The 105,012-nt window shown below is 52.1% G+C and overlaps 9 protein-coding genes and 2 long non-coding RNA genes across 12 annotated transcripts; 8 read left to right on the top strand and 3 right to left on the bottom strand.

Moving 5' to 3' along the window:
* Window positions 1-28,857: 28,857 nt before the first annotated feature.
* On the top strand, window positions 28,858-32,620 carry FIS1 (fission, mitochondrial 1). Its single transcript, XM_081257566.1, has 5 exons — window positions 28,858-29,010; window positions 29,863-29,995; window positions 31,353-31,429; window positions 31,864-31,969; window positions 32,307-32,620. The coding sequence occupies exons 1-5, from the start codon at window positions 28,966-28,968 to the stop codon at window positions 32,402-32,404; spliced, it is 459 nt and encodes a 152-aa protein (XP_081113692.1). The 5' UTR covers window positions 28,858-28,965; the 3' UTR covers window positions 32,405-32,620.
* Window positions 32,621-33,651: 1,031 nt separating this feature from the next.
* On the top strand, window positions 33,652-39,527 carry CLDN15 (claudin 15). Its single transcript, XM_081256191.1, has 5 exons — window positions 33,652-34,886; window positions 37,605-37,769; window positions 38,761-38,842; window positions 38,933-39,049; window positions 39,131-39,527. The coding sequence occupies exons 1-5, from the start codon at window positions 34,670-34,672 to the stop codon at window positions 39,255-39,257; spliced, it is 708 nt and encodes a 235-aa protein (XP_081112317.1). The 5' UTR covers window positions 33,652-34,669; the 3' UTR covers window positions 39,258-39,527.
* On the bottom strand, window positions 34,776-39,029 carry LOC308628841. Its single transcript, XR_014017585.1, has 3 exons — window positions 38,958-39,029; window positions 37,914-38,037; window positions 34,776-34,903 (listed from the first exon to the last, which is right to left on the bottom strand). It is a non-coding gene; the product is annotated as an uncharacterized lncRNA (long non-coding RNA).
* A 5,952-nt stretch (window positions 39,528-45,479) lies between the features above and the next one.
* Window positions 45,480-53,920, bottom strand: ZNHIT1 (zinc finger HIT-type containing 1). Its single transcript, XM_081257423.1, has 5 exons — window positions 53,446-53,920; window positions 46,636-46,806; window positions 46,107-46,186; window positions 45,813-45,982; window positions 45,480-45,718 (listed from the first exon to the last, which is right to left on the bottom strand). Exons 1-5 carry the CDS (start codon window positions 53,465-53,467, stop codon window positions 45,697-45,699), a joined length of 465 nt encoding a protein of 154 aa, XP_081113549.1. The 5' UTR covers window positions 53,468-53,920; the 3' UTR covers window positions 45,480-45,696.
* A 127-nt stretch (window positions 53,921-54,047) lies between these two features.
* On the top strand, window positions 54,048-62,226 carry PLOD3 (procollagen-lysine,2-oxoglutarate 5-dioxygenase 3). Its single transcript, XM_081257422.1, has 19 exons — window positions 54,048-54,536; window positions 54,899-54,990; window positions 55,157-55,293; window positions 55,402-55,565; window positions 55,696-55,808; window positions 55,980-56,043; window positions 56,593-56,690; window positions 56,943-57,044; window positions 57,206-57,331; window positions 57,526-57,647; window positions 58,049-58,153; window positions 58,267-58,392; window positions 58,684-58,825; window positions 58,903-59,016; window positions 59,203-59,271; window positions 60,315-60,419; window positions 60,945-61,091; window positions 61,321-61,446; window positions 61,791-62,226. The coding sequence occupies exons 1-19, from the start codon at window positions 54,425-54,427 to the stop codon at window positions 61,944-61,946; spliced, it is 2,220 nt and encodes a 739-aa protein (XP_081113548.1). The 5' UTR covers window positions 54,048-54,424; the 3' UTR covers window positions 61,947-62,226.
* A 167-nt stretch (window positions 62,227-62,393) lies between these two features.
* On the top strand, window positions 62,394-65,800 carry LOC308628322 (putative diacylglycerol O-acyltransferase 2-like protein DGAT2L7P; the record flags this gene model as incomplete). Its single annotated transcript, XM_081255151.1, has 7 exons — window positions 62,394-62,432; window positions 64,098-64,271; window positions 64,392-64,596; window positions 64,768-64,907; window positions 65,233-65,467; window positions 65,563-65,583; window positions 65,640-65,800. The coding sequence occupies 7 exons, from the start codon at window positions 62,394-62,396 to the stop codon at window positions 65,798-65,800; spliced, it is 975 nt and encodes a 324-aa protein (XP_081111277.1).
* Window positions 65,801-66,153: 353 nt separating this feature from the next.
* MOGAT3 (monoacylglycerol O-acyltransferase 3) lies at window positions 66,154-68,939 on the top strand (the record flags this gene model as incomplete). Its single annotated transcript, XM_081255150.1, is given in 11 exon segments — window positions 66,154-66,400; window positions 66,432-66,452; window positions 66,672-66,781; window positions 66,862-66,898; window positions 66,901-66,935; window positions 67,223-67,427; window positions 67,746-67,823; window positions 67,826-67,919; window positions 68,496-68,583; window positions 68,587-68,704; window positions 68,785-68,939. Coding segments are annotated over 11 exon segments (1,188 nt in total), but the record flags the coding sequence as incomplete, so codon positions are not given.
* Window positions 68,940-76,508: 7,569 nt separating this feature from the next.
* On the top strand, window positions 76,509-79,586 carry NAT16 (N-acetyltransferase 16 (putative); the record flags this gene model as incomplete). The annotated part of the gene is given in 3 exon segments (XM_081256302.1): window positions 76,509-76,892; window positions 77,530-77,667; window positions 77,670-79,586. Coding segments are annotated over 3 exon segments (900 nt in total), but the record flags the coding sequence as incomplete, so codon positions are not given.
* A 5,141-nt stretch (window positions 79,587-84,727) lies between these two features.
* Window positions 84,728-87,791, top strand: VGF (VGF nerve growth factor inducible). Of its 2 annotated transcripts, none has more exons than XM_081256714.1 (2): window positions 84,728-84,910; window positions 85,417-87,791. In XM_081256714.1, the coding sequence occupies exon 2, from the start codon at window positions 85,437-85,439 to the stop codon at window positions 87,288-87,290; it is 1,854 nt and encodes a 617-aa protein (XP_081112840.1). In that variant the 5' UTR covers window positions 84,728-84,910; window positions 85,417-85,436; the 3' UTR covers window positions 87,291-87,791. The 2 variants fall into 2 exon arrangements, with proteins under 2 accessions (XP_081112840.1, XP_081112841.1); XM_081256715.1 differs by lacking the exon at window positions 84,728-84,910 and adding an exon at window positions 85,241-85,287.
* A 983-nt stretch (window positions 87,792-88,774) lies between these two features.
* AP1S1 (adaptor related protein complex 1 subunit sigma 1) lies at window positions 88,775-94,760 on the bottom strand. Its single transcript, XM_081255396.1, has 5 exons — window positions 94,659-94,760; window positions 92,643-92,821; window positions 91,891-91,999; window positions 90,777-90,914; window positions 88,775-89,550 (listed from the first exon to the last, which is right to left on the bottom strand). Exons 1-5 carry the CDS (start codon window positions 94,659-94,661, stop codon window positions 89,503-89,505), a joined length of 477 nt encoding a protein of 158 aa, XP_081111522.1. The 5' UTR covers window positions 94,662-94,760; the 3' UTR covers window positions 88,775-89,502.
* Window positions 94,761-94,842: 82 nt separating this feature from the next.
* LOC308628883 lies at window positions 94,843-99,152 on the top strand. The gene is made up of 3 exons (XR_014017592.1): window positions 94,843-94,915; window positions 98,873-99,009; window positions 99,101-99,152. It is a non-coding gene; the product is annotated as an uncharacterized lncRNA (long non-coding RNA).
* Window positions 99,153-105,012: the final 5,860 nt, after the last annotated feature.

The following is a 105,012-nucleotide window of genomic DNA, read 5'->3' as shown; positions in this document are numbered from 1 at the left end:
GTGACCCGAATATCTGGATTCGGCTGGGCAGGTTCAACTGCGGCCATAAGTCAAGGGCCTTGGTTCTGTCTGCCAGCCAGGTTTCTCTCCTCTTCTCCACATGGCATCCACTAAAATGGGGCTGAAATGTCCAAAAATGGCTTTTTCCCTCCTGTGCCTGGTGCCTCCGTGTTCTGCCTTGTGGCGTCTCTCTGTGTAGAGTGGCCTGATCTTATCTTGTTTCCCTGGGCTCCAGGAACCCACTGTCTCTGCTCTTCTCCACTCCATTACACCTGCCCCCACACACACACACAGCCCCTCCTGTGGGGACCGGCCACCGCCAGGTGGCTGTGTTGTATCACATGACCCCCTCTCTGTCACCCTCCCCACACCACACACACAGGCAGGTCAGGGGACCAGGATCTCTATAGGCTGGCCAACAACTTTTGAAGTTACCCGACTCAAAAATGTAAAGGAAGCCAGTCAGGCCAGGCAGTTTCCCCTTTCAGGAAATTTGAACCCCCAAATCAGACCGTATAGGCAGCAGTGTGTGACACGATGTCGTGAGGGCAAGTAGGGCCATGTGCTGGCCAGAATTACACTGAGGAGGAAAATTGGAGACTGAAGAAAAGCAAAACAAGCTGTGACAGGGAGAAAATGCATTTAGAGTTGGGGGAAGAATGAGTCTCTTGTGGAAGAAGATAAAGGAGGGAATAACCTGAGCAGAGCTGGGACTCCGTGAAAAAGGCAGAGAGAGGAGCCAGCCCTGGAGCCGCCCTGCTGCCCGGGCTCACCAGGCCTGCCTTGCCCCGCTCACCCACCCATGTGTTGCACTGCAGCAAGCTCATAACTTCTTCCCTTTGCTGTCTGTTGGCTTAGAAGTGGGCACATGACTTAGTTCTGCCAACAAAACTTACAGGGAAATGGCTGGGGGACCTTCTGGGAAGATTTTGCTTTCTGATTAAAGAAGAGAGTGAAGAGGCCTGTCCCGTCTTCCTGCTTTGAACAGGGATGTTTGAGACGTGATACTTGGAGCTGTAGCAGCCATCTTGAGACCAGGAGGCAACAAAACCAAGGGAAAAAGCCAATATACCAAGGTTGCCCAAGTAGACAGACAAAAAAAGCCTGGGTCCTTGATGATACCGTTGAGCCACTATACCTATCCTGGAACCACCTACTTCCAGTCTTATTGATGGCTAAATTGAATGTCTTTATTTTCTAAGCAGATTTCTGCTATTTGCAGCCTTTGGCATTCTTAACCAGTACAGCACTCCTCTGAACCTCTCTGTCATCAACTCCTTAGAGCCCCATGGCTCTTGGTATAGCTCCAAATGGAAAACCAGCCCAAGTTTAGACATTGGAAATCTTACTTGTATGGTAGGAAATGCAAGTCAAGATTGGTCACAGTCTACATAGGCAAGCAACTTTAGCACTTAGTTCCGACTCCCAGGGCCTACAGGGCACCGACAAGGAAGGAAAGATTCAGGAAAGTTCAGGCATGTGAGCATGTCTTCTAAAATGGGGGTCATCTTCTAAAATGGGGCTTAATGATGAATTTTAGAACAAATCAGTGGGATAGTGGTAGGGGGGTATGAATCTCTGGGATGCAGAGCCTAAGCAAGGGCCAGAAGGCCATGGAAGGCACACGGAAGGAGCAGCAAGTTGGAATGGGCAAGTGGTGGGTTGGGTTGGATGAATTCTAGAGAAGGAGGCCAGTCTCACGTAGCAGGATTTTAAGAGCCCCACGTACTAGCTGGAAGAAATGTATGGCAGCTAGAACTAAACTGGTGCAAAACTAAGCCCTTTAGTTACTCTCCAGCCAGCCTTAGTGACATTGCATATCCTCTTAGGAATAAGGTGCCATGAGTTGTGGCCACTCCCCACTTTCTCCATTCTTTGTCCCTTCTCCACCTGTCCCTTTTTTCTCAACCTTTTCTTCCTGTCTTCTCTATGCAAAGCCAGGAGCTAGAAATGCACACGAACTGAATCTCTTCTCCCTCAACTGGGGAATGGATATAGTGGTGAGCAAGGATGTCTTCTAGGAGATTCAGAATCCTAGGCTAGGGATAAGGAGTTAGGTTGGGAGGAGAGAACACAGTCGGTGGATAAGAACTAGATGAAGCTTTCTTCTGATCCAGCTTCCATCAAGCAATGTGGTTTTCGTGTTGCTTCAACACAAGAAAATGTGCCTGACCCTTCCCTCATGAAATGAGAAGTTGAACTCAAGAACTGTAGCCCTTCCTCTTTAAATGTCTAGTTTTAGGTACAAAACAAAGAGAAACTGGCATCCTCCTAATGTAGCCTTCAAATACAAATGATTCCATTACATTTAAAACTTGAGAAAAATCACCACCCCCTTTTCCCATCACAAAATAGTCTTCAGCAGTAAAGAGATGTGGCCCGTAGAAGTTTCTCGAGTTAATGGGGCCTGAACATGGATATGTTGCAGTCATAGTAGAATTTGTAACCTCCAGATCCTGCCAGCAAGCCTCGCCCCCTCAACGCAGTCCTTACACGCCCCGCCCTACATGATTTTGGAGTCCTGACCCCAAAGGCCCAAGCCAGGCCGACTCTGCTGTTTACCTATTGCATTACTTCATTCATTCAGCAGAAATGTACTGAATACCTACTAGAATTAGAAGTTAAGCTTATAAAAGCAAGCTTATCTTCCTTACCTTCCTTAAGGAAGATAAGTCATTAGAGACAAAAAAACGTCTATGAGATAATCAGGGGCAGAAATGAAAGCTTTGGTTGCAGTGGAAGAAGCAAAAAGTTTAAACCCCTTCTTAATGCAATTAATGCTTTAATGCGATACTTAATAAACCCTGAATCCCCGCCACCCCACCCCGGCAAAGTTTCCCCATATATCACTAAGGATTCTCTGAAATCCAATAAGGAAAAGAACTGAAGGCTTTTCCTCAGTCTCCACAATCAAGGTTTTTCTCCAGAATGAATTAGCCTGATTACTGACTAAAAGCTCTCCCACAATCTTTACAACGAGAGTGTTTGTTTCCTGTGAATTCTCCAAAGATGCTAAAGGGCTGCGCTATCCCCAAATGACGCTCCACGTTGGTTGTACTCACAGGCTTCTCTCCAGCATGAATGATCTGACACGTTCAGCATACTCCACGCTTCCCCTAGACAGCTTTCCACATTCACACACGCCCGCTTCACATCCCGAATGAATTAGCTGACATTGTCTAAGGCTAGAACTCCGATTGAAGGTTCTTCCTCATCCATTCTGCTCCCAGGGCTCCTATCCGCTCTGAAATCCCAGATGTCTAATTAGCTCTGAGCACTGTCTAAAAGCATTTTCACAGCCATTACGTGAATGTGGTTTTTCTCCAGTGTGAATTCTCTGACGTTGAATGAGCTTTACTTTTCCTGAAAGCCCTCACATTTATCGCATTTGTAGCATTTCTACTGCAAGCGAATTAGCTGATGCTGTGTGGTGTCGGAATGCTGCCAGATGCCTCCTGCAAACAGGGATTCTCTCCGAGATGAATGTTAGAATGTTCAGTAGGCTGGGAGCCCTGAGAAAAGTGGCCTCTGTACATAACAAAGATGTTCTCTCCAATATGCATACTGTAATATTGAATAAATTCTGAATTCTGTTCTAAGAGTTGGCCACATCTATCTTACTTGTGGGTTTTCTCACTCCTAAAAAACATGTGTATAGAATTGCAGATTTTCCCATATTCATCCCATTCATGGGACGGGGTCCCTCATGGTTCTCTAGGATGTCTCTGTATTTACAGACCTCTCGAAACTCAGATCTGGTCAGTATCCCACAGGTACTTTCTCAATGCATCCACCTATGAATCTACGGCTACAGAAAGTTCCTGTTCAGGCCAGATTGTTGTTCTTGGTCCCAGGCTCGCAATATGAAATTACAGAAAATGTAAATTTCAACTGTTGTCTCTTAAGATAAAATTTCTTGGACTGAGAATGAAAGATTTGGGGAAACTGATGATAAGAGTGCCTTTGGGCGAATATATAAAGCGATGGGTGTGACAGACTGCTGGTTTCTGATATTCTCTTTTTCTTTCTCAACCCGATTTTGGCCACAGTAAGAAGGCACCCATTAAAAATGCTCACCTTCTCCAGTGACTGGGAAGGAGCACGTGGGCAGTTGCAAGGAGGTGGTTCCCACTGTTTCTTGATCTGGGTGCGGGTCAGATGGGTGTGTTCACTTTGTGAAAATCCCTAAGTGGTATACTTTTTACTTTGAAAAGTTTTTTTAAAATCACTTCCCCATCCCCCCAGGCAGCCCCAGGACAGTTCTAGCAGATGAGATGGGATCAGAATTGGGCTTCCAAGAAAACTGTGACAGGGAGCGAACTCTGGAGCAGAAACCTTTTGCCTTTCCCCTACCTGCCCCCTTCTTTCTGCTGGGTCCTGGTCATGATGCCTGGAGGTGCAGCAGCCATCTTGTGAGCACATGCAGGAGGGCCACATGCAAAAGAAGGCAGTGAGCCTAAGGAAGGTATCCAGTCCTGGTGGCCTTAAATTTCTCATCTCCGGACTTTTCATTGTTTGTATTCTAGTGGAAGAGAAATGATTTACATTTGATTGTGAGTAAGGTTAGGCATCTTTTCCTATGTTTTCTGCCTCTTGTTTTATTTTCTGTTTGTCTTTCCCTTTCTTCCTTGCAAAACGTCTGTACTTATTGAAAATGTTAGCCCTTTGTGTGTCAAATGTGTTACGGATAGCCTTCCAAATGTGGCATTTGTTTTTTGAGTTTGTGTGTGTGTGTGTGTGTGTCTTTAAACCAGAGGTTATTGCATTTTTATTTTATGGCTTCTGAATTTTGCATAATTTTTATACTCTTCCCATTCCAGAACTGTTAAAATGCCAACTCTTTTTAATAGTACCTTTATGGTTTCATTTTATTATGTTTAAATCTTGGATCCAAGTGGAATTCAATACAATGTAAAGAATTAGGTCAAGATCCAGGTTTCTACTCCCATCACCTCGCAACACTGTCTAGGGAATAACTATCTTTTCCCAACTATTTTGAAATGCTACCTTTATCATGTGTTAAATTCCATTTGAATTTGGGTCTTTCCTTGAATCTCTGTTTATCGGTCTTACCTCGACCAATACATCATTATCTTAATTATTTTACTTTATAAGTTGTTTCAATATCTGATAAGGTTACTTCCCTCATTGCTCTTCTTTTTCAAAATGCTCATGGGTGAAAATAAGGTGGGTCAGTTGGAGCTGGTGAGTGTCAGAGATGGAACACTGTCCTCGAGAGACTCAATGTGGCCAGTCGTGTGTATGACCAAGACATTCAATCAAACGGAAAAGGATGAAAGGAGAATAATGTAACATCCTCACAAAATATTCTGTTTATTATGACATCAGGGATTGCACAAAGGTTCTTTAACACAGGTAGCATTTTAACAATATCCTTATTTTAAGCACTTATCCTTTTCCTCTACAATGTATTCCTGGAACTGTTTTGTAAAAAAGTCATATTTTCTCTTAATAACTCCTCATATCCAGAAACTCAACATCAAACAGGTTATGGTTCTAATAAATAGGTCATGAGAGCTGAAACAGAAAACTTCGGATGGTCTTTAGTAATATAAAAGGGTAACATTATGTTTCAAGTCCTATTATATGGCCACGTGTGTACTCAAGATGATTCTTCTACGGGCTTCAATGTACTGTGAAGTCTACATAAAGCACAGACCATTCTATCTAGTCTAAAAATAGCCCCATCTATGACAAAAGGACAAATATAACATTAACAATTGTGCTTCCCTTTTTGGAATTTCGGAGAGTCATGAGGAAATTATATGTAAGATCCAAGACTCTTCTTAAAATAAGCTTTCCAAAGAAAACTGAAATGGCTCTATTTCTTCTGATAACTTTCCTTGAGATAAACAGAAGCATTCAGAATAATTCCACTGGTCTTATGGCTGCATATGGTTTTAGGTTTTTCCTAAAAATGGCTATTATAGTATTTAAAGACTTCCTTAGGACACTAGTTTTGAGTGCCCAGAAGTATTAAGAGAACTAGTCTCTCAAATCATGCCTTTTATTTTTCATCTTTTCTGTGTAAGTGCTTGATATTGGTGTAATGAATGTTAAAATGAAATGTTTGGGAAAATATGGGCCCAGTAAAAAAATTTTTTTTTTTTTTTGGCTGCATTGGGTCTTCATTGCTGTGCATGGGCTTTCTCTAGTTGTGGCGAGCAGGGGCTACTCTTCATTGCAGTGTGCAGGCTTCTCATTGTGGTGGCTTCTTTTGTTGTGGAGCATGGGCTCTAGGCACGCAGGCTTCAGTAGTTGCAGCACGCGGCTCAGTAGTTGTGGCGCACGGGCTTAGTTGCTCCGTGGCGTGTGGGATCTTCCCGAACCAGGGATCGAACACATGTCCCCTGCATTGGCAGGCGGATTCTTAACCACTGCACCACCAGGGAAGTCCAGACCCAGTAAAAATTAATGCCTCTAATAAGTCAGAATTTGTAAGAGGAAAACAAGATCTGATGTAAGTGTAAAAAATGATATTATAATGGCTGCACATAGTGACTTCCTTCCAAAAAGCACAATATGGAGTCTCATCCGGAGAAAAACATCACACAGATCCCAGTTGAGGGACGTTCTACAAAATGCCTGAGTCCTCAAACTGTCAAGGTCATCAAAAACAAGGAAGTCAGAGACTGTCATATCCAAGAAGAGTGTGCGAAACATGACAAAAGGTAATGTTGTATTCTGGATGGCATCTTAGAACACTGGGTAAAAACTAAGGAAATCTAGATAAAGTATGAGCTTTAATAATATATTAGTATTGGTTCATGAATATGACAAATGTACCATAAAATGTTAGTAATAGGAGAAACTAGGTATGGGGTATATGGGAATTCTCTATCTTTGCAACTTTTCTGTAAACCTAAAACTATTCTAAAATTAAAAGTTTGCTTAAAAATAACCTAAAAGTATTAAAAGAGGTCAATGATGGTTACAGACAAGATGACATAGACACAGTTTCCTCTATCCCTCCCACCAAGTACAGCTAAAACCCTGGACATAATGCATAATGTTATAGGAAGAGACTGAAAGGTAGAGGGAAGAAGGCGACTATCTAGGAAACTTGAAACTCAAGTGATGACACAGCAATGAGTTACCAGATTTTCTTTTTGCTCCCTAGTCCTTCTGGACTAGCACAGAAGAAGCCTGCAACCCAGAAAAGCCAATATGTACAGAAAAAGAAAGAAAGAAAAAAAGCCCCAATCAAAGCCTGCTCTAACTAAAGGACCAGGAAAGGAGCAGCCTATCAAGACAAACTTATTTTGACAACGTCCACCCTACTCCAGACCACCGCCATGGGAAAAAACCCCACCCCACCCACCCCAGAACAAACAGAGAAGGAGTGTGTGTCTAGACCCCCCCCTCACTTGGTACTGATGAGGAGCTCCTCCCCCCGCCACCGTGCCATCAGTGGGGAGCCTAAGCTTTCATCTCTGCCCGGTGATACTGAGGCAGCATCCACTCTGCTTCACCACTACGGTGTCAGCAGAGCCACTAAGATGGAAGATTTAAATGAGATTCAGAGTCTTGTGAAACCCCAATTGTCCAGGATGCAATAGAAAGTCACTCATAATACCAAGAATCAGAAAAAAGTCTTCAAAATAGCTATATTATTTCTTAAAAGAAACAGTGTATTACCTGTAGGTATCAAAATTTGTGGGACACAGCTAAAGCAGTCTGAGAGGGAAATTGGTAACACTAAATGTTCACAAAAAGATCTCAAATCAATAATTTAAGCGACCACCACAAGAAACGAGAAAAAGAAAAGTAAAATAAGGGGACTTCTCTGGCGGTCCAGTGGTTAGGACTCTACACTTCCACTGCCTGGGGGCCCAGGTTTGATCCCTGGTCGGGGAACTAAGATCCTGCAAGCTGCAGGATGGGGGAAAGAAAGAAAGGAAAGGAGGGAGGGAGGAAGGAAAGAAGGAAGGAAGAGAGGGAGGGAGGGAGGGAGGGAGGAAAAGAAGGGAAGGGGAGGGGAGGGGAGAGGAGGGGGAGGGGAGAGGAGGGGAGGGGAGGGGAAAGGGAGGGGAGGGAGGGGAGGGGAGGAGAGGGGAAAGGGAGGGGAGGGGAAGGGAGGGGAGGAGAGGGGAAAGGGAGGGGAGGGGAGGGGAGGGGAGGAGAGGGGAAAGGGAGGGGAGGGGAGGGGAAGGGAGGGGAGGAGAGGGGAAAGGGAGGGGAGGGAGGGGAGGGAAGGGAAGGGAAAAGAAAAATAAGCCTGAAACAAACAGAAGGAAGGAAATAATGAAGAGCCAAAATCAATGAAGTGAAAAAGATAAAAACAACAGAAAGGCATTTAAACAAACAAAAAACTGGTTCTTAAAAAAACAACAAAAAAACTGGCTCTTTCAAAGACCAATAAACCTCTGGTAAGACTGATAAAAGAAAAGGAAGACACAAATTGCCAATATCAAGAATAAAACACTGAATGGCTGTGAACTGGTGAATCTAGGACGAGCAAGCAGGCATGTGAGGGTCCAGGCAGGAAACCTCACACTAACTCTATTCCAGGTTGCATGACGTTTCTAAGTTCCTAAGCCCAGGCCTGCCTACCAGGGAAATGGAAGTCCTCATCAGAAGAGACTGGTGGTGAGAATGATGTCCCACACCCAATGTTCACCTCCGATCTGCCAAAAGAAGTGGCTGAACACATAGCCAGAGAAGCAGCAGGTTGGGGCATACAAGACGGTGCCAAGTTAATGGCCCCACAAGGATGCACACAACATACCACGCAGCACCATGGTAATAATGCCTGCAGGGTAGTAGCGGAAAGTCTGTGTTAGGTCCCACCTATCACCCTTCTAGCAATTTCAGAGGAATTAGCCGCTTCTTCCAGACCCAGGGCCTCCAGCAAAACATTCTCCCCCATCTGCTGTCCAGAAAACCTACAATAAAATATACGCATCATCGCTAAAGCTCCTTAGGTCTTAGGTCTACCCCTTAAGTCTGCCCCTCACCTTGGATAGAAGAGAAGATCCACAAAACTCTTCTGAACAAACTACCTACTTAGTTCTACCCCTTAAGAGAAATTCCTGATAATTCTCATCACTTCACCAGTGCCAAGGCCAGGAAATCAATGTCCCACATTTCTGGGCACCCACGCCAAGCACAGCACAGAGCAGACCAAAGTATGGAGGAAAGTGGAAGACATCTGTATGGGTAGTTTTCCAGCCATTGTCACCCTGCTCAATCATCATCTCATCCAAGTTGTACTGAACCGGGTCATTTCCAAAGCACACACATGAGAATCACAGCCACAAACCCACCAGTAAAAACATAAGCACCATGGAGCTGATGCTGGAAAACCAATAGATTTCCAATGTTTGGGGAAAAAAACCACCAGCGGCATAACCAAAACACCTGTTACTCCAACACTCCACTGAAGCCTCAGACCAGCACATGCTGTAAGTGTGGGTGAGGCAGTGACCCACCCAGGCTGTTGGGTTTGACGTCCCACACCGAGATACTGGCAAATGTAATTCAGTATCTGTGGAATTCTAAGTGGAAGTCCAAGAGGTCCAAAGCCCTATCTTGTGGTTGTGTGGCAGGAAGCCACTCCCCTCCATGTAGCCCACAAAGCCATGGATTGTCAAGTCATTCACCACAAATTCAAAGCAATACAGCCTTGAAGGCCTGGCACAGCTGTGCCACCTCAAAGAGCCGGTCAGGAGTCAGACAAGGTCTCCTGAGGCATAGGCTTAAAGTAGGGTTGCTTAACCTCGGCACTGCTGACACTGTGGGCTGGATAATTCCCTGTTGTGGAAGGCTGTCTTGTGCATGGTAGGATATTTAGCAGCATCCCTGGCCTCTTCCCACTAAATGCCAGTAACCACCCCCAGTGTGACAGTCAAGTATGTCTCCAGGGGCTTCCCTGGTGGCGCAGTTGTTAAGAATCCTCCTGCCAATGGGACATGGGTTTGATCCCTGGTCTGGGAAGATCCCACATGCCGTGGAGCAACTAAGCCCGTGAGCCACAACTACTGAGCCTGTGCTCTAGAGCCCACGAGCCACAACTACTGAAGCCCACACACCTAGAGTCTGTGCTCCGCAAGAGAAGCCACCACAATGAGAAGCCTGCGCACCGCAATGAAGAGTAGCCCCCTCTCCCCACAACTAGAGAAAGCCCGCGCACAGCAACAAAGACCCAACATAGCCAAAAGAAAAGAAAAGAAAAGAAAATAATTTAAAAAAATAAATAATGTCTCCAGACATTGCCCAATGTCTCTTGGGGGACAAAATTTCCTCCTGTTGAGAACCACTGGGTTAGACTTTATTATGCTGGAGTCTCCAAAAGAGCAAGTATGATTTGACCTAGAGAAAGGAGAGAGGCCAGGAATAAGAAGGTCTGGAGAAAAATAAGCAAAAGATCTCTAAGATAGGATTTGCTTTAAAAAAACAAAACAAAAACAAAAACAAGCATGACATGGAAGGTTAGGTGGAGAATAAGACAGCCAGTTAAGAAAGAGCTGAGAGATAGGTATAGAATGAAACAGAACTACCTAGGAGTGATATCTGGGACCTTATTATCAACAGAGAAGCTTGAAGTCAGGAACCCTGGGCTCTAATATCAGCTCTGCAATTCCCTATACATGTAGTCTTCCTACAGAAACAGACTCATAGATACAGGGAACAAACTGGTGGTTGTCACAGGAGAGGAGTTTAGAGGGTTGGGCAAAATAGGTGACAGGGATTAAGAGATACCAACTTCCAGTTATAAAATAAGTCACAGGGAAGTAATGTATAGCATAAGGAATATAATCAATAATACTATAATAACTGTATGGTGACAGATGGTTACTAGACTTATCATGGTGATCATTTTTTATTTAATATATTTAAATGTTGAATCATTATGTTTTACACCTAAAACTAACATAATATTTTATGTCAACTACGCTTCAGTTTTTTTGAAAAAGTATGTTTCTTTCTCAACTCAATGTAAATAATACCACTTGTCTTGCCTGCCACATAGGGTTATAGTTAGAATTCCAGTCAGGTAATTTTTCCATAAACGTGCTTTGAAAACAAAAAGAATAAAATATTGGCTATCACTACAGGCTCTGTAGAACATAAAAGGATAATAAGGGAATACTATAAACAACTCTACCCATATAAATTCAACAACTTGGATGAAATTAACCAATACCTTGAAAACCACAAACTACCTAAACTCACTCAATATGAAACAGATAATATAAAAAATTGATTTGGGCTTCCCTGGTGGCACAGTGGTTGCGCGTCCGCCTGCCGATGCAGGGGGACACGGGTTCGTGCCCCGGTCCGGGAAGATCCCACATGCCACGGAGCGGCTGGGCCCGTGAGCCATGGCCGCTGAGCCTGCGTGTCCAGAGCCTGTGCTCCGCAACGGGAGAAGCCACAACAGTGAGAGGCCCGCAGAAATCCACAGGAGAGACGCCTCACTGAGACCAAGAGGGTCTCAGAGAAGATGCTTGAGCTGAATCTTGAAAGACGTCTATGAGTTAATGGGCTAAAGAGGGAATTAGCCCTCAGAAAAGGGAGCTATCTGTGCAAAGGTCCAGAAGTATGAGAGATCCTGGTGTAAGTAGAACAGTTACGAGAGGTGAGACAGGACCAAGAAAACCTGAAACTGAGGAGTGTCAGGAATTGGTCTGCTGTTGAGAAGGTTCTTCTGGTAGCAGGGAGCAGACAGCCCGTGCGGTGCGGAAGGCAGTGGCCCAAGACAAAGAGCAAGTCGACAACAGAAGTGCTGTTGAAGTTATTAATCATCTCTGTCCTGTATGTCGGTCTCTCCTCTGCTGGCACTTTCCCCACTGGTACTTGACCATGTGCACGTCTCTTTCAACTAATTATTAATGATAATAATCAACTAACTATAATAAATACATATATAAATCTGTACCCATGTGTCCTCCTCTATCTGTCACCTATCTCGTTTCTCCAAATGACTTCCTCCGTTCTGTCTAACTGAACCGCCACAGCACTTCCCTTTTTGCTAAATCCAAGCCATCCTTTTCTTACGTGACTTTTCAGGAGCCTGTGATAATAGGAACCCTTCCCTCCTTAAAACTCTCTTTCCTTGGCTTAGGCATACATATTCCTGGTTCTCCTCCCATCTCTTGGGCTACTCTTCAACCTTCACTTAAATGGGTTTCCGACTGTTTCCCTAAGCCCACCTCCTTCTCACTCTCCAGTCCAAGGGAGCAACTGCTTTCTCCCCATCCTGATGCTGATGCCGCTTGGATCCCCACACCCTGCACAGCACATCCTCCTGATTTTTAAGCCCATCATCCCCAGCATGTGGGTGTCTACTCTTCCTCCGCCACACATCCTGCCCCCTCGCTCTCTGCACCCGCTCTACTTAGCAGACCTGGCGATCCTACCATCAAATATCTCTGGCATCCATTCTCCACCCTCCCTGCTTAATCCAGACCCTCCCTAAATCACTCCTCACAGCATCAATGCATCGCCCCATCTTTCCCTCAATATCATTCTCCCTTGTGCTGCCAGAGTGATTTTGTTAAGACATAAATCTGATCATGTAAGACAAATACCGTATGCTATATGGAATTTAAAAAAAATGTCATGAAGAACCTAGGGGTAAAACGGGAATAAAGACACAGACCTACTTGAGAATGGACTTGAGGATATGGGGAGGGGGAAGGGTAAGCTGTGACAAAGCGAAAGAGAGGCATGGACATATATACACTACCAAACGTAAGGTAGATAGATAGTGGGAAGCAGCCGCAGAGCACAGGGAGATCAGCTCGGTGCTTTGTGACCGCCTGGAGGGGTGGGATGGGGAGGGTGGGAGGGAGGGAGATGCATGAGGGAAGGGATGTGGGAACAGATGTATATGTATGACTGATTCACTTTGTTATAAAGCAGAAACTAATAAAAAAAAAGGGAAAAAAAAAGAATCAAGCAAGTAGGGAGGGTGGGAGGGAGACGCAAGAGGGAGGAGATATGGGGATAACTGTATATGTATAGCTGATTCACTTTGTTACACAGCAGAAACTAAAACTAAGACACCATTGTAAAGCAATTATACTCCAATAAAGATGTTAAAAAAAAAGAAAAAAAAGTCTGATCATGTTAGTCTCCTGCTTAGAACTTTCAACAGCTCCTTATTGCCCACAGGATGAAGGCCCAGCTCCTTTAACGTAGCACACAGGCCCTGCATCATCTGGACCCTGCTGCTTCTCTAGCCTCATCCCTCATCCCCTGCCATTCCCTGATAACAGTCCTTTATGGAAACCCTTTATGATTTATTGAGCACCTATTTTTTTTCAGGTAGTGTGCATTATCTCATTTGATCCTCAAAACAACAGTATGAAATGGTTATTATTATTTCCATCTTAAAAATGATAAAAATGAGGCTAAGAGATGTTGAGAAACTCACTCGAGGTCATTCAGCTATTAGGTACTGGACCCGGATCCAACTGGGAGCAGGACTCCAAAGTCATATTCTTAGCTTTCACCCTAAACTGTGCTTGATCCCTTTCTATGCCTGGCCAGCTACTCCTCAGCTTTCAAAACTCAGTTCTGCCATCACCTCTTCAAAACTTGGCTTTAACTTTCTTGCATTCAAGACCCCTCCCCTCTGTGCTCTCATCATCAGCATAACTGATGCCCATCATATTGTAATAATTGCTTTACCATTTTCCCTCACTAAACAATGACTTTGTGTTGAGAAGGGTCTGGGTTTTTCCTTATCTTTGTAGTTCTCGCACTTGACATTATACCAGGCACGTAGTGGGTCCTAAATAAAGTTTTGTGGGGGGGGGGTTTGCCTGCGTTGGGTCTTCGTTGCTGTGTGAAGGCTTTCTCTAATTGCGGTGAGTGGGGGCTACTCTTTGTTGCAGTGCGCGGGCTTCTCATTGTAGTAGCTTCTCTTGTTGTGGAGCACGGGCTCTAGGTGCGTGGGCGTCAGTAGTTGTGGCACGCGGGCTCAGGAGTTGTGGCTCATGGGTTTAGTTGCTCCGTGGCACGTGGGATCTTCCCGGACCAGGGCTCGAACCCGTGTCCCCTACATTGGCAGGCGGGTTCTTAACCACTGCGCTACCAGGGAAGTCCCCTGAATAAAGTTTTACTGTATGGAATTCCTGGCTCTGCTACTTGCTAGCTTGTGGAAACCTAGCAAAGTTATTTCACCTCTTTGTGCCTCAGTGTTCTCACCTGAGCTTATGTCTTTATCTGGAAAATGGGTATAATAATAGCCACCATGGAGAGTTGCTGGAAGGATGAAGGGAGAATTTATCTGCAGGCCGGTATCAGTAAGTGCTCAAAAAGTGACGCCTGTTATTAGATGGTAATATACACTTTCATGAAGGTTGGCTTCTCTACCCCACCCTTAGGGCTAAACACCTTTATTAACATTTCATGCGAATCATCTGGGACTGGGCTCCTGCCCCACCAGCCCTGCGAGGCTGCAGGGTGTGTGGTCAGAGGAAAGACCCTTCCCCACACCCAGAGCTCCCTGCAGGGCTGTCAGGGCCAGCTAAGGGGGCCGCTCTGGATGGTGAGAGCTGAGGGGAAGTGGGGTGACCCAGGTCTGGCCAGAGCAGGGGAGGAAAATGCACTGGGGCTCACAGGTCTCCAAGTCTAGCCCCTCACTGAGCACAAGAACTACCACCCCGCGTGCTTCAGAAAGGGCACGGAATGAAGCCCATCTCTGTGCTCCTCCCTCCAGCCCCTCCAGACTCACCAAGTAAGGGAGCTCCCCACCCCCTGTCCCCCGCAAATCCCTGCAGCGGAACACCAAGTAGAGTTTTTGGAATGGTGAGGGGCCACAGACCCCTGGCGATCATAGGAGGTGTGCAAAGACCTTTGTTTTAGTGCCTTCTGGAGTTAAGCTCCATTATCTGAAAAACTCTCTCTGCATTCCACATTCAGAGTGAATGGCAGAAGCCATCAGAGAGGCCAGGAGTGCACAAGGCTTGCCTGGGAATCAGGTCCAGAAAGCTCTGGAACAGAACCCAAGGGAGGATTGCATTGTGCACTTACCAAGGCTTCGTAAAGAATATTTTTGTGTAATTAGAAAAAGAAACGAGTTTTCTCATGCAAAATGACTTTTGCATGTTGTATTAGTTTGCCAGGGCTGCCCTAACAAAGTACCACGAACTGGGAAGGGTTCCCAGTTCTGGAGGCTAGAAGCCCAAGATCAAGGTGCTGCAGGGTTAGTTCCTTCTGAGGCCCCTCTCCTTGAGTTGTACGTGGCCATCTTCTCGCTGTGTCCTCACACCTCCGCTCTGTGTGTCCGTGTCCTAATTTCCTCATCTTCTGAGGACACCAGTCATATTGGCTAATGGCCTCATCGTAACTTAATTACTTCTTTAAAGATCCTATCTCCAAATACAGTCATCCTGGGAGACTGGAGGTTAGGATTTCAACACATGAATTTGGGGGCTCACAATTCAGCCCATAAAGCTCAGGCAATTCCACATTGAACAAAAAGCTTCCAAGCACATACAGATTTATCTAAACTTCAAATTTCTTTGGGCTTTTCCACTGCTTTCATCTTCTCTCAGCTGTTAAATCAGTAAAAGTCCCAACGTTTTAAAAATACCGTCACAATTTTGACATTTAGGAAGGTTCAATGCCTTAGCTGGCTCTCAGATTTGCCCAGCTTGATATGATCTCATTTTTTTTCAGAAGAAGCAGCCTCTGTTCAGCTTTTAGTCACAGCTGGCCTTCTGGAACATCCTTTCTAGCATCTAAACACTTCCAAGTGGTGGGAGGGGATGTTTTTGAGACTGGAACATTTTGAGTAATCTAGCTCACGCAGACATTCTTCTTCAAGAATAACTGAGCTACCTAACTTTTTACCAGAAACAGATGATTGTGCATCAGAATTACTTTTTTAAAAAGCTGATCTACCACATATCAAAAGAAATATTAGTGCATAGGAAAACTGCTGTGGACCGAGAACCAGGAGACCTAGGAGCTCTGAGAACGTTACTTCACCTCTTCAATCTTGTTTTTTCACTTAAAACACGAGTGGCTGGATTAAAGGTCTTCAGCTCATTCCTGCTATAAAATTCTAAACGTTAGATATAAAACAAACATGCAGCTTTCATCACACCGGCATCCTCCCAATTCACCCTAAAACTACAGATTAAATTCTGACCTTCGGCAGAGCTACCCAGCTACTACTCATCTCAAATATTCCTTAGCAATGCAGAGATGTAGCCCACGGGAGGGGCCAGGTTTATAGGGCACAACCATGACCACGCTGCAGTGATTTAGAGTCAGCAGCCACAATTCTGTCATGAGGCCTCCCCAATTAACCAAAACAGATTCTTCTGACTTGGCCCTCATGCTTTCTCAGTGTCTTATGGAGCCCTGCCCCATGTCTTACAAAGGTCCTTGCTTTCCTATATTTATTAGTTTTAGGATCTTTTGAAAACTATGAACGCATTCTTCTCCCCCAAATGTATTTGCATATATGTGTATACATTTTTTCCCACATACAATTTTGTGGAGTTCACGAACTCTTTCAAAGCCCAAGTGTAGATACTGTAACCTACCCCCAGGTCAAGGACCCTGGATGTCTACTGGACTGTTAGGGAGCAAAGAGGATGGTGTGTTCAGTGACCAACTTCATTCTACTCTTATAAAAACAGAGCTCAGTTCAAAACAGATAACAAACTATTCTAACTATTAGAAGCATGGCTATTTCTTTGTCAAGCAATTTATGAAATTTTAAAAAATATTTTGGTTTTCAAACTATTGTACTTGTGTTTTTTATTTATTTATTTATTTATTTATTTATTTGGCCAAGTGGCCTGTAGGATCTTAGTTCCGCGACCAGGGATCAAACCCAGGCCTCGGCAGTGAAAGCACCGAATCCTAACCACTGGACTGCCCAGGAACTCCTTGTACTTGTGTTTTAAAAGGTGTTTTACAAATGAAATTTCACTTAACAAGAATACTGATTGTGGCTATTTAGCTCAGGGTATGAATAATTCCTGCAGTTCTTGGCAGATTATGGTTAGAAATCTTTTACCTACCCCTGCACTGCAATAAATATTTTTGCTTTCTTCAACAGTAGGTGTCAAAGCAGCTAATTTTGTTGCTCTATCATTGTGTAAGTTCATACTTATGAGGAGGAAATCACTAAAAAGACTTGAAACTAACAATCATTTTCATGAATCATGCATAGTTTATTGAATAAATAAAATCTAAAAAAAAAAGGTGTTTTATACTTTTGAATAATGTCTATAGAACAATGAATGTGTGAATACATGTGTAAAAACAATGACTGCTTTAATGAAAAACATTTACATTTAAAAATATACTTTGCGGGCCTCCCTGGTGGCGCAGTGGTTGGGAGTCCGCCTGCCGATGCAGGGGATACGGGTTCGTGCCCCGGTCCGGGGGGATCCCATATGCCGCGGAGCGGCTGGGCCCGTGAGCCATGGCCGCTGGGCCTGCGCGTCCGGAGCCTGTGCTCCGCAGGGGGAGAGGCCACAGCAGTGAGAGGCCCGCGTACCGGAAAAAAAAAAAAAAATATATATATATATATATATATATATATATATATATACTTTGCATCATGTTTTGTTTAATCACTATCTTAAAGTAAATGTGACCTATGTCACCTCCTCCTATTTCCCCAGGGAATCAGAAATTGATGGTGCCTTCTCACTATACTACACAGGTTTCAAGGGAATAATTAAATTATTTAAGTGAGCTGACAACTTCCAAGCATCTTTTTTCATACTGATTTATCTACAAATAGTCACTACTTTAGTAAAGAACATTCCTATTACAAAATGACCCTCAAGGGTTTTTATTAATTAATACTAACCCAGGTCAATTTACAGTACTTGAAAGTGATAAAACTACACACTTTAAAAAAAAAGAAAAAAAACTCACAACTTTTAGTGAAAGACCTACCATAATACTCTCCTCATACACTAATTAGTTTGAATTCATGTGTGAAATTAAAGCGTAGCAACCAGGAAAATAAAGCAATGTAAGTGAGAAATCGGAATAATAATCTAGAATATTAAATAAACTGGATTATTTTTAATATCATGCTAGTATTGTTTAGGGGAGTGTGAAATAATAGAAAATAAATGTATCGGTCTCTACCCCCTATTCCTGGCACAGAGCTCCTAAAACCCTTGTAATTTCTTAATAAAAGCACTAGGAGCGGGCTTCCCTGGTGGCGCAGTGGTTGACAGTCCGCCTGCCGATGCAGGGGACACGGGTTCGTGCCCCGGTCTGGGAGGATCCCACAGGCCACGGAGCGGCTAGGCCTGTGAGCCATGGCCGCTGAGCCTGCGCGTGCGGAGCCTGTGCTCCGCAACGGGAGAGACCACAGCAGTGAGAGGCCCGCGTACCGCAAAAAAAAAAAAAAAAAAAAAAGCACTAGGAGCATAGGAGCTCGTTCTGATGTTTGGTGTTCGGCCCTGGTTCCTGACACAGGGTTCCTAAATCCCTTGGAATTTCCTGAGTGATAGAAGCATCTTTTGTTCTAATAGGATGACCCTTGGTGGGTTCCTGAAGGAGAGGCTTGTACCAGAAAGACCAAGACATGATGAGAAGCTTAGAATTTTCAGCCCCACCCTCATTCTCCAGAGAGGGGAGATGGGCTGGAAGTGGAGTTAATGATCCATCATGCCTACATGAGGAAGCATCCCTAAAAACCCCAAATGTTTGGGGTTCAGAGAGCTTCTGGGTTAATGAACAAGCCCATGTGCCAGGAGGGTGGTGTACCCCCAACTCAAAGGGAACAGAAACTCCTGAGCTCAGGACCCTTTCAGACCTCAACTTACGTATCCTCTCATCTGGCTGTATTCTTTATTATATAATAAACCGGTAAACGTGTTTGCCTGTGTTCTGTGAGCTGTTCTAGCAGAGTCGAATCCAAGGAGGGATGCTCATGGGAACCTTCAATTTGTAGCCAAGTCAGACAGGAGTTACAGGTAAACTGGGGAACTATCACTTGAGACTGGCATCTAAAGTTTGGGGGGCCAGTCTTGTGGGACTGAGCCTGTCACCTGCAGGTCTGTGCTAACTCTAGCGTCAGAACTGAATTGAATGGTAGGACACCCAGCTGGTGTCACAGAGAATTGCTCGGTGTGGGAAAACCCCACACATCTGGTGTCATAAGTGCTGCGATTGTGGTTGTAGCATGAGAGTAAAGGAGAGACCCAACAGGAAGAGTGAGTTTTACACAGGTGGTGAGCCTGGGACTGAGATTATAGAAGAAATAGATGACATAAGATATGAGGAAGTTATACTCTAGGTCTTTAGCAGGCAGAGAGTGATTCAAAAGTTTAGTGAAAATATTATTTCTCAACTACCCTAATGAAAGCATTATAATTTTAAAACAAATTCCATGCTAACCAGATAGGTCCTCTGATAATTGACCTGATTTCTTTGAAAACAAATGCCCTATGTCCAGACTGGGGCTTCCCATCTTTAGAGAGGTGCAGCCCTTTTATTTTCCCTGTAACCGTGTAAGCTCGGTGGCATGTTGTCGGTCAAGATCAAGAGAATAGAGATAAGGGTTTAATGATTTAAATGTATAAAACGTTTTCACTCCTATAATGTGCCAATTTGTTACACTCCCTGCTGTTCAGATAATCCTGGCAAACTATACAGAAAAAGGCAGTTCAGCAGTTGTGAGCCTGGAAATAGACAAAGTAAAGCCTTCAGATGACCATAAAGGGTCCTACTGATGAGAATATGTGGACAGTGTATCTTTCTTTTTATATATGACTGACTTATTTCACTTAGCATGCCTTCAATGTCCATCTATGTTGTCGAAAATGGCAGGATTTCATTCTCTTTTTTACAGCTGGTAGTATTCCATTGTGTATTTATCACATCTTCTTTATCCATTCCCCCATATCTTGGCTATTGTAAATAGTGCTGCAATGAACACAGAGGTGCAGATAGTATTTTGAATTAGTGATTTTGTATTCTTCAGATAAATACCCAGAAGTGGAGATAGAAGGGTCACATGGTACTTCTATTCCTAATTTTTTGAGGAATCTCCATACCATTGAATAAAAGTGGCCAAAGTGGACTTGTCTTATTCCTGATCTTAGAAAACAAGTTTTCAGAGACTTCCCTGGTGGCACAGTGGTTAAGACTCTGTGCTCCCAATGCAGGGGGCCCGAGTTCGATCCCTGGTCAGGGAACTAGATCCCACTGCCACAATTAAGAGTTTGCATGCCACAACTAAGGAGCCCGCCTGCTGCAACTAAGACCCGGCGCAACCAAATAAATAAATTAAATAAATATATTTTAAAAAATAAAAACCATTCACTTTAAAAAAAGATAAAGAAAACAAGCTTTCAGCTTTTCACCACTGAGTTTGGTTTTAGCTGTGGGTTTTTCATATATACAGGCTTTCTTATGTTGAGGTATGTTCCCTCAATACTCACTCTGTTAGAGTTTTATCATAAATGGGTGTTGAACTTTATCAAATGCTTTCTCTGCATCTATTGAGATGATGATATGATTTTTATCCTTCATTTTGTTAATGTGATGTATCATGTTGATTGATTTCTGGATGTTGAACCGTCTTTGTATCCCTGGAATAAATCCCTCTTGATCACGGTCTATGATCCTTTTAATGTATTGCTGGCTTCAGTTTACTAATATTTTGTTGAGGATTTTAGAATCTATGTTCATCAAGGATATTGGCCTGTAGTTTTCTTTTTTTGTGGTGTCCTTGGCTGGTTTTGGTATCAGGGTAATGCTGATAAAATGTGCTGATGAAATGTAAAATGTGTTGGGAAGGTTTCCCTCCAACCAGATATTCCAGTTCTTCTTCTGGCATCTGGAATTCATTGCTGAATAAAAACTCACTGATCCAGAAATTTCTCTTGCCTCTTTCTGATTTTTGCCTCCTTCCCTTTTCCAAATCCTAAGACCAAAGTGGTAAACAGCAAAGGCAATGTCATTCCCAGAACAGACAAGTAGGAAAATCACACCTAAATAGTTTAAGGTACATCTGTTGTTTGGTGCGGGGGAACCTTTTGTCTGTTATTGCCCTCTGAAACTCACTCGTTTGGAAGAGGCACTCCAAATAAATTAAATGAAATTATTCATTGTCTAAATGAATGGCTTTATGGATAATCACCATGGCTGAGAGGTAACATTGCTGTGGTAACTACCACTGCAGCCCTGTCTTTTCCGCTTTAGTGGCCTGAAAGAGTAAAGTCATTTCTCCATATGCTTACCACACCTCCCCCCATTCCTCATTCATTTTAAAGTCTTTTTCTGCCCCTGTCACACTAGTGAAATTACTCTAAGCTCTCTAGGCTCTGATAACTACTATAAAATGTTTACTATGTGTGCCAAGTGCTTTACAATCATTATCTCATGTTCCCTCCTCATAACAGATTCACTAGGAAGGCATTAGTATTTTCATCCTGGTTTTTCAGCTGATGAAACTGAAGCTTAACTAGATAAGGCAAATTGATCACAGTCACAAGTCTATAGAGAAATGAGGCTCAATTTGATTTTTCCGCTGTCCAGTGGTTCTCAAACTCCAGTGTGCATCGGAACCACCTATAGCATTTGTAAAAATACCGACTGCTGGCCTCCATCCCTAGATATCCTAATTCCACAGGTATGGAGCCGGGCTCGATAATTCGCATTTCTAAAGAATTCTCAGGTGATGCCCATGCTGCTAATCTGGGGACCACATTTAAGAACCACTGTTTCGGGGGCTTCCCTGGTGGCGCAGTGGTTGAGAGTCTGCCTGCCGATGCAGGGGACGCGGGTTCGTGCCCCGGTCCAGGAAGATCCCACATGCCGCGGAGCGGCTGGGCCCGTGAGCCATGGCCGCTGAGCCTGTGCGTCCAGAGCCTGTGCTCCGCAACGGGAGAGGCCACAACAGTGAGAGGCCCGCGTACCGCAAAAAAAAAAAAAAAGAACCACTGTTTCGGGACTTCCCTGGTGGCACAGCGGTTAAGAATCTGCCTGCCAATTCAGGGGACATGGGTTCGATCCCTGGTCGGGGAGGATCCCACGTGCCAAGGAGCAACTAAGTCCGTGAGCCACAATTACTGAGCCTGCGCTCTAAAGCCTGCGAGCCACAACTACTGAGCTCCCGCGCCACAACTACTGAAGCCCATGCACCTAGAGACCCGTGCTCCGCAACGAGAAGCCACCGCAATGAGAAGGCCATGCATCGCAAGGAAGAGTAGCCCCCGCTCGCAGCAACTAGAGAAAGCCCGCGCGCAGCAACGAAGACCCAATGCAGCCAAAAAAAACCCCAAAAAACAAAAAAACCCACTGTTTCACACCTTTGCTCCTCAAAGTGTGGTGGAGAATCCACAGCAACGTCCTCTGGGAGCTTATTAGAAACCCAACATCTTGGGCCTTACCCTAGACCTCCTGAATCAGACTCTGCACTTTTAACAAGATCCCAGGTGATTCATAGGCACGTTGTGTGCACTCATCACATACTTTCGAGCCAAGACAGACTCTAAAGGAGGCAACAGGTAAATTTTAATTTACAGTGAGCCTCGCTGGGGCATGGGTTAGCAAGTAGGACTTCATTCAGCCCGGGGCACAAGGGCGAGTTGTGACGTTCGGGGCTCCCAGGCCTCGGCACCGCCCCCTCCACCTCTCAGTCGCGCCCCGCCCCAGGCTTCTCTCGGCTCCGCCTCCCTGCGGAGGACGACTACTGCGCAGAGGCAGACGCCGCGCTCTTCCCCCTCGAGGCTCCCCGGGTCCTCCGGATCACCGAGCACTTCTAGAGCAGCCCCTGAGGAGGTACCTGTACCCACTTCTCCCATCTAAACCGCTACCCGGAAGTGCAAACGTCTCCGAGGTTCTTAGCGTCTTTTTTAGAACGCCTGCCGTTACTCTTTCATTCACCCCACGAACGATTCTTGGGTGCCTGCCCTTTGGCAGAGAAATGAACAAGACACGGCCCCTGTCCACATAAAGGATTGTAGGACTGGGTGATAAATGCTGTACCTCCTAGGGGCTGGAGGCGCGGGGGCCGGATAGAAGAAAGATGTCCCGGAGGGTAACGGCCCTGAGCCTGGCTGCTAGTTGCGGGCCATGTAGGGACTCAGGTGTTTGGTGGATGGAGATCTCCGGTTGGAGAACATTCCGGGTGGAAGAAAGGTGGCCGTCTCACAAAAACTCTCCGTGTGTAGGGCGCGTGGGTGCCTGGAGATGAAGCTGGAGAGGTAAGCAGAGGCGATCCTGAAGGGCTTCGTATGCATAAGAAATTTAAACAATGTCCTGAGTAGTCTAGATGGTATTTTAATCAGGAGGCGTGAAGTCTGATTTGAACTTTAAAATGCAGCTGGCAGCCAGGCTGGGTTGGAGGAGGAGAACACGTTTAGGCTGTTAGAGAATGACGACAGAACGGAGGCAGAGGTGATCTGACGTCATGTATTTATTCGTTAGCTGTCTTTTCTCTTCCACTAAGATGTAACTTACATGGGGGAAAGACTATGTCAGTTTAGTTCATTTCTCTTACCCAGCACTTAGAAGGGTGCCTGGTACACAGTAGACCCTTAACAAATGTTGGTTGGATGGATGAATAAATCAATTTGCGGTTGATAGGACTTCCTAACTAATTAAACAGTAGATGAAAGTGGGAAGTAGAAGAGACAGATCACTGAAGATTGGAAGAACAACAAGTAGTAGAACCCTGTTTAGTGGGTGTTTGCTGAGAACTTCTCCTGGGCTGACCACTGACAAGATGCTGTAAGGCAGAAGTCCAGAACAAGCTCCAATTTCTGGTATAGTCAAGGGAGGGAATCTGCCACCAAGTACCACTTCTAGGTTTTAGTTCCACCAACAAAAAATGTCCATTTCTTTTCTGCCCACTCACAGGACTGAATTTGAGAAGTACATACTTCTTTGTTTTGTTTTGAGTATTATCAGCCACATGCCTAGAATCCAGATGACTATGACTTTAAGGCTGTTTATTATTATATTGATGTAACGTAATATTGATGTGCCATCATTTAATAAAACCATTCCCTGGTGCTTTTTTTTGTTTGTTTACCTTCGCAGATATGTAGGAATGAATATCTTTTTTTTAAATACATTTTCTTTATTCAGCATTACATTTTTTTAGATTTACCATGTTGACAAATGTGTCTGTACTTCATTTTCAATGTTCTATATTCAATTCTATGTGTATATACCATAAAGTACTCATTCTTAAATTCATATAAAAGGTATTTGGGTTGTTTCCAGTTTGAGGGGTTTTTTTCTGTTACTAAAAATGATCCTATAAACATTCTTAGACATGCTTTTTGCCCATGTGCAAGTTTCTCACTAATGAATAGCTGGCAGTGGAATTCCTAGATTAGAGGTATTCATATCTTTTTTTGAATTTTATTTTTTTATACAGCAGGTTCTTATTAGTTACCTATTTTACACATATTAGTGTTTACATATCAATCCCAATCTCCCAATTCATCACACCACCACCCCAACCCCCCCGCCACTTTCCCCCCTTGGTGTCCATACATTTGTTCTCTACATCTGTGTCTCTATTTCTGCCTTGCAGAAGTTCATCTGTACCATTTTTCTAGATTCCACATATTCTAGATTCCACATATGTGTTAATATACGATATTTTTCTCTTTCTGACTTACTTCACTCTATATGACAGTCTCCAGGTCCATCCACGTCACTACAAATGACCCAATTTCGTTCCTTTTTATGGCTGAGTAATATTCCGTTGTATATATGTACCACATCTTCTTTAAGGAATAAATATCTTTCTTTCTTTTCTTTCTTCCTTTCTTCCTTTCTTCCTTTCTTTCTTTCTTTCTTTCTTTCTTTCTTTCTTTCGGCTTTTGTTGAATGTTTTTTCCTCACAGGAGTAGATTACTAGTTAAATAATATTTTATCTTATAGCTCTTACTATATATATTGCCTGATTCTCTTCCAAAAAGTTAGTCCTGGCAACAGCAATATCCATTTATACAACAGTTACAAATTGAGTATCTACTGGCGCTAGGCATTGAGCTCTAGGAGCATAAGAAGAGCAAGATAGACAGACCCTGCCCTCCTGTCGCTTCCAGTCTAGTACAGGAAGGTGGCTCATCACACAATAATTAGAAACTAACACATAGTGTGAACTAAAAATACAGGTCGCTTGCCAAGAGGCAGAAACCAGTTTTACAACAATCTCAGCAGCACTGGTGGTGGTTTGGGGGGTTTTGTTTTCAATTTTACTACCTTATTTTTTTTTTTTTTTTTTTTTTTTTTTTTTTGCGGTATGCGGGCCTCTCACTGTTGTGGCCTCTCCCGCCGCGGAGCACAGGCTCCGGACGCGCAGGCCCAGCGGCCATGGCCCACGGGCCCAGCCGCTCCGCGGCATATGGGATCCTCCCGGACCGGGGCACGAACCCGTATCCCCTGCATCGGCAGGCGGACTCTCAACCACTGCGCCACCAGGGAGGCCCTACTACCTTATTTTACTAAAAAAAAAAGGTTTGTCAGGATTGTTTTGCCTGTTTTGAATTAATCTGAAGTTTTCCTTCCTCATTCATCTACTGCTTAAGGGAAGTCCTCTACCGTGCAAAACCAAAAAATTACAAATTTACACCTACATTTTTTAAAGATGAAAAACTAGAGAGTACTTACAAACTTGTCATATCCTTTCTTTCTATTTATTCTTTAACTGACTCTTCATCTCTGAAGCTGAAGCAGCACTCGGGTTTGAATCCCAGCTCCTCCACTTCTAGCTCTGTGACCTTGGGCAGGTGACTTAAGCTTTTTGAGCCTCTGTTTCCTTATGGATCAAATGGAGCTCATACCTTCCTGGTATGATTTTGGACCACAGGTCATGTGTGAGCATTCCTTTACGGGGGAAAAGAAGAGACGAGAGCAGGATAAAGTCTCTGGCTCCTGGCAGATGTTATTACCATACCCAAACCAGTACTTGTGTGGCTCACAAAAACACAGGGCAAACTAAGAAAGGAATGAGCGGGTTATAGTTTTATATTCTGAAAATGTAGGACTGGTAATGCTCTGCCTCTCTACAGGAGACCTCACCTAGTCTGGATGCCAGGGAAGACCTTCCCTAAGGAAGAGCCTTAGAGCTTAGAACTGAGGGTCAGTAGGAGCTCACCAGGTCACCCAGGGCACAAACCTATCTGTCACCCTACCTCCCTCTCACACATCTGATCCATCAGCAGACCCTGCTGACTCTCCCTTCTGACCATATACCCTGAACCCCTGAACCCCCACTGCTGCCACAGTAGACCAGGTCACCACTGCCCCTTGCCTGGGCCACCACAGCAGCCACCAGAGGGGTTCCTTTATGATGGATCATTTCACTGGGTTGCCCAAAACCCTCCAGTGCTTTCCCATCACTCATCAAATTAAATCCAGATTCCTTCCCAGAGTCTACAAGGCCCTACATGATCTGCCCCTGGCCACCTCTCTGCCCTCATTTTCTAAACAACTCGTGTGCGTTCCTTCCTTAAGGCTTTTGCACTTGCCCATTTGTCTGCTTGGAATGTTCTTCCACCATTTACCTGCATGGCTCATTCACGCCCTTCAGGTCTCTGCCCAGGTGTCTGTCACCTCTGCAGGGTGGGCTTCTTTGAGCTCTCCTCCAATAGTATCCTCTTCTCTCACAATCCTTTTCCCCTGCTTTATTTGTTTTCAGAGCATTTTCAACTCCTGCCATTATTGTGTTTTTAGTTATTTACTTGTTCAAGTATTTTTTTCTGTTTTCCCCACTAAAACGCAAGTTCCATGAGAACAAGAACTTTATTCAGCACTGATCCCTGGCACTTAAACAGTGCCTGGCACATAGCAGGTGCTCAACGAGTATTTGTTGAATGAATTAAATCATGAATGAATGGATGAATGAATGAGCCATATAAACAAAGGGGGGGGGGGAAAGATGTTCCAGATAGAGGGGGCTGCATGTGCAGAGGGCCTGTGGCCACTGGGGGTTTCAGAACTGAAAAAAGGCCTAACAGGGAGAGGCAGTGATGGAGAGATGAGGCAGAGAGGTAAGCACAGACCAGACTAGAGAAGACCTTCTAGGCTTTGCTACAAGATTTTGGCCTTTGTTCTAAGGACAATGAGAAGGCATTAAAGGGTTCCAGATAAATTGAGAATTGTGTTTTTATAAGGTCCCTCTGACTGCTGGGTGGTAAATTGACAGTAACGGGGCAAGAATGGATGCAGGGAACCAGTGAGCTGGCTGTCAGTGTCTCCCAAGGCAGAGATGACAATGGTTTGCATTTGGATGCTGCTTGAAGAAGACGGAGGAACATAATTTGGATGTAAAATTAACAGGCACTACTTCTTATCCCTGTGATCCAGGGTGGATGGCTATGCTAACTAGACCAGAGAAACACAAACTCAGACTTAGAATCTCTTCACTGGCACAGAATTGAGCCATGTGAGTAAGGCATTCCTTTTCCCCCCACAAATATACATTTAACAAACCCTGATGGAGCTTTTGCCACGTGCCAGGCCTGTGCCAAGAGCTGCAACAGATACAACACGGATAAGGGGCAGCAGGCCACCCGAAGGAAGTAACATCCTGATAGAAATAATGCCCTTTTGGCTTTCTTATATTCCCTGCCTTGCTAGTAGTTGCCCTTTGTGCTCGGTCCTGTTTTCACCCATCTGCTTCGTATTCTGTACATCTTTTTACCCTCTCTGCTTACCTCAAAGCCCAGCCAAAATTAGAAGCTCAATACATCTTTGAATGAATGTGAATTTTTCTCCGTGACTATTATGGAGCCAGTTCCCTAAACTGAGGTTTCTCTCAAAGTTTACTGAGCTCATATCACAATCATTTCAACTGTCCAAGCCAAATAGAGAAGAATAACTTGCCAACTTAACTCACAAGGCTATTATGAGGAAAGAAAAAAAAAAATCAAGGGGTCTTGCAAATGTGAAAGGTGTTTGGATGATAATCCCCTGCACTTGCACTGCCGTCATTACTATTGTCGGCTTTATTTCCTGTTTATTCAACGAATATTTCTCGAACATTTACCTTGTGCTCGGAGCTGGAGATGCACGGATAAACAAGATACAGTCTCTGCTCTCATGGAACTTACATTCACATGTGTACTGGAGCACTGTGGGTCAAGGTAAAAAGAAATTTGAAAATCACTACCTACCCAGTCCCATCACTGCACAGAGCACAGATGCCAGAGTGGCATGCAGCATTTCCCCTTTCCATGCTTTGTTGCTTCACACTGCCAAGCTCCTTACTGGCCATGACCCCACATTGCAGGCCTTTCCCCCTTAGGTACACCCAGAGGATGCTTTATTAAATAATATTTAGAAGACTGGACCCTCTCTGCAAGCAGTGACAACTGCTTTTCTTTAAATTCCCATTGATAGCATCCCCCATTATTATGTATTCCAGTCCTGGGTGTATGGTTAACAGATCAGTTTTCTTTCCTCTTGCATTATAAGAGTCAGCGGTGGTACCAGTTATGATTTTCTTGCAGGCACTGAAAAATCACGTAGCGTCTAGGGTCCTAGCTATCTGGGAGGGGAGAACTGGTGGGGGGGGAGCGAGGGAGGGTTACACTGGTCCCTAAAATTATGTGATTCATGCCCAGTTCCCCACCTTCTCTTTCCGCTGTTTTCAGTCTGGGGGCTAACCACCAAGACATAGTCTCAGAGTTTAGTGAGGCAGCCTCCGTACACGGAGGCACACGCAGGGTACCCAGGAAGATGAAGACGGGCTTGAAGACAGGTCTGGCACCGTGTGCAGCCTGCGAGCCGTGGGAAAACGAGAAGGACTTGTTGGAGCATGCGCATCAGTGATCCCCGCTGCTTCGCGGCGGCGGCGGGGGGGGACGGGGTGGGGGCAGGCTCACGGCGGCTACGTGAAGCGATTGGCTCTGCGCAGCGGAGGGCGATCCCGCTTCCGCCGGACGCCGGAAGTGACTCTCCGCCCCGGTCAGTGGGCCATGGAGAAGGTGGCACAGTAGCGTCTGAGTTGTGAGCATTGCGGGGCCGGCGGCCATGGAGGCCGTGCTGAACGAGTTGGTGTCTGTGGAGGACCTACTGGTGAGGCCCGGCCTTGAGGGAGGGAAAAGGAAGATTCGGAAGGGCGGGCCCTGAGGAGAGCCCGGGTAGGGGCCAAACCCTCTTCCCAGCATCAGCTTTACCTAGGGAAGTCGAACTACGGCTCCCGGCAGCCCCTGCAGCGCCCGGCTCCTGCCTAGAGGTTCCACTTTGCCCCAAAGGCTAATGGGAGATGTAGTTTCCTGCGCCACCACGCCTCAGCTTGGGGGCCTGGAGTTTGACGGGTGCTGAGTGCATGCAGGAGCTAGGAGGTCAGGGTGAGGGCACCCGATTTTGAGTGCTCCTTCAGTGGCAAGGGGAACACAGTGACCACCTTAAACTTTCATATATTAGTCACAATCCGGCACGGTGCTAAGTACCTTTCAGGGGAGATCTCAATCTTTGTAGCTCTAGTAGGAGGTAGGCACTATTTTTATTCCCGTTTTTCAGATAAGAAAGGGTCCAGACCGGCAGGGTGGGGATGGGAGAAGCAGTCTCCGACGAGGGACCGCGTGGGCTGTTGTTGAGCAGTTCTGACAGCGTGTTTACTGTTCAGCCTCTCGGGGTCAGCTGCTCCGGGCGCGGTGCCTGGAGCCGCCAGCAGGTGGCATCTCCAGTCGGTACCACTAGGGCGAGGGAAGCAGAGGGGGGCCAAGACAGCCCGCCACTAAGAAGCAGAAAGCCTGGGTCCCAGCGCTGGAGGTGGCAGAACCTGGGGTACCAGACCCCAAGACCCAAAAGGGAAATGTGGCAGAGGGGAAGATGCAGAGTAACGGGGAAAGGGACACCCAGGTCCTGCTACAGTATGGCTTGCCCCCGTCACCTCTAAATGACTCCTCTCCTCTCCTATGGCAGAAGTTTGAAAGGAAATTTCAGTCTGAGACGGCAGCAGGCTCAGTGTCCAAGAGCACGCAGTTTGAATATGCCTGGTGCCTGGTGCGAAGCAAATACAACGATGACATCCGTAAAGGCCTTGCTCTGCTGGAGGGTGAGGTGCTAGGCTGGCTCCCCAGCTCTCCCCTTCCCAACTGCCATCGTCCTCAACCACGTTGGCCTGGCTCACTCCGTCCATCTCAAGTTCGCGGATCCTTTTTCAACATGGGACCTCATAGTGCGGTCACCTCACAGTTACTTACCAGTAAACACACTGCAAAATAAGGGCTATACTTAGCCTGACTTCTCCCACTGTGCTTTTGGCTACTTGCCACCTCATCGATGGTTGTTTTGCCAGACAGAGTCATAGCATGTCAGTCCCCACAGAACTTTGGTGACCTGGTAGTCTAGACATAAGGAAAGTGACTTGTCTCAGGTCACACAGCTGGTTGGTTTTTGGCTGAATTGGGACTAGAAGCTCCTGCTTGTGTGTCCCAGTCCCATGCTCTTTGCCCCCCACCCCCACCGTGTTGCTTATTTAGCAGCTGTTGAAAACCTTTTGGGGGTGGGTGGGTGTGGAAGAAGTACAGAAAATGGTTCCCAAAACCTGTGAGCACATGGTGCTTTTTTGATCAGAATCCTATTTCCTGCTGGTTTTGGATGGGTCACCATTTTTCAGAGGCCACAATACTTGACCTTTAAATTTCTCTGTACCCCCTTTCTCTTGGTTAAGTAATGGTGTATAAGCAATCACTGTACTAGCCAAGGATGCCTGTTGTAAATCCATAAAAGTAAGACTCTTCCTTAGTGCAAATCATCTCTGCCTCCATTTGTCTATTTCTCAGGTTTCCTCTACAGCAGGGCACAGCTGTAGAATTGGTCTCTAAACATTGCCAGTCTAGTTGAGGAGGCAGTACAGACACTTGGGAAGATGTGTAAACACCTGCAAAACCACTTAGCAGCAAATTCGAATGCAGAGTGCAACTGAACACATGAGCCTCTGGGAAGTCACTGAACTAAGAAAGTCAGGTGGGGTTTTTCAGGGAGGGGTAACTGAAGGTGAGTTTGGAGCTGTTTTTTTAAAGGGGAAAAGAGTGCAAACTGATTTTGAACACTATTCTGGTCAGCAAGCTGCTGTAGTTAAAATACACAGCAGATGCCACAGCTGAGTAGAGATGCCTTTTGGCTTCTCCGGTGCCTTGATTTCCTTTCAGTTCACTTGGATGAACCAAAGTTGACTGTAGTGTTGATACCGGGGTGTGGATCACTGGGGCATTGGGGCAGCTGGGGTTCATGCTGCCCCAGAGCTCTGGCTGGGAAACCCGGAGTGACCGGAGCCGAAATGGAGGCTCAGGACAGTGACTTTCTCCCAGGATCTTATAGGTATTCAGGGAGTGGAGGGGGTCTCTGGGACACAGGCACTGGGAAGGGAGAGAAGGGGTTTTTACCCTCTTCCCTCCCCCCCTCCCTAGAGCTGTTGCCCAAAGGGAGCAAAGAGGAGCAGCGGGATTATGTCTTCTACCTGGCTGTGGGGAACTACCGGCTCAAGGTAAGGTGGGGAGCCCCTCCACCCCGCCTGGTGGCCAAGCTCCCTCGCGTCTCTCTCCTCCATCACAGAGCCCAGGCCCTCTGGAAGGCTGAAGAGGGTGGTAGGCAGGGGGTGGTGTTGGGTACCGAGGTGCAGGGTGATAGCAGGACGCTGAGGGAAGGTGAGAGACAGAGGATCCGGGTGCTGAGGGTGTGGGGAGCAGTGTGACATCAGCAGTGGGGTGCAGCCCCGAGCCTTGGGCTGTTATCTCCCTCGGCTTATCAACCCCACACAGTTGGGGTGGTTTGTGGACTCTGCTCCACTGGGTCGGGCTGGAGGGAGGGAGGGGGTGGAGGTGGAGGGAAGAGCCCTGGGGCCCGCGGAGGGAAGGCCCTTCTGATGGGTAGGAAGAGGGATAGAATTCTGAGGGGGTGTGTCATTCTCCCTGAGTGTAGGAATATGAAAAAGCCCTAAAGTATGTGCGAGGGCTGCTGCAGACAGAGCCGCAGAACACCCAGGCCCAGGAACTGGAACAGCTCATTGACAAGGCCATGAAGAAAGGTGAAGGCCGTCCTGTCTGCCCTTCTCCCTCCGTCTCCGTCCACTCCCCACCCTCGTGTCTCCCTGGCCCCCAGCATCCCCAGGTCCCTCTCAACTCTGTTAAGTCCTCCTCCTTCCCTCGTGCCTGGGCCCTCTGGTCTCTCTTCAGATGGTGCCCTCCAAGCAGTTCCTCCCCAAACCCCCTTCTTTCTCCATCCCTCAGGGGTCCCTCACCCCGTGACTCCAGATAAAGAGGCACATCCTCTGTTGAGGAGCAGCGGGCAGCAAGATGGTGGCCGAGGTCCCTGCAGGGACTAGGGTTTTGGACTCATGACGGTCTCCCTTTTCCTCTCCCCAGATGGTCTAGTGGGCATGGCCATTGTTGGAGGCATGGCCCTGGGCGTGGCGGGACTGGCTGGACTCATCGGACTTGCTGTATCCAAGTCCAAATCCTGAACGAGACGGCATCTCTGCCTCTGCCTGGGGACAGACACGTGGAGCCCATGGAGGACACTGGAAGAGAGGCCCACCCGTCCTCACCATCCCTTTCTTCTTCTGCACCTGTCACTGTCCTCTGTGACCTTCAACCTCCTCTCCCCTGAGACCTGTCCCCTAGCCCCAAATCATGTGTTTTGGGATGAGTGTAAATAAAATTGGGCTTTGGCTTGGGAACCTCTGTGTCTATGTTGAGGAAGGGGCAGGTTCTGTTGGGCCCAGGGGTGGGGGTCGTGCATGGGCCTTCCCTGCTCTGTGCTCTCCTACTTCTGCCCCCCAGGCTATGGGGTTCTCCTTTGTCCGCTGAGCTGCTCAGACCCTACACCCTTCCTTCCTCCCCCACCAGCCCAGCCACGTCCTTGAGCAGTGGCAGGCAGCATAGGGACGTGCCCTTTGCACGGCTGTAGAATCCTGAGAAAAAGCAGTGACCAGAGGCGGAAAGGGCAGAGCTGAAGGGACAGGCAAGAATTGACATCTCCCATCTGCTCTGACCCACTCGGCTGCCTCTCAGTGTGTGGAGTTTTCCACACCAGGGCGGCCCCCACTCAGTTTCCTCCAAAACCTCCACCCTTCCCTCCCTTTGTCTTCCTGCGCCCTCCCCTTCCTCCCCCCCATCCCACTCCTTAGGGGAGGGGGGCCACTAGTGGGGGGAAGGAAATGGGCATTTGGCATGGAGTCGGCAGAGGTCTTGGGAGAGGTCAGGAACCCAGGACATCCCAGTTGCAGAAGAAAGGTCGGGACCCAGTCCCCACACAGCCTGCTTTGCCCAACACCCGGCCCGTGCCAGGCTCAGCGTGGGCCTGCCTTACTTCACTGCATACTTCTCGTTCCTCAGCCCAGCTTGCGGGGGGGGGGATTGGGGCAGAGGCGCCTGGGGGAGCACAGAGGAGCCTGACACGGCGAAGAGGGGATGGGGGACCACCTCAGCGCAGTGATGCCCATGTGACCGCCTGGGTGTAGGACGGGCCCCTTGGACTGAGCCCCAGCCTCACCTGCCAGAAGAGAACCAGAGCTGCCCCAGCCGTGGCCTTGGGGCGGGAACTGAGACCGTCTGTGCCGGGACAGGTGCTCAGCTTCAGTTTGGGGTGGGGCAAACCCAGAAGTTTCTAATCTCTCATAATTAATAGAGCTGGTGACAGTTCTGATAACTCTTTGCTTCTTAGTTTATCAGAGGATCATATCCTGGGCTTGTGATTTATTCCCCTCGAGGCCCCTTAGCAGCAAGATCAAGCTTTTTGCCGAGAGTCAAAGATCATCCCAACAAGGGGGGAAATTCAAGTTCAGGAAGTTGAAGTTTGGGGGAAAGCAACCTCCTTTGGCCTCACCCTGGCCCTTGGGCGTCCAGACCCAGGGCATTCACCAAGTATTGAGCAATTCATACTTGCAGGGAGCTTTGATCTGTAGTCACAATTCTCATGAAGTGAGGAGTGGTAGTTCTAGTTCACAGAACCGGAAACAAGCTCAAGGGGCTCGAACTTCATGCCCACATCCCTTTGGTAAATGATGGGACCTGGTTTGAATCCAGGTTGGTTGGATTCCAGAGCCATGGGTTTCTCCCAGATTCCCCATTCCCTTTTTCAACCTTCATCTTCCTTGGAGACTCAATGCCTCAACCCCTAGCTCTTTGAGTTTCTTGAATTGTTCTCACCAACATTCAGAGAGGGTGGCTCCGCTCCCTTGGTCCTTCCCCACTGAAAGGTGCAGGGGACCTGTCTGGGGTCAGTCTCCATCTCTGTCTCTTGTCCCTCTTACTCCATTCTCTGGCCCCCGATTAAAGCTGAGTCAGAGGCGGATGCTTCCCCTCGGTTCCCAGTGCCTCCCGTGGGAGCCCTTCCTTGGCGGCATCCGTTAGTCCCTCCCTGGTAAGTCCTCTCCCCACACCCTCGCGGGGCGGGGAGCCCAGGGCAGCCCAGAGACTGGCGGGGAGGGGGTGGACTTTTGGCCCGTTTCGTTTATTCCGTCCATCGCCTCTTCAACAGCTGCTGTGCACGCTTGTCTCACTCCTCTGACCGACCTGCAGGGAAGCGGAGAGACCCGGAGAGAGGGAAGAGACCAACCAGAGACAGACCTGGGCCAAGAAAGAGGCAGAGGCTGCAGCCTGCCTCCCTCTCTCTCCCCAGCCTGCCTTAACCGCCCTCCTTAGCCAAAGCCCCTTCAAGTTCCCCTGGGGCTCAGCCCCTCCCCTCCTCTGGGGCCCCAGTCTCCCCTCGGGGCCTGTGTCCCACCATGTCGGTGGCTGTGGAGATCTTCGGCTTCTTCATCTCAGCCCTGGGGCTGCTGATGCTAGGGGTGACCCTGACACACAGCAGCTGGCGAGTGTCCACCGTGCACGGGAACGTCATCACCACCAGCACCGTCTTCGAGAACCTCTGGTATAGCTGTGCCACCGACTCCCTTGGAGTCTACAACTGCTGGGAGTTCCCATCCATGCTGGCCCTCTCTGGTACGGGGTGGGGAGAGCTGAGGGGAGCAGAGGGAGGTGGGTGGTTGGAGAGACCCCGGCAAGGGTGGGTGCTGCCTGTGGTCTGACCTTGGGCACCATACAGATATGGGAGGCCCAATCCAGCTGGGAGACCTGGGTTTCTGAAGCCGGGAGTGCTGGGGGCAGCCCTCTGGAACTGCGGTGGAGGCCTCACCACACGTGGCACCCTGCTCTAACTTGACCCTCTGTCTTTGTGGCTACAAGTGCAGGCACTGGGGCCAGAGTGCCGGCTTCAGCACCTGCCTTTGACTAGCTCTGTGCCCCGGGCAGGTGACAAAATGAGCTGCATTTGACCCATCTGTAAGATTACGGTCATAATAGCACTGGTTCACCAGGTGGTCGTGAGGATTATATGAGATAAAATGTGCAAAATGTTAATGTGATGTGAGCATCTATATTCGCTCAATCAAATTCAGCATTTTAGTTTCAGGGTGGGAGTGCTGGGGCTCGTGGGATGAAGAGGAAACCTCATCTTGGATTCTTGGGGGTTGAGATACTTAAAAGTCTCAGTAGCTTCGCCAGGCTTCCACTGGGGCATTGGTTTCACCACTATGGTGAGTCCCAAAGGACTGTTTTAAAGGGAGTCCTCTTGCACATCTCAGTGTCCACTGTAAGCAGGGGTGTGTGTGTGTATGTGTTTGGGGTTCTCGGGTCAACGTACTTTTTTGAGGTTCTTGGCGGGCTGGAGCCTACAGCTCTTTTGGCCCAGAAAGTTTCTCCCTGGTGGCTGAAGCATCGTCCTGCTCCCTGCTCACCTATGAGTAGCACCCCCATTATTCCCCAGGAGAGTCCTTCAGTAGGCCCCTCGCCAGGCCAAGAGGGGATGACAAGAAACCCTATGCAGTGCAGCTCCCATGCCCTCACTGGGTGCTCACGGAGCCGTCATGCTTTTCCAGGCCCCCTGCTGCAGGGGCCAGGGGGTAGGGGAAAGAGCCGAGGTCAGCATGCCATGAAATCGCCCCCGTGTATGTCAAAGATGCTCTGAGCCACTAGGGAGTCCAGGTGGGTCTCTTGTGCCCCCACTATTCCCAGAATCTCCTGAGGCAGCTGCAGGGGCTTCATGCTCTCATCCCATCCAGGATGCTGCCCCCCCCGAAAAAAGCCCTCTGTAAAAGTTGAGTACAGTCTGGGCCAGACACCCAGAATGCTGGGTGGCCAGAACGGACATTGGCGGCAGCCACTCAGCAGCCCTGGCCACCCCCTTCTGACTTACCCCTCAACCACACCATGGTGTAAGAAGGGGCCCCAACTTGGACTGCTGCTTGAAACCTCTCGTGAGTGTGCACGAAAGACAATGAAAGACGGGGGTGCGAGGGCGTGCTGAGGGGGAGAGCAGAGAGCGCAGCTGCCCAGGTTGAGGTTCCAGGCATTGTGCTGCATGCTTCACATGCACCATTTCAGTGCTGATAACAGCCCCGCTGTTGGCGGTGTTAGTAACCTCATCTTCCAGAAGCTGTTAAACTGCAAGGTGGCCTGCCCAGAGCCACACAGGTGGTAGGGGGGCTGGAATCCAGACTCGTGTGTATCACGAGCCAGCTGATACTTCCTTCCCAGGCTGGTTCTGGTCCTGGGAAGGTTCCTATCAATTATCCACCTCGCAGCCACCCAGCCCATGCTCTTATGGGCCCTTCAATAATCTCTCTTTGTCTACGAGAGCTACCTGAGGATCCGGAGCTGGTCTGCCCCAGGTGGGGATGGCTGAATGGCTGGATGGGGAGAGGGTGGGAACTCCGGAAGGAGTGGCTGGGAATAAGAGAATGCTCCCAGAGAACTTGGTCGGTCTTCCCTGCCCACCAACTCTGGGCCGCTTCACACCCTCCTGGCAGGGACCCAGCCTTTCCCCTTCAACACAGGTGGCACTGCCCCACCTGGTAAAAGGGTGCAAGGTCCTTGGGAGTGCTTGGCAACTATCAAAGACAGAGAAGGAGGAAGGGGGGCCAGAAAGGGAGTTTGAGAAAGGGGAAACAGGCACCGAAAGCATATGAGCTAGACTGACCTGGATTGGTCCTAGGCCCAGGTATCCCACGTTCCAGATAAGAACCTGCCCTTTACCCAGTGACCCATAGGCCACTGCTGCCCCCTATCGGTCACTCCAGGAAGAGGCTCAGTTCAGGATGTCAGGCACTGCGCTGGGCAGTAAATGGGACCTAGTAGATGTGGGGAAAGGGAGGGGGTGCTTGGGTGCAGTGTCTGTAATACCCGGCAGAGCACGGCGGTTCTCAACCAGGGGTGATTTTTTGACGATGTCTAAACGTTTTGATTGTCCTGTTTGGGGGGACTGCTACTGACGTCTAGTGGGCAGAGGCCAAGGATGCTGCTAAACATCCTACAATGCAGAGAATGCCCCCCAGAACAAAGCATTATCCGGCCAAAGTGTCAGTGGCTCCGAGGAGAAGCCCTGTAACGGAGGTAGAGGCGAAGTGCGCCTGCGCAGGCGGGAGGGTCAGGCGGCGCTGAGCCTCGTTGGCACCGAGGTGAGCTCCTGGGATGGAGGGGGGTGTGACCCCTCAGCCTGACCCCTTAGGCTGGATGGGGCCTGAAGGACAGGGAGAGGACTTGAGGGCTTTTAGGGACTGAGACCTGAGCAGGTTGTATAAGGGGCTGACTGTCGTAGCCGGGAGAGCAGATGGAGGGGAAGGGGCCGGCTCCGGGACCCATGGCTGCCTCCCACCTCCCTAGGGTACATCCAGGCCTGCCGGGCGCTCATGATCACCGCCATCCTCCTGGGCTTCCTGGGCCTCTCCCTAGGCATGGTGGGGCTGCGCTGCACGAACATTGGAGGTCTGGAGCCCTCCAGGAAAGCCAAGCTGGCGGCCACCGCAGGGGCCCTACACATACTGGCTGGTAATTGGGGCAAGTGATGGGGGGACGCTGTGCCGTGGTGGGGGTGGGGTGGCCCGTGGCCCAGACTGCAGGGTTGCCTCACCTTCCCCTTTGCATTGACACCTGCCCTCTCTCCCTGCTCACCCCACTCTCACCCATACTCACCAGATCCCTTGGTTACAAATCAGTCCATCAGCAATATTTCTTGAGCCCGCACTAGGAGCCAGGCAGGAGTGAGGTGTGGGAGGGACTCCAAAGGTGAGAGTTTCTGCCTTCCAGAGCTTACAGCCTGGATGGGAAGCCCAGAGTTAGGACATGTGCACACACACAGACACACACACACACACACACACTGTACACAATAACAGTACCATGTGACTCACCACCCCTTTTCAATTTGCAAAACATTTCTGCACGCATCACCTCACAAAAAGCCTGTTGGCAGGGCAGGTCTTGTCCTGTTCTCCAGATGTGGAAACAGGCTCAGAAAGGCCAGGTGGCTTGCTGGAAGACAAGCCCCAGGGGGCGGCCAGGCTGGACCTGTAGTCCGGGGGCCCGGCTGGCTTCAGGCCTTCATGCACCGAGTGGTGAAGACCTGGCACAGCGCTGAGGGCTCTAGGAGGCCAAGGAAAGGGGAGTCAGAGCAGGCAAGGATGATGGGGAAGACTGCTTGGGCTTTTGAGGATGGGTAGGACTTGGATGAGCAGATTCCCAGCGAGGAAACTGTGGTCCAGGCGCTAGAGGTAGGAATGCCAGGGCAGGTCGGGGATAAACAGGGGGAAGAGGGGCTGAGGAGCAGAGTGGAGACAGACAGGAGAGGTGGGCGCGGTAGGGTCCTGGGGGCTGGATCGAGCAGCCTGCAGTTGACGTAGGAAACAGAAGAGTCATGAGCTGGAGAGGGGAAGCGAAAGGGATCCAGTGAAACTTGCTCTTGGACTTGATGCCCACGTCCTGCTCTCTGGGCCGCCCTTCCTCCGCAGGGCCTAGTGCGGTTCTCCTCTCCCTCCCCCAGGTATCTGTGGGATTGTGGCCATCTCCTGGTACGCCTTCAACATCACCCGGGACTTCTTCGACCCCTTGTACCCCGGAACCAAGTGAGTGTGGGAGCCCCACCCACGGGGGTAGTGGGTGGGCCTCTGCCCCACCCTGAGCTAGCACCACCTGCTCATCATTCTTGTCCCCAGGTACGAGCTGGGCCCCGCCCTCTACCTGGGCTGGAGCGCCTCCCTGCTCGCCATCCTGGGTGGCATCTGCCTCTTCTCCAACTGCTGCGGCTCTCGGGACGAGGACCACGGCGCCAGGTAAGGGAGGGCGTGCCGCGAGGGGCGGGGCGCGGGGCAAGGGCCGCATCTCCCTCTGACCCAGGTTCTCTCCCCTGCCAGCATCCGGCTTCCGTACAAGGCCCCGGCAATGCCCGCCAAAAGCCTCGCTGCCCGCCTGCCCACCTCGGCCTCGGATGAAGAAGGCGACAGCAGCTTTGGCAAGTACGGGAAAAACGCTTACGTGTAGGTGGCCTGGCCTGTGGACCCCATTCCATTCCCACTGCCCCCAGTGGAGAGGGGTGCCCGTAAACCCGGGGCTGCAGGCACAGGCCCCTACTCGCGGTAACAAGCTGAGGGCCAAACCACGCTTCAGGCTCCGCCCCGTGCCCGGAAGCCGCGCCCAGCTCTGACCTCAGGCCCCGCCTTCCCCGTCGGAGCTCCGCCCTGGTCACGCCTCTTTCGTCTGGCCCCCTGGATCCTCTCAGGCCAAGAAACTGCTTCCTGAGAACTCACCTCTGGCCCCTGAGGCTGGAACCCTCTTAACCTTCTGAGTCTGGGTTCTGGGCCGTTAAGGGGGCGGAGGCATCCCCGAGTGTTTGTGGTCTGTATAAATACTCGCATAAATAAATTTGTATTGCGAACTGTTCAGGGGTTGAAGGGGTCATGAGGCAGTTGGCCCAGCAAGGGACCCTGGGTGCCGCCTCAGTTCCTGGACCCCAGGCTGTCACCTGTTCTCCTCTCCATCGCCTTTGGGCTGTCCCATCCAGCAGACGAGGAGAGGAGTGGCAGGTGATTTCTAGAGTGTGGCACTGTTACAACTAACCGATAAGGGCCATCAAAGAGCAGATAAGGAATATCCAGCTCTAGGAACCGGAATAGCTACCCTCTGGCCAGACTGATAACAGATCACTCCTTTTACTCTGGACCTTTCTCACAGCTGTACAAGGAGACAGTTGGTCTAGAGCAGAGTTTCTTTACCTGGGCCTGAGAGTGGATATCAGAAACTGAAAAGCCCTTTGAAACTGTGTCAAATCAACCAGACCTGGTGCAAGTACAGTTTTCTGGGGATGGTTCAATAACTTCCAGAGGGACTTCCCTGGTGGTGCAGTTAAGAATCCACCTGCCAATGCAGGGGACACGGGTTCAAGCCACGGTCCGGGAAGATCCCACATGCCGCGTAGCAGCTAAGCCTGTGCGCCACCACTACTAAGCCTGAGCTCTACAGCCCACGAGCCACAACTACTGAAGCCCGCGTGCCTAGAGCCGTGCTCCACAACAAGAGAAGCCACCGCAATGAGAAGCCCGCACACCACAATGAAGAGTAGCCCCCACTCGCCGCAACTAGAGAAAGCCCGTGCCCAGCAACAAAGACCCAACACAGCCATAAATAAATAAATAAATAAATTTATTTTAAAAAATAATAACTTCCAGAAAAGGCACTGGAGTTCTGTTCAGAGAGGCTTGCGTGTTGATGGTGTGTGTGTGACTCAGTATCCAGCTCGGGTGTGGCACGGGGTCATGGGCATGCCTGGCACAGGCCCAGTGAGTACTGAACAGAGCAGTCAGTACCCACTTGAGACAGGAGACTGAGGCCGTGAGAAAGAAGTCTGGCATCCAGTGGAAGGAGGGGGGACCAGGGCCCTGTCCTGGCACCTATCCCCTGCCGTGCTGAATACAGCGACCAGTCACTTGGGGGTGGCTTGGGTTCTGAACTTGGCCCCCTCCCCTTTCTCTTTCATCCATCTGCTCACCTGCACCAACTTTCTCCTGGGTTGTAGGGACCTCCCACATCTGCATTCTAACTGGGTTCTCTCTCCGGAGCTTCAGAAGTCATGCACCCCCTGTGTGTTTTCACCAGGCTAGGTAAATGCATCACTTTCCCCCAGAGCCACAGTTCCTGTCATGCCAAGCTCTGAGTCTCAGACTGACATCCTCAGTCATCTCTGGCTTCTCCCTTCACTTCCTCTTCGCCACGTCCCCTCAGTGGGCTGCCAAATCCTATCAATTCTCCTTCCACAGAGTTCTTCCACATCCACCTAGTTCTCCCCCTTGACCGCCTGGTGTTGGGTCCGGCCCTCATCCTCTCTTGCCTGGACTCATTACAGAATTCCCCTAAGTAAGCTTCTCATCCCATCTTTGTGACTCAGTCCCCATTCCTCTACTGGAGCCCTGTTCATTGCCCTGCCCTGGCAGCTCCCCGGTGCCTCAGAAAAAACAAAACAAAAAAGACAGTTATACCTTGACACACTGCCTGGCCCTAGCCTGCCTTTCTGTCCCCATTTCTTACTATTCCTCCATACAACCGTGCTCTCTCAGCAAGCTGGACTGCTCACTTGGACACACATTTGAATCAGGGCTTCCTACTGGGCTCCACCCAGAAACACTTATGCTTTTTGCGCTGCTCCCTACATAAAGGGTTCCGTGGCCTATCCCTGCCCCTCCACCACCAATACTCTGCTTTCGTACCATTTGCGGATGTCCCCTGGCCAAGTCCAAAGTCCACGTGGAAGGGACTCTCCAGGAGCGTAGACACTGGCAAGTGTATTTCATGCAGGCCCTTAGTGTAACAATCTACCAGGAGCCCTGGGCCACGTGATGCTGACCTGCCTCTTCTCGTCCCTTCCCCCCTTTTAGGAAAACGAACCAGAGCCGAGTTTCATATTCGAGCATTTACTATGTGCCTGAATATGATCATGGGGTTAAATTTTGATTCCTTTGTCCATTGCACCAGGGTCACATGGCTATAAAGAGCTATCGACACATGTACCTTTTTTTGGTAGTTTTTTAAAAATTGAAGTATAGTTGATTTACAATGTTGTGTCAATCTCTGCTGTATAGCAAAGTGACTCAGTTATACACATATATACATTCTTTATATCCTTTTCCATTATGGTTTATCACAGGATATTGAATATAGTTCCCTGTGCTATACATTAGGACCTTGTTGTTTACCCATTCTAAATGTAATAGTTTGCATCTACCAACTATGAGGAATCTAAAATAAGGCACAAATGAACTATCTACAAAATAGAAACAGACTCATAGACACATGTACCCTTTTCAACACTATTTTCTTCTTTGCTAGAAGCTACAGCAGCAAGACCGGTACCCTGCCCTCAGAGAACTCACAGGTTGGGAGCAGAAATGCAGACAGCTAGTTACCATGTAATAGGCAAGGTGCTAAGGCTACTCCAGGAATCTTCCAGTTTTTGAGGAACTAGCTATGAGAAAGCTCAGCAACAAACTGCTTTAGGTCTTGGGCAATGATATCAACAGCTGAGTACTTACCAGATGCCAGGCACTGGGCTTGGTACAGTCTCATTTAATCCTCACAATTTCTGGGAGGTGGCTGTAACAGAGTCAAAGAGGCAAAGTGACCTGTCCAAGCTAGTAATAATTAGTAGTAAAGTAATTAGTAAGTAGGCCCAAGGTTTGAGACTGAAGACCCAAATGGCCTGTTTCCCAGAATCCCTGGTTCTCCAAACTAATCCATGTCAATTATTATTATTATTAATATTTTATTTATTTATTTAGTTAGTTAGTTGTACCAGGTCTTAGTTGCAGCAAGTGGGCTCCTTAGTTGCAGCTCGTGGGCTCCTTAGTTGCAGCACATGGGCTCCTTAGTTGCGGCACATGGGCTCCTTAGTTGTGGCATGCAAACTCGTAGTTGTGGCATGCATGTGGGATCTAGTTCCCTAACCAGGGACTGAACCCAGGCCCCCTGCTTTGGGAGTGCAGAGTCTTAACCACCGCACCACCAGGGAAGTCCCTAATCCATGTCAATTAAACTTAAAGCTCATTGAGGTCTTTAGGTGGGAGCGCCCCGGTCTTCAGCCTTCCAGATCCTAGCATTAACCTCTTCTGCCCGTGGGCCCAGGAAGGGTCTGTGCTGCCCTATCACATGACACTGGATCTAGAAGCTTCTGGCCTCTAGAAGCTTTGGCATAGTGTAGATTTCCCAAAGACCAAGGTGTTTCCCAAGGTGGGGACCAAGTCTCCACTAGTACACAGGAAGCTGGCAAAAATTGCTCAAGGTTTTCCTTGAGGAGTTAAGGTTTCAAATGGGGGTCTGGAGATCTTTCCTAGAGAACATCAATGAATGACTTGGGGACCCAATCAGCATCAGAGCATCAGGAGCCCCTGGGGTCTGGCTATGTCCTATCAAGGTCAGTTGGGGAAGACTGAGTGTGTCCCTGAGTAGACAAATCTTATAGCAAGCAGAACCTCTGTGATTCTTTTTATAGCAACAAAATAGGAAACAAAGTCAGTAAATTTAGGGAAAAACCAAAGAGATTGTGCTCAGTGGAAATCTGACAGGAATTCCGACACAGGTGATCACAGTGAAGCACAGGTGTTTCTCAGCCCAGAAATGGTCTTTCTTTTTTTTTTTTTTTTTTTTTTTGCCATGCCTGTGGCTTGTGGGATCTTAGTTCCCCAACTAGGGATCGAACCCAGGGCCCCGGCAGTAAAAGCACCGAGTCCTAACCATGGCACCACCAGGGAATTCTATTTACTTTCTTGAGTATACTTCTTGGTGGAGAGAAAAATAGAAAGGTTAGGATCTAGGAAAGTTTTCGTTCCTGAGAGCAAGGTAATTAATCTAGGCCAAGAGTTAGCAGCCAGCAGACTGAATTCCTGATGTCCCAGTTACTATTGCTGTATAACCAACCATCCCAAGACTCAAAGGCATAAACCATTTTATTATATACAGAGATTCTGAAGGTCAGGAATTTAGACAGGACACAGCAGAGACGGCCAGTGTCTGCTCCACGATGTTGAGGACGCGGCTAGGAAGACTCAGATGGCTGAGGGTAACTTGATGTCTGGGGGTTGGAATCATCAGGAAGCATCTTCACTCATGTGATGGAAGCCTGGGCTGGGATGGCTTGAAGGCTCAGCCGGACCTGTCAATGGGAGGACCTGCACGTGGCCTCTGGGTGTAGCCTGGGCTTCCTCACAGCATGGCAGCTTCAGGATGGTTGGATTTCTCACATGGTAGCTGAAGGCTCCAAAAGCAAGTGTCCTGGGGACAAGGCAGAAGCTGCACTGCCTTTTACCACCTCGCCTTGAGTGTCATGTGATCGCTCTTCTACCATTTTCTACTGGTCCAAGTAGTCATAAGCCTGCCCAGATCCCAGGGGAAGGGGACCAAGCACCACCTTTTGATGAAAGGATGGTAAAAAATTTTACAGCCATTTTTCAAAACCACCACACTGAGGATTGTCTCTAAACGCTGTCCTCAACACGAAGATGTCACCAACACCACTTGCCCAACCAAGTCTCCAGAGAAAGAGCAGGAAGCTCCTCAGGAAGACACTGGGAATATTTGGGCCAACCCCAGGAAAGTCCCCAAGAGCCTAAGAAGCTCCCTAACACCAACTTGGCTGGATCTCATTAATATCTTACTGAAGTAATTTGTGCAACAAATATTTCCTAAGCATCTGGTCTGCTACGTTGCAACAGGGTACAGGGTCTTAAGACAGCAACTCCAAGGCACTTAAGAGCTCACAGCTTGCAATCCACTTAGAGAAGGTGTGGGTGTAGGAAGCTCTAGTACCACAGAAGTTACAGCATCCAGGGCCACCAAGAACAGGAGCCTCTACACCGTGAACTTCCTGATGCTTCCCAGAAATTTCTGGGTTCTCTCTGCTGCTAATAATTTCACACACCACAGCCCCTGGTAAGAGGGGCTTCCTAAGGACAAGTGCTCCCTCAGACGGGCAGCACCAAGAATGAGGTCCCAGTCTCTCTCGTTTGGTTAAGAACCAGAGGACAAAGACAGGGCTGGTGCCTTCTGTGGTGCCCTTCTATACCCCCAGCCCCACCCCTCCCCTCACTCCACTTCCCCATCACCAGTCCTGGGAGCCAGCGGTACTCAAAAGATACCCAGAGTAACTATAGAAACAAAATTAAAAAAAAAAAAAAAAAAAAGAACTAGATCAATAACCCAAATAGCGACATAAAGCAGCCAAGGGACTTCCCTGGTGGCGCAGTGGTTAAGAATCCGCTTGCCAATGCAGGGGACACAAGTTCAATCCCTGGTCTGGGAAGATCCCACATGCTGCAGAGCGACTAAGCCCGTGTGCCACAACTACTGAGCCTGTGCTCTAGAGCCCTCGAGCCACAACTACTGAGCCTGCGTGCCTAGAGCCCATGCTCTGCAATAAGAGAAGCCACCGCAACGAAGAATAACCCTTACTCACTGCAACTAGAGAAAGCCTGTGCACAGCAATGAAGACCCAACACGGCCATAAATAAATACATAAATAAATGTATTAAAAAAAAAAAAAAGAAGCAGCCAAGAAATGCAAAGACCTGGGGATGGCAGAAGAATGGGACATAACCTTTCACAGTCAGGGACCATGAGGGGCAGACAGCAGGAGTAGGAAAAGACACAGAGCAGTGAGTTCGAGAGACAGGAGACCCCTCAGCGTCACCCCCAAAACCCCACAGGACCACACAGGCAGGCTCCTCCTCACGAGACCTTTTATTACAACAGCACTCTGAGGGCTCAGCCCACTGCCCTGCCACAATCCCTGGGAGTAAGACTGGTCTTCCCTGGAGGACAGGACACGAGCTTTGTTGTGCTCCTCTATTGACCCAGGGGGAGCACCCTTCCTTTCGGTGATGCCCTCTCCAAGGCCAGGTGATGCACGGAAGGCCTTCCTCTCTGGGGACGCCTAGGGTCATACAGTCCACTTCAGGCACCTGCAAGGCAGAGGAAGCCCAGGATGAGCAGAGGGTCCAGGAGGCTGTGGGGGGAGGAGGGGGAGGGTGTGGACCCGGGGGAGGCCCCTCTCACCTGGTCTCCTGGTGGGTGCCCAGGCAGCGCACAGTACAGTACCGGGCGCCGCAGCTGACACAGGTGTAGGGGGAGGGGAAGCCACAGACAGCACAGAAGGGGCGCTGGGGCCGGGATGGGGGTCCTGCACAGGCCGTCAGGTAGTTGGGGCCCTCAGCCACACTCAGGTTCTGCAGAGACAAGGGGGCTAGTCCTATGACCCCTCTGTCCCCTCCCAGGAACACGCGCCGGGGCCAAGGATCTCTGCAGGTGCATCCCTGCCCTGTGAGGTCCTCCCCAGCCAGCTCCTCTCACCTGCTCCTCCAGCAAGGCCTGAAAGTTTTTTCGGAAACGAAGTTTAAAATGATCACCTCGAGTTTTCTTCTTTTTCTTTCCTAGAGGTCAAGAGCATTGAGTTACTTGGCACGTGCCAAGGAAGACACTGGTTCTTTGCTTCACCGTTCCGATCCCCCGTGTCCATTCATTGCCCAGGTGCCCACCTGGGTTCTAAGCCGGCCTCTCTCTACCACCCTTCCCCGCCCCCCACTTCTCCAAGCCAAGCCTTCCTCCATCTCCACCCTCCCTATATCTAGAGCTTTGTGTCCGAGCTCAAGGGATCTCAGAGCTCATCGGCTCCAGCTTCTTCATTCTATTGATACATACAGGAAAGGAAACTGAAGCACAGAAAGGGAGAGCAGCTGGCTCAAAGGAGCCAGAGGAGCTCCTGGATCACCCATCCCCCAGCCCGGTGTCCTTACACACCCTGACCGGGGCAGGCTCTTCCCTCCTCCTGCAGCCTTGTCTCCTGGCACCTGGCCCCCGCCTCCTCCTCCACCTGACTCACCAGTGTCTGCATCATCATCAAACTGAGGCAGCCGCTTGCCGAGCTGGGGGAGCCCTGCGTGGGGGTCGTCCTGGAAGTTGTCATTCTCCAAGGCCTCGAGCTGCCTGTTGATGCGGCGTTGCCGGGCCGCCCGGTCCAGCACCCGCCGCTGTCCAGGATCCTGGGAGCGAACTAGATGGGACGGGGCCAGAAGAGTTACGGGGTCAGAGAAGAGAGAAGCTGGGGCGGCCTTGGCTCTGGGCCGCGTGTGGAAGACGTCCAGGGGTTGGGGAGGCACAGTTCTCTGATCTCATCCTAGTCCCCAAGCCCTTGGCCCCTGTATCTTCTCCCAATATATCACCCACTCTGGCTGCTTCCTTCCCAGCTACCTAAGACTGCCGATTCAGTCACTCATGCCTGTTTTCTTTTCTTTTTTTTTAATATTTATTTATTTACTTATTTATTTATTCGGCTGCGCTGGGTCTCAGCTGTGGCACGCAGGATCTTCATTGTTGCATGTGGGATCTTTAGTTGTGGCATGCGGGATTCTTAGTTGCGGCACGTGAACTCTTAGTTGCGGCATGCAGGATCCAGTTCCCTGACCAGGGAACGAACCTGGGCCCCCTGAACTGGGAGCGTGGACTCTTAGCCACTGGACCACCAGGTAAGTCCCCATTCATGCCTGTTTTCTATCCTTTTGGCCCCAGACTTTCCTCCTAATCCCAGACCCAGGCAATGAAATGCCTCCTGGAGACCTCTCACTGCTGGCCAAAATCACACAACCATGCTGACAGAGACCACGGTACACTCGGGGCTTCCAGGCTCCACTGGGACCTTGATGCACTCAGCCTTTACACTCAGCAATCTCATTTCCCACCTAAAAGGAAATGAGCCACCATGGAGAGATGCTCATCCATCAAGTGGATGCATCCCCAAGTCCCACTGTTAAACCCAAACCCTTTACCTCTAGCTCGACTCCTCCCCGCCTCTTGCATCTTCAACCCCTCCCACTCAACTGGTACTTTCCCCTCCACAGAAAAACGTGCTAAATTCTCACGTGTCTACCCAACTTCATACCTACTCTGCTTTGAGAGCACAGTCCATGGTAAGTTTTATTTCCTTACCTCCCATCCACTCCTAACCAACCCCCGGCAAACCAACTTCCATTCAATGGGAACCACTCACACTCAGGACACCAGTGACCATCTAGGGCCAAATCCAGTGTGTTTGCTTGAGTTCTCCATAGCCTGAGACTGTGCCTATATGTCACATTTTAGTAATTCTTGCAATATTTCACACGTTTGCATTATTATCATCTTTGTTATGGTGATCGGTGACCAGTGATCTTTGATGTTACTATTGTAATTTTTTCGGGCTCACAAGTTGCACCCATACAAGACGGCAAACGTGATTGATAAATGTGTGTGTGTTCTGACTGCTCCAGCAGTCAGCTGTCCCAAGTCTCTCTCCCTGTCCTCGGGCTTCCCAATTCCCTGAGACACAACAATATTGAAATTAGGCCAATTAATAACCTTAACAGTGGCCTCTAAGTGTTCAAGTGAAAGGAAGAGCTACATGTCTCTCACTTTAAATCAAAAGCTAGAAATGATCATGCTTAGTGAGGAAGGCATGTCAGAAGCTGAGACAGGCCAAAAGCTCAGCCTCTTGCACCAAACAGTTAGCTAAGTTGTGAATGCAAAGGAAAAGTTCTTGAAGAAAATTAAAAGTGCTAGTTCAGTCAACACCTGAATGACAAGAAAGCAAAACAGACTTACTGCTCATATGGAGAAAGATTTAGTGGTCTGGATAGAAGATCAAACCAGCCACAACATTCCCTTAATCCAAAGCCTAATAAAGAGCAAGGCCCTAACTCTCTTCAATTCTACAAAGGTTGAGAGAGGTTAGGAAGCAGCAGAAACAAAGTGTGAAGCAAGCAGAGGTTGGTTCATGAGGTTTAAGCAAAGAAGCCAGGGACTTCCCTGGTGGTGCAGTGGTTAAGAATCCACCTGCCAATGCAGGGGACATGGGTTCAATCCCTGGTCCGGGAAGATCCCACATGCCGCGGAGCAACTAAGCCCATGCGCCGCAACTACTGAGCTTGTGCTCTAGAGCCCGCGAGCCACAACTACTGAGCCTGCACGCTACAACTACTGAAGCCCGTGTGCCTAGAGCCCGTGCTCCACAACAAGAGAAGCCACCTCAATGAGAAGCCCGCACACCGCGATGAAGAGTAGCCCCCGCTCGCTGCAACCAGAGAAAGCCCGTGCGCAGCAACAAAGACCCAACGCAGCCAAAAATAAGTAAATAAATAAGTAAATTTTAAAAAAACTTAAAAAAAAAAAGGAAAGAAGCCGTCTCCATAACATAAAAGTGCAAGTTGAAGCAGCAAGTGCTGAGGTAGAGGGACTTCCCCAGCATCCTATGGCTAAGACTCCACACTCCCAATGCAGGGAGCCTGGGTTCGATCCCTGGTCAGGGAACTAGATCCCACATGCTGCAACTAAGAGTTTGCATGCTGCAACTAAAGACCCGGCACAGCCAAATAAATAAATAAATATATTTTTTAAAAGTGCTGTTGTAGAAGCTACAGTAAGTTATTCAGAAGCTCTAAGGGAATTCCCTGGTGGCCCCGTGGTTAGGACTGTGCGCTTTCACTGCTGTGGGCCCGGGTTCGATCCCTGATTGGGGAACTAAGATCCCGCAAGCTGTGCAGCATGGCCAAAAAAAAAAAAAAAAAATCAGAAGATCTAGCTAAGATAATTAACGAGGGTGGCAACACTAAACAACAGACTTCCAATGTAGACAAAACTGCCTTCTATTAGAAGCAGCAGCCATCCAGGACTTTTATAGCTAGAGAGGAGAAGTCAATGCCTGGCTTCAAAGCTTCAAAGGATAGGATGACTCTCTTGTTAGGGGCTAAAGCAGCTAGCTGGTAACTTTAAGTTGAAGCCAATGCTTATTTACCCTTCTGAACATCCTAGGGCCCTTAAGAATTAAGCTAGATCTATTCTGCCTGTGCTCTAAAAATGGAACAACAAAGCCTGGATGACAGCACATTTGTTTACAACATAGTTTACCGAATATTTGAAGCCCATTGTTAATACCTACTTCTCAGAAAAAAAAGATACTTTTCAAAACATTACTGCTCACTGACAATGCACCTGCTCACCCAAGAGCTCTGAGGGAGATGGACCACAAGATCAATGTTGTTTTCACACCTGCTAACACACATCCATTCTGCAGCCCATGGATTAAGGAGTAATTTTGACTTTCAAGTCTTATTATCTAAGAAATATATTTCATAAGGCTATAGCTGCCATAGATAATGATTCCTCTGATGGAGCTGGGCAGTCAACTGAAAACCTTCTGGAAAGGATTCACCATTCTAGATGCCATGAAGAACATTTGTGATTCATGGGAAGAGATCAAAATGTCAACATTAACAGGAGTTTGGAAGAAGTTGATTCCAACCCTTATGGATGACTTTGAGGGACTTAAGACTTCAGTGGAGGAAGTAACTGCAGATGTGGTGGAAACAGTAAGAGAACTATAATTAGAAGGGGAGCCTGAAGATGTGACTGAATTGCTGAAATCTCATGATAAAACTCATGGATGAGGAGTTGCTTCTTCTGGATGAGCCAAGAAAGTGGTTTCTTGAGATAAAATCTACTCGTGGTGAAGATGTGTGAAGATTGTTGAAACAACAACAAATGATTCACAGTATCACATAACAGGGAACTCCCTGGCTGTCCAGTGGTTAGGACTATGAGCTCCCACTGCAGTGGGCCAGGGTTCAATCCCTGGTTGAGGAACTAAGATTCTGCAAGCTGTGTGGGGACAGAAGGAAGGAAGGGAGGGAGGGAGGGAGGAGAAAGAAAGGGAAAGGAAAGGAAAGGAAAAATCAAAGACTTTTAAAAAATAGAATATTATATAACTTAGTTGATAAAGCAGTGACAGGCTTGAGAGGATTGACTCCAATTTTGAAAGAAGTTCTACTCTGGGTAAAACGCTATCAAACAGCATTGCAGGCTACAGAGAAATCCTTCACGAAAGGAAGAGTCAATCAATGTGGCAAACGTCACTGCTGTCTTACTTTAAGCAACTGCCACGGCCACCCCAGCCTTCAGTAACCATCACCCCGATCAGTCAGCAGCCATCCATATCGAGGCAAGACCCTCCACTAGCAAAAAAGGTTACAACGCCCTGAAGACTCACACGATGGCTAGCATTTCTTAGCAATAAAGTATTTTTAAATTAAGGCATGTACATTTTTAAAAGACATAATGCTATTGCACACTTAACTGACTATAACGTAAAAATAAAAAAGATTTCTTTTTGGCCGCACTGAGCAGCATGTGGAATCTTAGGTCCCCAACCAGGGATTGAACCTGTGCCCCCTGCACTGGAAGCGTGGAGTCTTAACCACCAGATAGCCAGGGAAGTCCCTAAACATAATTTTTATATGCACTGGAAAATAAAAAAATTTGTGTGACTCACTTTATTGCGATATTCGCTTTATTGCAGTGGTTTAGAACCAAACCGGCATATCTCTGAGGTCTGCCTGTACTAAGCTCTTTGCATAAATGGAATCCTTTAATCTTTACATCAACCTTATGAGACAGGTATCATTATCATCCTCAGTTTACTGGAGTTCAGAGGTTAAGAAATCTGTCCAAAGTTTACACAGCTAATAAGCAACTGGGTCAGAATTCAAACCCAGAACTGCCCAGCATCAAAAGAGATCCTCTTGATCGCTGTACTATACTGCCTCCCTTCCAAGTACCAGGCGGTTCTGGGAATATAACCAGAGCTTACAGTCAGGTGGGGAATATAAATGATCAAATAAACAAGCACAGTACAGGATAGTACATGCTAGGACAGGGAAGTACACAGTACTACAAAGCACATGACAGAAACACATAACCGGGGCTTGGGGTAGTCAGGAAGATTTTCCAGAGGAAAGTAAGTCTAGGTTCAGGCCTGACTGATGAATAGAAGTTAGCCTGATTGGGATGGGGGTGGGGTGTCTTAGGCCTTGGTACCAGCATGAGAGAAGGCCTGGATGAAAGACTGCAGTGCCTTCAATAAATTTTTTAAAGTTCTGTATGGCTGGTATATAAAGTATGTGTGTGTGGTGGGGGATGGGGATATGAAGTTAAGCAGACCATTAAGAATCTTACCTTTAAGTATCTAAAGGAATTTGGCTTTGGGACTTCCCTGGTGGTCCACTGGATAAGACTCCGAGCTCCCAATGCAGGGGGCCCGGGTTCGATCCCTGGTCAGGGAACTAGATCCCACACGCATGCTGCAACTAAGAGTTCACATGCCACAACTAAGGGGCCCGCCTGCTGCAACTAAGACCCAGCACAACCAAATAAATTTAAATTTTTTTTAAATAATAAAATAAAGGAATTTGGATTTGGGGATTTTATGGTGAGGGTGATGGAGATCCAGTGAGGGGTTTAAAGATGATATGACTGGATTTACTACAAGTCAATCTGGCAGAGTGTTCTGACCCTCATCTCTTTTTATCTGGATTCCTCAACAGCTTCCTAACTGGCCTTCCAATCTCTGAACCTGCACTACACAATAGAGCAGCCACTAGTCACATGAGGCTACTGAAATTTAGATGTAGATTAATTAAGATGTAATTAATTAAGATACATAAAATTTTAAATTCAGTTTCTCAATCTTGCCACATTTCAAGTGCTCAATAGCCACATGTGGCTACCAGCTGCCATACTGAATAGTGCTGATTAAGAACATTCCCATCATCCCAGAAATTTCTACTGGACGGGGCAGCTCTAGTCGCTCCAATCCATCCTCCGCATTGAAGCTAAACTCCCTTTCTAAGAGATAAATGTGTCTGGGTCACTCCCCTGCCTTAAAAGACCTTGATGGGGGCTTCCCTGGTGGCGCAGTGGTTGAGAATCCGCCTGCCAATGCAGGAGACACGTGTTCGAGCCCTAGTCCGGGAAGATCCCACATGCCGCGGAGCAACTAGGCCCGTGAGCCACAACTACTGAGCCTCGCGTCTGGAGCTTGTGCTCCACAACAAGAGAGGCCGCGACAGTGAGAGGCCCGCGCACCGCGGTGAAGAGTGGCCCCCGCTTGCCGCAACTAGAGAAAGCCCTCGCACAGAAACGAAGACCCAACACAGCCAAAAATTAATTAATTAATTAATTAATTAATTAATTATTTTTTTAAAAAGACCTTGATGGCTCTCCACCGCCCTCTCCAGAGTTCAAACTCTTCGGCAGTGTATACAATGCCTTTCAAGGGTACCTTTTCCTAGCCCTCCAGCCTTTCTCCTCTGCAAGCCCCAGAACTGTGAACTTGGCTTCCTAAGCGATTTGCTTTTTCTTGCTCTCCTACCTTGGCAGGTGCGGTTCCCGCTGCAGGGAAGGAGTCCCCACGCACCTGCACGGAGCGAAACTGTGACTTTCAGGACTCAGTCCAAGCGTTTTCCTTCTCTCCAGTCCCCTCCTTCCCAGAAGCTGGGTTGGATGCCACTCCTCCCCGAGCCCAGGCACTCTGCATCCCTCTACCATAGCACATATCACTCTGAAATGCAGTGGTAAGTCTGCGCGTCTGCCCAGCTCCCGGAAAGCCAGTTCTTGGATGCTAAGGATCTTTTTTTCTTTCTCCATCCCCAGGGCCCGGCTTGCAGCAGGCATGAATAAAACGTGAACGGATGGTTTGGGGGTCTGCCCCGACGTCAGGACCCGAGGTCCTGGGTAGGGATTTAAGACTAATAACTGGTTGAGGGAATCCTAGGCCAGGTTCGATTTTAGAGGAGGATAGGGGGCCAACAGCCAGGAGCTCACATACCCGAAGTTTTCTTCTCCACCATTTTCACAACACAGCCGCCAGATGAGCCTACTGCGCACGCGTTCTAAATCTCGCGCTGTGGTAGGGGCATCACGACTTCCTGTGGTGCGTGCCCCTACGCGTGCGCAGTGTAATACACCGCGTGACTACGTAATGTTCCCTTAGAGACCAGAAAGCTTTCCGCCATATTTTATACGGGCAAAACTACTTCCGACCTCGGTGTAGTTGTGTATTTTGCGGAACCCTCGAAATGGGTCATTTTAAAGAGGTGTTGCCAGTGATCTTTCAAGAAACGTCATTTTCCTTTGGTCCGTCTGAAGATACAGTCATCACAAAGGCATCCCCTGGAGCTTCTCCCCTGGGCAGTGAAGATGATGGGCCGGAGTACCAAAGAACTTGGCTTGAGTGGGCAATCCCAGAGGTCTCCGGTGACCCTCTGCCAAAACCTCAACCCCCAGATCCCTTGGGGCCGCAAACTCCTCGGCCTTCTCCCTCCCTGCCGTCAAACCCGCTCCGCGCGTCCCCACCGCCTCTCTTTCCGGGTCTTCCGCCCGGCTGCTCGAGGCAGGGCTGTGGCAAAGCCCCGCCTCCGCATCCCGCCGGACCCGCAAGGGGTCACTTTCCTCAAGTGTTAGGCTGGCTGTGGGCCGAGCTGGCTCTAAAAGTCCTTTGCTCGGGATCGCCAGCCCTAGTCCCCGCCCCTCCCCCGCCTCCGGGCTGGGCGCCCCCTCCGCTCGTTCAGTTCTGCTCACCGCCCGGGACAATCCTCGCCTTGTCTAAGGCCCGGCATCTCGAGTTTTCTGTAACCTCCGGGTACGATTTTTTTTTCCCCAGGGCGGAGCCCCAACCCGGCTCCTCCTAGCTGCGGGCCGCACAGCAGCCCCCATCCTTTTTCCCAGAGCCCCTCTCCGGAGTTGGGGTCCAGGCGCACAGCCAGAGCCCGGTGCGGGCCTGTGTGCCGCTCGGCCAGCTCCCCGTCATGGCCTCGGGCCCGGGACTCCGGCTCCTGCTGCTACTGCTGCTACTGCTGTCGCCGCCTCCTGAGGCCTCCGCTTCAAATCGTCCCCGGGGCAGCGACCCTGTCAACCCAGGTGAGAACCCCGGGAGGGGCGAGTGGCGCCAGGCTGACCCCGGGGAGAGGGTCGAGGCCGGCCTCTTCCACTCCCAGCGGGCTCCCTAGGGCCGAATCACAGGGCCCCTCGCCCACTCCTGGCTCTGAACTGTTTCCACCCTCCCCATGGGAACTGACCCCGAATTTCTGGGTGTTACTCCCATCCCGCTTTCACTGTGGTCAAGTTTCCCTGGGTTGGAAGAGTTTAAGAGGGAATGCGGAAAAGAGGTGAGGAACAGGAGCAGAGTCAGAGGGAGGGGAAGGGGGCCTGCGGTGAGTGGAGCGCGCGGGGCAGCGAGCTGGGCGAGTGGGTCCTGAGTGCCAGTTCCTGGCTGGTGACAGAGAAGCTGCTGGTGATCACCGTGGCCACAGGCGAGACAGAAGGATACCGGCGTTTCCTGCGGTCAGCGGAGTTTTTCAACTACACTGTGCGGGTGAGGAGAGGAACACCCTCGTGGCCTCTAGAAGGGGTGGGGGTGGGGTCTAGCCTAGGAGTGGGCTGAGGGCTGGATGCCTGGGACCCCACGGTGAGCCTGGTCAGGGCGGTGGGACCACCTGGCCGCCTGAGCCCCTCCCTGGCATTCTGGGTCTCCTCCACAGACCCTGGGCCTGGGACAGGAGTGGCGAGGGGGCGATGTAGCCCGAACGGTTGGTGGAGGACAGAAGGTCAGGTGGCTAAAGAAGGAAATGGAGAAATATGCAGACAGGGAAGATATGGTCATCATGTTTGTGGACAGGTAAAGGGGCTGGGGCTGGGGAGAAAGAAGAGGGGTGGACAGAAAGAGGGGGTGAGGATACTGAGGTTCCTAGTGGCTGTCCTGCTCATCCTCCCCTTCCTCCCCCAGCTACGATGTGATTCTGGCTGGCAGCCCCTCGGAGCTGCTGAAGAAGTTTGTCCAGAGTGGCAGCCGCCTGCTCTTCTCTGCAGAGGGCTTCTGCTGGCCCGAGTGGGGTCTGGCGGAGCAGTACCCTGAGGTGGGCACGGGGAAGCGCTTCCTCAACTCTGGTGGTGAGTGGCAGAGTGTCCAAAAGTGGTGGGGCATGGAGTGTTCCAGGTGCCTGAGGGCTGGAGACGGAGTGGGGACAGGTCCTGGGACCCTGGGAATCTTGGAGTCAGCACCTCCCCTCCCCCCACCCAGGATTCATTGGCTTCGCCCCCGCTATCCACCAAATCGTCCGCCAGTGGAAGTACAAAGATGACGATGACGATCAGCTCTTCTACACTCGGCTCTACCTGGACCCAGGACTGAGGGTAGGGAGGGGCAGAGGAGGGGTCCCGACTTGAAGCTCTGGAGGTGGCGGGCCTCTCAGGCTGAATGGGAGGGAAGGGGTAAAGAGGCTTCTTGAAAGACATAAAGAGAAAAGAGTGGGAAATGATATCCCACCCCCTCTTTAATTAACTGCCCCATCTCATCCCATCCAGGAGAAACTCAGCCTTAATCTGGATCATAAATCGCAGATCTTTCAGAACCTCAACGGGGCTTTAGGTGAGGAAAAGGCAATCAGAAGGGGTGATGGGAGGCTGCTGGGGGTCCTGAATGTGGGAGGGGCTCCTGGAGAACTGGGGTGATCTTCAACTCACCTCGTTGTTAACTTCATCAAACGTCAGAATGGCTGATAGAGTTAGTTGCACTGTGCTAAATAGTAACAGAAGCAGCAGTTGTCGTACCTAATGTCTGTTTGACATACTGTGTGGCAAGGCTCTGGGCCAGGGCTTTACTTCTGTAATTTCATTTAATACAACAATTCTACAAAGGGCGGGTCTGTGGTTATCCACCTGTTACAGATGGGGAAACTGCCTCCTTGAGGGGCCAGTGACTTGCCCAGGTCGCACAGGTAGTAAGTGGTGGGGTGCCCCAGGGTGGCAGCAGCCTGGTCAGTGCCCTCGGAGAGAGAAGGTGTCCCATCCCTGCCCCATGGGTCACAGTCCTTCATCCTCTAGAGAAGCTGGGCAGCCCCCCCCCCATATTTAGAAGCACGTGCTGTTTGGCAGCTTTGGGGGAAAGGGAGTCTGAAGCCTGGCCTTTCTTCCCCAGATGAGGTGGTTTTAAAGTTTGGTCGGAATCGCGTGCGTATCCGGAATGTGGCCTATGACACACTTCCTGTTGTGGTCCATGGGAATGGCCCCACTAAGGTGCCCCAGTTGCTTATACCCTCAGCCCCAGCCCCAGTCAGTCCTGGCCGCACAGCCCCTGCCCCAGACCTCACCCCAGCCCCCAGGTTCCTCCAGCCCTTCCAAGTAGTGAGTCCTCCCCAGCCCCAGAAGCACAGGTGATGGGATGGCCACCACTCCCCATCCTGCCCTGTCCCCTGCCTGTCTGCCCCACTTCCCTCACCTCTGGCCCTGGACTCCTCAGCCTCAGCTTCTCATCGTCTCTCCCAACAGCTCCAGCTGAATTACCTGGGAAACTACGTCCCCAATGGCTGGACTCCTGAGGGAGGCTGTGGGTTCTGCGACCAGGACCGGAGGCCACTCCCGGGGGGGCAGGTGAGGAGGGCGTGCCAGCGTGGGTGGGAGAGCGCTTGGAAGCAGGGGGTGCAGGGAGGTCATTCCAAGGGCAAAGCCCCTGGAGACCCGCAAACCTGCCAGGGTTGTGGAGGACAGACTGGTGGGCTTTCCTCTGAGCCCCATCACGTTGTATCTTCCAGACTCCCCCCCGGGTGCTCCTGGCAGTGTTTGTGGAACAACCTAGCCCGTTCCTGCCCCGCTTCCTCCAGCGGCTGCTGCTCCTGGACTATCCGCCCGACAGGGTCACCCTCTTCCTGCACAACAACGTGAGACACCCCGACTGACAGCCTCGCCCTCCCAAGGGACCCCACCCCTGCCCTCATCAGAACTCCCACTCCCTATCCCAGACTCCTTCCTGCACCCTTTCCGCTCACCTCCTTCCCCGCTCCTGTCCCTCAGGCACCATCTTTTCTGCCCTCTCAGTCTCCCCATCTCCCCCTTCTCCCCCCGCCATCTCCAGGAGGTGTACCACGAGCCCCACATTGCTGACTCCTGGCCCCAGCTGCAGGACCACTTCTCAGCTGTGAAGCTGGTGGGGCCCGAGGAGGGCCTGACACCAGGCGAGGCCAGGGACATGGCCATGTGAGTGAGCCTTGGGCGGGTGTTGCGGGGGAGGGGTGAAAGCAGTGGGGGAGGAGCTGCCACCCACTGCACGCCCCTTTCCCTCTCCTTCCCCATCCAGCCTCTCCTCGGCCTCCACAGTGGCGCACTCCCAGCCACTACGTGTGCTGTCCCTCCCTTGCCCCGCACAGATGGAAGAATCTGGGGGTCCTGGGGGAGGAGGCACAGAGGCCTCGACCTCCCCCTTTCCCGCCCTCCCCTTCCCCCCCAGTCTTGTTCTCCCTCCTGTCCTCTTGCTGGTGCTTCTACCCACTTTCCTCCTCTTCTCAGCGCGTAGGGGGAGTTCCACCCACTCTACAGTCCCCTCTCCCCGCCACCTGCTCCCGTTTCAGCTCACCTGTCTGTTGGTCTGTCACCTCCAGGGACACTTGCCGGCAGGACCCCAAGTGTGAATTCTACTTCAGCCTGGACGCAGACGCGGTCATCAGCAACCCGCAGACCCTGCGCATCCTCATCGAAGAGAACAGGTCACTCACCTGGTTCGGCCAGAGGGCCCCCAAATAGTCCCCAGGGAACCCCCACCTCCTCCCCTGGGCGTGGGGCACAGCTCCACCCGGCCCTCACCTCTGCTCGTCCACAGGAAGGTGATAGCGCCCATGCTGTCCCGCCACGGGAAGCTGTGGTCCAACTTCTGGGGAGCCCTGAGCCCCGATGAGTACTACGCACGCTCCGAGGATTACGTGGAGCTGGTGCAGCGGAAGCGAGTGTGAGTCCTGAAGCCCCGCCCCTGCCCCTACCTGGGCCCTCGGAGAGCCCTGCCTCCTGCCCCAGAGCCCCAGTCTCGGGGGTCCAGTGGCCACCCATAAGACGCGCTGGGGGCTGTGGGCAGGGACTGACCGTGCAGCGGGGCATGAGAGGGTTGCGACCAACAGGGCTTGACAGGGGAAGCCAGTGGGACCTAGCAGCTCACAGCCCTCGAGGGAAGGGGCCCCTGGGAGGAACAGGGCAGGATTGTGGGGCTCGCCCACCTAGCTGACCCCGGTGTGGGTGCCTCCAGGGGCGTGTGGAATGTGCCCTACATATCCCAGGCCTATGTGATCCGCGGGGAGACCCTGAGGACGGAGCTGCCCCAGAGGGAGGTGTTCTCAGGCAGTGACACTGACCCAGACATGGCCTTCTGCAAGAGCCTGCGGGATAAGGTGAGTGGGCCTGAGGCTCGAGGCGGGGCAAGGCCCTTGTTCCCTGTCACCCTTCTCACACCCTCCCCCCATGCCAGGGCATCTTTCTCCACCTCAGCAATCAGCATGAATTTGGGCGCCTCCTGGCCACTTCCCGGTATGACACAGACCACCTGCACCCTGACCTCTGGCAGATCTTCGACAACCCCCTGGTGAGTAGGCGGCCCCTCGCTCAGAAGGTAGTTTCCCCTCCTTCACTAAAGGAGGATGCCCCAGACCCACCGCACGTGCATGCGCGCTGTGCAGGCTCTCCTATTGCCTGGGGAGGGGGCTTCCTGGGTGGGAGCAGATGGAATGAAGAGGGCCCGGGTCAAGGTCCACCTCCCCCCATCCCCCAGGACTGGAAGGAGCAGTATATTCACGAGAACTACAGCCGGGCCCTGGAAGGGGAGGGATTCGTGGAACAGGTGAGCCCCACTCAGGACCCCGACCCATCGCATGGCCATCACCCCCTGGGTCCACCGCCTGGATTAGTGGTGCCCTAGGGTTTTCTGCTCAGACAAGATGAGGGCAAAGGCTGAGCAGATAGGCCTGCAGCCCCCATCCTGGCATTAATCAGGGTGGTCCTCTCTTGTCTGTTGGGTATATTGGTGTATGGGTGAAATGATACTTTTTTTTTTTTTTTAAAGAAGATGTTGGGGGTAGGAGTTTATTAATTAATTAATTAATTAATTTTCGCTGTGTTGGGTCTTTGTTTCTGTGCGAGGCCTTTCTCTGGTTGTGGCAAGCGGGGCCACTCTTCATCGCGGTGCGTGGGCCTCTCACTATCGCGGCCTCTCTTGTTGCGAAGCACAGGCTCCAGACGCGCGCAGGCTCAGTAGTTGTGGCTCACGGGCCTAGTTGCTCCGCGGCATGTGGGATCCTCCCAGACCAGGGTTCGAACCGTGTCCCCTGCATTAGCAGGCAGATTCTCAACCACTGTGCCACCAGGGAAGCCCTGAAATGATACTTTTTTTTTTTTTTTTTTTTGCTTGTTTTGCCGTACGCGGGCCTCTCACTGTTGTGGCCTCTCCCGTTGCGGAGCACAGGCTCCAGACGTGCAGGCTCAGCGGCCATGGCTCACGGGCCCAGCCGCTCCGCGGCATGCGGGATCTTCCCGGACAGGGGCATGAACCCATGTCCCCTGCCTCGGCAGGCGGACTCTCAACCACTGCGCCACCAGGGAAGCCCTGAAATGATACTTTTTAAGACGAGTTTGAAAACCACTGTCCCAGAACCTGGGGCTCCAGGACCCCAGTGCCATTTGCGCCATGTTTTCAGCACTGCTCCCAGCTTCTCTGGCCCAGTGCCTCCTGACCCATCGCCACACTCAGATCCCCATGCCTGCAGATTCTCTCATCTCCTGGCTTTCCTTTCTGCTCCCTGATTTCTCTCCCTTCCTTTGGCTGCCTGTCCACTCCCCGAGCATGACCCAGCCCTGCTGTTCTTGCCCTGCCCTGCCCATCCTCAGCCCTGCCCCGACGTGTACTGGTTTCCTCTGCTGTCTGAGCAAATGTGTGATGAGCTGGTGGAGGAAATGGAGCACTACGGCCAGTGGTCAGGAGGCCGGCATGAGGTGAGGGGCTGGGGCAGGGGGGGAGGGGGGACCCCAGGAGGAGGGAGGTGAAACTTCCCTGATTGAGGGAAAATGGAATCCAAAGAGTGGGAGCAAAGAGGGGTCCCCAAGGGGGAGGGGCCCACAGGAGGCACAACTGTATTCATTCGTTCATCCATTCGTTCAAGAAATACTTACGGGGTGGGTCCTAGATGCCAGCCCCTGACCTGGGTGGTGCAGGTCGAGCTCTGCCCTCCTGGGTCTCACCTGCTGTCAGCAGCAGCAGCAACCCAGCTTCTAAAGGCTGTGATGGGCAGCCCAGGTGCTGCAGGAGCCTCAGGAGGGACCCTTGACCCAGACGTGGGGGGACCGAGGGGCTTCACAGAAGAGGTGACATCTTAGCTGACACTTAGAGGACAGGAGGAGTGAGTCAAGCTAAGAAGTGGTCGAGACTTCCAGACAGAGGGAATATAGGCTTTAAGGCCCGGGAGCAAGAGGAGGGGGAGGCTGGCACTGCCCTATCGGCTCAGTGCCCACTGCCCACAGGACTCAAGGCTGGCTGGAGGCTACGAGAACGTGCCCACCGTGGACATCCACATGAAGCAGGTGGGCTATGAGGACCAGTGGCTGCAGCTGCTGAGGACGTACGTGGGGCCCATGACTGAGAGCCTGTTCCCCGGCTACCACACCAAGGTGGGCCGCTGCACTCGCCACCCCTGCACCTCCGCCTTCCCACACCCCGTCCGGGTTGGACGTCTCCACACGATGCCTTTTTGGCCCCCGTGGTGTTTGGGGCCCCATAAAGTGAGATCCTACAGGAGGGCAGCCCTGGGGGAGGCAGCCCGCAGTTACCAGTGAGAACCCCTCCCCTTCCCCGGACCTGGTGGCCACCCCTCCAGCCTCTCCTCCCGTGGCCCCACAGACCCGGGCGGTGATGAACTTTGTGGTCCGCTACCGGCCAGATGAGCAGCCCTCTCTGCGGCCACATCACGACTCATCCACCTTCACCCTCAATGTTGCCCTCAACCACAAGGGCCTGGATTATGAGGTGAGTCCCTACTGCCCTCCACTTCAGGGCGCCCCCAGGGCCCCTCCCCACACGCAGGACCCTGTGTCCCGCCCCCTCACAATCCCTACACACACCCCTCAGTCACCTCCCTCCCTCTTGTCTGCCTTCTTTATATTTCTCAGTGACTTCGTGGGTATCCTCTTCTGGACCCCTTCCGGGCTGGCAGCCTCACCCTTTCTCCTGGGTCTCCCATCTGCTGATGCCCAAACCTCCTGTGTCCTCCCTCCCTGATTCCCCCGGTCGGGCTCTCCCCGCTCTGTCAGCCCGCCGCCCAGTCCCCACTTCCGCTCACTCTGCACTCCTGGCCCTTCTCATCTTCCCAGGGAGGTGGCTGCCGCTTCCTGCGCTACGACTGTGTGGTGTCGTCCCCCCGGAAGGGCTGGGGGCTCCTGCACCCTGGCCGCCTCACCCACTACCACGAGGGGCTGCCCACCACTCGGGGCACTCGCTACATCATGGTGTCCTTTGTCGACCCCTGACACTCCACCACTCTGCCCAAGCTTCCCTGCCATTGTGCCTTCTTGTGCCCCCCTCCTCGGAGGGGGTCTGTCCGGCTCCTCGCCTCCTGGGTGTATGTTCCGTGTGCCTGGGACTGAATGTGTCGCCTCGCTCCCTACCACACGGCCCTCAGGAAGCTCAGGGAGCCCCCTTGCTCCACCCCTCAGCCCCCAAGAGTTCCCGGGGAGAGGGCTTCTGGGTGTTCACCACGTGATAAATTATTGTTTTTCAGTCTCCCTCTCAATAAAAGAGGATTTGTAATTCTTGAGTCCATTTATTCTTTCATCCACCTGTGGACCCTGTATCCCTCCCGCCACCCAGTGTAGAGGGGAGACCCAGGGTTTTCCAGAGGAAAAGAACAGAGAAGAAGAAAAGGCGGAAACATGATTTGAGAGCAGAGTGGGAGCCTGGAAGCTTCCCTGCCTCCCATGTCTAACTCCCTGTCATTGCCAGAGCTGGGGGAGGACGTGAGGAGGGCCAGACCGAAAGAAGGACTTCCCTTCTTGGGCTGAGGTGAGAACCACCCATCCCCACCCCCGCAAAGCCCCCAAGCTCTCCTCCCTGATTCTCTCCTCACCTGATGGCATCTTCTCCAGTGCATGACGTGTGGGGTGGCACAGCCCTAAGCTGGGCTCCAGGGACATTGCTGGGGAAGTAAGTCCCCCTGGGGGCGTGTGTTCTTTGAGGGAAGACAGGCTGGAACCTTACTGTGGCTTCTTCCATCTAAGCTGTTAGGTGGAATCAGGAGAGGGGAATCCTGAGGGTCAGCCCAGGAAAGCTTCCTGGAAGAGGGGCGATGGGAAGCAGCCTTGAAAAAGACAAGACCGGGGACTTTTTTTTTTTTTACCGGGACTTCTAGTGGTCCAGTGGTTAGGACTCCTGGCTTGCACTGCAGGGACCATGGGTTCCACCCCTGGTGAGGGAACTAAGATCCCACAAGGCAAGGTGCAGCCAAAAAAAACCAGAAACAAGTGACGTTCCCTGACCTGGAAAAAGTGCTGGCTCTGCAGGCCTCTGGTCAGTATTAAACCGGGCCACGGTCACAGTGAGGACTGGCCCCAGCCCACTGGAGGGTGTGCCCACAGATCAGTGGGCTCTCTCTTGGAGGGGTTCCCCAATCCGTAGCCTTTCCCATAAAGCCCTTCCCTCTGGAGGTCTCCCCACAGAGGCCTAAGCTACTCCTTAGGGAATATATCCTCCTGCAGGTCACCTACCGTTCAGGGGCCAGGCCCGGGTGACAAATGGGGAGCTCTGCTCTTCAGGGTACACACACATGGCAACCCCTGCCGGCCCAGACCTCTCCCAGCCCTGCTCCTCACAGGGAGCCAGTCCTGACCTCCACAAAGTCAGACACCTTCCTCACCCCGAGGCTCCAAGCCACAGCCCTGGTCTTTCCTTTTGGTCCTACTGGTCACAGCCCTGTGAGCCCAAATAGTGGTTAACCCTTCCATGCCGGGGTTCACAATGCTCCAATGTGCAGGTCAGCAGCGGGGGCGGAAGCGAGGGCAGAATCCAGGCCAGGGATCAGGACCAGTGGGTTGGGTCAAAGAAGGTACGCTTCGGGCTTCCCTGGTGGCGCAGTGGTTGAGAGTCCGCCTGCCGATGCAGGGGACACGGGTTCGTGCCCCGGTCCGCGAAGATCCCACATGCCGCGGAGCGGCTGGGCCCGTGAGCCATGGCCGCTGAGCCTGCGCGTCCGGCAACGGGAGAGGCCACAACAGTGAGAGGCCCGCGTACCGCAAAAAAAAAAAAAAAAAAGAAGAAGGTACACTTCACAGCCATGGTGGCCCCTGAGTGACTCCCCTCTGCATCCTCCTCCAGCCACCTCTTCCGGGGCCTCCAAGTGTTTGCCATCCTGCAATGGGTCTTCCCCTTTTGGGGGCTCACTGAGTCCCTGAAGACCTGAGGAGCTCTGCGCCTGGCACTCTGCTTCCCCATCCCAGTACGGGAGGGAGGGAGGCAGGGCAGGCGTCTGTGGGGTGGGGTCCTTCAATGAGGGAGAAAGATGTAGATTGGTCAGATGGGCCTGAAACCATGGAACAGGGAAGGGGGCAAACGGGGGACCTGGGACTCGAACCTCTGGATCCTGAGTCCCCACAACACCCCACGCACCACCACCACCTCCTGCCCAGGTGTGCCTGGCTGCCTTGCTCCTTGTATTCCTGGGCCGGGTCTGGATCCTAGCGGTCCTCGACCTGGTCTGGCTCCATGGAGATAGAAACACACCTGGGGCAGGGGGCCGCTGCTCTGCCTGGGTCCGCAACCGGGCCATCCGGAGACATATCCGTGACCACCTCCCCATCTCGGCAAGGCACTCGGGAACGGTGCGCTGGCTGGGAGCAGGGCTTCAGAATGGACTCTCGGGACCTTCACCCCCAAAGTCCAATGTCAGCTCCCCAGTGGGGTGTGCACCCTCTGTCCCCCAGCTGGTTAAAACCGCAGATCCGGATCCCTCCTGGAAGTACCTCTTTGGCTTCCACCCTCACGGGGTCCTGGTCAGCGGGGCCTGCAGCAACTTCTGCACAGAGACCACTGGCTTCTCTCACCTCTTCCCTCACCTCCAGCCCCACCTGCTCACAGTCCCCTGTTGGTTCCAGCTCCCTGTCTTCCGGGACTACATCATGTGTGCTGGTGAGGAGATCGCTGGGTCTCAGGAGCCCCAGTCCCTGCTGTCACCTCCTACCTGCCCTCCTCCCGCATGCCGGCACTTGGTCCCACCTCAACTTACTTTCCCAGAGCCCTGCGCCCTCTTTTCTGGAAGAATCAGGCGTCAGGTCCCCCGGCCTCCGCCCTCTCTCGCAGGATCAGTGTCCTCGGACAAGGCCAGCACCTCCTATCTCTTGCCCCTGCCCGGGGGCCTCCTGGCCGTGGGAGGGCCCCTGGAGGCGTGGGAGGCAAAGCCCGGAGCGCTGAGCTTGCGAATCCGGAATCAGAAGAGATTTGTCGGGCTTCCCTGGTGGCGCAGTGCTTGAGAGTCCGCCTGCCAGATGCAGGGGACACGGGTTCGTGCCCCGGTCTGGGAGGATCCCGCATGGGCCGTGGCCGCTGGGCCTGCGCGTCCGGAGCCTGTGCTCCGCAACTGGAGAGGCCACAACAGTGAGAGGCCCGCGTATCGCAAAAAAAAAAAAAAGAAGAGATTTGTCAAGTTGGCGCTGGAAGAGGGCAGCGCTGCCCGGGAGGGAGCGCAGCGCGCGCCGGGCAGGGTCCGGAGTCAGTTGCTACCCCAGGGCCTCCCTGGTGCCAGTCTTCTTTTTCGGGGAGAACTAGCTCATCCAGCAGTTTCCGAACCCGCCGGGCTCATGGGTGCGAAGGACAGAAGAAGCGCTGCAGCCACTGCTGAGAGTGGCCCTGCCGCTGTTCCACGGCCCCCGGGGCCTCCTCGTGCCCTTCCGCACGCCCATCCACACCGTCGGCGAGCCCCGGCCTCTAACCGCTCCGCTATCCGGCCCGCCCGCCTGCTCCTCCCGGGCTGAAGGCCCCTGCACCCTCCCCGCGCCGGGAGGTGAAGGTCCCCCGGGTTGGGGCCTGAAATCCTGGATTCTGGCCATGACCCCAGGCTGCCTTTGGCAACCGCGCCAGCCCTGAACTCTGTCCCAGTTAATCGCGGCGAGCGCGAAGGTGACCTGCGGGCGGCTGCTAGAGACCACCCCTCTGGCCTCCTGTTCCGCCCTCAGTGGGGGCCCCGATCCCGGCGCAGGTGGACGCGCAGCACGAGGTCTACTTGGAGCGGCTCAAGCAGCTGTTGAAACAGCACATGGCGCGCTCTGGCGTCCCCGCCGACAGGCACTTCCCCCCACCTAGACGCGCCGCCGGCCCCCACCGGTGCCCTCGGTGACTGCGGGTGGGGACTGAAATTAAAGGTGGGTACAGACCTGCGGTGTGTGTGTGTTTGTACTTAGCGGGGCAAGTCCGCGCGCCTGGCCGGGCCTCGGAGGGGACCAGACACTCCCGGAGACCCGCAAACACACCCGGGGCGCGCGTCCAGGATCTGCTGGCCGCACTCGAGATCAAAGAGTCTCGGCTGGGACCCAGTCGGTGGGCTCTCCGGTTTCTTCTGCGACTGCTCCCCACAACGATTCCTAATACACGCGGGGGTGGACCTCCATCGCACGGCCCCTACCCCGGCTCCCAGCCCAGCCCAGCGGCCAGCCCAGACCTACCGTCTGGAGTTCAAAGATCAGTGTGTGAAGACCTGTGGCGCTCCGGATCCCAAGGTCTCCCCATCCGCACAGCCCTCTACAAGCAACCCTGGGAGGCCCCAGGGGCGTGGGCACTCAGACGAGAAAGGCTTCCCCGGCTCCTACCGAAATCTTCATCGTTTGTCCTCCGGGTCCTGGAGCCTTGCTGGCAGAAGGGGAGCGAATGGGAGTCTCCACAGCCCCGCCGCCCTCCCGCAGTATGAAAACCCTGAAGAAGCAGCGGCTAGAAGTCCTGAGCGCCTACTATACTGAGCGCCTACTGCTACGTGCTCACTTTCCTCTTCACGGGTGAGTGGTGCCCGGGGTCCACTGGGGAAGGAGGCAAGGGGGAGGGTGGGGGGAGAAAGGCTGGAGCCCCACCTGCCAGGATGTCCGAGGACCAAGGGAGGGGGAAGGAGCCAGAGGTCCAGCTGGGAGATGGCCAGTGATCTCATTGGTGAGGGTGTAGGGGAGGAGCCCCCCGAGTTTCAAAAGCTAGTTCATTTTTCTTTCTCATGTTTCCCCCAGGCCCCTTCTGTTCCCTTCTTCTCTTCCTCCTCTTCACGTCGCTCTGGTATTTCTCTGTTCTCTACTTGGTATGGTTCTTCCTGGACCGGGACACACACCCCGCCCCCCAGGTGAGCACTAAACAAGGACCCAAGTAATGAGAGGTGATAAATGGTGCCTCCAGGAATTCTCCCACCCTTATCTGTCTGCCCAAGGAGGAAGGCGTTCTGAGTGGATGAGGAACTGGACCACTGGAAGCACCTAAGGGATTATTTCCCCATTAAGGCAACAGGTCACCCTCCAAGGAGATGCTCTGGTTCCTCCCTTTCCCCTATGTACCCCACCTACTCACCCCTCCCTATGCTAGAGTCTGAGCCCCCCAGCTGCCTAAGTTCAGGCAATGGGGGAGGGGTGGGATGGTGTACCAGAGGGGGCCCCTTGTACCCTTGACCCCATCATAGGACCTTGAACTCTAACCCTAAGTTAAGTCTGTTGGTGTGGAGGGAATTCTGTTCAGCTGGTATCCTGCTGTCTATGCTTTCTTCCCCTCATCCTGCCCACTGCCCCCAAAACTGGTGAAAACAGTAGAGCTGCCCCCTGACCGGAACTACCTGCTGGTCGCTCACCCACATGGGATCATGGCCATGGGAATCCTCTGTAAGTTCTCCACTGAGAGCTCCAGCTTCTCCCAGCAGTTCCCCAGGCTTCGGCCCTTGACGGCCATGCTGAATGGCCTCTTCCATTTCCCAGTCTACCGAGACTACCTTCTATCCTTTGGTGAGTCTTGAGCTAAGGGGAGGAGGCAGCCACCCCCCACCCACCCCCCAACAGTGGCCCCCATCCACCATTCAGCCCAGGGACCTGGCTTGAACATTGGCCAGGCTCACAGTGGGCGTCGGTGAATGGCTTTGGAGCAAGTGTCCTGCATCCTTGCTGGGAGAGGTGCTGTAGGGCACACTGACATGGGCACAGGGGTAGGGGAGCTTGGAAGGAAAGGGATGGGGGGCCCACCCTTCCTAGGCTAAGAGGTGGGGTAAGGCACTAGGGAGTCAAGGACGGGGTAGTGACTGTTCCCACACCTCCTCGTGCCTGCAGGAGGATGTTCCAGGAATGGCCAGAGCCTGGGTTTTATTCTGTCGCAGCCTCAGGTCGGGCAGGCTGTGGTCGTCCTGGTTAGGGGGCCCACGGGTCCCTGTATGCCATCCCAGGGGAGCACTGCCTCACTGTCCAGAATCGGAAATGCTTTGTCCGCCTGGCACGGAGGCATGGGTGAGTGGGTGCCCAGGGGTGCTGCCTTGAATTCTCAGAAGTCACAGTGCGTCTGGGGGTCTACACTCTCTGTCCTTACACACCCGCACCCCTGTAGGTGGGCCTGTGTGTTCCCAGAGCTTACACTGTGACCACACCTAGAGGGCGCTCTTGCCCCTTTAGTGTTTCCTCTGTGCCAAGCACCGGTGCCAGTTTCTCAGGCTTCCTCCCAGGTGGAGAGAGACAGGATCACAGTGCAAGTCACAGGACCCCGGGGCTCAGACGCCCTTGGTTCACATTCTTTTATGACACTCTCTCAAAGGCAAATGCTTGCACTCTTCCTTACTTGTGAAATAGGGTTAATACCTACCTGGCCACCATGTTGCAGTTGTAGACTGTATGAGAAGATGTATATAGGAAGGCCCAGTACACAGTCTTTCCTCAAGAAATGTAAATCCCTCTTTCAGATCTCTTTTGTAGCCACTGTCATTTGCTTCAAATGGCCTTGGGAAGTGGAATCATGTGAGGGAGGAATTTGGGGCACTCCTTGAGACACTGATCTGACCACCCATCTTCTCTCTTGCCGCCCCTTCCCAGCACTTCTCTGGTGCCCATGTACTCCTCTGGGGAGAATGATATCTTCAGAGTTAAGGCTTTTGCCCCAGCCTCGTGGCAGCATCTGTGCTAGAAGATGCTGGGCTTCAAGAAGCTCCTGGGCTTTTCTCCTTGCATCTTCTGGGGCTGTGGTCTCTTCTCAGCCAACTCCTGGGGCCTGGTGCGCTTCTCCAGGCCCATGACCACTGTGGGTGAGTGCCCGTCTCCAGGGAAGAAGGCTGCCGTCAGCTTCATGAGCAGCACCTCACCTGTGTCTCCCCTCTCCCCACAGTGGGCTGCCCCATCCCGGTGCCCCAGTGTCTCCGGCCCACCGAGGAACAGGTGGACCACTCTCACATGCTCTACATGAAGGCTCTGGAGCAACTGTTTGATGAGCACAAGGAAAGCTGTGGTGTCCCAGCTTCCACTCGCCCCACCTTCATCTAGCCCCGGCCTTACCCCTCCCCCCACACTCACCAGCCCCACCAGCCTCTGATCCCAGTGCCCTGAGACCCCCACCTACTGCCATGCTACTGCGCCAATAAAAGGTAGTTCTCTCACACCACTACTTCATAGAATCGGATGCCCACCATCGGATTCTCAGCTCCACCAGCAACTGACTGTAGCCTTATCCAAGTCACTTAAGCTTTTTAAACCTCAGTTTCCTCCTTATAACATGGGGCTACCTACTTCAGAGTTGCAGGGTTTCTAATTTTTATTGAAATATAGCACAGAGAAGTGCACAGATCACAAGGGCACGGCTTGATTTTTCATCCACTGAACATACACGGGGTTGTCCTGGGAAGTGAATGAGACGTACTCAGGCTCATGGGACAGCTGCACTGGCGTCCTTGTGTGTGGATTGAGGAGAACTGTCAGCCATCGTCTTCCCACCCATCTCTACCCTTGGATTTCTCTGCTGGGTGGGTGCCCACTCACCCAGGATGGAGCCAGGAGGAAACATCTGGAAGCCTTTTCAGAGAAAGAAGAGAGGGGTCAGCACTTAGATGGGCTGGGCTGGAGACAAGCCTTTTGAATGGGTAGAGGAGTCGACCCAGCAGGCTGGAGGAGGTTAGGGTCAGTTAGAGAATCTTTACAGCTGCTTCGGAAGCTCCAGCCCCTGACAGTGAGAATCCCACTGGGTCAGACTTCAGCCCTGCGCCCAGGGCTATCCCCACTCACCTGCCACCCATGGAGACCCTAATGTGGGCTCTTCTACAGACCTATTTCTGGTCATTCTTCCAGAGCTCCAGCCCCAGTGGGTCCTTCCCTACTGCTAGTCCCTGCAGCCCTGAAAAGCGACCCATCTGTAGACAAAACACAGCATCTGCGTATCCAAGGAGCTTAATATTCTGCACTGCCCGCTGCCACCAGACATTATCATTCCCCGGTAACATGCTAGGGATGCCAGAATCACCTTCACCTCCTTCCTCTCTCCCCACCTTCCAGAACCCCAGTCACACTTCCTGGCCTCCTGTCTTCTAAGTGCTTCTTAGCTTCTTCTCTTACTCCAGGCCTCCATCCCTCCCGTGGACGTCCTCTGGGACCACTCCTCAGAGAGTAGGGGTCTTGCCTCTCATCTCCCATCTAACACCTTCTCACGCTGGCAAGATGCTCTCCCTAAAACACTGTTTTCATCATGTCATTCCTCCTGTTCACTGGGACCGGGTCCTCATTGTCAGAAGGTGTGAACTCCTCAGCACAGCATTTGAGGCACCTCACAGAGACCTACCCTGTAGACACACAGGGTTACCAGACACACAAAAGTGCTGTCTGCTTTTGCCTGGGGGCTGCATCCACCGAGACGTGGTCTTTGTGCAAATTAGGCAAAGAATGTTCCAGGTTGGGTGGTGACAAACATTTGCTATGGGTTCTTCTCTTTGGGGAAGTGCCGGTGCCACGTGCACAGAGAGAAGATGGATCACTAAACTGCCTAAAGGATCTATTGTATTTTCAAGAGCTCTGGACTCCACAGTACAGAGCCGTCAAGGTTCCCTGTCCCATTTCTCCTGCCGTGTATCTGGATAATAACCGCCAACACTGTGTGGTTTCTCCTCCTATCTGGAAGAGTCTAACTTACAAATATATGAATATATGCCTTAGGAGCACAGCTCATTGCCTCCTGGCAGGCCTTCTTCCTTCCCTGCCATTGTCCATGTGTCCACCAGAGGGCAACCTCTACTCACAAGGCCAATCTGTCACTCTCCTGTTTAAAGCCCTCCCCTAGCTGGCCAGCCCCTGCCTACAGGGTGGGTGCAACCCAGAATTGCTTGTTCTTGCAAAGCAGGCTGCTTCTCAGCTCTGGGCTTTGCTCAGGCTTCCCCTTGCACAGGAGGGACCCTGCCCTTCTTTGTCATCTGGAGGGGAATTTTTTTTTCTTGCCTCACCCCGTGGCATGTGGGATCTTAATTCCCAGACCAGCTCCCCCGCCCCGGCATGGGAAACGCGGAGTTTTAACCACTGGACTACCAGGAAAGTCCCCAGAGGGGAATTTCTAAGACGCACTTGGGGTCTCACTTCCCTTGACCAGCCAACGTGCCAAGCTGGTCCAGGGCATCCTCTCCTCTGCATCCACGTAGTGCTTCCTGAAGATCTAGCACGATCCTCTGTGTCGCTTTAAAACATCAATTTATCAAAAAAGTTGGCTAGCTTCAACATTAATAAGGGCAATAACAGCATTGGATCGCACCATATTAAACCTGTTTAAAATCAATGAGTTCATAAGGTCTGAAAGTAATAATGGATCACCACTGAAGGATGCTGAGGAACCACCACATTATTTGAACAGTTAACAAACAAAGGGGAAAATGTAAGCATTTATCCGGTCTTTCCTTCAACAAACTATCTCTAAGGGTAATCATAGTAGAAGAGAACAAGTTTCCTTTTATAGGCATATTCCAGCTAGGGGGGAAAAAAACCCCAGAATGACGGATTAAGAATATCACCGTTTTGTAACCCCTAATAAATGATTGGATTTAGATCGAACATCAATATTCGATAAAATTTCTGTAAGACAACCGTATTTGAGCCTTTGAGGGAAGAATGCAACACCACCTATAGCTTGGACATGAAAGAACTGGAACTTTGGGAAACTTTCGATTCTGATTGGTTGAGGAAACTAGAGGTGGGTGAATGTTGGACCAATCCAAGCGTTTCTGGTGGCAGAGGGGAGTCTTCTGGTGAAAGAGAAGGAATTAGAGTGTGATCACATCTCCTTTCGGCCACTAGTGACTTTTTCCTCCAACACCTTTAACTTTTGGAGGTCCTTTCCCACACTGGAATGTATTCCACCTTGACTGCAGCTTTGTGAGATGCGCAGTGTGTTAGCAGTTTCAAAAAATCAGAAATGGTGGGAAGTCTTATTTTTAAAAAAAGGTTGAGTGACTTACTTATTGACCTATTGGCCTTGAACAAGAGATGACTCTGATCCCTTTAACTCTTGGGGTGGCTTTGTGTGTGGAAGTCCAGGAACACGATCCTCCATCTTTTCACATTAGCACAGCCAGTGGGATTACCAGGTTATGGAGCGATTACCTTGGAAAGTATAAAACTGGGATGAGGTAGGTGAGAGGTCAACTTCGGTGGGAAGCGGGGGGTATGGGAGCTGGGCAGGAACGAGAGTGGAGACAAGGGGGTGGTGTCCCATCCTCCGCAGCACTTTACAGGTTTTAAAGGACGTTCACATCCATCCCTTTCCTGGTTCCTTGCAGGTAGAACTGCAGGTGTTTTATCTCACTTTACGGGGTGGGGAGCCCCCAGGAGTTAAGAGCCTGGGTCACCAGCTTGTTCAGAGTCAACAGCAGAGCTGCAGCCACTCCGGTTCTGGGTCTGCACTGCGCTCTCCCTCCCACCCTTCGTCCACCCACCGGGTTAGCACGGGTGCCCAGCCGCGTGCACAGAGGTATGTGTTCTTGTACTCGGGTGTCCCCAGGTGTACATTGAAGTCTCTCTCTGCGTGCTGCCCCGCGGGGGCCTTGCTGCCTGACGGCGGGTGAGATGCCCGCGGCTGAGATGTCCGCGGCTGAGTGGAGCTGAGCCTGCCAGTGCGGAGGGCGGGGAGGGGGGCGTGAGGCTGCTCGGCGACCCCCGGGGAGTGGTGGCCCGTCTGACCCGTCTTGGCCTTGCTCTGCTCCTTTCAGCTCTTGGCTTCTGCCACTTGATGTCTCTACCCTTCCTGATCTTCATGGGTTTCCAATTTCCTCTATCAGTTTCTCCGACCAGGTCCCCAGGGTGTTGGGCTCCGCGTCCCCTTTCCAGCCGCTGTTACTTGTCTAGCAGCCGGAGGTCAGAGAATGGGGCTGACGTTGCGGGGGGTAGGGGCGTGGCCCCCGGAGAAGGGGGACTGGGCGTGGGGGGTATTCCCGGACCCAACATAGAGATGCTGCGGGCATGGGGCCATAACTAAGCCAGCAGTCAGGCCCCTCCACCGACGCTCAAGACGCCTCCCCACCCTCAGTCCCGCCCCACACCGGGACAAGGGGCGGATTCTCGTCTGCAAGGCTAGAGGCCACCCAGCAGTGCCCACCTCACCGCCCAGGGGCAACTCCGCTTTCCCAGGCGCCCCGCCACCCCACCGCCTGCCCCCAGCGCCCGCCAGCCCCCGGTCGCAACCTAATCCGCTCCAGATCCGCGCCATGTTTCCTCTGCATCACTGGGGTTTCCTCCCCTCGGCCGAGCCCGAGCAGAGCAGCGGCCGCGCGTACCGCCCGAATCCCGAAGCTCTGGGCGCCCGAGCCCGCGTGCAGGACTGAGCAGACCCGACCTTCGCATCGGAACTCCGAGTCGGGACCGGACGGCGGCGGCCGGGTCCCCGCGCGTCATCGGAATTTGACCCTCGGAGCTCCGAGGTGACCCCGCTCTAGGTACCGTTCGCTGTCTGCGCGACCGGCCCCGATCGGCTTCTCAGCAGCCAGTCCCTGGCCCTGGCTCGAGAGAGGTAGGGGGGCAGCCGGGCCTGGGGGCGGGGGGCTGGCATGCTCCTCCCCCGCGGAATGGGGGCAGCAGAAACCACGCCCCTCAGGGGAAGAGAGTCTCTGCGCCCCCTACCGCCCAACCCATCCCAGCCCCGCGTCCCAGATAACTTGAGACCCGACTTCGCCCAGGTGTTCAGAGGCGCTTTCCCTCCGCCTCCCATCATCATTTGGCTCCCACCTGTCCCAGGACTGGTGCCCAGGGGGACCCCTGCCTAGTAGACAGCTTTCTTCGGATCTCCCTCCCGCCTGCTTCCCCAAAAGACCGGGGACCACCATCCAATACAGCCGCCCCTTCTCCATGATCGTGGCCCTCTGAGGCACCCTCTCTCCCCAGTTCGTTGGTCCATCTTCCTCATCCCCTGCCCCTGCCTCACTTCATCTTGTCTCCCCTGCCTCTGCTCTCAAGTCTCTGTTCTCTTCCAGCCTCTGCTGATTTTCTCCTCCCCGTGACCCCTTTCCCCACCACACACCGCGGGGAGAAGGGGGTGTGTCAAGCTGCTTTCTATTTCTGGTCTCCTTGGGGAGGGGGCGCGTGCTAGGACTTGATGGCATCTGCTGTGCCCTGTGTCACGAGGTGTCATGTCTGTGACTTGGTATCCGTGCCTCTCCCCCACCCCCATCATCTCCAGGTTGCCTTGGTCTCCCTTCTGCCTCGGCTCCAGTCCTTTTCGCTCTCTTCTTTGGGCGCTTTGTGTAGCTGCGGTCTCTTCGACTCCGCCTCTCCTCTCTCAGCTTCCTCTGCTCCGTGTTCCAGCTCAGAGAAGCTGCGACCTCAGGGCCATCAATATTTCAGGTCTGTTTGGTGGGAGAGAGATGGGGTAGGGGATGGGCTCCCGGCATTACCAGCGATGACTCGAATCATCCTCTCGCCAGAGTGGATCATTCATATTTATGAGATTGAGAGAAAGGATACAAGGATGATAAGGAAATGCTGCCCCCTTTCCTGGAGCCTGGTCCAGGGGGTGCTTGGACTACATTTCCCATAGTGCCCAGGGGCACAGGGCTGCCTCTGTCTCTGCCTAGACACCTAATGGGAGTTAGAACTCAAGGAGCCACGTTGGAGGGTGGGAAGGGATCAGAGTGTGGAGCAAGGGCTGTGGGGCCAGCTGGCTGCTTTCGCTTGGCCTGTTACCCCTGACCTGCTTTGTTCCCAGCTCCCAACTCCTCCAGGGTTGAAGGACCTTAGAACGTTTACATCTCCCCCAAAGCGAATAGGAGTAGAATGCCGGGGAAGAAAAGATGCAGGGTGAATTAGCAAGTTCCCCGTTCTTTCCTGTGACCCTGGGAATCCCCTCACCTTACACACATCTTTATCTGAAATGCAGACACACTCTTTGGCAATAGTCTCCCCATCTTGAAAGTAAGAGGGAAAATGGAGCCTAATGTTTGCACCTAGTAGGATGTGTTCCGGTCTACAAGTTGCTCACATTCTGCCCCCTTATGGGGGCAGTGGGGAATTGCTGGAATATCCCTGAAGTACCAGCTTGTATGTTCCAGGGACCCGTGAACAGCTGATGAGGTTGTCTGGAGATCCAGATGGGAGCCACAAGCTAACCTGCTCCTCTCTGGGACTCATCATCCCCAGAACCTGGTTCAAGTAATCTGACTGAGCTCATTTTTGGCATAGAAATTATTGACGGTGGGGAGAGGGCAGTGGGGGTTCCTCCCGCAATCTCATCTCTGCTTCTGAGTCAGCTTAACCCTTAGCACTTGGAAACTTTGACTCCTGCCAAGGACCCAGTCATTCCTATCCTTGCTCTTCAGGCTGGGGTCGGAGATCTCCCCACTGGCCTGAGATCCAGGAAAATTTAACTTTTAGCCCGACTTTGTCCAAGCTGACTCACCTTAGGCAAGATCTTAACCATCTAGGGCCTTGATTGATTTCCTTTCTGTGAAAGGAATGGGTTGAACCTGATGGTCCCTAGTGGCCATAGCAGGGGCTCTAAGATCCTCTGAGCCTGTGCTTCTCCCTGCCCTCTGATGATACTGGCCTGAGCTGTCTTACCTCACCCCAGCTTACCTGGGGAGCCTTAAGCCTTAAGAATTAGACTGAAAAGAAAGAGGGAGATGGAGCCCTTGTTTTGAAGCTTGTTTGTATCGGACCCACTCTGTGCTTACATAAGCCATGTTTGTGATATGGAAGCTAAAATTATCCCTAACCCACCCCTTGGTGCCCCTGCTGGTCCCATCTCCTAAACCTAGGTCATGTTCTTGTAAAAAAAAAAAAAAAAGTCTAATCATCCCAAAATCACCCTCCTCAAAGTAGCTGGTATGTGTGTCCCATGGGATGTTGGTTACTGAGGCTTATGTAGGTTATGTGAGTGGAGAATTCTAATTGGCTGAAAGAGAGAAGAGGGGATTTGATTGGTTGATTTGGTTGGTCTGGGGGAGAGAGATCTGGAAATGAGGAGTCATCCGGACTTGGGGACGGGCCTGTCTCTTTCATCCTGTCTCTGGGCAGGGGAAAAAGAAGAGCTGGATGCCAAAGGGGTACCAGATCCACAGGCCATTGACCCAAAAAGGAAACTCTGAGGAATGGGAAGAGCAGGGGTACCCTGAGTGGGAGACGAAGCAAGGATTACAGGAAGAAATTTCCCAAAAAGAAGAAAAGAAGAGAGAGAGAAGGGCGTGTGGATCCAGGGGCCCAGCCAGTAAGGGTGCGTGGCAGATGTGTAGAACTCAGAATAGCGGAGGAACCTGACAGCTTCTGTAATTTAGGATTCCTTTGACGAGTTTCTGGGGGAAGGAGCACAGAAAGAGGGGAGCAGACAAGAGGGGGTAGTCTGGGGTTGGGAGCAGCTAGAATGGGGTCTGGACCCCTGGGTAGACTGAACTCTAGCACCAAGAGGGCCTGAATGCAGGAGCAGCTAAGAGATGGGCTCCGGGGCGGAGCTAAGAGGAAGCTGGGAGTAGTAGGCTCCTGGGAGTGGAGCCAAAGAAAGGGGGCGTGGCGAATGGGCAAGGACCTGAGGCTCAGGGGTCTGGAGCATCTCAAGAGGTGGAAGAGACGCCCGCGAATGATCTTTCCGCAGGCTCTTGAATCCAAGACCCAAGTGCTGAGGAGAGCTCCCTGGGCAGGCCCCGGGTCTGGCCCAGCGCCCGGGGTGGTGACGACGGAGTGCTCAGCGTGTGGGAAGAGGCGAGCCCTTTGAACGGAGAGCCCTGGCAGGGGCGGGGGCCCCCTAACGGCCTCGGTCCGCAGATCGCCCTGGGGTCGGTGCACATGATCGACGCCAGGGAGACGGCTCTGGTGGAGGGGCTGCGCGCGGCGCCCTGGGAGTGCGGCAAGGGCGTGGCTAGGATGCTGCAGCGCTTCTGCTCGCAGCTGGTCAAGCGAAGGCACCCGGGGATCAAGGTGGCACGACTCACCCGGGACGACCAGCAGGGGTCCCGGGAACTGAAGAAATACCACCTAATCACCAAGCAGGTGAGAAGGACAAGGGAGCTCGGATGGGCGGCCCTGTCCCCGAGGGGCCTCCGGGCGTTGTCACCCTACATGCAGCCAGTCACCGGCTTTCCTTCGCTGCCGGCTCTGCCGAGTGGGGGCGCCCATGAGCCCTGCCCTGGGACTCCCAGTCCTTACCCAGGCCCTTTTGCCCAAGGAAAGTCAAACAGCTCCCAACTTCCAGTCTTTAAATCCTCCATCCTTACTCCACGAGGCTGGAGCCCAGGCGTCCGGACTTAGTGTCCCTGCCTCCCCTACATCGATCCCGCCTCTCTTCAGGGACCCAAACATCCTAATCTGAGCCTTTGTCCTTCCCCTCCGTCTCCCCCATCCTACTGACTGATCAGCTTCCCTCGCTTCCACTCTTGGGGTCCACATCCCCACGACCCTGACTACTCCACATTGATCTCCACTCTCCTTGGGGACCCAGGTTTACGGAGGCCTTGCCCCTGGTTCCTGCATGCTCTCACATACCCCACTCCACCCGGCCCCGCACGGTCGGCCCTCGAGGGGCCCAGGTGGGAGCCCGTGGGTGTGAATGTGGGAGTGACGATGCCAAGAGGCGCCGGGCTCGCAGCCCTCCCGCCGCCCGCCCCGCGCTCACTCGTGCCCCCCGCAGGGCATCCTTTCGGTCCAGTTCAACGTGTCGGCCCTGCTGGAGGGGCTGGGCGCGCGGCTGGCGGCTCTGCGGGCCTCCGGCACCTTCTCGCCGCTGCCCACGGAGGCCGTGTCGGAGGCTGGCGGCGACGTGGCACGCCTCTCCTGCTGTCGCCCTCTGTGCAGCACGACGTGCTTCCGGGCGGGACCATCATCCAGGACTGGCAGCCCTACCGGCCGAGCGAGAGTAACTTGAGCCTGCTGGCGGCCAAGGGCCTGGAGTGGCGCGTGGACAGCCGCGCGCGCCCGCGCGTGCTCACGCTGTGCACGCGCCCCTTCCCCATCCCACCTGGCGGCAACGGCACGTGGCGCTACCTCAACATCTACACCTTCGGCAGCGACGGCGCGCAGGTTCAGAGCCAGCTTCTGTGGCATCTGCAGCGCCAGGCCCCGCGTCTCGTCGACCTCAACGTCATGTGTCAGCTCTTCCTGGCGCCCCAGCTGTGGTTACAGCTGGCTGATTTCTGCCAGGCTGGTTGATTTCTGCCAGGCTGGCTGATTTCTGTCAGGCTGGCTTGGGGCTCGAGCTGGTCAAGGGTTATACCGAACAATACCTGCTGGAGGCCGACATCTAAGGCCTCTCCAGTCGGAGGGGAGAGAAGATGCTCTTTAGACCCACCTCCTTCCTCGGATCCCCCAAAAGCCCCGCCCCTGCTGTTTTCAAGCTCCGCCCCCTCCCCCCGCCCTCGGTCATCGGCTCTGCTGCCTACACTTACCAGCTGTCCATCCTTCCCTTTCCTTTTCCCCTTACATCTCTGTCTGCCATCTTGACTCTAGCGCCCCCAAACGCAGTTGCCCACACCCAGATCTGAACCGCCGGGTTTGGGGGAGCCACTCGCGCTTCTGTTGTCCACCCATTCCCTTTCCCTGCCAAAGAATGGGTCCCTTCACAGCTTCAGAGCCTTTCTCTGTCCGTGCCCCAGCCTGGGAGTGTACTCTGCGCTTTGTGACTTCTCCCTTCTGCCCTGTCGTGGATGGAAGCTGGCAGAAGTGTGTGCAACGCCCAATACCCTGCCAGGAGCACAGTTGCCCAATACGTATTACTTTTCTTCCTCCCGATCTTTCTCAGGGCCCCAGAGCTTGCCCTCTGCTCCTCTCCTCACCGTCCTCTCAGTCTCCTGTGCCTGGACGTCTCTTAGTTTTCCGTTGTCCATTTGTCTGCCCCTCCATTCCCCTTCCCCATGATCTCTTCATCACCCGCCCTGTGTGTAATATGGAGAAGGACCTGTAAAGGAAATAGATTTATAATGCCCCACCCCCATTTGGCCCCTGCTTACGCTCTGGTGATACACTTTTCTGAGGCTGCCTCCTCTGACTGGGTTTTCCTCCAACTTTGCACAGTGGTGCTATTTTGCAGGCTCCCTTCCCTATGCCCCCAACCAGGGGCCCAAAGCAGGCCCGTGAACCAGAGTGTTCTGGGTGGAGAGCCTGGTGTAGTGGAGGGCAGGTCCCTCAGCCTGGTGCGAGGCTGTCTCCTGCTTCCACGCGGGCTGCCTTCTACTGTGACTGGAACCCCCTCCTCCAGATATTTCTGGAACCCCTCCCATCCTCTTGCTCCTTTATGCTTTTTGTGGACTTTGACAGTCTTCTATTTAAATGCAAGTAGTAACAGCTGCATTTGCACCGCGATGTCTCCTACACGGGATCCTCACATCTCCCGCAGAGGGAGGACAGAGAGGCTCAGAAAGACTCAAGTGCCTTCCAAGTGGCTCACAATAGCTGGGAGCCTGGCAGAGACTAGGAACCAGGTGTCCCCAGCCCAGAGCATACCTCAAACCTCACTGTATCTGGAACTTCTTGTTGGACAATGGACAGCAAGCACAGGGTTCGCTGGGGATGGAATCAAAGACATGGACGGAGGAGGGCGCCAAGAGGTGGAAGAAGGTGGACAAAGAAGACAGCCGCTGCTCCCCTCTTTCCCCCCATTCCGGCTGTGCTGCTGTGCCTTGCTCGGCTGCCTCCTGCACCTGACCAAGCTGCCCTCCTCCCTGTCACTTCAACCATGGCTGTATTGCAATAAAACGGGCCCTTGGCCCATCGTCTGTGTCTGTTTCACTTCTTCTCGGTGGGGAGGGATGAGCTGCATTGTCCTCTCCCCCTTCCCCAGCAGCCTGTATCAGAGAGGATCTCTAAGCCCTGTGGCACTGGGGCTAATGACTTCCTGGAGGGGAGCTGGGGAGGGCTGCTGGCCGTTGCGCGCCCCTACCCCCCACACCAGCCAAGCGGCAGAAAGAATTGATTGCTCAGAACCGAGGCGGGCAGCGGCGCGGCGCTTGGACTAGCCCCCGGCCTCGCTTTCCTCTGGACCTGGGAGTCTGCTGCTGCTCCAAATTCTTGCTCTCTCGCAAGTTCCCCTTGGCATCCAGAACCAGCCTGCCTCATTCCCACGATCCAGGCGTCTAACTCCCAGCTCTCGGCTCTCTCGCGGCCAGCGCCCTTGCTTTCTCCCCATTCCTGGGTGGGCACCGCACGGAGGGGGAAGAGGTGGAGGGAGCCTGGGCGCCGCCCCGCGGGAGCCGAGCTCCGAAGCGGCGGAGACTGCGATCCCGAAAAGTACCACGCGGGGGCGCCAGGACGTGTGCGGACGCGGGCAAGGCAGCGCAAGGTGGTTTCCGTCCGTGTGAGTGTGTCCATGGGCGTCTTTGTGTGTCTGTGTTTCTGTACATGTGTGTACGAATCAGGGGGTGTCTGGGTGGGATATATTCGGGGCTACGGGCCTGGAGTACCCCAGAATCAGGTACTCCAAGTGGCTCCTTGACGAGGAGGCGCTTGATAGGTTTCTATGTACGTGTGGACGGGGAAGCAGGGGACTGTGTGTATCGTCGCATGTGCAAGGCATAGCCTGTGAGTCTTGGATTTTTGAAGTTACATTCCTTTAGCGCTTTTATGCCCTCCCACCATCCTGTGTAAAAGGAATCGAGGGCTCTCAACCTGAACCTCCATTACACTTGTCACATCTTCAGCATGTGCCTGGACAGGTGACTCTGCTGGACTAGGTGTGACATTGTGTTTGTGTAAGTGGATGTGTCTCAGGATATCAGTATAACTCTGAATGATAGTGTTGTGTGTGTGTTTGTGTAACAGGTGGATGCTGGAGGAGGCTGGTCCAGGATTATGGAAATACGAAATTTCCTTTCTCCTGTTAGCTTGTGGATACCACCTTCATGGTGTGTGTGTGTGTGTGTGTGTGTGTGTGTGTGTGTTCCTTTCTCAGTCTTTCCAGTGGCTGTCTCTGTGTCTCTCCTCATCTCTGTCTCTTTCCCTCTTTCTCTTTTCCTTTCTTGGTGACTCATCTCTGCGGTTTAGCCCTCCCCCATCTTGCTGGGTCTCCCCTCCCCCACCCAGGAGAGGGTGGGGGTATGAAGGAATGGGACCCTGGGACTAAAAATCAGGGTGAGCACCCCTTTATTACTCATCATTCCCAGGCCCACCAGTGGCCCGTAGCCCTCTCCCAGTCCCCTTCCCAGGACTCCCCACTCTCCTGAACTGGGGTGGGCAGGGGATAGGCAATGATGTGTTCTCATGGGGCCATTTCCACGGGGTTCTTCAGCACCTTCTTTCAATTCAAGGTGGAGACCCCTGCCTTTCTCATAAAGTGCCCCTCCCTGCCTGTTCCCCCCATAGCTGACGCATTGAAAGGCTGCAGAGGTGAGTCACCGGTTGGGGGGAAGGGAGGAAGAGAGGGGAGGTGAGCTGCGGGGACCCCCAAGCCCCTGCCCTCTTTTTCTTTCCCAAACCTTCTCAGGGAAAAGACCCAGTGCTCTGACCACCCCCCCCCCACCTTGGTTTTCCAAATCTTCAGCTTGGATCACTACTTGGTTGGACCCCATCTTCTCTTACTACCCTCCTGGAGAGTATGAGAGATTCAGAAACCAAGATAAAGAGACGGATTTATACAAACATCTCAGAGCAAACACCAGGCATCCCCTCCTGGTCCCCATCTCAGCTTTGCCTTTCCCAGCTCTCTCTCATTCCTTTTTCTTTCCTGCCATCTCCCTCCTCTCCCAAACCCCAGGAACCTGTCCCCAGTCCAGCTCTTTTCCAGAAGCCCCTAGAGGCAGCCAGGTGTGAAGAACACAGCACATTTCTGAGAGGTGGGTTGCGTGTGAATGAGCTGACCCAGGCAGGGAACTGGGATAGAGAGAGGCAGAAACAGACCCAGAGATTCAGAGTCCATGCAGACAATCCAGATTGTGGAATCACCAAACCTATTGCCCTGGCTTCCATCTCACTGCCCCCTCCCCCATGTCATAATGGCTGAGACTCTTGGGATGTCGATTTCTGAGACGCTCCCCTGGACTTCTGGGCGGAGTGGAGGAGGAAAGCGTTGGGGAAGAATGCAGGAATGAGGGAACACTAAAAAACGCGGGGCAAGACTTGAACTTGGGGGCTGCAGATGAGTGGCTAGGATACTGAGGCTTTTCTGCACAGAAATCTAGAAGTGAAGGTAAGTGGGGAGGGGCATGAAAGATCAAAAGCACATAGCAGTCCACATAACCTGTAACATATATCAACTGACATGGAAGGATCCAGATAAATGCACAAAGACACACGGGTACACACATGTTATTGACACACCAAGCCAGGCACAATTTTCAGACACCAGCAGATACCCAGACTGGATGCACTCAAACTCCCAACCGCACAGGTATACAGGCACTCAGAGGGATCAGGACCCACACACACTCACACTTACAGAGACACCTGGAAACAGGCAAAAACACAGCTCCACAGATTGGAAGAGAAAATTACATATTTAAATTGGAACACTACCATGCCCATCCACTCTCTAGCTGATTAAATACACAATTGGTTCCCCCATTTTCCTTTTATTTTTCTTTCCCCCATGTTTCATTAATCTCTGGACACACACAAACGCAATGCTCACGTATGTACATGCATGTGCACATATACAAGCCCACAGGAACACAAACAATCTCTCTAGATGCCCATCTCCCTCATCTCATACTTGGTCTCTTAGCCCCATCAGCCTCTCAGGCTGCCCCGCCACCTCGCCTCCCTCCCTCCCTCTTTCCTTCTCTCTTGGATGGCTTCCCCTCCCCCCACCAGATGTCTGAGCCATCTCCCTCTGATTCATCCTCCTCAGGAAGGTAACGTGACCCCCCCCATTCCACTGCTCTCGGTAACCAGGCAGGGAAGATATAGGGGAGTGGAATGAGGAGGAAGAGGAATGAGGGGAACCCATAGGGGCAGAGGGATGTCCTAGTTTGGGGAGGGAGATGAGGCACAGTCTCAGGTCTGTTGCCCCCTCCTCTCCTTCTTTGGCATCTTCACTGTCACCCTGGTTCTCTTTTTTTTTTTTTTTCTTTAGCCTGATGCTTTACCTGTTCCAGATGCCTGCCTGCCTTCCTCCCTCTCCTGCCCCCATCTCTCCTCTCTTTCCTCTCTCTCTACTTCTCCCCACCTCTTTCCCCGCAGAGCTGATGGGGTTTCTTCTGGGAAAGTGGAGCCACTGATGGAACCGAGAAGCCACTGCTGGCTATAGAGGGAAAGCACGTGAGCGTGTGTTTGTGTGTGTGTTTGTGTGTATGTGTGTGTGTGTGTGTGTGAGAGAGAGAGAGAGAGAGTTTGAGAGAGAGAGAGGAGAGGATGAGGGTCAGTGCTAGGAAGAGATGAGGAAGGGGTTGAGGACTGACTCTGAAAGAGTCTCTGAGCTCCTGACATTCAGCTCTGATCCCGGTTTCCTGAGTCTTAGGGCGCGAGTGCCCTGTGTGTGCCCACAGGCACCCGTGTCTGCAGTCCTTGTGTGTCTGGCATGTGTCATTCCACTCCCCCCTTTCCCTGCCCACGCCCCCGCACAGCTCTCTGCCTGCACCGCAGCCCCCCTCCAGCCTCCCTCCCTCCCGTTCATTTGTGCAGTGGCTGCTCCCCTTGCCTCCCTCCCCTCTCCCCTGCCCCCCTCCTCATTTCCGTCCTCCCCCACCCCCGCCCACGGCTGGTCTCCCTTCACTGGACCCGGCTCGCTGATGGATTCTCTTTGCGCAATCTGTGCGTCATCGCCCCCCATCCCCCCGGAACCTCTAACTGTCCAAGCCCCCAATCCCAACCCCTCTGGCAGGAGATGCGGACGAGGGGTCTGGTGGCAGAGAGGGGCGATCTCTGACGTTGCACTCCCACCCTCCACCCCCCCCATCGCGTTTAAATCTTCCCTTTAAGCAATGGAGAGAGATGGAGTTGAGTCACCCCCCACCTGCGCACCCCCCTCCCCACCTGGTCTGCTCTCGTCCTCCAAACGTCCTTTGGGGGGTAGCAGCGAGAGGGGAAGAAGCAGGAGGGTGGTGGGGAGAGGTGGTCTGAAAAGGGGCCAACAGAGTCAGCTGGACAGAAGGACAGACACACATTTTTTCTCGAGACACGCACAGACCATGAACAGACACGACACAGAGGCACACACATCCTCAGTCTTTTCCCTATCTCTTCCAACTCGGATCCTTTCCGACAGGATCACCCAAGCCTCAAGATCCACCCATGTGCCCCGGCCCAGGGCCCGCATCCCGCACCGCAGATCCGCGGACAGCGCCCGCAGGCGCGCAGAACCATCCCTCCTCTCTCAGGTTCACGCCGTCCTTGGGCGTGTTCCCCACGCACCGTGCAGTCGGGGAATGGGGAGTCTGGCCCCCTCCTCAGTTTTGGAATCCTTATCTTCCCCCTTCCCAGTGTGGACCTCCCATGGGGCCCAGTCAGACGCTGGGAGAGCCCCCACCCTATTCCGCTCGTCGGGCTCCCGCCGCTCCAAGTTGCTCTGTAACCCACCCTCCCGCCTTGCAGCGTCTCTGAATCCACCCTTCCATTCATTCTGCCATTCATTCATTCATCCTTTTCTCCTCGTCCCTCCTTCATTCATTCATAGCCCCCCTGCCCCGCCCGCCTCAGCATTTCATTCATTCATTCCTTCACTCATTCATTTCCCTGGTGCCAGGATAGCGCACACCCCCTCCAACCGAGGCCTGTAGCGCGCAGGCGCAGGCCGGGAGAGGCACACATCCTCCAATCGCTGGGCGGCCTCCCGCCTCTAGGCGCCCGCCCGCTTCCCCATGAATGAACATTGACGTCAATGGGGCGGGGCGATTCCCACGTGACCCCGCGCGCTCCTCTTTATAAGGCGGTAGCGGCGCGGGCGCTGTCCAGCGTGCTGAAGCCTGAGCGAGCGAGTCTCCCGGAGCCGCGCGGACCCAGCTGAGCCCAGCCCACTGGACGCCAGACCTCGACCATCGCTCGTATCCTAGCCACCGCTCGGAGCCGAGGCGGACGAGTCCCGATCTTCCCCTGTCCCCACCCCGCCCCGACCCTCCTCTCCACCTCCCGCGTCGTTGCACCAGCTGGTAAATACTCTGCTGTCCGTCCCTCAAACCCTCAGCAGCCGTGGGCGTGAGGGAGGGTTCTCTCTCCCCTAGTTGGGAGTGTTGAAAACACAGCGGGGAGCCCCCGGGAAGGGTCCCTGGTAAATGGGGGAGTCGCCGCTCTTCTTTTGCTGCTGAAGTCGCCCACGCACCATCCGGGAAGTCCTGTGGGGAGGGAGCAGAGGTTTTTTTCCCCCGTATCCTTGCTGCTTAGTACGTGGGCGCTGCCAGTGAGCTGGCTCAGGGAAGGGGGCGAGGAGGCACCGGGGGAGCAAGGGTTGCAGGCGTTTTCCCATTTACACGACTCCAGAGATCGGCACAACATCTTCCTCCTTTGCTCCTAAACGTCCCTTTTCAGGGTAAGGTTAGAGGGATAAGGGAAGCCCCGGCTTTCCTGATTAAAGGTGGGGGAAGGGAATATAAAATCAGAGAGCGGAAAATTCTTACAGAAACCCTCTCTTTCTTTGGTCACTTCTATTTTTTCACAGTCTCCGGCAGCCCTTCGGTCATGAAATCGCTCAGGTTGCCGGCTCCTGTCCTCCTCTGCTTCCTTCTACTGACCAAGGGGTTGGGAGCAGCGCCCCCGGGGCACCCTGAGGCTCAGCCACCTCCCCCCAGCTCTGAGCTTTATAAAGAGCCGGTAGCTGGGGATGCAGTGCTCGGGCCGAAGGATGTTAGCGCCCCAGAGGTCCGAGCCGCTAGGAATTCAGAGCCGCAGGACGAGGGAGAGCTTTTCCAGGGCGTGGATCCCCGGGCGCTGGCCGCGGTGCTGCTGCAGGCACTCGACCGCCCGGCCTCGCCCCCAGCGCCTGGCGGCTCCCAGCAGCGGCCAGAGGAAGAAGCAGCAGAAGCTCTGCTGACCGAGACCGTGCGCAGCCAGACCCACAGTCTCCCAGCGCCAGAGACCCAGGCGCCCGCGGCCCCGCCTCGCCCTCAGACTCAGGAGAATGGTCCCGAGGCGGCCGACCCCTCCGAGGAGCTCGAGGCGCTGGCTTCCCTGCTTCAGGAACTGCGAGATTTCAGTCCGAGCAGTGCCAAGCGCCAGCAAGAGACGGCGGCAGCAGAGACGGAAACCCGCACGCACACGCTGACCCGAGTCAACCTGGAGAGCCCCGGGCCGGAGCGCGTGTGGCGGGCTTCCTGGGGAGAGTTCCAGGCGCGCGTCCCGGAGCGCGCGGCCCTGCCGCCGCCTGCTCCCCCGCAATTCCAGGCGCGTATGCCCGAGAGCGGTCCCCTTCCCGAAGCCCACCAGTTCGGGGAAGGAGTGTCCTCCCCCAAAACACACCTAGGTGAGGCACTGGCACCCTTGTCCAAGGCGTACCACGGCCTGGGCGCTCCCTTTACCAAGGCGCGCCGGCCGGAGACCTCACTCCTGGGCGGCTCTGAGGCGGGAGAGCGCCTTCTACAGCAAGGGCTGGCGCAGGTGGAAGCCGGGCGGCGGCAGGCGGAGGCCACACGGCAGGCCGCGGCCCAGGAAGAGCGGCTGGCCGACCTCGCCTCCGACCTGCTGCTCCAGTATTTGCTGCAGGGCGGGGCTCGGCAGCGCGGCCTTGGGGGTCGGGGGCTGCAGCAGGAGGAGGAGCGAGAGACCGAGAGGGGGCAGGAGGCGGCGGAGCAGGAGAGACGCGGCGGGGAGGAGAGGGCGGGGGAAGAGGATGAGGAGGCGGCGGAGGCGGAGGCGGAGGCGGAGGAGGCGGAGAGGGCGCGACAGAACGCGCTACTGTTCGCCGAGGAGGAGGACGGGGAAGCCGGAGCCGAAGACAAGCGCTCCCAGGAGGAGACGCCCGGCCACCGACGAAAGGAGGCCGAGGGGGCAGAGGAGGGCGGGGAGGAGGAGGACGACGACGAAGAGATGGACCCGCAGACAATCGATAGTCTCATTGAGCTGTCCACCAAACTCCACCTGCCAGCGGACGACGTGGTCAGCATCATCGAGGAGGTGGAAGAGAAGCGGAAGCGGAAGAAGAACGCCCCTCCCGAGCCTGTGCCGCCCCCCCGGGCCGCCCCCGTCCCCACTCACGCCCGCTCCCCGCAGCCCCAGCCCCTGTCCCCCGCCCCGGCTCGGGACGAGCTGCCCGACTGGAACGAGGTGCTCCCGCCCTGGGATCGGGAGGAGGACGAGGTGTTTCCGCCGGGGCCCTACCACCCTTTTCCCAACTACATCCGGCCGCGAACACTGCAGCCACCCGCTGCCTCGCGCCGCCGCCACTACCACCACGCCCTGCCGCCTTCGAGCCACTATCCCGACAGGGAGGCTCAGGCGCGGCGCGCTCAGGAGCAGGCGGAGGCAGAGGAGCGCCGGCTGCAGGAGCAGGAGGAGCTGGAGAATTACATCGAACACGTGCTGCTCAGGCGCCCGTGACCGGCCCCAGCCCCGGCCCGCCCCCGCGCGCCGCCGCGCGCGCCGCCACCCCCCTCCGTGTCGCTCCTTTCCCCTCTCAGTGTTTGCATGCGCCCGGCCCCGCCCTCGGCCACCGCCCAGTCCCGCCCCGGCCCACCCCTCCGCCCGCGGGCCGCCCCGCCCCCGGGCTACGCCGGGACCTGTCAGACCTCTTCGTGCGCCGGAAGCCCGAAATCCCAAACTCACTCACGGATGTCTCGGGGCCAGCACAGGCGGGCGGGTAGTTTGTGCGAGTTCCCTGCCCCCGCGGGGCCCCGTCCCCACCTAGTCCCTCTCGGGATGTCCCGGTCTGAAACCGGAAAAAGGATTTCCAGTTAACTGTGTGAAGAAGTGTCCGTCTCCCGCCCTTTGGGCCTCCCAAGAGCCTCTCCACCCTCTCCGGATCGCTGTGAATTTATCCCTTCTTTCCCTACTCTGTTGTAAATACCCCTCACGGAGGAAATAGTTTTGCTAAGAAATAAAAGTGACTATTTTATTAGGACTTTGTTCTCGGTTATTCACCCGTCCCCTTGGGCCTGCGTGGTCCTACCCAAGGGGCGGTGAGGGAAGCGCCATCCACAACACCCATCTCCTCCTGCTCAAAAGCGAAGGTTGAGTGATAGAACCTCTTTCAACCGTATTCGGCGCGGGGGGGGGGGCGTAGAATAGGCTCACATCCTTTAGGAAACCCTAAATTCCACTTCCAGCTTGGGGGTTAAAGTCACAGGTCCCCAGGCCCTGGCAGAGAGATGCAGAGCGGATAAGGTGCTGCAGCTCTGCGCCACCTAGTAAATTCTTCTTTGCACGATCCCAGGGCCACCTAGGCAGTTCTGGTGGCTCCCACCACCCCTACTCTACCTTACCCACCCACCTCCCTTAACTGCTCCCTAAATTCCCTGGTCCTATGTACCTCACAAGATATATGGGGAGAAGGGGTTGGCGGCCACGGAAACATCCTGCTTTTAACTGCTTCTCAAGCCTTTTCTAAGCATAGAGGATGGGATATATCCTTGAACTCTTGAGTCTCCTCCCCAAATGAAACTAAACCAGGTGAATGACCACAAAGAAACCTCAAAGGAGTGAAACCACATCCCCAGGAGTTGCTCCTCCCTGTCTGAAGGCAGCTCAGGGAGCTGGAGGCACCTTGGTCAGTGGTCACTGAGGTCAGAGAGACACTGAGCTCACAAGTCTGTTCGGGGTGGGGGGGAGGGCGGTGCCAGGTAAAATACAGGACACTCAGTCAAATTTGCATTTCAGATAAACAATGAATACATTTGCACAGGACACACTTATCCTAAAAACATTATTCATTATCATAACAAATTGAACTGGGTATCTTCCTTTTTTTTTTTTTGGCCTTAAATCTGGCAGCCCTAGTTCCAAGGATGAGTGGAACAGGGCAGTGTTGCTTTCCCGTCCTGACTGATCGCAGCAGCCCTCCTTCACAGAGCCTAAGCCAGGCAAAGTCCAGAAATGCTTTTCCTTTTATTTTGGAGGAAAAGAAAAAAGAAATCAGACACTTTCCCCACCCCACCCACTTAGCTCCTGCCTCACCGGGAACTCGGGAGTGAAGGAGGGACAGGGCCCAGTCTTCTGTAAAGCCTACCCTTCCCCCAGCCCTCCCTTCCCTCAAAGTAGCAAGGTTAGAAAAAAATTAACTATGTTGCTCCTCCCCTGGAACTGAGCGGAGGCCCCACTGCAGCCAAGAAGGAAGGGGAGGAGACAGATGAGGGAAAAGGACTTCCCTCTGGAGACACGGAGGTGCCCCTCCCAGGCAGAGAAGCTGCCCTGGCTGGCTGCGGGGAGGGCTGGAGGTAGGTTATGGGGCAGGGAGAAGAGAAGAGCCCTGAAAACCTTTTCCCTTTAACCTGACATATTTATATATTTACAGTTATAAGGGTGCGGGGGAGTTTGGGGTGACATTAGTTCTTCAAAGGCAGGGGATGAAAGCCAAATAGCACCCCCGACTTGGTCACATTTTCCTGCCTCCTAGGTCCTAAAACCTTCAGTGGGAAAGCGGAAACAGGAGGTAGGGGGTGGAGGGAGGGAATGTTTGAGGGTCCTGAGCCCACAGCTCACTGCAAAAGAAGGTGAGGCAGCAGACGAGGGGCAGCTGGGTCCCACCAAGAAAAGGGCCACCGATGCCCTGCCTCTCCGCCAGCTCCCCACATCTCCACGCGGCCCCGGGCGGAGGCTAGGCCAGACCCATCTCCTCCAGCACACTGCGCGGCGACTCATCCTCCTAAGGCAGAGACAGACAGAGGGTGATGTGGAGACACCAGGAGAGGCAGACGGGGTGAGGGAGTGGAGGGTGGGCAAGACAGCAATCGTAAGGACAGACAGAGCGGGGGAAGCACAGAGAGACACGGGGAGGGAAGAGAGAAGCCAACGTGAGCCCAAGGCTGGAACAGCTGGGGACCCTTCAGGGGAGCTCTCCAGTCTCCCAGGAGTGCCTCCCAGGTGCACCCCCCAGAGCCAACCATGGCAAGGAGTGGGGTCCAGGTTGAGTCCACCACCACCCAGAGAACCCAAAGCCAGGAGTTTGGCAAGCAGGGGGCTCGGCCTTAGTATCCGAAGGGGAGGGAGTAAAACTGGGACTGGGGGCTGGGCAACTGGCTTTCCCAGGGCTGGGGGTGGCAGATGGTTGGGTGCGGGGAGGGAGTAAGAAGTTGGCATCAGGTCCCCGAGGAAAGGTGGACCAGACTGCAGAGAGATGAGTCATTAGGGTCTGAGCAGAGCACTAGCAACAGGGTGGGTGTGTGAATGCCAGGGCACGTGTGTGTGTGTGTGTGTGTGTGTGATGGAGCTGGACCAGTGAGGTGGCAAGTTGGATTCTGCCCTTTCTCCTTCTGCAGGGATGAGCCCCCCCGCCCCCCATCTCTCCCCCTCCTCAGAGCCAGCTCAGGCCGGCTTGCTCATCATTGCAGGTTCCGGTGACTCATCTCCCTGCACCAAGGCTCAGCAGTGGCACAGCAGAGAGGGGGCAGGCAGTAATGGCGTGAGGGCGGGGTTGCCGGATAGAAGGGAGAATCAACAACCAGGCGCCCTCAACCCCAACCCCCAAATCCCCATAGCAAAATTTTGCTCCTGAGAAGCAGAGGCTTTGAATATGTGTGTGTTTAAAAAAAAGAAAGAATGACCTATCATGTGCCCCTTCTCCAATTCTCTGAGCAACCCTAAATGCCAAGAGAAGCGGGGGACAAAGGCGATTTGGCTGGGATGAGATACCCTGGGTCTTGGGAGAAGGAGGGGGGAACTGGCACAGGCGGCCGTCTGCCACCCCCACTACCTCCCACCCCGAGCAGTTAGGGCTTGAGGGCCAGCTGGCCAACCAGGCGCCTTGGGGGCCAGACGCCACAGGGAGGGTGGGAACAGGCAGCTGGGGCCCGCAGGCAAGGTGTCCAGGGCAGGGAGGGCGCCCTTGGCCTTGGTCCTCTTCCTCCTCCCCCTCACTGTCCCGGCCCGAACCTCCTGCAGTAGGTCCGCCTGCTCGATAGCCTTCAGCACACTCTTCTTGGAGGTGTCCTGGACGTCGCCCCCCATCAAAAACTCATCCAAGATGAAGTAGGCCTTCTCAAAGTTGAAGATGATGTCCAGCTCACAAACCTGGGAGGAGGCGGGGAGGCAGAGCTGAGCGTCAAGGTGCATCTCGACCCCACTTTTTTCTCATCACGGTTCCATGGCCTTCGTGACCACTCCTCCCCACCTTGGGTTCTTGCCCCAGGTCTATGTCCTCCCAACCCCTAGGCCTTAGTCCTTGGTTCAGCTTTTCCTTCTCCTTCTCTTGCCTCTTTCTCTGTGATCATGAAATATTAGTTGCTCTAGTCTACTCTTGACCTTCACTCCTGTTGCCTTCCCCCCACATCTGTGACACAGCTCCTACCAGAGGCTGGGCTAGCTTCCCTCCCTAGGCACTGTGACAGGGCAGGGAAGGAGATTCTGGATCATGAGGTAAATGACTTCAGTTCCAAGCAGCACTGTGAAACTAACCAGCTAACTCTACATGTCATTTAATTTCTCTGAGTCTCAGTTTTCTCATCTGAAAATGGAGACACCAACACCTACACACAGGACGGAATGAGGAGCAAACAGGCGAACCTGAAAGCACTGTGTAAATTATTATGTGGAATACAAATTATGGAGTTATTACTATTCCCCACCTAATATCTGAGCTCACTGCCAGTGCCCAGACTATAGCCCAGATCAGTTAATTCAGAATCTCCGGGGGTGAGACATAGGCATCGCTATTTTTAAAAAACTCTCCAGAAGATTCCAAAGCAAAGTCAAGGTCAGGAACCACTGATAAAAATCTGAACATGGCCTCTGTCCTTGTGTGAGAAGTTTGAGCTGAGCTCTAGATGGATTGACTAAGTGGCAGATTCTGGTCCCCACCCTCCTCCCCCCGAGCTGATTAAGGGGCATGGCTAATAGGCTTAAGGCTTAAAGAGGAAGATTAACTACTGTTCTCACTGTTCCAACTTCCCCTCTCTTGAGTCTTCCAGGGCAGAGATCAGAAGGATCCCAGAGTTTGGTAAAAAGAGGGGATTGCTGCGTATGGAAATGGGTAGATGGGGAGACTTACGCTGCCGAAGTATTTGTCCAGGAGCTCCACATACCGGTGGATCAGCTCCAGCGTGATCAGCTCATTATCTTGGCCCTCGATGGCACAGCAGAAGTAGAGGCTGGCATATCTGAGGACAGGGGCACAGGAGGGATGGCTGGGACGGCTGCTGGGGCTGCTTTGGGACCCAGGCATCTTGTGCCCAAACCTCTCATTTCCCCCCATTCCCAGTCTGTGCCCCTACTGGACACAGGCGGGGTGGCCCCAGGGTACGCAAACAGTAACTCACTCTGCCTCTAAGTGCCTCTCACAGACGCAAGCTCTTTCCCTCTGGACCTCTGACCTGTTCAGTTTGACTCAGCAAACACCTGAGCCACGAATTCACCTGCTCAGAGGAGGAACTGGAAAGGGTTGGTGCACATATGTGTGTGTGTGTGTGTGTGTGTGTGTGTATGTGTTAGGAAAGTGGTGCAGGATCTATGACTGTTGAATGAGGCTGCCAGGGACGTGTGCAATAGACAAGATGGGGCCTTCGGGGCAGAGGTAGGTGCATGAAGTAGGTGTCAGGCTTGAGCAAAGCCAAAAGGGAACAAGAATTTCTTCAAGGTGAATTTGGAAAGTAAAGGCAGCTGGAGTTCATCGCTGCCCTCCAGACGTCCTTAGCTCTAAGCTCTTCCTGACCTAAGGGACTGCCTATTTCTTGGCCAGGTGAACCCATCCCAGACCCCAATCAAGCAGGATCCAGGCAGGTCTGAAAGGAGGTGGGGAGTCACCTCTTATAGACAACTTTGAGGTCCCTCCACTCCAGGAAGCTGCACATCTTGGGCTTGCGAGCCAGAACGACCTGCATGAGCTCACGAACCATCTTCTTTCGCTCCTTGTCTGAGGTGGCCAGGTACCATTTTTGTAGCCGCAGCTTCCCCTGCCGGCTGAACAGCAGCATAAATCGCATCTGGGGGTGGGGGGGAGTCAGAGCCAAGGGTCAGAGATTTGCCTCTCTGAGCTGGTTTCCTCCAGAAATACACAGCCCCAAACTCATCCCATCTAACTCTTCTCTACTCATGGCTCCTACTTTCTTCAAAACATCAGCCCTTGCTGTAACTCTGGCTATTCCCACCAGCAGGTGCCTTTCCTTGTAGGGGGTGTCAGAGCTTCTGAGTCTGTCATTTGGGTTCAAATCCTGGCTCTAGTAGTTGAGTAATTTGCCTTGGGCAATTACTTTATGTCTCTGGGCTTCAGTTTCTTGGTGTGCAAGATGGAAATAATGAAAGTACCTACTTTCCCGAGTTGTTAAGTGGGATTGAAGGAGTTGATACGTGAAACAGTGCCTGGCACGTACGAGGCACTATAACACATTAGGTATCATTATTATTATTTCCTGACCTCCTGTTTCCTAATCCTGTTTTCCAAAGGTGGGTGAAATGCTATCACGGTGACAAACAGCCCACAGCTGATGTCAGAGACGTCTGCTTTCTTTCCTGCTCTTTCTATCCACCACCGCGCTGAAATCAGGTATTTTGTTCTCAAGAAGCTACCTCAATCCTCCACCCCATCCTAGCCATACACCCTTGCTGATGTCCCCAACACACTGCCCTCCAGTGCCAGTTCTGTGCCCAGGGGTATCCTTCACGTTAGCACATGGTATTGGGAGCCCCGGATTCCACCCTCTGCTCTCCTCGGCCCTCCAGGCATTTGGCCAGCCATATTCCTCTTTTCCTCCTTTTAGGGTGCCTCCTGCTGAATGCCCACACCTCCCCAGATACCAGGTGACCAATTTCCCTTTCAGTCCCTCAGTTTGGACACAGCCATTCAGGGTGGCTCGCCTAGGGAATGTTTGTGGAACAAGCGCAGGGGGGTGGACTGGGGCGTGCAGAGCCCTCACTACCCCGTGCAACCACAGCTTCCCAGTTCGGGGGGTGGGCGGGTCCGGGCCACATCCTGGAGTCATCTCCCTCTCCCTGGAGCTCTTCTCTCCGTGTACATTACCAGGGCCGGAGTCCTGGGTGTGCGGAACAGCACTAGTTTAGACGGCTAAGGATCAGAATTCGAGAGAACTGGGTTTTTTTGGTGGCGGGGAAGGGGAAGCGCTGCTAGTGCGGCGGGTGGTCAACAGAGGGGCGCAAGGGATCCGTGTGCGGCTACGATGCGGGGTGGGCCGGGAGCAGGAAGACGGAAGGCCCGAGTTCCGGAAAGAGAATGGGGTGGGGGCCGGAGAGCCAAGAGCACCGGAACCGGGAAGCCAAAGCCTGGGTCCCCGAGAGCAAAACCTCGAGCCCACATGGCTTCCCCACCTCACCCCCGCCTCTAGGTGAGGCAGGACGTCCACTCCTCGGACCCGGAAACTATCCCCTCGCACACACCGCCCCTCCCGCCGGCCGCCGCTGCTCTGGGCTGCACGTGGACAGAGGGTCTCGGTGACTTGCGACCCCCGCTGTCTCCCTCCGCCAACAGGCCCCGGAGCCCCCATTCCTCGGGCGACTTCCCTGCGGCAGTGGTTGGAACCCCTTGGATCGCGACCCGCGCGCTCCCCCTGGCCCCGGACGGTCCCACCGCCCCCTAGTCACCTCCCTCTCTCCCCACAAATGCGCCCCCTCTCCGCGCCTTCTCCCTAAAGCCATTTCCAGCTGGTTTTCCTTCCGAGGCCGGCTAGCCCACCCGCCCAGGTAAGTGAGGGCCTCTGAGGACCGGAGGGAGAAAGAGCGGCTCACACCGAGGGCGGCCCCAAGGACCCCTGCAGGTGCAGCCCACGCCCCTCGGTTCCCCCTCCCCTCCCTCTTTGCACAGCCTACCATCCTGCAGCCTCCGGCTTTGCGCGTCCCTCTTCGGCCACCGTAGGCGCCAGCTCCACTCCCTTTCTTATCCTTTCGCCTCCTTCCCTCCCTCTCGCTTGAAGCCCCGCCCTGTCCGCCGCGGTTCAGAGAGCCAAGGCTTTGAGTACTGCGCAGGCGCCAACGCTGCGGAGCGCGCGGGCGGGGCTGGAGGTGGAGAAGCGGAAGCCATGGCAACCAGGTCCTTGACTTCAGCTTTGAGTAGCCCTGTCGTCATGGTAACAAGGCTGTCTGGTGGGCTGGTTGGAGGATGGGGGAGGAGGACAATGAGGTCCTCGCGCTTTGGAACCTTGGGGGAGAAAGGCGGGTAAAGGGGTGAGAGGTGGATGAGATGACCGCTGGAGTTTGTGAGGAAGTAGGGTGGTTTAATGGAAGGGGCGTGGGCGATTGAGAGGGAGCAAGGTGGGAATTGTCTGTAGGGAAGGAGGAATGACGAGGAAGGCAAAGACAAAGGGTGGTGCTGGGGCAGGCATGAGAGAAGTATGGAGCTCAGAATAGATATCTACTGGGAACCTGCTAAATGCAACAACACTCAAAGTAAGAGAAAGGTGTAGGTAATGAGGCAGACAAGAAATAAAAAGAGAAAAGGAGGGGCTGATAGAAAAGTGATGTAAGGAAGAGGAGGAGAAGCATGATTAAGGCAAAAGAGGAAGAAATAAAGAGAATCTTAAAAAGTTGGCATGGGTCAAAGCTAAAAAGGGACAGTCGTAACCCAGACACAAGTGTAAAGATGAGAAGGATGTAAATTGTAATACAAGCTTTTTGACTGAGGATGTGCATGTGTGAGTGTGTATATTTGTGTGTGTGTGTCCACGTAGTAAAGGAGTTTGCATATAAATGGATAAGAGAAAAATCTTAAATTTTGTCATGCCGAAAACTTAATGGCATATTTCTAGGTAATTGTTGGTAACTAATGATGCTATTGTTTTTGAGTAGCACTTGAAGCAAATGTTGGTAAGGCTCTCCCTGCCTCCGCTTTGCATTCTTTTCTTCTTACTCTTTGTTATGGAGGTCATATGCTTTAGTTGCAAGGGGGTGGGCCTAATCACCTGGGATGCAATCTAGTCTCTGATCTCTACTTGATGTATAGTCTCAGATGGGTCCTTTAACCCTCCGTTTACTCATTTAAAAAATGAAGATAGCAGGGCTTCTCTGGTGGCGCAGTGGTTGACAGTCCGCCTGCCGATGCAGGGGACACGGGTTCGTGCCCCGGTCCGGGAGGATCCCACATGCCGCGGAGAGGCTGGACCCGTGAGCCATGGCCGCTGAGCCTGCACGTCCGGAGCCTGTGCTCCGCAACAGGAGAGGCCACAACAGTGAGAGGCCCGCGTACCGCAAAAAAAAAAAAAAAAAAAGAAGAAGTAATGAGCAGTGAGGTAAAGATGTAAAGCAGAGATCTAGGCAACAGCCCGAGGAAGTGTGGAAGATCTAGAGATGTAACCTCCTACACGCCTTGGAAAGATGACACTTTCTAGAATTCCTTGTCTCAACGTGCCATGCCTAGCTGCAGAGAAGATAAGATCCATGAGAGAATTGTGAGAAATAGGGGTTTTGCTCACATAGAATCATAGACTCAAGTGGTTTAAACTAACTAGAAGATGACAGACCACATTTATCTCTTCATGGTTAGTGAATGATACACGTAGAGAATCTATGAGTTAGTGGGTCCAATAAGCTTTTGTCTGCAGATGAGTTCGGATTTGATGCAGTGGGCAGTTGGGAGTCATTATAGTTGTCTGAGCTGCTGAATAACTTGGTGAAAACAGCTTTGAAAAAGTTAATCTTATAGTAATATGGGGGATGATTTGAAGGGACAAATGGAAGGCTGGAAGATCACCTAGGAGGCAGTTTTGGGAATCTAGGCACAAAAATGAAATGGAGAGGGACAAATTGGAGAGATACCTGTAATGGGCCAATCACCTGAATTTAGAACTCATCTAAGTAGAGAAGGAAGAAGAATCAAAGATGAGTCTGGAGAATTAGTGGTGCCATTTGTATAAATGGAAAAATAGAAGAGGTGAGATTCTCCTTCATTAGTGTGGATGGTGTCTTTATTGTTATCCTGCGAACCCCATGCTGACACCTCCCCAAGCCTTCCCTCTTCCCTCATCTGCGTGGAGCGGTGGTTCCTGCGGTGGGTGGAAGGGTGATCCACATGGCCTCCAAAGCCTTTCATTTCTGAGTCTATGATCTGTGTTTCTCTCTCTTGTGATGATGCTCCCTGCCACCTTTTTTTTAAATTTATTTTTTATTTATTTATTTTTGACTGCATTGGGTCTTCGTTGCTGCGCGCGGGCCCTCTCTAGCGCAGCGAGCCGGCGCTACCCCTCGCGGCGGTGGGAGGGCTTCTCATTTGGTGGCCTCTCCTGTTGTCAAGCACGGGCTCCAGCAGCCGCAGCACAGTAGTTGTGGCTCGCGGGTTCCAGAATGCAGGCTCAGCAGCTGTGGCGCACAGGCCCAGCTGCTCCGTGGCATGTGGGATCCGCCCGGACCAGGGCTTGAACCTGTGTCCCCTGCGTCGGCGGGCGGATTCCCAACCACTGCGCCACCCGGGAAGCCCCCGCCACCATTTTTGGTGTATTCTTTAAGTACTCATTGTTCCCTGATGATGTCATTTGCACTCATCGATGGGTTTTGTTTTTGTTTTTGTTTTTTGCGGTACGCGGGCCTCTCACTGTTGTGCCCTCTCCCGTTGAGGAGCACAGGCTCCGGACGTGCAGGCTCAGCGGCCATGGCTCATGGGCCCAGCCGCTCCGCGGCATGTGGGATCTTCCCGGACCGGGGCACGAACCCGTGTCCCCTGCATCGGCAGGTGGACTCTCAACCACTGCGCCACCAGGGAAGCCCTGGGGTGTTTTTTTTTAACTAAGCAGTTGGGACCTTATCGTATGCTATTCCTAAGGGTCCTGAATACTTTCTGTGGTAGATGTTTGCCATTCTTTTTCACTTCCCTGGCTCTAAACCCCCTTCCTAGGGTTTCGGAATCCCCACCTTACAAGTCTAGGGGGAGATAGAGCAACCTCCCAGTGTAGCATTCGAATTTCCCAGATATTCCCTTTGGCAGCCCTCTTTGTGCCCACAGCATGGGCACGTCTGCTGGACTCGGCCAATCTTTACTCTCACCTGGACTTTGGTCCAGGAGGGAATGAGGGGGGATGGAGTGATGAGGATAGGTAAGACTCTGGCAGAGGGTCAGAGGACAAAACCTAGGGCGCAGGTGGAGTGTCGCCAATGGCAGTGTCCCATACCAGTAAGAGGTAGGGTGGGGGTACCTGGTGATTTGTGATTTGGGGCTCTGTCTCTAGTGTGAGACCTCCTGCTAGTTCTCTGGCCCTCCTGGCAATTCCCTGAGCTCCCCAGTTTCCTTTTCTGCTTCATTTAGCCAGAGTTGGTTTCAGTTCCTGGTAACAAAGGACTCTGACTGGTAAACTAGGTAATCATGCCACACTGTCTGTTGATGGCACATGTGAGTTGTAAGCTCTTCTTGGGAAAGTGTCTTACTCATGTTTTATTTCTTTACAGCACCTAGCACAGTGCTTGTTGATTGGCTTCAATTATGATTGGTATACATGGTTACCTAATCGAGATATTTAAATCTTACATCTCACCCCAAATATGCTAAATTCTAATTTTCTATATAATAGTACATATTTAATATCTATTATTCCTGCTAGAGGATAAACTGCCTTCTTTTGCTGTTTCTCCTGTGCCTAGCACAGTGCCCGGCACACAGCAGGTACACAAGAGTTGTTGAAGAAAGGTACACTGGATCCTCCACTTGAAAATTTCATTGTCATCTCAAACTTCACTTGCCCAAAATGAGTAACTTCCTTCCACCTTCCCCTGAAACCATACCATTTCTTGGTTTCCCACTGTGGTCAGCTTCGCCACCTTTTCCTAAGTTTGCAGATTATCAGCCTGGGACATGAAGGATCACAAAAAGCATGGCTTATTCAAGGGACATAGATCAGACCTGCCTGATAGACTAGGAGAGAGTATGGAAAAAGGGGAGACTGGCTGGGTTATCAGGGGAGGGAGGCAGCAATCTGAAAACCAACTTGATGACTTGGGACTTCATTCTCAGGCATGTCCCTGGAACCTGCCTTGCTATTATTTTTCCTTTGTGATTTTGTTCATCTTGTTTTCTGGAATGCCCTGCCATTCCCTCCCCACAGACCCAAATCCATCTTATTCATCCTTTAAGTTTGAACAAAGCAGCCATTCCTGATGACCCTTTACACTCCAGTGATAATTTCTAGAATGTTTCTTTCAACCATTTTTGCAGTGATTCCCATAACATTTCAGCTTTTTGGTGAGTATTCTCCGTAGATGCTGGCAGACCTCATTTAACTGCGCTTTGCTTTATGGTGCTTCACAGATACTGAGTATTTTACAAATTGCAGGTTTGTACTGCAGCAGCCCTGCACTGAGCAAGTCTACTGGCGCCATTTTTCCAACAGCATTTGTTCACTTCATGCCTCTGTGTCACATTTTGGTAATTCTTGCAATATTTCAAACTTTTTCGTTATTATTACCTTTGTTATGGTGACCTGTGATCGGTGATCTTTGTGACTACTGTGGTAACTGCAGATGTGGTAGAAATGGCAAGAGAACTAGAATTGGAAGTGGAGCCTGAAGATGTGACTGAACTGCTGCAATCTCGCAATAAAACTTTCACGGTGAGGAGTTGTTTCTTCTGGATGAGCAAAGAAAGTGGTTTCTTGAGATGGGATCTACTCCTGGTGAAGATGCTGTGAAGACTGTTGAAATGACAAGAAAGGAATGAGAGTATTACATAAACTTAGTTGATAAAGCAGCAGCAGGATTTGAGGGAATTGACTCCGATTTTGAAAGAAGTTCTACTCTGGGTAAAATGCTATCAAACAGCATTGCAGGCTACAGAGAAATTGCTTGTGAAAGGAAGAGTCAATCAATGCAGTCAGTCACTGTTGCCTTATTTTAAGAAATTGACACAGCCATCCCAACCTTCAGCAACCATGACCCTGATCAGTCAGAAGCCATCCACATCAAGACAGGACCCTCCACCAGCAAAAAATTACAATTACGGGCTCAGATGATGGTTAACATTTTTTAGCAGTAAATTATTTATAAATTAAGTGTATCTCCGAGGTATGCCTGTACTTGAGAGTAAGAAACATCAATCACTTACATTATTGTTGTTTTTTTGGCCTGCGCTGAGCACCATGAGGGATCTTAGTTCCCTGGCCAGAGATGGAACCCGCACTCTCTGCAGAGTCTTAATAACCACTGGACCGCCAGGGAAGTCCCTCACTTACTCTGTTTTAAAAGTGCTTCACCTCCCCCAGTATACAGTTACACGTTTAAAGAAAAACTTGTTAAATTGGAGTTCAGACTTGGCAAGATTTTGGTTGAAGCCATAGCTGCTCTGCTTCAGAAGCTTTCCACTGGCGCCAAAGCGACCTCTGGTGGCCAGGGGAGAAAAGGCTACCTTCAGGATGCTGGTGTTCAAGCTGGTAAGGCACAGGTGTGCACACAGGATGCCCGGGTGACGGGCACGTGAGGGCAGCACCTTTGCTCCTGACTGCGTCTGAGCCCTCCTCTGTGTTCAGGGAGACCTGTGTTCACAAATGCCACAGAGAGGGTGGTACAGTGTAGAGGCCAGGAGCACAGGCATGGCTGGGGCGAGTGATTCAACCTTCCTGTGTCTTACCTTCCTCATCTCTACAGAAGTGCATGCCATGATTAGTACAATGAAACTTACTTGAGGAACCGCCTGGGGAAAAAAATGATTTGAAAAACAAATGGTGTCTCCTTGACAAGTTTCATTCTGATAGAATCTTTTTACCCTTGAGGGATTTACAAAATCCATACTCATTTCCCACACCTGGGCAGATAAATAATTCCAATGGGTGAGGTGAACAAGAAATCTGCAGTTATGATAGATGCAGGCAGATCTTGTGGAATTTTCATCCCTAGAAATAGAGGAAGAGTGGCCAAGGAGGGCTGGGTGGGCTTCACACTGTGAGGCTGCATCGCCGTCTTTGTCCTCAAAATATCTGAGAAGAACAGAAGGTACTGTTAAATGGGGCACTTCCTGGGGCAAACTCCCTTGGTGGCGAAGAGACCTTCTGAAGAACTCTTTTCTTCTGAGCCTTCTCAGCATGTATGGACAGTGTTTGAATTACATCCTGCAGAATTAAGGCTATAATGTGTTCTGCTTTTGGAAGCATCTTGTGCAAAAAGGAGGCTCTTTTGGTCTCTAAGCAAAATTGTCACAGATGGGTAGCTCCTCAACAACTAGCCCAGTGTCTGACATTGGTCATATTTTCAGGGTATAAGGAGGACAAAAGATAAATCTGGATCCTGGTGTCCTAAATTCTTGGACTTTCGCCTTCATGAGCCAGCTACCCTTTATGAGCCCGAAGTGGGATCTGTATGAGAGGAAGGAAGTATTCCTGCAGGAAGAGGAATCCTTTAGCCCCAGCTGAAGTTTTGGCCATAAATCTCAGCATAGAAGTATCTTGTGAACTGGCTCAGGCTACATCTAGTTTTTGTGTACAGGCTCTAAGCCAGCTAGGAAGAGGCAAAGTGGCCTCTCTGGCCTTTTTCCCTGTAGTTCTACAACCATATCTTAGTCCTTCAAGGCTTGCCAGTTGCACAGTGAGAATAGGAAAGGAAAGACGGAGAAGTCATCGAGGTTAAAAGAGAGCATCTCTCTCTAAAGCTGAGAGTAGCTTTGGGAAGCTACTCATTCTAGGCCTCGTTCCTCTGGGTCTTGCCCTGGTTCCCACTGGCTTTCTAAGGGGAGAGGAAGACCTTCCTTCCAGGCTTGATTGCACTTTGGGGCCCCTCTTACTACATCAGCCTCGTGGGAGACAAGAAATCCTGAATGTAAAGAGAGGAAACCATGAGGAGGAGGTGTAACAACCACATCTCCTTGGAACATCCTAGTGCATCGTGTTGGAGGCCCCAAGAATGCCCCTGGACTGACCCTTGAGAGGGATACAGGGGCGGAAGGGCAGTGAGAAGGCCTTAGTACGTGTTGAATGACTGAGGAGGGAGTCAGTGAATGGAGACCTCTTCTAGATTTACTCTCCAAAACATTATAATCAAAATTTGCTCCAAGGAAGTCTAACATAATTTTAGGGAAAATTATAATGTGAAGCTTCTTTCAGTTCAAGGTCTAAAAATCTATCTTTATTCAAGGCAGTGGGGTTATTCAGGAAAGTTGTGAAGGCTTTTTTAAGCTTCAGAAAAGGTAGAATTCTTACCAGGCAAGAGGATCACCTTTGATTGTTTTGTACCATTTGAAAATGTTGGTGTTACCAACATAATCACATTCTTGCGGGATTAGGAAATTCTTAAACGATACTTAGTCCCATTGCTAGGAAGTTACCTTATGCATATTCGAGCACATGTGCACTGGGATAAATGTGCAAGGATGTCCGTCTCAGCATTGTTGGTAAAAACAATGACATTTTTTTAAAAGCCATGAAACAACCAAAGTGTCAATCAGTGATCCACTTTTACCCTTTCAAACTGTTTGAATGTCTTAGTATGAGCAGGCGTTCCTTGTCATTTAAAAAAATCACCTCTACCCTGACTGCTGACTCATCCCCACCAAGAGGTCATCCTGGCTGTCCTTGAACACTTCCAGTGATGGAGAAGTCACTACCGCTTAACTATCAGACAATGTTTTGATCAAGAGCCTCTGGACAATAATTAGTTCCTATTAAGACATGACCTAGGTTTCCAGGGGTGGGGCTGGGTCTATCAATCCCATCTTCAGGGCTCTGGAGCTGGATAGCATGCAATTTTGACAGCTAGTTCTTGGTATTTTTTCCATTTAAAAATTATTTTTGAATATATGAATGGAAAATAATTGGGGGAAGTATGTCCTCTGGCAAAAGCCTTCAAGATACTGGAAGAAGACAATAAAGGACTATTCAGGGTAACATTTTAAGGAGGATATTAAGAATCTATGTAGGGGCTTCCCTGGTGGCGCAGTGGTTAAGAATCCACCTGCCAATGCAGGGGACACAGGTTCGAGCCCTGGTCTGGGAAGATCCCACATGCCGCAGAGCGACTGAGCCCATGTGCCACAACCACTGAGCCTGCGCTCTAGAGCCCATGAGCCACAACTACTGAGCCTGTGCACCTACAACCTGTGCTCCGCAACAAGAGAAGCCACTGCAATGAGAAACCTGCGCACTGCAACAAAGAACAGACCCCGCTCGCCACAACTAGAGAAAGCCTGTGTGCAGCAACAAAGACCCAACGCAACCAAAATAAATAAATAAATAAATAAAATTTTAAAAAATGAATCTATGTAACCTAGGGGCAGGACAGGAATAAAGATGCAGACATAGAAAATGGACTTGAGGACATGGGGAGTGGGAAGGGTAAGCTGGGATGAAGTGAGAGAGTGGCATGGACTTATACATACTACCAAATGTAAAATAGATAGCTTGTGGGAAGCAGCCGCATAGCACAGGGAGATCAGCTCGGTGCTTTGTGTCCACCTAGAGTGGTGGAACAGGGAGGGTGGGAGGGAGACGCAAGAGGGAAGGGATATGGGGATATATGTATAGGTATAGCTGATTCACTTTGTTATACAGCAGAAACTAACACACCACTGTAAAGCAATTATACTCCAATAAAGATGTTAAAAAAAAAAGAATCTATGTAACAAAAGAGCTTTGTTTTCAAGGAACCTGATATGTCAATGGGGGTGGGGAGGATAACATGCACACTCAAAGAGCATACATATATTCACGCACTGTTACACACCAGGAGAAAGAAAGATGGGTACATGCCAAGCAGAGAGCGATGGTGTTGACTGGATCCATGGTGGGAGAAATGGATCTGGTCTGGGTTTTGAGAAATGGGGAGCGGGGTAGGCATGGGGGAGGGTGGGGACATTTGGTGGGGAAGGAAATGGCATGAACAGAGATGGGAAGTGACAGGGACAGTGAGCAGGTGTGTCTGGGCAGGTGGCAGGTGTTTGGGGAACCCTCTTTCCTTTTTGAGGATGATGCCCAAAGGGAGAATCATGTCCTGCACAATGTATCCCTAGGGGTCTTGCAGAGCCCCGGTGGCCAGCCCTGTGGATTCGCCCATGACAGGACAGTGTGCCTTGAACTTGTGGTTGTGTGTTTCATAAAGATCCCTTTCACCCTAGAGGTCTGTGAACTGACAGGGTTTGGATTTTGTACCGTGTGAAACATGGAAATTCAAGGCCAGGGACGATTTTGGAATATTCTTTTTATTTATTTATTATTTTAAAAAACATTTTTTAGTTGCTTCTATATCAAAAGTGAAAAAGCATAGAATTCAACACACTTTCAAGAATGTTGGACCCCACATTTGGGTATCCTTGAGGGTACTGTGTGTGGCTGTCATTGTCCAGTGCATCATGAAAAAAGAAAAAAAACACACAAAGAATGAAGATTTTTCACTGAAGGGTGCAGTGGGATGATTAGGGTTCTATTAGGTTACATTCATTCGACATCTATGTGCAATTCTTCAATAAATTGGTCTTCATGACTTACCCACCAGTTAGTTGGCTTTCAGAAAGATGATCTAACGGGGGTAATTGAGCCCGAGCTTCTTGCTGTCTCTCTCATTCTCTCTCTCTCTCTCTCTCTCTCTCTCTCTCACGTGTCCACAGCTCACACACAGCAGCCGGAAATGACACACTGAAGTGAGTCACCAATGCGGCTGTGAGTCACCCTATAATTGGGGAAAGTTCTGTCCTGCTAGGTTGTGTAGCCCCTTGCACTCCTGCTTCTAAGTATATTGGAAAATTTTGAAACAACAGCTCTGTCTGCCTTCACCCACCACATCCTTTTGGTCCCTAAAGTGGGCTGAAGTTGGACAGTCCTGGCAGGGGTCCTGCTCCACGGAGTGGAAAGGCCAGGAGAGGAACGATGGGGTTCAGGCAGCCACCAGGTGGCAGTGTGGGCCCTATCACTCCTGCTGCCAGGAGGGGAATGACAGGCAAGTGGCCACTCCTGAGGTGCAATGACACAGACCACAAAGGAACACTATGAACAAGTTTAAATAATAGGTTTTCTCCATAGTCCTTTCTCTCTCACAAGCACACAAGGACAAGGATGTGATAAATGCTCAGGGACACCCCTGGCATCCCACCCTCCCCATCAGGATATTGGCGCCAAGAACGAGGCATACATCTCATCTCTCTCCCTCCATTTCTGCAACATAAAGTTTGTGGGAAGCAGAAACCTGCTTCTCTGAGTAAACAAGTCACCTACACTCCAAAATAATATATGCACACTGTTTCTGGGGAGGGAGCAGCCAGGCCTGGGTGGGT

This window comes from Mesoplodon bidens (genome assembly GCF_964165515.1).
Source record: "Mesoplodon bidens genome assembly, chromosome: 15".
Classification (NCBI taxonomy): Eukaryota; Metazoa; Chordata; class Mammalia; order Artiodactyla; family Ziphiidae; genus Mesoplodon; species Mesoplodon bidens.
The sequence above is the reverse complement of the archived record's forward strand: the minus strand, read 5'-3'. Positions and strand labels throughout refer to the sequence as shown.

Coding starts and splice junctions, on each gene's coding strand:
- FIS1 (XM_081257566.1), top strand. CDS start 28,966: ATGGAGGCCGTGCTGAACGAGTTGGTGTCTGTGGAGGACCTACTG. Junction 29,011..29,862: donor TGTCTGTGGAGGACCTACTG/GTGAGGCCCGGC, acceptor CTCCTATGGCAG/AAGTTTGAAAGGAAATTTCA. Junction 31,970..32,306: donor TGACAAGGCCATGAAGAAAG/GTGAAGGCCGTC, acceptor TCCTCTCCCCAG/ATGGTCTAGTGGGCATGGCC.
- CLDN15 (XM_081256191.1), top strand. CDS start 34,670: ATGTCGGTGGCTGTGGAGATCTTCGGCTTCTTCATCTCAGCCCTGGGG. Junction 34,887..37,604: donor ATCCATGCTGGCCCTCTCTG/GTACGGGGTGGG, acceptor CCACCTCCCTAG/GGTACATCCAGGCCTGCCGG. Junction 39,050..39,130: donor GACGAGGACCACGGCGCCAG/GTAAGGGAGGGC, acceptor CTCCCCTGCCAG/CATCCGGCTTCCGTACAAGG.
- ZNHIT1 (XM_081257423.1), bottom strand. CDS start 53,467: ATGGTGGAGAAGAAAACTTCGG. Junction 46,187..46,635: donor TGATGATGATGCAGACACTG/GTGAGTCAGGTG, acceptor CTTGACCTCTAG/GAAAGAAAAAGAAGAAAACT. Junction 45,719..45,812: donor GGCACCCACCAGGAGACCAG/GTGAGAGGGGCC, acceptor TCTGCCTTGCAG/GTGCCTGAAGTGGACTGTAT.
- PLOD3 (XM_081257422.1), top strand. CDS start 54,425: ATGGCCTCGGGCCCGGGACTCCGGCTCCTGCTGCTACTGCTGCTACTG. Junction 54,991..55,156: donor TTTTCAACTACACTGTGCGG/GTGAGGAGAGGA, acceptor TCTCCTCCACAG/ACCCTGGGCCTGGGACAGGA. Junction 58,393..58,683: donor CTGGTGCAGCGGAAGCGAGT/GTGAGTCCTGAA, acceptor GGGTGCCTCCAG/GGGCGTGTGGAATGTGCCCT.
- VGF (XM_081256714.1), top strand. CDS start 85,437: ATGAAATCGCTCAGGTTGCCGGCTCCTGTCCTCCTCTGCTTCCTTCTA.
- AP1S1 (XM_081255396.1), bottom strand. Junction 92,000..92,642: donor CTCAAAGTTGTCTATAAGAG/GTGACTCCCCAC, acceptor CCCTGTCCTCAG/ATATGCCAGCCTCTACTTCT. Junction 90,915..91,890: donor TGGACAAATACTTCGGCAGC/GTAAGTCTCCCC, acceptor GCCTCCTCCCAG/GTTTGTGAGCTGGACATCAT.